We start from the raw sequence: 144179 nt of genomic DNA on the forward strand, positions 1-144179 counted from the left end.
CACTTTTATTTGCTTTATGCTTTAAAAACATCAAACGCATAAGCAAACACTGACGCGCATACACAGTCACCTTTCAGCAAGGTAAATCTGCTGTGAATTAATATGGTCTGCACTTCTTCCTGTGTGATTGGGTGACTGGAGTTTAAATTAAGTGGATGAGAAAACTATAGAGGCAGGATACTGAAAACAGTGTTTGCTTGCTGTTACTGAATGACGGAAAAAGTGACGACCAGTGAGAACCAGTTCCAAATTTTCCACCGTATCAGAATCATATGTGTCTGAGCTGATTGATTCCTTTATCAATGCCTGCAGCTGCTGGCAGTGCACACTGATTGCAAATCAACAGTGTCATACTTGTGTGTCTAGTGCTGCCATATAAAAGGACAAAGAACTCCAAATCATTGATTCATGATGAAAGATGATAAACGTTGTAATGTCTGTAACATGATTGTATCAAGTGGGGTGGAAACGCCAACAACATGCTGTCTGTGCCAAATATTTGATGGACTTATATACATACGAACAAAATTGTTAAAGAAAAAAAATGCACAATGGTTACTGAAATAATTTGAAAGTGACAAAAGTAATAATAAATAAAAATGTAATGAAGATTAACTAATGAAAATCAGACATCTGTCTGTCAGCCCGGCGACCTGTCCAGGGTGCACGCTGCCTCTCGCCCTGTGACAGCCGGGATAGGCTCCATTGCAGGTGTTTCTTTCTTTAACAGAAGGGTGCCAACAATTTTATCCATGTCTGTATATGCTTTCTACTGCAGGTCTCCTTCACCCAATCATACAGCTCTTTTTATCGAACATTCACATAAATGATTTGGGGTCAACTCTTGCCCAAACACTGGAGGGGCCAAGGATTGATCCACTGACCTTCTGATTTGGTAGATGAACCACTCGATGACCCGCTTTACCACCTGAGCCAGCCGCAACGCGAGTCCTGTTCCTCCTGTTTCCCAACCAAGAAGCTCATCTGTACAGATGCTTAAACATTTTATCTGACTAAGAAAGCCTGAATGAAAATGAATGCCGTACAAAAATTCTTTAACTTTCCTCCATTTTAGATGTTGACTGAGCGATGGCTGCTACATCTAGCATTAGGCAGTAGTCTGTTTGGGATTTTAGGTAATAAGTTGCAGTGGCATTGAAAATCTGTGTAGGTGTTGCTGTTTCCTCATAAAAAACTGGGTCAAGAATCAATGAGGGAGTCAAAAAACAACCAGATTTATAAGCAGATCCCATAACAGCATTTCTATCAATAAAATATTATCAGTTATCATCCCTATAAACAACCAGATGGGACATCTTTTTTTTTTAACAGTTCATGTTGTAAATAAGTTAAAACATGGACACCCAGTGTTTTTTTTTTTTACCCTTTTTTATTGTGTTTTTTCAGTACTGACTCAATGACCATTCTTGTTACCGTCCTAGGACATTACTCAAAGATGTCACTAGGTGACACGTCGCACTCAGGAGGAGCGTAAAGCTCTCTGCTGCAAAAAACTTGCAGTCAAGCTGTGAACAAGCTTATGTTTTCTGCCTTTTTGTTTTAATATAAAGTTGCAGGGTTTATGACACAAAGGCCAGGAGGGCAACGCTGGCTCTGAGATCAGCTGCAAACTGAACACTTCTGGAGCTGTGGTGGAGAGACTTTCACTGAACAAACTGTCATGGATAATCACCCTCTGCACCACTTACAGAGCAGAACACCATCTCTAACAGACTGATTCATCTGCTCTCTAATGTTTATTTGAACTCTGCACTGGCAAATAAAGTGATGTAATGTGTTTTAAGTGTTATTATGTCCACTACAATTTACTGGGCCGCTTTAATATTTGCTGCTGTTTTTACTACATTTATAAAGCCATCTGAAAGTCTGTGTTCACTTTATTCTGTAACAGTTCCTTACTTTACTGTAGTTTTGTTACTCTCTCTCTCTCACAAATAAATGAGTAATTAGTTGTCAAAGGGTGGATGTCAGAACCATGGATAGTCATACATCCTGTATTTATACTGTACTGGACAGTATAATTCTGCAAATGTTTCACAGTTAAAGCCTTGTTATCAAAACGTTTTGTTCACTCAAACACCAAAGAACTTTTTATATGAAACAGATACAGGAAATGCTGAGCCGATCAAAGTCCAAGAAAAGCAGGAATGCGAAAGGGACAGTTACCTCCAGCAGCTGAGGGAAAGAAAGCTCAGCCACTACAAGATGAAATACAGTATTCATATCATATTCTTCTGTAGAGAATAATTAATTTTCACTGAACTGAAGATTTTAGTCTGCTGCTGCAAACTGCTTGATGAACAAAAATGTTAGATTTTGTATATTATGTCATAATTATCTTTGACCTATTTTAAAATATCAAAATAGGTTGATTCAGGTTCAGATCATGCAGACTGTTCCTCCCAATCACGCCCAGTCTAATTTAATTCAATTCAATTTTATTTATACAGCGCCAAGTCACAACAAACAAGGCTGTTTATATTGTAGGTAAAGATCCAAAAATAATACAGAGAAAACCCAACAGTCCAAACGACCCCCTATGAGCAGCACTTGGTGACAGTGGGAAGGAAAAACTCCCTTTTTAACAGGAAGAAACCTCCAGCAGAACCAGGCTCGGGGGGGGGGGGGGGGGGGGGGACATAGATTAATAATAACTAATGATTAAATGCAGAGTGAAGCAAAAACAGAGTAACAAGAGGTGAATGAAAAGAAAGAGTGCATTAAAGGGAACCGCCCCCCCCCCAGCAGCCTAGGCCTATAGCAGCATAACTAAGGGAGGGTTCAGGGTCACCTGATCCAGCCCTAACTATAAGCTTGATCATAAAGGAAAGTTTTAAGCCTAATCTTAAAAATAGAGAGGGTGTCTGTCTCCTGAATCCAAGCTGGAAGCTGGTTCCACAGAAGAGGGGCCTGAAAGCTGAAGGCTCTGCCTCCCATTCTACTCTTAAGTATCCTAGGAACCACAAGTAAGCCAGCAGTCTGAGAGAGAAGTGCAGTGGCGGCTCCAGAAATATTTTTCTGCAGGTGCTAACGGGGGGCAAAGCATTTTACTGAGGGTGCTATGAAAGATCTTTCAGTTCTCAACACACACAGACACAAGTTATTTTCTTGGGGGTGCTATGACTTTTCCAGGGGGAGCTATAGCACCCCCTGGCGCCGCCACTGGCGAAGTGCTCTGTTGGGGTGATATGGTACTATGAGGTCTTTGAGATAAGATGGTGCCTGATTATTCAAGACCTTGTAGGTGAGGAGAAGAATTTTAAATTCTATTCTAGATTTAACAGGGAGCCAATGAAGAGAAGCCAATATGGGAGAAATCTGCTCTCTCTTTCTAGTCCCTGTCAGTACTCTAGCTGCAGCATTTTGGATCAGCTGAAGGCTTTTCAGGGAGCTTTTAGGACAGCCTGATAATAATGAATTACAATAGTCCAGCCTAGAAGTAATAAATGCATGAATTAGCTTTTCAGCATCACTCTGAGAAAGGATGTTTCTAATTTTAGAAATATTGCACAAATGCAAAAAAGCGGTCCTACATATTTGTTTAATATGTGCATTGAAGGACATATCCTGCTCAACTATAATATAACTCTAATAAATGGAAGTGTTTGTGAAACAAGGAGGCATAAAGTTATTTAGTTTTTCTTGAAGCCCAGAATGGAAGTGATCCTAACATTAAAGAAACTTTGCCCAGGTTACACAGATCCTGACTATGATACACTGAAGTGCACTGCAAGGTCCTGTTCAGGAATTTTTTGCCTCACACAGAAAACGAAAAAAAAAAAAGGTTAATTTAAAAAGGTTAATTAAAGCCCGTTTAGAAATGCCTCTGAATCCCTTCATCAGCTTGCGCTGTCCTGATTCCATCTATTCCATATCCGCTGCTGTTGCCTGTAACGAAACACGCCCTTTAAGCAAACACGGCTTAAAGGGTGGTGAAATCTGGAAAGCCAGTGAAAAACATGATATTCTTCTTTTTGACCTGAAATCTTGAAAAGAGAAACTGCTCGACATTAAAAAACGCCATTCGGTAGTGTATAATTCGCCACATTTTCTGGCGTCCTATATTATTTAACACATAATTATTACATGATTATTACGTCGCTCCTTTGCATGGCGGGTTTGATCATATTTGGCTTCATCGGCTTGCAATCGCTAGTGGATTCACTGACACTCAAAGTATACATAGATATATATATGTATGTATGTCTGTGAAAGTATAATCCAGGTTGTTTTTTTAAACCGGAAGCTCTGCGTCTCCACGCCCTATTACTGTTAGATAAAACGAAAACGGAACAAAGGTGCAACCCTACAGCTTCAAACAATCCGCGAAAATTCAACAACAACAACTAATCGGTTTACATAACCAGAAGCAGCTAAACAATACACTGACTGTCTGAAGAAGGGTAGCAAGGGTAATGGCACAGATTCTTACTTTCCCTTTTGTTTTCAGCAAGCTGTCAAACGTGCAATTGTAACGCGACGGTCAGAATATTTCTCTGTCGTTTATGTACGACCTGTGTTTTTTAAGCATTTTCAGCTCGACTGACCAAGTGGTTGTGGTTAAAGTAGCAGTTTGGCTAATTGAAAGTTTTATTCTGAAACTCGGGCCGGAAGAACGCCTGTTTGAGGACGTAAAAATGTAACAAATCGTGACGGTATTTAAACGCGGACAGGATCGCTGCACTAAGGTATGAGCTAGTGTTTCGTTAAAGTGTTACTGGTAATGGTTTGGACGTGTGTCTGTGATATTGACACTGAAAACCCGCCACAACATTTTAGCATTAGGCCGGTAGTTTGAGTTGGTTTCTAGTCTCCGTCGAACGTGTTTTTACTAATATTAGTTGCGGCACGATATCCAGGTGTTGCCTAGCTTGTTTGGCAACAAATGTACTAATTAGCTAGCTAAGATTCGCCCTCGTTTACAAAGCCCTTCCTGAAATCATCCGACAGAATGGTTCCTATCTTTAAAAAAAAAAGACAAAGCTGGAAGTGCTGCAGGCATGTGCGCCGTTTTACAGGTAGAAACGGGTCGAATTAGTGTGGAGTTAATGTTTAGCGCGTTAGAATCAGAATCAGAAGGTTTTTATTGCCATGCGGTGATGTAGTGATGTAGTGATCCCTACACACGGGTAACAGCCTGCGATTGTTTCGTCTTAGACCTTTCTCACATCTTTTTAAACAAATATGGTTATTAAAGTGCTTTGAAAGGAAGTATGCATCAGCAGAAGACAGAGTGCTAGAGGAAGTATTCTCATCATTTGCATAAATACATTTTCATAAGTACTAATGCCACAAGGTGAAAGTAGTATTATAAGTATTTTATTTTAAGTAAAAATGTGTATCATAAAACTTTGATACTCACATTTACCCTACTTTTACCTCAAAGTACTCAGTCCAGAAGAAATGTCCTCTGTGATTGTTATCTTCTGTATGTTGAAGTGGAGCTTATAACTGTTCATTGTTTTGCATCAAACTGCAGTCAGTAGCTGTTTACATCATCTGATTTTTCTTTCCATTAATTGATTGCCTTTTTGTGTCAGTTTACTAAATGATTAATAGAAAAATTGTTTTAAGTAATCCAGCCATTAATTATTTTTATGTGTCCACAGACAATGGATGTCCTCAACAGTCTGGAAATCTTCATCCCTGAGGAGGCTGAGGTGAAAAACATTCCTCTGTGGAGCTTACCAAACTCAGTGCTCAGAAGAATGGGCCTCCCCCTTATTAATGCCTCCAGGAGTCTTGCAGACTCTCCAGAAGGCATATGGATTTGTCCAGTGATGGTACGGAAGAAAGGCCAGAGACCGAATTTACACACAGGAAGTGCAATAGATAACATGACCTCAGCGCTGGGCACAGAGCTGCGGGCTGCACGGGGTCCCTTTCGAATGTCTTTTGTTTCTTCAAACCGTGCAGCTTATGAGGTGCTGAAGGGCACCACGCCCAGGGCACCTACATGTCAAACTTCTTTGTTCCCTCAAGACTCTGCACCGCAGACCAATAAAGATGCTGTTGTCATCTATCGTGGGCAAGTTTATTTGTCCATCAGAATGCCTGGTCGTAGCCATGGTCAGCGTGGACCACAGACAATTTCCCAGTCTGCCACTCCTTCAACGTCACACTTGTCATCAAAAAAACAGAAAAAGGTAACATAACTTTGTTTTCTTAAGCTATAAAGACCTGTTAAAAAGTGTTAGGTAACAGTCATGCTGGCATTTCCAAGGCCATATGTACACATTGTGGGGTTTTATTGCTGTGTGGAAAGGCCAACTTGAATTATTTTAACACACAGTTGCTTTGCAGATAATCCTAACCATGTCGCCTATCTTATTTAGCATACTGTCACTGGAGCTGGTTAATATGGATAAAAATATGATTTTTTTTTATCAATTATTGTAAATAATTAATATGGATAAATGTATACATTTTATCCATATTAATCTGGTTCAGATTTTGACAGAACAGAACTTAAAATAGTAATTCTACAAGTTTTTGCATTTTATAGTCACTTTTTACAGTAGAACACTGAAAGAGCATAGTAATAGTCATTTTTAGCACACAGTGGAACGATTCACATAAAAAAAGAGTCATTAAAGAAAATCAACATTTTAAGCTATATGTTCTAAGATTCTTATAGACATACATTTATTAGGAGGCTCCCTTTGAGCAAATCTGGTTGTGCTGACACGCTGTCCCAGCAGGCACCAGTGCAGCATCGATGAGTGTATAGCTAAATGCCACTGCCTGAATTCAACACGTTTCAGATAAGGGCTGAGGCTGCTAATTACCTCTGCCAAGGTGGATATGTTTTTGATAGCATTTGCATGTACGTGTGTCATTCTGTCTGTAAACACAATAGCTTGAAAAGTTTGAATGAATTCTGACAAAACCTTTGTAGGGGTACAGAGTGGGGGCATGTTAACAATCCATTAAAATTTACATCCACAGAGGTCTTCAAGGTCAGCTTTATGATTTGTTAAAAAATTGAAAAAAAGCTTTATAACTATGATTCTTACATGTGTGGTGTGTATTGTCAACATATATAATGCACTGTATAAAATTTTCATAAATTGTCTTATCCTCACTGCTTAGACTACTAATACCTTTGTATTGGCAACAGGTAACAGTGCTGGTATTTGGGGAAATAATATTGGTATATGGAAATTCTTAATATCACACTATAGTTTGTATCCAAGTATTAGGTCACATTTGACCTTGGATCTCACTTTTACATTTCAATTCAATTCAATTTTATTTATATAGCGCCAAATCACAACAAACTGTCGCCTCAAGGCGCTTTGTATTGTGGGTAAAGACCCTACAATAATACAGAGAAAACCCAACAGTCAAAACGACCCCCTATGAGCAGCACTTGGTGACAGTGGGAAGGAAAACCTCCCTTTTAACAGGAAGAAACCTCCATCAGAACCAGGCTCAGGGAGGGGGGGTCATCTGCCGCGACCGGTTGGGCTGAGGAGAGAGAAAAGACATGCTGTGGAAGAGAGCCAGAGATTAATATCAATTAATGATTAAATGCAGAGTGGAGTATAAACAAAGTAAATAAGGTGAATGAGAAACAGTGCATTATGGGAACCTCCCAGCAGACTAGGCCTATAGCAGCATAACTAAGGGATGGTTCAGGGTCACCTGATCCAGCCCTAACTATAAGCTTTATCATAAAGGAAAGTTTTAAGCCTAATCTTAAAAATAGAGAGGGTGTCTGTCTCCTGAATCCAAGCTGGAAGCTGGTTCCACAGAAGAGGGGCCTGAAAGCTGAAGGCTCTGCCTCCCATTCTACTCTTAAGTATCCTAGGAACCACAAGTAAGCCAGCAGTCTGAGAGTGAAGTGCTCTGTTGGGGTGATATGATACTATGAGGTCTTTGAGATAAGATGGTGCCTGATTATTCAAGACCTTGTATGTGAGGGGAAGAATTTTAAATTCTATTCTAGATTTAACAGGGAGCCAATGAAGAGAAGCCAATATGGGAGAAATCTGCTCTCTCTTTCTAGTCCCTGTCAGTACTCTAGCTGCAGCATTTTGGATCAGCTGAAGGCTTTTCAGGGAGCTTTTAGGACAGCCTGATAATAATGAATTACAATAGTCCACCCTAGAAGTAATAAATGCATGAATTAGCTTTTCAGCATCACTCTGAGAAAGGATGTTTCTAATTGTAGAAATATTGTGCAAATGCAAAAAAGCGGTCCTGCATATTTGTTTAATATGTGCATTGAAGGACATATCCTGGTCAGAAATGACTCCAAGATTTCTCACAGTGTTACTGGAGGCCAAAGTAATGCCATCCAGAGTAAGTATCTGGTTAGACACCATGTTTCTAAGATTTGTGGGGCCGAGAACAAGAATTTCAGTTTTATCTGAATTTAGAAGCAGGAAATTAGAGGTCATCCAGGCCTTAATATCTTTAAGACATTCCTGCAGTTTAACTAATTGATGTGTGTCATCTGGCTTCATTGATAGGTAAAGCTGAGTATCATCTGCATAACAATGAAAATTGATGCAGTGCTTTCTAATAATACTGCCTAAGGGAAGCATGTATAATGTAAATAAAATTGGTCCTAGCACAGAACCCTGTGGAACTCCATAATTAACCTTAGTGTGAGAAGAAGACTCCCCATTTACATGAACAAATTGGAGTCTATGAGATAAATATGATTCAAACCACTGGAGTGCAGTACCTTTAATACCTATAGCAAGCTCTAATCTCTGTAATAAAATGTTATGGTCAACAGTATCAAAAGCTGCACTGAGGTCCAACAGGACAAGAACAGAGATGAGTCCACTGTCAGAGGCTCTAAGAAGATCATTGGTAACCTTCACTAATGCTGTTTCTGTACTGTGATGAATTCTGAAACCTGACTGAAACTCTTCAAATAAACCGTTCCTCTGCAGATGATCAGTTAGCTGTTTTACAACTACTCTTTCAAAAATCTTTGAGAGAAAAGGAAGGTTGGAGATTGGCCTATAATTAGCTAAGACAGCTGGGTCAGTGATGGCTTTTTAAGTAGAGGTTTAATTACAGCCACCTTGAAGGTCTGTGGTACACAGCCAACTAATAAAGACTGATTGATCATTTTTAAGATTGAAGCATCAATAATTGGAAAGACTTCTTTGAACAGTCTAGTAGGAATGGGATCTAACAAACATGTTGCTGGTTTGGTTTGCATTTCATATCTGCCAATCTTTCAAGTTGACCCCAAAATACATAGTGGTTCAGACAACCACTATGGAAGAAAGATCAAGGGAACAGTTGACCCTGCCCAGGTTAGAGTTACCAGTGTCCCACCTTGGAGCCAGGCCTGGGACGGGTGCTTGAAAGATGGTGGCTCGGGTCCTTGGCCCGTGGGCCGGGCGAAGCTGGAAGAGGAGACATGTAGGCCCACCACCTCCAGGAGGCGTTATAGGGGCTGGGTACAATGTTTGTGGGGTGGAGACCCTGGCGGACAGATCCCCTGCTATCGAGGCTGGCTACTGAGACATAGAACGTCACCTCTCTGGTGGGGAAGGAGCCTGAGCTAGTGTATAAGGTTGAGCGATACTAGCTAAATACACTATTGCCAAAAGTATTCACTTGTTTGCCTTTGCGCACACATGAACTTCAGTAAAATCCCATTCTTAATTCATAGGGTTTAATATTATGCCGGGCCCACCCTTTGCAGCTATGAAAGCTTCAGCTCTTCTGGGAAGGCTTTCCACAGGTTTAGGAGTGTTTATGAGAACTTTTGACCATTTCTCCAGAAGCACATCTGTGAGGTCAGACATTAATGTTAGATAAGAAGGCCTGGCTTGCAGTCTCTGCTCTAATTCATCCCACAGGTTTTCTATCAGGTTAAGGTCAGGACTCTGTGCAGGCCAGTTAAGTTCTTCCACACCAAATTGGCTCATCCACGTCTTTATGGCCCTGCTTTGTGCACTGGTGTGCAGTCACGTTGGAACAGAATGTGGCCATCCAACCCCAAATGGTTCCCACGAAGTTGGGAGCATGAAATTGTACCAGATGTCTTGGTATGCTAAAGCATTAGGAGTTTCTTTCAATCGAATTAAAGGGCCAAGCCCAACTCCTGATAAACAACCCCACACCATAATCCCCCCTTGGCACAGTGCAGTCAGACAAGTACCGTTCTCATGGCAACCACCAAACCCAGACCTGTCCATCAGATTGCCAGAGAGAGAAACGTAAACTCCAGTGAACACATCTCCACTGCTCCACTCCGTCATCCTACTGGGAGACTTCAACGTTGACATGGGCGACGATGGTGAAACCTGGAGGAGCGTGATTGAGAGGAACAGCCTCCCTGATCATATCATACATATCTATATATGTACCACGTACCTAAGCATTATTGCAGACTGTATACCCCATTTCATGGAAATGCTATTCCCTGATGGCTGTAGCCCCTTTCAGAGATGACTTTAAGGATCTGTTGCGAACATCTTTTTTTTCTGCCATACCACAGCACAGCTTCAGGGGTCTAGCGGAGTCCATGCCTCGATGGATCAGGGCTGTTTTGGCAACAATTAAAGCCTTGGGGTATACCGAAAGCAAATTTAATAGGCTAAGAAATTTTCAAATTTCCACAGAAAAATAGAAACGCATTAGAATGCCAAACATCATGCCACCAGCAGATCAAGTAAGATCTTGAATCTTGATTTAATATGGATTTGTTTTTGTTAGCTGCTCATTGACTATACATAGAAGGTAAAGATGACTTTATCTTTATAATATTTATATTAACCAACAGACCAGGCAAAACTGAAATGACAGAATAGCAGCTCTTGAAACCCTCTGGGTTATGTTTTTTTTTTTTTCTGTTTTGTTTTTTGGTCATGTAGTATTACTATGAATTCTAATTCTGTGTGAGGTTTATTTGACTATTTTGTACATCTTTCAGGAGACGGTGAATGACAACAGGCCCAAGAAGAAGATCAACATATGTAAAGGAATGTATAGAGAAAACAAGAAGGATGATATGCATAGGAGAAAAGATGTTCACCCAAAGCCCATTGAGAGTGAGCAAGAAGTGGGCAGCCAGCATCCTCAAGATTCTAGAGGAGAGCAGCTCTCAGATGCATCCCCGAAGACAACTTGCTTTCAGCCTCCTGTGGAGCAGGAGAAGGTGTCTGACAGTGGTGAATATGAGATGCAGGAATTGGGTGCTGACGAATCTCAGGGCCCCCATGAGAACAATGATACAGACAATAACCGACAGATGGACATCAGGGAAGTTGACCAGAGTAGCAGTGGCAGGATGGAGCACCTGAGTGCAGCTGCTGCCTCCACATCACTACAGATGAACTGTGACTTTAATGAGTTGGCAGAGGAGGAGAGAATTGCTCAAATGAGAGCCAAACTTAGACAGAATGAAGCTGCTCTTAACCTGCTTTCATAAAGCTCCCTAAAATTAGCTAGAAAGCCTTTTTTTTTTTCATGAAAGGATTGTAGAGCTTCACATTTTGTTGTATACTTTTGCTCTCCGTGAACAGTTTGATTTGAAACACATGCACATTAGTTAACATGGACTTAAGTGTTTGGTGATGGTTTTTCTTTGTATTTTCACAAATTATTTTTGCAGTCTTCCAAAAACAAAGCCAGACATTGTAGTGGTGACATTCTCTTCTGATTAGGCCCAGATTACAGAAATATGTCTTGATTATTTGGATGCTTTTGCTGTGTTAACTTTTGTCAAAAATAATCTGTTTTAATAAAATCTGATAGCAAAGCAGGCTATAATTTGATTAGGTCACTTAATTTGACAAGGTTGATCCCATTTGCAAAGTGAAGCCAAATAGTTCTTGTTAAAATACAAAATGTATGATGTTATAAGGTTAGCAAATGTTATTTCCCTTTTCCACAATACCCCCCCCCCCCCCCCCCGACTTTTAAATAAAAACTCAAAGAACAGTTTGAGCCTTTTTATACTTTTTAGTACAGTAGTACTCCCCATCACCTTGAAGTGCACTGTGATATGTACGTTTCATGTGTTAGTCATGTGATGTGTAAACTATTGTCACCTTCACTGGTGACTAGTGCGACTTTTCTGTTTAAATTTTTCCAAACCATAAAGATCCACACAGCAAATCTGACTAATATTTGTGTGTTTTATAACTTGACTAACACTAGTCAGACTAATGGGAAAAAAAAACATTGTTTTATGATCAGTATTACGTCCAACAAGTGCGTTTTTGGTAGCATGCATGTGCATGCGTGCCATTCTGTCTGTAAACACAATTGCATGAAAAGTTTTGAATTAATTCTGATGAAAGTTTCTAGGGTGTGGACTGGGGTGGCTGTAGCTCAGGAGGTAGAGCGGGCCACCTACTATTTGGAAGGTTCATGGTTAAATCCCTGGCTGCTCCAGTCTCCATACCAAAGTATCCTCGGGAAGATACTGAATGCTAAGTATGAATGTGCATGAATGGGTGAATGAGGTATGTTGTATTAAGCACTTTGAGTGCTCAAAGTAGAGTAGAAAAGCATTATGTAAAAACCAGTCCATAACTGGGGTCATGTTAGCAATCCATTAAAATTTGGCTTGCGTTCACCAAGGTTTCAAGGTCAACTGTAATGCTTTATCGCTTACAAATTGACAAAAGCCTTATAACTTCAAAACTACAACAGATTGATCTGAAGGTCAAAGTGAGAATGCTATATGGAGATATTTAAAACGGTTTTTCTTACTGTTTTATATTGACAACATATAGGCATATAGGAACAATATATGGGGATTCTAAATATGTTACTTTGGACTAATGAACTCTTCTTCAAGGTTAAATAAGATCAAACTTATCATCATATGATCAATCTTATCTTTAAAACCATCCATCCATTTTCTGCTTATCTGGGTCACAAGGGCAGCAGCCTGAGCAGAAAAGCCCAGACCTCCCTCTCCCCAGCCAGCTCATCCAGGGGGGGGAGGACCCAAGGCATTCCCAGGCCAGCTGAGAGATATAATCTCTCCAGTGTGTCCTGGGTCTGCCCTGGGCCCTCCTCCATGGAGGACATGCCCAGAACACCTCAGTCAAGAGGTGCATCATCCTCGTCAGATACCTGAACCACCTCAACTGGCTCCTTTTAATGTAGAGGAGCAGCTGCACTCTGAGCCCCTCCCGAATGGCTGCACTCTTCACCCTGTCTCTAAGGGAGAGGCCAGCCACCCTTCAGAGGAGGCTCATTTCTGCTGCTTGTATTGTCGATCTCATTCTAGGTGAGAGTTTCAGCACTCAGCTCCCTCTTTACCACAACAGACCGGCGCAGCGTCCGTTTCACTGCAGACGCAGCCTCAATCCGTCTGTCAATCTCCCGCTTCCCTCTCCCATCACTCGTGAACAAGACCCACTTAAACTCCTCCACCTTTGGCAGCAACTTGTCCCAGAGCTGCAGTGGGCACTCCACCCTTTTCTGGCTGAGGACCATGGCCTCAGACTTAGAGGTGCTAATTCTCTGCGAACCGTTCCACTGTGAGCTGGAGTGCCACCACCTGATGAAGCCAACAGGACCGCACCATCCACAAAGAGCAGAGATGAGATTCTGAGGCCACCAAGGTGGGAGCCTTCTGCCACCTGTGTACGCCTAGAAATTCTGTCCATAAAAATTATGAACAGAATCGGTGGGCAGCCCTGGCGAAGTCCAACATCCACAGGAAACAAGTCCGACTTATTGCCAGCAATACAGACCAATTGCCAATTGTTGCAGTTGTACAGAGACTGAATGGCCCACAAGAATGGGCCAGACACCCCATACTCCCACAGCACCTCCCACAGCATACCCAGAGGGACGCAGTCGAATGTCTTCTCCAAGTGCACAAAACACATATTGAATGAACGGGCAAACTCCCACGCACACTCGAATATCCTCGAGAGGATGACGTCCAGCGTCCCATGACCAGGATGAAACCGCATTGTTCCTCTTGGATCTGAGATTCGACTAATGGATGGACCCTCCTTTCCAGCACCCTGGCTTAGACCTTACCGGCGAGGCTGAAGAGTGTGATCCCCTGATAGTTGGAGCACACATTATACTGGTATATGGAGATTCTAAATATCACATTATAGTTTATATCCAAATGTCACATCTGATCTCCCATTTAATTTTCACATCTGCCTTTCTTTCATGTTGACCCTAAAAAGCAATCTTTAAAGATAGTACTGTCAGTAGAAAAAGAATGAATCCACATTTGAATCCAATATTAGTGGGTCCAAGTGGTGCATATTATGAGCTGCCTACTTAGAAATATACTGTAGTGTAATATAAACTCAAGTTATTCATGTCCAGTTAATTACAAATCAGTACCTATTATCCATTACTTATTCCCACACAATGTTTGTGTAATCAAATTAGGCATCTGTCATGCTATCCTTATATGATTTACAAATTTATTAAAGTACATTTAAAAAGAAAAAAGAACAAAGTTAATATATTCAAAATACAGTGCTCTTCCGTTAAAAGTCCAGAGGGTGAGCTCCTTTTGGTGGAGGTTTGTGCTCTTGGAGTGCTTCTTATTTGGTGACCTGGAGCTGAAATGGTTGTTGGAAGATTGTTATTTTTGCTCAGATTTGACTTATATATCTGTGCCTGAGATTTTCCACTCTTATGTCATTGTATAACAGGAAATGCAGGACTTTGCATTCTGATGTAGCTACTGCGTTCACACTGACCTATCTACTTTGTTTCCCTGAACGATTAAAAAAGTTTAACATGAACACATCTACTTTAGGACAGGTTTTTGTTCTTTTCTGTTTCAAATCAAGTTCTATAGATGTGTTTTTGTTTGAATAAATATGTTTGCAAGAAAGCAGTTTTTCTACAGGGCTGGTGACTTCCCAGTTCCCGTAAATGCCTCCATGTCCCTAGACATGCAAAATTGGACCATGTGACTTCAAGCATTTTCTGGCTGCACTGAGGAGCTGGTGTTGTGCCAAAAAGTGATTTTCGGTATTTGCCAAAAAATGATTGCTCGTATTTAAATGGCTGTAAATCACTTGTTGACCTATAACCTGTGAAACGTGTCAAACATATCTCTCATGAATATCAGGTCATTTTGAGTGAGAAACAGCATTTCTATCACAAGGTAGAAGCTGCACTCAGTTTTTGGCAAAGTGACTATATATTCGTTTTTTATCAAGGCAAAAACTGTCATTGACATTAAAAATGTCTTTTTAAACAGAAATCTGGCTCAGAAGGCTGCAGAAATCACAACAAATATAACATCACAGTTCTATAAAGATATTTGAAGTGGCCAATCATAAGGTTACGGCCCACAGCACTGTAGCTGATCTCCCTGGACGTGGACGGAAGAGGAAGATTGATGAAAGGTTGCAGCACATGATAGTCCGGATGGTGGATAAGCAGCCCCAATCAAGTTCTAGAGAAGTTCAAGCTGTCCTGCAGGCTCAGGCTGCATCAGTGTCAGCGCCAACTATCCGTCAACATTTGAATGAAAGGAAATGCTGTGGCAGCAGACCCAGCAGGACCCCACTGCTGACACAGAGACATACAGAGCTAGACTGCAGTTTGCCAAAATGTGTGTGAGTAAGCCAAAATCCTTCTGGGACAATGTCTTGTGGACAGATGAGATCAAGATAGAGCTTATTGGTAAAGCACATCATTCTACTGTTTACCGAATACAGAACGAGGCCAACAAAGGAGAGAACACAGTACCTACAGTGAAATATGGTGGAGGTTCAAAGATGTTTTGGGGTTGTTTTGCTGCCTCTGGCACTGGATTCCTTGACTGTGCGCAAGGCATCATGAAATCTGAAGATTACCAAAGGATTTTGGGTCGCAATGTAGGGCCCAGTGTCAGAAAGCTGGGTTTGCATCCAGCAGGACAATGACCCCAAACATACTTCAAAAAGCACAAAGAAATGGATGAAAACAAAGTGCTGGAGAGTCACCTGCCAGCAATGAGTCCGGATCTAAATCCCATTGAACACCTGTGGATAGATCTTAAATGTTGGGAGAAGCAGCTTGCAAAAGAAGAGTGGTCCAAAATTCCAGTTGAGAGGTGGAAGAAGCTTCTTGATGGTTATAGGAAGCGGTTGATTTCAGTTATTTTTTCCAAAGGGTGTGCAACCGGTGCCAGTAATTTTATCTGGCCCATTTTTTTTGAGTTTTGCGTAAAATTATATGAATTTTGGCAAATAACAAAAGATGTGTGGGAGAAATACTTAAGCGGTGCCAACATTTTCGGTCATGGCTGTAGGTGGCTGACAGCTGGTGTCGTAAGTCTGTTCAATGATGGTCGTTCACAGTGGACATAGTCATAGATTTACTCCTCTTTTAAGCCATCTGTTTTTCTGGTTCAAAATGTGAACACTGGCGTGTGTCCTTTGTCCTTTAGGTGCAAGTTCTGCAAACTTAGGCTGAATCCAGAGGAAACCATTGTGTACTCTGATGTGGTTTTTCACTTGTATATCTAGTCAGTGAAGATGGCCAGAAAACAACTCTACCCCTGATCAGATTAGCATACTGTTACTACCACATGTTTCAAACACAACAGAGGGGTGGCTGTAGCTCAGGAGGTAGAACTGATCAGAAGGTCTGCAGTTGATTCCTGGCTAGTCCAGGCTGCATGCCAATGTATCCTTGGGCAAGATACTTAACCCCAAGTTGCTCTCCGACACAACCATTGGAGTGTGAATGTGTGTGAATGTTAGATAATAAAAGCTTAGCTTAGTTAATCATGGAAGTGCTTGTATGATTGGGGTAAATGTAAACATGTCGTATAAGCTCTTTGAGTGCTCAAACAGAGTAGAAAAGTGCCATATAAGAACTAGTCCATTTACAGACAAAAGCATGCACGCGCCATGGGCTCCCCATTGTAGCCAACCTTTACGTGGAGGAAATGGAAAGTAAAGCTCTTGGCTCCTTCAAAGGGATAGTACCAATGCAGTGGTACAGATATGTGGCTGACACCTGGGTCAAAATCAAAACCCAAGACTTCACTGGATTTATCAACCCAGTGATAAAAACATTACGCTCACCTGGGAGGATACCAAGGATAACAGGTCACAGTTCCCGGACTGTGCTCACTGAGGAAGATGGAAGCCTCGACATTGAGGCAACTGGAAGTCCACAGACCAGTGTGGTCTCTCTTTGACTCCCACAACCCAGTGTGGGGGTTATCAGGACCCTCAACACTTGGTGGAGAATGTTCCAACAAAGGCAGAAGAGAAAGAAAAGGAAAACACACACATGCAAAGAAAGCTCTGAAATATGTGGTTATCCCAGCGGGGTCTTTATCAGATCAGTGAATATGCATAAGAAGAAGGTCAGACACCAACTAGGTTCTCCCTAGTTGGTTGGTCCAGCCACACTCTTAGACAAAAACTGGTTCATTCCAAGGACAAACCTCCCACGCACATGCTCAGGAACATAGTTCATGCAATGCAATGCACTGAGGGATGCCCAGACCTCTACACTTGAGAACCAATGCAGCCACTACACCAGGGGTGTCAATCTCAGTCATAGAACGGGCCAAACAGGATTAATGTTTACTGAAAATATTCATAATCAGCAATATGGATTTGAAAAGCCATAATACAGCGACTTTTTCCTCAACACATTAAATAAGATAATATTTTTCTTCAAAAATAACACTGGGGAAAAGGAGAACATTTCAAGCTGATGAAAATTTCCAGATTTCTTTTTTGATGTGATATCAACAAAAGGTCCATAAACAAGAAACAACAAGTTATTTAGTTTCTCTCTTATTCCATTTCTTTCTTACTTTCCATGAACTGACGGATTTCCTCAGGCAGCTCATCGCTCCTGTGTGACCACACCACGTCACCAAATTCAGAAGCTTTTTCCTCCAGAAAGAGTGAAACTGCGGTGATTTAAACCTTTGCCTTTTATGGTAAATCAACTAGTTCTTATATAGCACTTTTCTACTCTGAGCACTCAAAGCGCTTATAAAGTTCTCCGTCTGTGTTGCAGTGCTTATGACACGTTGTGTCTTCAGGATTTTGCTGCAGCGTTTCCTGCTGTGTGACGCAGTGATGCACTGTCAGCTCACCTGTGCAGGTCTCCCTCTGCATCTTCTCCCGTATCCGTCCCACCAATCCGCTCTTTTCCCTGCACATCGCAGGGAAAAGAGTTACACGGGTTTACCTCTGATGTCAGGTCCTCTGCCTCCCTCCTGTTTCTAAAGTCCACTTTTCATTTGGCCATTTTTGGGGGTCAGGCAGCTTAAATATCGCTGTAAAAAGTGCTGACCGATGTTTTTATCAGCTGATCACTGATCAATGTGTCATTGGCAACACAGGAAAACGGGTTAGTGCACAGGACAGCTGTTGCAGTGCGTAGTGGGATTTGTAGTATGAGCGATGTGATGCCTAGCGGTCACTTCACCCCACCCACATTGAGACTACTTTTCCATGATGATGGATATCACAGACACTCAGATTCATCCTATCACCATCAGTGATCATGAACCATCTCTGTGAGACAGAAAAGAGTCAAGCCACCAATTAAGAGCTGGAGATTTAATACATCATTACTTAAAAAACAAGATTTCATTAATTATTTCAAAAAGTAATGGGCAACATATTTAGAAAATGATGACATGCCTGGAGCATCACCATACGTTCTTTGGATGCTGGGCAAAATAATATCTTACTGCTCACAAAAGAAAAAACACACTTGTATTAGAATTAAAACAAAAAAAATATCAAATAATTAGAAATTGCCTCACCACAAAAACAATTAGCAATCTAAGAAAATTAAAACTGGCATGAAATGAAATAATTTATAAGACAACACAATTTCTAGTGTAAAGGCTGTTTGGAGAACTTTAAACATTCATTCAGAAAATTCCTTACTAACCAGTTAAAGCTAAATAAAGAAAAAAAATCTGTTTCGACTGGGGATATTATTATGATTCACAACAAATAAATATGTATTTTAAAGACATTTATGAAGCTTTATAATCATCACAAATTAATCCATTTGAATCTACCATAAAAAGATTTTGTAGCAAACTAAACTAAGTGATGAACACGTTGTGGCTCTGGCTTCACCTCTTTCACTGTCTGAATTCCATGAAGCCCTGCAGCATGCCCCAAATAATGAAGCCCCGGGTCCACGTGGTTTTCCAGCAGCTTTACAGAGAGCTCTGGCCTACGCTCGCTCCCACTGTTCTCACAGTGGTGACTCAATTTCAGAATGATCACACACCTTCTCCAAACATGAATTCTGCCAACAGTAGTGCCACCTAGTGGGACCTGGAAATGTTTTACACCCTGTGGTACAGCTTCAAGGTGATTGAGCAGGACCATCTCAAATTTGGTCCTTAAGGAGTTGGTGTTTCTTTATTTTAAAAACTGAGTTTATGTCAAAGGGCATGACCCTGGTGGCATGGCAAATTTTGACATTTCACCATAAAGCATAAAATTGCTTTAACTCAAAGACAAATCTACTCTTCACTGGTTTGATAAGAGTCCCACCCTAAACACATTGATATGCCAAAGTTAGCGATTGCTGAAGCACTACCTAGTGACAACAGAAAATGTCATGTTTTATGTTTTATGTATCACTCCAACAGAGCACTTCACTCTCAGACTGCTGGCTTACTTGTGGTTCCTCGGATACTTAAGAGTAGAATGGGAGGCAGAGCCTTCAGCTTTCAGGCCCCTCTTCTGTGGAACCAGCTTCCAGCTTGGATTCAGGAGACAGACACCCTCTCTATTTTTAAGATTAGGCTTTAAACTTTCCTTTATGATCAAGCTTATAGTTAGGGCTGGATCAGGTGACCCTGAACCCTCCCTTAGTTATGCTGCTATAGGCCTAGGCTGCTGGGGGGTTCCCATAATGCACTGTTTCTTTTCATTCACCTTATTTACTTTGTTTATACTCCACCCTGCATTTAATCATTAATTGATATTAATCTCTGGCTCTCTTCCACAGCATGTCTTTCTCTCCCCTCAGCCCCCCCTCAGCAGATGACCCCCCCTCCCTGAGCCTGGTTCTGCTGGAGGTTTCTTCCTGTTGAAAAGGAGATTTTTCCTTCCCACTGTCACCAAGTGCTGCTCATAGGGGGTCGTTTTGACTGTTGGGTTTTCTCTGTATTATTGTAGGGTCTTTACCCACAATACAAAGCGCCTTGAGGCGACAGTTTGTTGTGATTTGGCGCTATATATATAAATTGAATTGAACTTAATTGAATTATACTTTGATGTATGTGGATGAGTTTTACCTCATCCACCTTGAAACAGGTGTGAATAAACATCACACCTTGATGATGCTTCAGTGTGAAATGGGAACCATGAAGAGGCCACTAGGAAAGCTGCAACTGCCAAATACCTGCAGAGAGTGAGGAGTCAGCTCAATGGGAAGAGCAACACTTACGCGCTGCCGGTTATCAGATACCCTGCTGCCTTCACGGTATGTACCACCAGAGGAAGTGGCCAATATTGAAATATACTACCAATGACTGGACAACGCTGGACTGAAAGATGGCACAGAGGTGCTAATTATGGCAGCACAGGAACAAGCTCTGAGCATAAGATCAATAGAGGCTTGGTCTACCACTCCAGGCAAGACCCCAGGTTCAGGCTGTGCAGAGATGCCCCTGAGACAATCCAGCACATAACAGCAGGGTGCACGATGCTAGCAGGCAGGACATACATGGACCACCATAACCAAGTGGCCGGCATAGTATACAGGAACATCTGGAACATCTGTGCCGTTTATGGAGAACACACGTCTTGGTGGACAAAGACCACCCACAGGGCGAATGGGGATTTTACACACACACACACACACACACACACACACACACACACACACACACACACACACACACACACACACACACACACACACACAGTCTCATAAAGCCATATTTGATCCACATTCACATATTTTATTCAGTGCTCACTTCAGCCTGCATCTCTGATGATATAGTGTTGTATTAGTACCTATGAAATTAGCAACTTGCACATGCAAGGTATGCCCATGCTTTAGAGCGACATATGCTCCCATCCAACATTCCTCTCCCAAAATTCCAGCAAAAAGTCTCCTCAGCTCCCGGACGTTCACGCTGCTAAAAGAAGCTGGGATGTTACAGAACGGTAAATATGGTCCTGCCCCGGCTTTATGCTGGTGCTGCCATGAAATTCAAAATGAGATACTAGATTTTTTGAAATGGTACATTTTTTTACTTTAAACATATGTTTTATTGTATAAAAAAAAAAAAAAAAAAAAGAGTTTATGAGTTTTATAAGTCATTCTGTTTTCATTACAGTCACACAGCATCTAACTTTTTGCGATTTAAAAAAATGAAAATTCTCCACTCGCCCTGCAGGCGGTCTTTTGGTCCTCCACCAGAGGCCTGAGAGCTTCCGGGTCCATCACAGTATCTCAGCTGTTCCCAGGACTGCTCTGTTCTGGATCGAGATCTCGTCTGTCGGGAGATAAAACTCATAAAATACTACAAAATGTTTATGTATGTTTTTTACTTGGGCACAATGAATAGTAAGACCGAGTGATTATTCTTATCTTCCACTCCTTCATCTTTTACAGTTGATTTCATCCTGATCACCTTTCATCATGTTTGTGATTCTGATGAACGTTGTGTCAGGAAGAACAGAACCATTTATCCCAGCGATAACAGGAAACTTCTAATAAAGAGTTGTGCGTGTGGCCTGAGAGGTTGAGTGAGAGGTGGAGGGAGGCAGCCTTACTGCAGCGGTCCTCCCTTTCTGCTGCCTTTTATAAGACTGCAGGTCTCCTGAAGCTGGTCTACACAGAAAGGATGAGCTCCTCATGCCGTCCCCCGGCCAGAGCACGCGCACTAAAGGTAGGGCTTTGCTTCACTTCTCTGAGCTGGGACAGACAGGAACAATATGTTTATTGTTATTTATTTTGTAGGTCTGACAATAATTCCAAAGGAGGTGTTTTCAACATTCTTGCTCATCTTTTAGTTTTAATCGTACAAAGAAAAATGTCATTTGTATAAAACAGACAATTATGCACTAAAGTCTGCAACATCAAATCCATAATCAGAATGAGAGTTTAAATTCAGTGTTGTTTGCATTAGAAGCTATTAAGCATTTCCTGGAAAACATTAGTGTGTAACGTAGTAAGTAAATTAAGTAGGAATACTAGAGTGAGGTAAAAGGTGAGATGTCTTTCCAGGGACATTTGTCATTTTCACCTTTGATTAAATACAATATAGAAATGAAAATTTTTGATTCATTTTAAATCAGACAATTTCTAAAATGACTTTCAAGCTTCTCCTGGAGCTTTCCTGACAGCTTTTCACAATACATGTAAGAGTATCATCTGTGATATAACTGATTCCTTTTTGTACAGTCTAATTGCTAGATGGATGTGTGTGTGTTACTTGGAGAGTTACTGAAGTTTATCTGCTGTACTGTACAGAACGTCTGCTGTGACATTGTGATTACATCAGAGATCATAATGTTCCCACTCTTTTTTTTCCTAATAAAAATGCTTCACGCTCAGTTCAAACAACGATGCACGATGCCTTTAAGAGTCCAAATGACAAAGCATATGACCTTATTGTAGCACAAGAATCCAAGTAATAAACCAGGAAATGATGTGGCAAAATCCAGATCCCCCCCCATGTATACAGTTCTAAGTATCTGGACAATGACCTTATTGTTTTCTGTGCACCACCACAGTGGCTCCAAAATCAGGTCACATCTGAGATCTGGTTTCCAAATATTTTACCTGGACAAATAAATGTTAAAAAAAAAAAAATCAAATAATCAAAATGTGATTGAAATTTAGACTTTAATCTTTAATTCGAGGTTTAACCTATTGATGCATTTTTATGCACAGTTCTGCATTTTCAGAAGCTCAAAATTAATTGAACAAACTAACACAGTTTTGAATATAAGGATAGTTTTTAATACTTGGATAAAGATCATTTACAGTCACTGACTGCATGAAATTTAGAACCCATGGATCACACCTGCAGCTGCCTTCAGTTCACTTTGCCTTCATTAACTGAAAAGCATGCGTCACTGGGTTGAAATCAGGGCACTGATTTGGTCACTGAAGAATATTCAGTATCTTTGCCCTGAGAAACTCTTTATTATCACCCTTCCACTGTCAAGTGCCATCTGATCAGTTTGCAGAGAGCCCGGACCCTTCAGAGTAAATCAGCAGTCACAGCATCAATGAACACTTGTGGCCCAGCTCTACTGGCAGCCATAAATGCCAGTGGCATAAAATTGCGTACCATGGTGGACAGATGATGTGGTTATGCTTCAGAACATGTTCAAAATAATGGCTTCCTGTCATTCTGGTAAAAATCTACCCCGGTTCTCTTTTCCAGGACTGTGCAGATATTTCTGTGGTAAATTATAATCTGTCCTTCCAGTTTACATTCCTGAAGAGGGCTCTTGATTGGGGGGGGGGGGGGGGGGGGGGCAAAGAAAAAGCAAGGAAACTGTGTCATGTGGATCCCTATATTAGTATAGTATATTAATGTAATAGTGCTTTAATGAAGGTTTGGATGAGAGTCTCATGACCCCCTCGTTTGCTGTGTGTTCAGATCTGCATGTTTTACTCCTGCGTTTGTCTGGTGAGCTGGCCGCTCCCCGCAGAGGCAGCCCGGCTCCGCTGTGGCTCTGACCTCCTCAGTGACCTCATGTTTGTATGTGGGGACCGTGGGATCTATTTAGGTGAGTCTGCTTCTATGTTACTGTTTGAAGCAGAAGCTGTGGCTTTACTATGAGTTTGATGCAGACACACACACACACATGCATGCACAGAGATATGCAAACTGTATATTTAACTGATTACATTTTTTATTTATTGCAGAACACAATTACCTTTGAGCATTCACGTCATCATAAATAAAAACATAGTTATGTAGCAGGACGAGTGGCTCGGTTAAATGTATCATAGCTGTTTTTTAACTGGAGTTTTAAATGTCTGACACTGACCTGAGATTTATGCTAATATGCTGTGTTTACTGCCTCTGATGTTTGTCTGATGAGTCGATGGAGTTTTCAGCTGTTTCTTCATTCAGGTTCTGAGTGACAGGTTTGGAGATGAGACGCTGAGTTCAGATGATTTCATTGTTTTATATATTGTAGCTAAACATGATGTTATTTTGCCTGCACTGCAGCATTTAAAGACAATTATAATTAAACTATAATTGTTTCCACTACACATTACCCATACAATTACCCACTGGCCCTTTCACCTGTTTACCTTTGCCCTGTTCTAACCAAGGCCACCTTCTGCGTCTGCTATCAGCCTGATGGCAGTCCACCAAAACAGCAGGATACTCAGCAGGACACTGTGCCTCTGTGTGGTAGCCTTATTGATAAAACACGTGTTATCTGAGAACAGTACAAACGTGCAGAGAGAGGAGAAGCAGCTGCAGATATCTTTCAGAAACACTGTGGTCTTACATGATTTTGGCCTATATTGTGATTATGCTGCATACTTTGTTTTGTTTATGCTAAAGTCAGCATGAATATGCCTACAGTCAAACATCTCTTCAGGAAAGAAACATGATTTGAAATGAAAGCTGAAGGTTTCTGATTGTGTGAAGCTAAAGTATTGATTTTTAGATCATCCTTTGAGGCCAGTGTTTTACAAGTGCTCCCTATTAATCCATTCACACACACTAATGCTGACAGTGGTTTCAGGGTCTTACCAAGGACACTAAGCAGCTGTTAAACCATCTGCCTTGTTTAGTAGGAAACCCGTTCTATGTGGGATTATCATTTCATATTGTTTTTGATCAGGATCAGGGGCTTGTGTGTGCAGGGGGCAGCAGAAGGAGGGGGGCAGAGCAGCCCGGAGACTCTGCAGTCCCCCACCCCCCCGATAGCAGTGGGCTGAAGAGGGTGTGTGATGGGTGGGTGTGGTCCACAGCAACACAGAGGGCTTTTTGGGTGACGGGGCACAAAAATCTTCTCACAATGCGCTGGAGGGTCCTGCAGTAAGATGCTGTGCAGGCACCACACCACACTGTGATGCAGCTGGTCAGGATGGTCCCGACCGTGCCCCTGTAGAAAGTTTTACGGCTTCTTGTTGTTCTCGCTTTCAAAAAACTGTAAATAATGGTTGTAATTAAAATTATTATTCTTATTAAACTGATTTTTTTGTTGTTGTTTTGAATGTAGAGCTAATTAGGGTTAAAAGAGGATGTCATGCGCGTGTCTCCTGCAGGTAAAGGCCTGTGGTCTGGTTATGGTGCCCGGCCCAGAGGGAAGGGGATAGTGGATCTGTGCTGCCGATCGGTGGGCTGTGAACTTCATCATCTGGAGATGTACTGTGCCAAACCAAAGAGCCAGAAGCATACAGCAGATTCTCCATCCACAACCACCACATCACTACAAACCCCTACACAATCAGAAATGGTAAAATCTTCATACCTTCTATCCATCCATTATCTTCCACTTATCCAATTCAGTTGGGCTGGGGGAGAGGGTGGGAGAGGGAGGATACCCTCCAGGTCGCCGCTCTGTGTGTTAGAGCTGTGACATCCATTCAGTCACAGCTACAGCCAGTTTACAGTCACCAGTTAACCTAACCTCACGCATGTCTTTGGACTGTGGTGGGAAGCCAGCCGGCCAGTGGGCTTGAATCCGGGATCTTCTGAGGTGACGGTACTAACCACTGCGCACCGTGCCGCCCAGGTTCATACCTGACATATGACATCATCTGATGATTGATTAGGAAAATAACTTTACTCAAACAGGCTCATTATATTTTGAAAGCAGTCAAACCTGGAGCCTGAGACCCATGCTGACCTTTGACCTGTGCTGACCTTTACGAGGTCACATTCGACCATCCTTGAACCAAGTCTGGGATTACAGTCTTCTCTTTTATTTTACTTTATGTGCTTTATTTATTTTTATTGTCAAGTAATGAACAGATGAAAGCTTCAGGTTCTATTACTCTATTTGTATGATAGTACTGCACAAGTATTTCCATTATTTTTCAATTAATATCTAAAGATAGTGAAAAATGATAAATAATAATTTCCTCCTAAAGTCCAGTTTAACAAACTGTTTTATTTCAGCAGCTATCAAAACTGAATGATCTCACATATCTGTGTTTTGTATGAGAACGTGTGGATGTGGCCACGTGCACAGTGCAGGTTGGATGGACTGAATACTGTCATTTAATATCAGCACTAAGTGCAACAGTGTGTGGACGATCTGTTTAATAGTTTTATGATTTTTTTTCCACCTGTGGCTCTGGGTTATTACGAGCCTGCAGACAAAAAGAAGTGAAAAGTGGTTTCAATATTTAAATCCAAATCCAAGAATATACCACAAAATGATAAGGTGCCCCCTCAGTGCTGAAGTTATAGCCAAGCACATGTCCTTTAATCAGCTCCATATTCTTATCCGTGTCTTGCAGTTTCGAGCCGTATTTCAGAAAAAGCTCTTCGAGTACCTGGGGCCTCCCAACAGTCCCAGGAGGGACGCATACAGAAGGAAGAGGCAGCCTTCACTCTGGCACAAAGTTTCATTGTCACACAAGAGGACACACAAAACAAACAGTCAGCCAAGCACAGCCACTGAGAGTGCTGCTTAAAGAATCGAGACTTTGGACCCTATGAGAAGATTAATATTTATATTCCTGGACTGGAATTCTGCTACAGTATTGCCAACCCAGGGAAATTCTCTGATATATTAGTGATGAAATAGTTTCTAATATCAACTTTGGTTTTACCTTTAAATATATGCAGTGGATGTGAATACAGCAGGTCCCTCAGAAACACCAGAAATGGAATCAGGTTAACGAGGGACTGCTGGTAGTTAAGAGGTCGATACAAATTTAGTGGCATCATGAGGCTAAAAACTAATGTGATCTGCACACTGGAATAATATTTCTGTGGGAGAGAAAAAGAAACTTAGATATTCTCTGTGATTTTAAGACCTACATTAGTGACAAAAGTCTTTGAGGTTAAAGTGAAAAACTTCATTATTTTTCTGTGTTAAGAAGCGTGTCAGCCACAGCAGTGCTGGTTCTCATTAGCTTTTCTATGCACTGATCACATATTTAAAGTTTGTGACACCCTCTGTGGAGTCATCTGCATTTTTTCACATTTATGTTGACGTTTGACTGAATGCAGCTTTATTATTTGTTTTGGGACCAACTTTGAGCCATTATGGATGTTTCATGTTTATGGCCATTTTATGTAAATATCAGTGAATGCGTTCATTATTTATTTCACCTTTTCAGCACATAACTATAATAAATATTAATCTTTATTAATCTTTGGTGCACTGTGATGTTTTACATTGTTTGGCTGTGAAAATGAAAATGTTCAGTCATTTCAGGTCTGACCACTGTTACATTAATATGATACTAAACAGAACTGGGCATGACCTCCAGTTTCAATGCAGCTGACTCATTTTTCTTTGTCATGACTTCAGTTATCTCCTCTTACCAACAGCCCTGAAGGTCATCTCAGGCCTCCGTGTAACACTGAGGAGCTCTGTGCTCGACAAGCTTTCCTGAGAGATTCGTGATTACACTAAGAAAGTCGGCTTTCTTTCAGTCTAAAGGAGTATTGTACTTGAAAAAGAATGGTTACATTTGTGACCAGGTGCATTATCTGGAGGTTGTACAGGAAGATAAGATGAGCAACTGTTGAGCAATGCAGTTTGAAAATGATTCAAAATCAACTACAAACTAAGCAACAATCTGGAAATTATTAGTCATTAACACAACTATACACATTATTTTCTTGTGTAATGGTCGCAAAGAGATGGAAGGTAATCCGGAGTGAAGAGGGTATACCTGAATATCCCACAGTGGGAACATTATAAAGCTGCATGAAGCTCAGTCATAGCCAGATACCTCCAGATGGTGACACAGGTGCTGAGAAGTCAGCTGAATAGTGGTACCGTGATAGGATGATACCTGTGCAACAAGTCCAGTCACTACTAAATATTCCACAGTCAGCTGTTAGTGGGATTATAACAAAGTGGGAGCAACTGGGAATGACAGCAGCTCAGCCATGAAGTGGTAGGCCACGTAAAATCACAGTGGATGCTGAGGGTCACAGTGCAGAGGTCACCAACTTTCTGCAGAGTCAATCACTGCAGACCTCCAACCTTCATGTGACCTTCAGATCAGCTCAAGAACAGTGAGAGCTTCATGGATGGGTTTCCATGGCAGCTGCATGCAAGCCTTCCATCACCAAGCTCAATGCAGAGCGTTGATGCAGTGGTGTAAAGCACGCCGCCACTGGACTCTTTCAGTGTTGCACAGTCTGCAGACAATAAGAGGCCAAAGATGATGGGTGGCTCCAAATGTGTGCTTTTTCACATGAAGGATGTAACATTATGATAAATGCTCTCAAAGTCACAGATATGAAATGAAATGAGATCCACCATGCGGGGTGGCTGTAGCTCAGGAGGTAGAGGTCACCTACTGATCAGAAGGTCGGCGGTTCAATTCCTGGCTACTCCAGGCTGCATGCCAATGTATCCTTGGGCAGGTATCATACCCTGTAAACATTCACACCACCACGTGGTAAACATTTCATCCACTGCAATATCATTCTTCAGTTAGTGCCTGTAGCTGAAATCCATCAATACATAAATCTTACTGCCCAGCGCTTGGCCTTACTCCCCATAACAAGAAGTATAAAGTATATAAGTTTATTGCAACAAATTTGGGTTGAGGTATCAAAAATGCCATCCTACCATGACTTTTCATGTTGGTCGTCTTTTGTCTTGGACCGGCCAAGTATCTGAGATCACAATAGAAAGGCTTTATCTTGGAGATTTGCTGATTAGACTATTAATTTAGCAATTTTTGTACAAATGTAGCTCTCAGTGAACAAAGCTTTATGCATTTACTTGCTGATGGTGTGCAAACATTTGTTCTCCGTGATTGTGTTTTGATACAACTGATTCAGTTTACACAAAGAGTTTTGGAGCACAATGCACCGTCTTCTTAGAAAGAAGCTTCAGTGTGTGAAAAGTAAGAAATACAGTAAGAAATATTCTGCTGGAAACTTGAGGATAAATCGGATTTTTAATGAGTGAACCGTGTCTGCAGCTTCACTCTGATCAGTTTAACTCCACCAAAGTTTCATTGGACTGCTGATACTTTAGAAATAACAGTCAAGGAAATTTGACATTTTCTTCAAATGGGTTAAAACAGTCCGTGCTTCAGTTAACTCGCTGAACTACAGATGGTGCAGAAAATCTACATGATCAAACGTGTTGATCACTTACAGGTTTGCATGAAAAATATTAGTTTTTGATATGTGGACCTAACTGTTCCAAACTTTTTAAAAGATCCGTTAGCCATGTGAGGTAGTATCTAATAACAAAATAAAATAAAGAAACCTTGCTTATGTGCAGCTAAATGTTCAACTCAAGATTTAGCTAGAACTTGTATGATGGCATGTGTTGGTGTGGCTATAGTTTGTAATTTTGTTAGTTCTCACAATCAAATTGTTTAATTATTAAAATCACAAAAATGTGCCAGGACGGAGTCCTTCTTCAACAGTTTCTTTTTCAGACTGGAAGGAGTTTGTGATCTTTTGACTTTGCAACAGTCGGCCTGATAAGACACTGAGTGCCTTGTGGCTTCTTGCGTCACAGCCAGATAATGATATTCAGTCCCATCGCTTCCCAGGCGAGCTGTTGTAGTAACGCCCCGCTCTCATTTGATTCTCAGGGCCATCAGTGAGCTGTTTTTGAGAGTGAAAGAGGATTTACTGCTCGTGACAGAACAGTGTAGCTGCCCTCTGCTACATCACCCATCTGCAGCAATAAGAAACAAATCAATTCAGTTCAATTTTATTTATATAGCTCCAAATCACAACAGTCGCCTCAAGGTGCTTTGTATTGTGGGTAAAGACCCTACAATAATACAGAGAAAACCCAACAGTCAAAACGACCCCCTATGAGCAGCACTTGGTGACAGTGGGAAGGAAAAACTCCCTTTAACAGGAAGAAACCTCCAGCAGAACCAGGCTCAGGGAGGGGGGGTCATCTGCTGAGGGGGGGCTGAGGGGAGAGAGCCAGAGATTAATAATAATTAATGATTAAATGCAAAGTGGAGTATAAACAAAGTAAATAAGGTGAATGAAAAGAAACAGTGCATTATGGGAACCCCCCCCACCCCTTAAAAATAGAGAGGGTGTCGCTCTCAGACTGCTGGCTTACTTGTGGTTCCTCGGATACTTAAGAGTAGAATGGGAGGCAGAGCCTTCAGCTTTCAGGCCCCTCTTCTGTGGAACCAGCTCCCAGCTTGGATTCAGGAGACAGACACCCTCTCTATTTTTAAGATTAGGCTTAAAACTTTCCTTTATGATAAAGCTTATAGTTAGGGCTGGATCAGGTGACCCTGAACCCTCCCTTAGTTATGCTGCTATAGGCCTAGGCTGCTGGGGGGTTCCCATAATGCACTGTTTCTTTTCATTCACCTTATTTACTTTGTTTATACTCCACTCTGCATTTAATCATTAATTGATATTAATCTCTGGCTCTCTTCCACAGCATGTCTTTCTTTTCCCTCAGCCCAACCGGTCGCGGCAGATGACCCCCCCTCCCTGAGCCTGGTTCTGCTGGAGGTTTCTTCCTGTTAAAGGGAGTTTTTCCTTTCCACTGTCGCCAAGTGCTGCTCATAGGGGGTCGTTTTGACTGTTGGGTTTTCTCTGTATTATTGTAGGGTCTTTACCCACAATACAAAGCGCCTTGAGGCGACAGTTTGTTGTGATTTGGCGCTATATAAATAAATTGAATTGAATTGAATTGAATTGAATCCAAGCTGGGAGCTGGTTCCACAGAAGAGGGGCCTGAAAGCTGAAGGCTCTGCCTCCCATTCTACTAAAATCATGTATAACATGTTCTTTTCCAGTGTTCCCAGCAAGTGTCATAAATTATAGCGATTTAAAAAAAAAAAAACAAAAAACAAAATTGTATATCTGTTTAGCAGATATGTCCACCAGTGTCAAACATTAGCTTGTTGAATATTTATTACTCTTCTTCTCTGCCAAAAAAGTTCCTAAATTGCAAAATAGCTGAGATTTTCTTGCTTCTTACAATATTTTAAAGACATTTAAATCTGAACTTTGACTAGGCCATTCCATCACCCTCCATTACTTCTTTCTGAACCAGAAATACACACATCCCTTTCTGATATTCCTTCTCTGGTGGAGCAGTCATGGTCTGGGGAGGCATATCCACAGAGGGATGTCAGACCCTATGCTGGTGCCACGGGTCCTCGGTTCCTCCTACTGCACGACTCATGTAGTGAGTGTGTACAGGCAGTTCTTAGAGGATGAAGGAATTGATACCACTGACTGGCCCCCATGTTCGCCTGACCTTTTGAGTTGCTGCAATGAAATTTAAGAAAATTGGACTAGCCTGCCACATCATTTTTTTTACTTTGCTTCAATTAAAAAATACCCTGAAAAGCAATCAGCTTGATAATTGGGTGGTGTGGTGGTTAGCACTGCTGCATCACTGCTAGAATGACATCTAGAAGGTCTGGGTTCGATTCCACCTTGGCCCGGGCCTCTCTGTGTGGAGTTTGCACGTTTTCCCTGTGTCTGCGTTACATGCAGTTACTGGAAATAGGTTAATTGGTCACTCTAAACTGCCCATAGGTGTGAATGGTTGTCTGTCTCTGTTAGGCTGGTGACCTGTACTGGGTGTACCCTGCCTCTCACTCAGTGACAGCTGGGATAGGCTTCAGTGACCCTGAACAGGGTAAGAGGATGGATAATTTTAATTTCTATAAAGATGTGACCTCCTTTGATTCCTAACACACTACCCTGTCATATCAGTGTACAGCAGTGATCCTCACATCCAGGCCTCGAGGGCCGGTGTCCTGCAGGTTTTAGATGTGTCTCTGCTTCAACACACCTGAGTCAAATATAGAAGTCATTAGCAGGACTCTGGAGAACTTGACTGCATACTGAGGAGGTAATTCAGCCATTTGATTCAGGTGTGTTGGATCAGGGACACATCTAAAACCTGCAGGACACTGGGCCACGAAGCCTGGAGTTGAGAATCACTTGTGTACAGCATGATTTTTCCCAGTGGGATCTGATGTGTTTTCAAAGTGTTTTTTAGTGTTCATACACCAATCATAACATTATGACCCCCAGCCTAATGCTGTGTTGGTCCCCCTTCTGGTGCCAAAACAGCCCTGACCCATGGAGTCCAGGAGAGCCCTGAAGCTGTGCTGTGGTATGTGACACCAAGATGTTAGCAACAGATCCTTCAAGTCCTGTAAGCTGTGAGGTGGGCACTCATGGATTTGGCTTGTTTGTCCAGCAAATCCCACAGATGCTTGATTGGATTGAGATCTGGGGCCATGGATGTGAGGTAGATAAGTCCTTTAAGCGTATAGAATAAAGTACTGTATGAATGTAGCATGGTGGTTTGTAGTTTAAAGTGCTCTGAGTGGTCAGAAAGCCTAGAAAAAGTACTACACAAATGCAAGTCTATTCCATTCCAAGCTTGCTAGCCTTAGCTCGAAGGAAGACCCCACTCTCATCCAAATATAATTTTTTCCTTAAAAAACAAACAAACCATGTTCTGTAGCCAAAGCACCAACATCCACCATAATTTATTCTGTGGATGAAGCAACTGAACAATGCAGGGTAATGCTCTGAGCAGTGGGGATCTGTGTGGAGTTAGCATGTTCTTCATGTATTCTCTGGGAACTCCAGTTTCTCCCACCCTCAGAGTGTGCAACATCAATACTCCATACCTGGGCCCAGGACGCTCTTGGAAAAGACATTTTTATTTTCAAGAGGTTCCCTTCTTGTTAGAAAAATATAATGCTGCAAGTGAAGACACAACACAGTAAGTGCAGAATAATTCATTGTCAAATACCAGAAAACATACAACTGCCATACACTACAGTGTAGTATATAAATAATGTACATCCACCATCCCAAAAGCCATCACTTCTTACTCAGCAGACACACATGCTGTGGTTGTGCAACGACACAAACACAGCATCTACAAACTTGTTTAAAAACAAAACAAAACAAACAAAATCATAATCCAACACTGCACTGATTTTATAGCGCATGATCTCTCCCTCTCTTTTACGCACACACACACACACACACACACACACACACACACACACACACACACACACACACACACACACACACACACACACACAAAGAGGCATCATCAATAAAACAAGTCATTCCATCTCTAAAATCTAAAAAAGAAAATCTAAACTTAAAGCTTTTACGTTACCTTAATAACAGAAGAAAATGTAACTGAGTTTTGAGTTACTGGGGAAAACAGATTTCTGACAGATAATGAAGTTTAACTTTTGTTCTGTTTAAATTTATCACTTTGATTTGGGATTTCAGGCTCTCTCCTTTTCTCTTGGTTATTATTGTTTCTTGCAGAAATAGCCCCCCCCCCCAACATCTCTCAATTCAAGGGGAAAAAATAAAAAGCAAAGAAACACTTCATTCAAACAGCATTTTGAAACTACTGTGGCAAAAAGCTCTTTCCCACAACTCCATAAAAGTTCATTTACATTCATTTGAAATGACAGCATTCTGGATATTGTGTTCACTGAAGAATGTTTAGCCGTGTGTGCTTCTGTGCACCGACTCCACACCGCGGGACTAAAAACCCAAAACATTCAGAGCAGCAAGCTGACAAACACTCAGAGATCATCTCTAGCCATTCAGCAGCATGCTGTAATACACCAAATACATTTCCAGCAGCAGACCTGTTTCAAGGCGAACCAAACCGAAACGTTTTGAAAGTGTAACGAGCGCAGAGGCAGCATTCGAAAAGAAATCCTGTAACAGTTCTGGGGTCAGTGTTAACACCATTTAAAGCTACATATTTATATACGTCAACAATCACTTCATTATGAACCAATTATTTATTTGCACAAGGCTTTATTAAACTGAATGCTTCCACTTCCAGGATGCAGTGGGTTTCAGCTGCACTGCAGCAGTGGATCCATTGTGTATCATTTTAAACAGGAAGTTGTTCAGGAGCTTTGACTCATCTTTAACACACCGGGGGTGACGGTGAGCAGGCTCCCACAGGGACAGTCCTCACTGGGTTATGTATTTTGCAGTTTGCATGAAGGGTTGTGATCCCTCAGGATGGTCTAAGTGATTGCTAGTGAATCAGTTTGTTTTAGCTTTTTTCCCAATAAATCAACGTTATTATGGGAGATTCACAATACATTTAATCTGCCTTGCTAGAATTTCAAGTAAGCATCTCTGCAAAGACTGTTTCATGCTCCTCAGCTCCCTTTGAAATTAATGTGTGTGTGAAGAGGCTGCACTGATCCATCGTCTCAAAATGACATACAGTTCATCGCGTTTTTGTTTCACTGGGTGTGTTTGTGTTGCTAAAAGTCTCCTGTGTACGGGGAGAGCACAGTGCAAACTGGAAGAGAGATGTGAGCCATTTTTCAAATATTTAAAAAAAAAAACTGAACAAGTTTGTAGACTTAAGAGGCCAAAAGAGAAAAAGAGCACAAGCAAACATACTTTTACCATTTTAGATGTTCAGCTAATATCTGACCACTTTTGGTCACTAAATCTGCTGAACGAGGCTCATGCTGGTCTACGTTCTCTCTCTTTGTCCCCGAAGTGGGAAATAAATGTCCTGTGTGTGTGTTACATCGTCTTTAATAGGCAGCAGTAGCTCTGTTGTGCTTTTTGCAATTTGGAGGGTATTTAGAGCTACTTGAACAGCTATGTTAGCCCCGACCCCCACCCCAGCAGCAGTGGTACTGGTTATTCTTGAGTCCATGCCATTGTGTGGCTGCAGGAGTTTCTGGCCACAGCAACACTGAGACTGAAAAAGCAATCATTCCATTTCCAATCACCACTCCCTACACACTCTGTGTTAATTCATCCATTTCACTTAGGGGGTAGCTGCAGCTCAGAAGGTAGAGCAGGTCATCTACTAATTGGAAGGTTGGTGGTTCGACCCCTGGCTGCCCAAGTCTGCATGCTGAAGTATCCTTGGGCAAGATACTGAACCCCAAGTTGCTCTCAGATGCATCCATGGGAGTGAATGTTAGAGTGAATGAGGCATTTTGAATAACACGTTTTGAGTACTCAGAGCAGAAAAGCGCTAAAAAAGAACAAGTTCATTCATCATTTCACCCCCCAAGAAGTTCAAGGTTAACAGAGCCTGTTTGGACACAGTGGAGGAGATTCAACTAAAGCACTTACAGGGCTTTGAGGGAGGGTCTCAATGTTTTGGAAGCAATTAAAAGTGATGGTGAGGTTTACAGAAGCAAACCTCTTCACTGCAGATCCTGATCTGAGAGTCCCATTGGACAGTTTCTGGACAAGAATATCCCCGGTGACCAATGAACCAGATGTTTAAACAGTTCAACTTGAGCACAATCTAGACAAGGTCAAGCAATGCTTACACAAATATTCTATCAAAGAGCCATTAATCACATTTTTTAATAACCAAAATATATTTTAAATGTTGCTGAACTGTGTGGCACTTTGTACTGTGTGTAAAATTACAAACACACAACATTAACAGATTAGCATCCTGAGGGTGGCTAATGTTAGCAATGCTGTCACCAGCAGCCTTTGCTGGTGTTAATGTCGCCACACCTGGCAGAGAATGCTGGTATGAATCTCACCAGCCAACTGATCATTTTCTACCAAGTACTGCAGAACCATCACACACCTGTCACACTTTCCTGTGACTTTCCACCAATTTCCATGGGAGGGCTTCTTTACTGCCCCCCATGGAAATCTTTAAATAAAAAAAGTGTTTACCTGACTAGTATCTGTGACTAGCGAGGGCAGCAATACTTAATCATAGTCAGTGAATCACACACATCCGTAATCGTGACATTTTCAGAGTAACCAATTAACTAGTGGCAGCTGAGAAAGCAGCTGCGTCGAGCTGCAATCCTGTCTATAAATCAATCAATCACCCCAAGTATAATACAATGTTGAATTTAATCAAAAAATTTAAATTGAAGTGTGTATTTTACACATTTAATTCCCCTTGAAAATCTTTAAGTAAAATGAAAGACGTTTTCCTGTTGAACTCCCTGAACATGAGTTTGTAATATTTTCAATTACATAACTCTGAAAACCATTGATCATTTCAAAACTGTTAGTTGCAGCCTTAAAATAAAGAATCAAAACAGCTGTTAGTGGGTATCTGCTTTCCCTGCCCTCTCAAACCCAATCGATCAAGCTAGAAGCCCGACTGTACTAGAACAGGACCAATATCACTTAAGGTGCAGAAGATGAACACAGCAGGGTCAAATGTAACAAGATTCTCGTGTTTGTTCCATAAAACTGGAAATTCTCAAATATTCCAGCTTTTAAACCTGCAAATCTAAACAAGTACAGGTTAGCAGAAGTGATGTGATGGCGAGAGCCCACATTCAGCTCCGTCTTTGGTTTGGTCGTCTTAAGAAGCCAGCAGCACATCAGACAAGCCCAGAAAAAAAAGCTCTTGTAGGAAACAAGAAACGTTAGGAGGAAATCCCTGAAGAGCACCTGATTCACTTCTAGTGATGACGATGCCATGTTTGTGTTGACATGTAAAAACAAACAAACAAACAAAACAAAAACAGTTCAAGTAGGAGATGTGCTGGTTTGGAAAGAGAAGAGCCGTGGTAGGTCCAACAACCTAGTGTTTTTTGTTTTTTCAAACAGACAGGGAATGTAAATGATGCTGGTAGGAGTGAAGACATCCAACTGTAATTACTGGTGCCCAAAAAAAAAAGAAAAAACAAGTGGAGAGAAGTACTTTAATCCCAGTTCGGTGTCAAGAAGTAGAGAGGTACCCTCAGACGCATCCGACAGAGTGAAGAGCTGCAGAAATGAAGGTTTCGGTTCCTACTGGTGAAATGGAATATTCCTATGGAAAGCAACAGAGGAAAAATAGCCCCTTTTTTAATTGCAACAGTTCTTTCAGGACTCAAGACAACTCATTCAGGTTTCATGGAGTTGGTTAAAGGTCTGCATGGTGGTGTTCATCTCTTCCCTGACTTCATGTAGGAGGGGATGGCACCGCGAGCCGTCAGGCCTTCGAAGCGTTTGTAGGTGTAGTTTATGAAGACCCAGTCCTTGTTCTTCAGATCAGCCTCAGAATGATTTGACACCTGGGTGGCTGTTGCAGGAGAACAAAAGTAAAAGTGTTTTAATCATTTGAGATTTCACGACATGAAGCATCTTAAACAGAAAGAGGATACAGGTACCTGCAGGTGTGAGAATATCGGAATCAGGGAACTCATCAAAGTTGGAGGTGTCGTCGATGCTTTTGATATTTATGGGAATGGCAGCAGGCCTCTCTCTGGGAAACATCAGTGAGGTCAGAGAAAACATCTGAAAACTGGGAATCAGCAAACTGAGCTGGCTAACGTGTAACAGCGCTTTCAGGACAGCACCTCCTCTTTTAATCTGACAGCATGTGGCGGCTCTGTGTCTGAATGGGCTAATTCAATTTTATTTATATAGTAATAAATCAGTAGCCTTAAGGCAACTGAAGAAGTCCACTGACAGCCACCTGTACTGAGACTGCATATATATTTATAACTGTATATACTCGTAACAGAAAATGAAGCAAATTATATGAGGATCAATATTATAATTGTACAATGATATAATTATAACCCTCTGTACCTCACAGTTACTCTTTCTACTATTGTTTGTTCATATAAACATTTCTGTGCACACTTTATTTAAACATTTTAATATCAGCATTTATGAATAAACCAGGAATAACAAAGGAATATGTGATTTATTATTTTACATTTTTATCTCGGGGTCCCGTCGGACGCACTGGCCGGTGTAACGTGCAGGCTGTGATCACCGTTTACCTCATAATTACTGTGGAGGAGGCTGTAAGCCTTTGTGAAAGGAGCCCAGTGCGGTCGATGAGTGAGAGTAGCTCACTCCTGTGCGATCACAGCCATACTGAGGTGAGCTGTTGAGGATTTGCAGCACTTATTCAGTAACTGCGTCTGTTTTTGTGCAGTGAACTACGGTTAGCCGGTGTTACTGGAAGGTGGAGCTAATGTCAACGACTCGGACGCTGAGCTCTCATACGATGTGAGAACGTAATCAAACTGTTTATGGGGGGAAAGAGTGATTTTCAGGACCCTCAATCCTGACGTTAGCTGGTCACAGTTAGCTTACAGCCGGCTCCTGTCAGCTGTCTGAGGGTCGCTGGTCTGATCTGCTGAAAATCAGTAACTGCAGTATCGGTAATAAATCTTTATGTTGTATGCTATCAAGTGTTGAAGTCACCTGCTGTTGCAGTATCAGAGTATAAATAACTCTGAATGGCTTCTAAATGTTTTACAAACAGTTCTGAAATCAGCAAACACCCATTCTGATCCCCTGACCCTCATTTTTCTGCATTCATCATCAGACTGAACTCAGTTCATCACCATCCTCACTGCCTCAGTTCGCTCACCTCTCTTTGTTGGTAGGAAACTGATTCAATCTGTACTTTTGAGCCGTCCTGGAGTGAATGGAGGTCTTGCTGTTATTGCTGCAGTTAATGGCACAGCAAAATCGAGCACCTTCGTGCTCATTCTCGCAGACATTTAGCAAACGTTTGGATACTTGACACAAAACACACTGAGCCTAACGCCACACAGCAGACAAATGCAAATGCAGACTCTTTAGACAGGCAAGCGGTCATTCAGAGACAGGTTAGAAGCTATAGTTTAGTAACTGAGCACTTTACCTACCTAATTAACAATGCAATTATGAAAATAAGGTAAGAAACCTGCTGCTGTCATATGGCACTTGAGTTACTTGAGTTACAAATGCTGCTCACAGTGCATGAATGTTGCTGGGATGTCGGTTTGTACTAATGTAAAATTGACCTTTTTGCCTTTATAAGATGGTGAGCAGTGAAGAGAGAGAGGAAAGTGGAGAGAGAGAGAGGGAGAAAACATGTAGCAAAGAGCCACGGGTCAGACGCCAACCCGGGCTGCCTGCGTGCAGCATACATGGTCGCCTGCTCACCCTGCTACTGTACTTTTCTTTATGCCTGTGATGGAGTAAAAACTACTGCTAACAGCAATGCTGACAACACTTTCCCTGCCAGCTGGTCTTCCTCACTCACTATATGCAGTAACATATAGCACCCCAGCTTGTATCTCCTTAGATACTGTGGTCAAAGAAAGACTATCTCCTGAAAGGGAGAAAAGATAAGCTACAAATGGCCCCTCTGAATCAGACCCCCAGGGGATGCCGAGGGGGAGGGAGAGTGAGATCCCCAACTGGATGGACTTCATGGTTATGACCAACCCCCCCCCCCCCCCCCCCCCCCCCCATAAGGGCTAAGTTATGACCCATTCTAACGATAGGATGATGATTGAAGCACAATGCACCTGCAGCAAAGTATGTAAGAACTCACACAGGCTTAAAATCCATCAAACTTGAATGAAATGCCTGTAGACGAATGTCAGACGCAGCTCACAGGACCATGTCCTGATAAGACACAGGGAGATCATGGACAGGACTCACCCCACAGTGCCCAGTCACCCCCCCAAAGCACCAGCATTACCCTGGGATGGGTAATGCTGGTGAGTAATCCAGCAGTGGATCAGGTGGCCCCCAGCTAACAACAAAAGAGAGTGGCATAAGTTCAAGGAAGATATGTGTAGGATCCTGCAAATGACAGGCGGTAGTGATGCAGAGCGACGGTTGCAGACAATGACCACCATTGTAGTCAGCTTTGCAACAGAGAGACTTGGACACGATGAGCAGAGGCCCAAAAAAGGAAGCCTTTGCCTTCAAGTGTAGGAACTGAAAACCCTGAAAAACCAGTTCAAGACAGTCAGAGAACAGGAGTGTCACTTGCTAAGCTATGAGACATCCGGAGGAACAAGCTCATGGCCCTTCACAGAGCTGAGTGGCATTTGGGGGGTGGGGTGTATATATCACTAAAAGGTATTATGCAAGTAGGAGTAGAGAGGAGCTTGTTCCCAATAAGAACCAGATCCAGACCCACCATCACATCACCTAAATTCAACCTGATGGCTGAGCTGGAAAGAGATCCAAGATGTCATTCCAAGCAGCTAGATCAGCCTCTACCCCCAGAATTCCATACAGTGTATACAAGTGCTGTCCAAAGCTGTCAACAGGGAGCCTGGACAAGGTAGGGGAAAGTGGTGCAGCATAAGATCACTTGATCAGACTTCTGGCAGTCTCACTTTGACTGCATCAGGTTCCTGTTCCAGGCTGTGTATGATACAATGTTATGATAGCAACTTAAGTTAGGCCTATTTTTTATTTCATAAAGTGGCAGAGGACCAACTCCTGCACAGTGAACAGTTACACTGTTATACACACTGTAATCAAAAACTGAAAGGATGTTTCAGGGACTTTTTGCTTTTAATACATAATGACGATGAAGAGAGATCGAAAACAGAAAAGAAAAGTTCATCCAATCAAACAAAGGTTTAAAAGGCTTCCTGCTGAACTGTAAGCATGTTCACATCTCACTCACAGAAATGGGAAATTCTGGGTCTGTCTCATTACGTTAAATTGATCTATTACAATGAAATTAGAATGCAGACATTTGAGAATCCAACCATCTTTAACATGAGTGTGCAATAATTGTGCCAACCTGATATGGTCGTAGTCCACACCCTCAAAGAAAGGATTGGACTTGATCTCCTCCACACCTGAAGCACCGATCCTGTGCTCCTCCTCACAGCAGAACCTGCACACCACAGGATCAGTTAGTACGACCTGATACAAACATTTAGGTGTTAAGATCCATTAGAAAAAAAACTGTTGTAAATGGACTGGTTCTTATATGCTGCTTTTCTACTTTGAGTACTCAAGGCACTTTATACAATATGTCTCATTCACCCATTCATAGAAAGCACTTTTTTCCTAAGTGCTTTCTATCTAATATTCACACACATTCATTGCAGAGCAACTTGGGGTTCAGTATCTTGCCCAAAGATACTGTGAACACAGACTGGAGCAGCAGGGATGGAACCACCAACCTTCAGACTAGCAGATGATCTGCTCTACCGGCTGAGCTACATCCACCCCTAATTATTACTGTATAGTGACAACACACTAAACAAGAATGACAACAGCATCAACTCCTATGACACAAAATGGGAGATGAAGGAAAGCAGAGGTGCCTGCCTGAGAATGAGGTCTTTGGCCTTCTCTGATATAGGCACTTCTGGAGGAAAGACAAGCGTTTCTCTCCAGTTCATCACTTTCCTGTACGTCTCTTGTGGTGTCTCTGAGCAGAATGGAGGATAACCTGCACACAGCAACAAGAGCAGCACTCAGTTAACACTTGGCCTGGTCTTAGAGCCCTAAAGATGAATAAGATTAATTTCCATCATGACCCTGAATCATTACCTATCAGCATCTCATACATGATCACACCCAGGCTCCACCAGTCACACAGCTTGTTGTATCCATTTTGCATGAAGACCTCTGGAGCAATGTAGTCTGGTGTTCCCACCGTGGAGAACGCCTGATGGGTGAAGAGAAAGGCAACAACAAATATGATGAAGAGACAGAAAACACTGCCACCTTTTTTAAAGGTTAAGGTTTCAAAAGCCAAACATTAAGCTTCACAAAGGCACTGCTTTGTGTTCTAAAACTGGCAACATCTATCTTTAAATCAGGATTGATCTGATCAAAAGAAAAGAAAAGCTCATTAACAGCATGTAGGATTTTGCTGACTGTAAAAAGTGTAATATTGATCCTGTAAGAAGAAGAAGAACAAACAGCCTTTATTGTCCCACAGAGGGGAAATTTAGGTTTAAATGTGCTGTCTTAATAATATGTCTCAAATATAGTCCACAATTAAAGGTGAAAAGCCAGCTGTGCACCATGTAGGGAATCTTATATCCCAATAACTGTAAATCTCAGTTACACATTTTCTGTAAATTCAATGAATTAATAGTTTATATAATGACCACACAGGTTCTAGTTCTAGTTTTAATTATATACTCAAAAATAAATGTTATTCATACACATGTATGAATAACATTTATTTGTGGATATAAATCTTTAAGAATGCAAAAATGTAAATTATAAAAAATACATTTCAAAACAAACCATTACAGACCCAACAGAAACTCTTGCTTTATGAAATGCCAAATTAAACACTTTCAAATCTAAACAGCTGGAGTAATTCTAATGTTTGACTACAGGGTTTATTTTGTGCTTCTCAATCAGAAACTCTCTGCATAGTTATGGTTCTTGTGCAGGTAGCAGAAGAGGTTTGTGGTGTTTGTGGACCAGTATGTGGCATAATCTGCAAAGTAGAGTTTTCTGGTCCACGTCAGGCTGTTTGTGACCAAACGATGCCCGTGCTACACAACACGACTATTTAGGACTGATTTGTTTTGTTCAGGAACAGTTTGTCTTGGCTCGTCCTTCTCCTGCTGGGCGCCACTTGGCTCTGGCTCACTCCCATTTCTGCCTGCATCCATGTAGTGCCATGGAAGATTGCTAACAGTCATCCAAATGATGAAATATATTGCCATAAACAGTGGATTTCGCAAAACCACAAAACAGACCATAATATGAAACAACAGACATTTTAATTCTGATCCAACATGTTAAACTACACAGTCCTGTGTGACTGATACGCCATCAACGTGCAATCATACCAGCTGTCTCCTGTTCCTCTTCCAGGTCTCTGCTTTCCTCTTGGAGTTCATGTTCTGGAACGCTGCGCAGGCAAGACAACTCAGTATTAAATTCCTACAGACACTGAGGATTCTATCAGTCATGGAATACATAACATTTCTGCCTTATCAACCCATTTAAAGTGGCTGCTGTGTGTCATTCAGGTAGTCGTGACTAAAACAGAACCTGCATTTATGCACAAGTTATATATTATTGTGACCTGAGACACGCAACACCATTAGCCCTTTATGCCCAATAGAATTCTATGAGGATGCTCCAGATTCCTGAGAACTCTGAAAGAAAATCGGATCAACACTCTGAACATGTAAATACAGCTAAAAAACAGCAGCAGCACTTAGTAAAGCAGCACCGCTTACTGATGGAAAAGTCCTGGAAGTCCTCAACTCCTCACCTCAGCATCGCTGTCATTGGACAGAGGTGAGCTTAACTGACTCATCAACCCGTATCGGACAAACTGTGTTTCTTATATATTTATATACACTGGTTTTACCTGTATGTTTGCACATTTCCACAAATTCCTGCACCTATCTCCCATTTTCCTAGCAAAACATTTTTAAAAAATGAGGGGAGGCTGAAGACTTTTGCACAGTACCGTAGCTCACAACATTCCATGATATGCCAAATCTGTGCTGTGCAATGTGACTACAAAGGTTCAAACTTGTGTTGAAAGTGATGCAGAAATGTATTAATATCCAACTAGTAATCCTACAGAGACACGGGATTAAGGAAGACTGAGCAGCTCCATTTGTATTCGTCTGCTGTGTGGTGCCGGGTTCAGTGTTTTTCCAAGGTTTCCTGAATGACCACCAAAGGTGCTCGATTTTGCTGTGCCATCAACTGCAGCACCAACACCAAGACTTCCATTCACTCCAGGACAGGTCAAAAGTACAGATTTAATCAAGTTCCAACCAACAAAGACAGGTGAGCGATCAATGCTATGAGTCACTGAGTCAGTGTGGATAAGGATAAACTGCGTTCAATCTGATGAATGAATGGAGAAAAATAAGAGTCAGTGAATCAGAATAGGTGTTTGCTAATTTCAGAAATGCTTTTAAATGCCATTCACAGAGTTACTCTATCAATCCAATCTATAATTTTTTATTCCCGATTTATTTACTAGAGATAATATTATTAAAATGTTAATATAAATGTGTAAAGAAATGTTTTTAATCAACAAACAGTGGTAGAAACATTCCAGCTGTGGCCACTATGGAGTACAGAGGGTTATAATTATATCACTGTACAATTAAAATATTGATCCTCACAATTAGCTTTATTTTCTGTAATGTACTGTTTATTATACATACATATCTATGTAGCCTCAGTACAGGTGGCTGTCAATGGACTTCTTCAGTTGTCGGTTTCTGATTGTTAAAATTATTTTTTTCTTCTCTTAATTCTTTTCAATTCTTTATAACTGATAAAAGGAAAAAATATGACCTGAATGAATCGTTTGTGTTGTTCAGTGTCTCTGGAGCTTGAAAAAGGGCGACTGGACTTACTGTTGTTTCTTGAAGATGTTTCACCTCTGAGAACTGAAGAAGCCTTTTCATTGTTATGCAGATGATACTCAGCTTTATCTATCCATGAAGCCAGATGACACATTTATTAGTTAAACTGCAGGAATGTCTTAAAGATATTAAGGCCTGGATGACCTCTAATTTCCTGCTTCTAAATTCAGATCAAACTGAAGTTCTTGTACTCGGCCCCACAAATCTTAGAAACATGGTGTCTAACCAGATACTTACTCTGGATGGCATTACTTTGGCCTCCAGTAACACTGTGAGAAATCTTGGAGTCATTTTTGACCAGGATGTGTCCTTCAATGCACATATTAAACAAATATGTAGGACAGCTTTTTTTGCATTTGAGACAAGATCTTTCTAAAATCTCACCTACAACGTCTTGAATAATCAGGCACCATCTTATCTCAAAGACCTCATAGTCCCATATCACCCCAACAGAGCACTTCACTCTCAGACTGCTGGCTTACTTGTGGTTCCTCGGATACTTAAGAGTAGAATGGGAGGCAGAGCCTTCAGCTTTAAGGCGCCTCTTCTGTGGAACCAGCTCCCAGCTTGGATTCAGGAGACAGACACCCTCTCTATTTTTAAGATTAGGCTTAAAACTTTCCTTTACGATCAAGCTTATAGTTAGGGCTGGATCAGGTGACCCTGAACCCTCCCTTAGTTATGCTGCTATAGTCCTAGGCTGCTGGGGGGTTCCCATGATGCACGCTTTCTTTTTATTAACCCTTTTCACTCTGTTTATACCCCACTCTGTATTTAATCATTAATTATTAATCTCTGTCTCTCTCCCCCCTCAGCAGATGACCCCCCCCTCCCTGAGCCTGGTTCTGCTGGAGGTTTCTTCCTGTTAAAGGGAGTTTTTCCTTCCCACTGTCACCAAGTGCTGCTCATAGGGGTCGTTTTGACTGTTGGGTTTTCTCTGTATTATTGTAGGGTCTTTTGCCTCAAGATGTACAGCACCTTGAGGGGACTGTTTTTCAAGCTCCAGAGACTAGTATGACCTGGATGACTGACATCATGTTGTTGAGAGTTCGATCCGTCCTGTGTGCAGGCTTGTGCTAATTATAAACAATAGTGTTTGACAGCTTTCAGCTAAAAATTAAATATGGCGTACACTGGTTTTGGTCATGTATGCTTTTGGTGATGTCATATGCCTAGATGCTCAGTCAACCTTAATCTCTTGTGTCTGATCTTGTTAAGTTTCCTATCATGGCATTTATGGAAAAATGAGAAGGGGACTGATTCAGCTTAAACTGACCATGGTCAAACTTCTTAGCAGCAACTGCTGTTTTTACTGAAGCAAGTAAAACAAGCAAATGTGAGTGGCTGGTGTTGCATGCAAACTATATTTGAATTAAATGGACTTTGCTGACTTTGCTTACTGAGGTCACTGGGCAGGCTGTGGTTCAGGTTCTTGTAAAACTCGGTACGGTGAGCCCTCTTTAGGCCAGTGCACAGACCAAAGTCTGATAGCTTCACATGACCCTAAAATACAAAACAAACTATTATAGATACCAAAATTGCAGCATATCTTGTTCTTTACAAAATATGAGCCCATAATGAAGTGAATGCACATCAGCAAACATGTTAGACTGCCCACTCTGACAAAAGGTAAATTCCTTTTAAATAAACAGAGATAATAGTGCTCAAATACCACAGTCAAAGCTATAGAACAGCTTATAATGACTTCCACAGAAATAATAGTCTAATAAAATGAGAGATCTGATGCACCTTGGAGTCCAGAAGCAGGTTGTCTGGTTTGATGTCTCTGTGGATGAAGCCCAGCTGGTGAATGGAGTCAATGGCCAGCACGGTCTCTGCTATGTAGAACTGAGTAGCCTCTTCTGACAGAGTGTCCTTCTTCATCAGCAGTGTCATCATGTCCCCTACACCACAACAGCAGAGAAGAGTCACTCTACAAGACGGGCTGATGGAAGTCATTTCTAACAGTCCCAGGATTACGTTTGCCTCGTGTTCTTAGTGGAATTATCTGAGAAATAATACGGCTTCCAGTCCATTTAACTGTACTGACAGCTGCCTCGAATAGACTTACAGTAGTGTATTAGTGTTTTATTTAGCATTAATTAGTGTCCGTGTAATGCACACGTAGCTCAAAAACAGAGTCATTACCCACTAGTTTCATTCAGTCCGAAATTATGTGTGTGATGAAATCACAACTGACTTGTTTTGCCAGAGCTGAAGAGGGGAGCAGTGACAGAGACTGACAAATAACCTCTGCACTTAAATTTTTGATTGTAGTTACAAATGCACTAAATCAATAGTGCATTTGCAATCAATAGTGCAATCATAAACCAAAAAAACCTTTGCCAGTAGAGGAGACAAAAGTACCACAGTACAGGTTTAATTCACCATATTTTATTTATTTGTTAATTCAGCTGCACTCAAAGTCCTTTGGTTTCATAGCACATGTAACTTTCTAGTTAGCTTTCAGACAGAGCATTCAAGACTGCACACTGCATTTTGAGAGACGGCAAAATAAAATATACTTTACTGTTGGGAAAACTGGGAAATGATTGTGTTACAGCAGCTAAAACATGATGTTTTTGTGAGACACACTGAGTGGCAATCCTTCATTTTTTTTTTTTTTGGTAAGGTGAGGTCATACCTCCAGGCAGAAACTCCATGATGAGGTAGAGGTTCATCTTATCCTGGAAACTGTAGAACATTTTAACCACCCACAAGCTATCTGCCTCTACCAGAATGTCTCGTTCAGCACGAATATGTCCGACCTACAGACGAACAGAAACCCGGGGTTACACACAGATGTCAAAGGGCAGCCCTTCGGGGGATGTATGTATACTTTACTGGCTTACCTGTTCTTTCTCCAGCATGTCAGCTTTGCGAAGGATCTTCATAGCATAAACATGACCAGTGTCTTTCTTCTGCACCAAGCGTACCTGCAGGTTAAAACCAGGAGTGCTCATTAAAAACCGGACAGGCTCCATCAGTGGACAGGTGTGGTTGGGAGCTTTCATGCAAATGAATTAAACAAGTATTGCCGAGCACAACAAACCCCAACTCCAGCAGACGTTTTAGCTGATTTGAATATTGTCTGTCTCACAAACAGTCGGATAATTTTCGCAAGGTTTAAAAAGTTGAACTAAAATAACTTTCATTTTTCGGCCATTTTAATTCTGCATAACAGCTTAATCTCTTATAATGAGAAAATATGAAACGTGTCTTGTGGGTGATAATAGGGTAATCGAGTGATAGGACAGAAAATCAAATGTGTCATATTTTCATTTATAAGGATCATATCCCGATCAAATGTTGCATGTCGATGGACAAACGTGACACTTCTTACTGTAACAGCTGAGACATGAGCAGAATATGTATCTAACTGAGTTTGTTGAACTCAACCTGCAAATCTAAAATACAGATCGGATCCAGACGGCGTTTGGTTTGGCACTAATTCTTGGCCCTCCACAACAATGTGCCAAATAACAGATTAACCTTATATCTTTTTTTATTTTTGCCCTTTGTTAAAGATCAAGATGTTTCCTTTTTTTTTTTGGTGGTTTATTTAGTCCTTGAGGAACTGCAGCATTGTTGCTGGTACATCAAGGAATAAAGATGAGTGAATGATCCATTTCCAAACATACTGACACAGGGCTTTCAAATTGTTTTGGAGTATAAGGGGGGCATGCCAAAGTAGCAGGCGCCTTATGACTGAGACCGAAGCCATGACAGCAGGAGATGACGGGAATAGTCACATGGCAGTGGTGAACCAATCAAATTGCTCAGATTGAAAGAACATAAATATTGCCACGTGCGTCCACATGGCGCTGGAAATGGAGACGGCGGACAGTGCAAAAAACATTTTTTTTTAGGAAAATTAAAAAGTAGACGGTGCAGAGCGGTGGAGTAGGCGGAAAATGCGCCTGCCGCCGGAATAATTTGAAAGCCCTGCTGACAGCGTTTCAATGAGACATTAGAGTTAACTAAAACTATCCCGTTAGAAACTTAACTTTAATCTCAGCCAGATTTACTCAGGAACAAATGAAACACTGACATAAAGCAAACATCTACTGTTAGAGATCATCTGAGTGAATATTATCTGTTTGACTTCCACTCAGTGGCAAAAGCCAGCGGGGGTTTTGAAAACAATGTGACAAGAGTCAGGCGAGAAAAGAGTCTCCGGGTATAGGGAGCCTCAAACACCGGTCAGGTGACAGCAAGAGAGGCAAAGCTGGCTGTTCAACCAGCGGGAATGGAGACCTCCAAAAATGTTGGCGCACGTTTGCAATTGATATTTATATAAGTTGATGTAACTGATAAATCAAGCAAATATTTAAGTTTTACACATCTACGCAAAGTTTATTTTGTGTCACAGAAAAAAAAAATTTCACACTTTTCGGCTGCTCTCCTCCACCATTCCAGCAACAGGCTTCAGCCTGCAATGAATCATGATGTAGACCACAAGGGATACTCCTGACCTGTCCTTGAAATCCAGGGAAAACGAGGCCACATTTATGGGTCCTATTTGGAGGCACCATTGAATTAGGAGAGCCTTCGTTGTCTGGCTGTGATGTAATGTAAAAAGGATGTAGCCCATGAATTGGGACACACCCATAGAGATGGCGAATTTTAGTCCTCTTTTAAACCATCTGTCTTCCCAATCAAAAATATGAACATTGACCTTTGTCCTTTAGATGTACAGCTGAGTCTTGTCCAGTTAACGTGGCTCTTCTATGTTGTGCCATGTGTTTGTGCAGAGGCTGTTTGGTTTCTCCAATGTAGCGGTCTGAGCACTCTTCACTGTACTGCACAGCAGACACTATGTTGATTAGCTTGTTTGGGAGTTCTGTCCTTGGTGTGAACCAGTTTGTGTCTTAAGGTATGGCTGAATATGATGCATACTGGGATTCAATTAAGCTTGAATTTCACATGTACAGTTACACATTTATACAAATTGATTTATATAAAAGTGAAATAAAACTGGTAACAGGAAGTGGTTAATTTGTGATATTATTCATTACTCTGACCTAAATTTACTGCTCTTGTATTGAAATTTGTGTTCCAGTGGCAAGTGGGTCACATACTGGCATTAGCAATTTATAGCCAACAGCCTGTGTTATGATTTTTTAATAAAGAATTTTAAGTGGGCTGCAGCACTCTTGACTTTTTTTTTTTTTGGGGGGGGGGGGGGGGGGGGGGGGGGTGTAAAAGTAGAGGACAGAGCACAAGTAAAAACACTCCATCAGCTGCCACATCTGTTTAAAAAAAAAAAAAAACTAAAAAGGAGAAAAACAGAAGTGGAAACACAAAGATACAATCTTGCTTGCTGTGTAGTGTGTGTGTTAATGGCACACACTACACACACAAAGAAATAAAAATGCACAAAGACACACACCCATCCATTTTAACCCACTCGCTTAAGTGTAGGCGAATCAGTGACCCCTGGACCCAGCCCTCAAACCACCAGCCAACCCAATCCATATATTGATGTAAGTTTTTGGAATAAAATTTTTCCATCTTGAATTAAATGTTCTGTATTTGGGCCAGAACGAGTGCAAATGTCCAAAAGTTGTGGTGGGCGGTACTTCAGCATCAGGAAGGGAGCATAAAAGGATGAACACGTTACAGCAGGTAATTTCAAATACGTTTAGAAAAGCCCAACAAATATCAGCAAACACACAAACTGTTTCTGTGCAGTTTATCACACAGTGTGTACGTTAACTAAATGTGATTTGATAAATTATGTATTTTCATATTGGAAAAAAACCTGCAAAACAAGCTGAAGTATATTAACGTTGTATAATTCAAAGGCTGCATGAAAATACTCAGCATGTTAGTGCAGTATAAACAGTTTAGCTTGTCATACTGTGGTGAATTTACAGTAACGCACTTGGACTGGTGCACAGCAGCTGCAGTGCTCATGGTCAGTGTTAGGTAGGGATAAATTTGAATTTAAGTTGATGATGCTTAGCTTCATCCACTGAACTCCACCTTTATACTAACTTTGTACAGTCTAGTATAAATACATTATAAACAGCACAGAGTCAGTGTAGGGGATGGAAATCAGCTGAGATAGCTTGTAAAACATCTGCTTACATCTTCTTGAATTCAGTTTATTCACAAAGAGCAGGAAACCTAAAATCAGCAGCAGGCTGATCACAGCCTACACACAAAGCACACCGAGCACACCACAGGAATGACTGAGCTGTGATTGTTTTCCCCAAGCAGAGCCGCTGCAATCCCACTTTAACCCCGACTACACTCATTTTTCTGTTTAGGTGTGGAGGCACAGCCACCTTCTACAACGCTGGCAACAGAAAATAGGACTACTTTTTAAAATTCTCTTTTACTGCATGTGTCCAGCTACAAGCTGAGTACATTAATTACAATTTAGATTGGAATAGTGTTTGTATTCTCATGTAACATTATTTTATTATATTAATACAGCATAAGGTTTAGTTAGCTTTGCACAAAAATAGTTGGTACTATTTTTTACCAAAATATTTTTTTAAACAAGTACCTTTGGTTTCAGAATCTTAAAGTAATTTTAGCCTCATTTTCACTCAAATGTTCACATTATGGGACTTCAGGGTGAACTCATGGAGTAGTCAGGCATGTAGAAAACCTCTCTCCCACCATAACTGAATAATCCCATTAAAACTCAAATCTGTTCTTTACTCAACACTACTGTTAGAAACATAGGAGGTCAAAACAAGAAGGTAAAAAAATGCCTAAAGCTCAGGATAAAAGTGCCTCAGCTACAAAAGCTAATATCCACCTGGGCCAAGCTAGCAACATCGTGGTGGGTCGAGGGAGCCCCGGGGCCAATCAGAACTCCACTGACACACTAACTGCAACAAAGGAGCTGAAAGCGGACCTCAGGGTGACAATGAAAGATTAAAACAGAACAGTGACCACTTGGGACAAGAGATCAATGATAAATTGGACAATGTCATGACAGAAATGCAGAATCAATTCCAACGAATGGATGAAGCAGGGACTTGCATAAACCCAGTGTAGAGTTAGGTAGAGGGGGCGGAGGAGGTAAATGAGATGCTGTGTACCTGCCTCAACCAACAGAGACGGCCACAGCTCAAATGAATTGCCTCAGAATCTCCATTCTGAAGAATGTAAGCATCTTTTTTTGCATCTAAGCATGTCTTTTCTCTCCCCTCAGCCCCCCCTCAGCAGATGACCCCCCCCCCCCCCCCCCTCCCCTCCCTGAGCCTGGTTCTGCTGGAGGTTTCTTCCTGTTAAAGGGAGTTTTTCCTTCCCACTGTCACCAAGTGCTTGCTCATAGGGGGTCGTTTTGACTGTTGGGTTTTCTCTGTATTATTGTAGGGTTTTTACCCACAATACAAAGCGCCTTGAGGCGACTGTTTGTTGTGATTTGGCGCTATATAAATAAATTGAATTGAATTGAATCTTTGGGGTACCAGAAGGTGAGGAGGGAACCTCTGTAGTGCAGTTCGTGGAGACGTTTTTGAGGGGCCAGCTGCAACTATTTGAGGACTCTGAACTTAAAATTCAATGTGCCCACTGGTCACTGGTGAATAAACCCCCACCTGAAGCACCACTGAGGCCTTCTATTAGTAATTTTCTGGAGTACACAATGAATTCATTTCAATTCAATTTTATTTATATAGTGCCAAATCACAACGATATGGAAAAACTGAGTCACTAGGAACAGAGTTCTTTATGCTTCCTTTAGTAAGCAAGTCATTTCATCCAGCACTTGTATATATGTTCTTTCATCCATAGGGCGTGACTCAGTTTTTCCATATTGTGTATCTCCTCCACAATTTTGTGCCACTGTCCTATCCCATGTGGGTCAGATTTTCTGACCAATGATGGCTTAAACCATCATTGGTCCCATTCCCTGATTTGTGAATAAGACCCCAAGATACAACTCATCCCTGACCCTTTTTTAGGCTGACAACCATGGCCTCAGACTTGGAGGTGCTAATTCTCATACTCAGGTACAAACTGCTCCAGTGCAAGTTGGAGGACACCACCTTATTAAACCTCATATTCTACAAAAAGCAGAGATGAGATTCTGAGGCCACCAAGGTGGAATCCTTCCACCACTTGGCTCTGCCAAGAAATTCTGTCTATAACAATTATGAACAGAATTGTTGACAAAGCCTTGGCAGAGTCCAACACCCACCAGAAATGAGTTCAGGGATTATCACCACGACAAGTTCCAACCATGCTGCAGCCGCAGCTCAGTGCACTGGCCTCAACAATGGAGGTGTGCACCATGGCCCAGTCGGACTCAATATCCAAAGTCTCCCTTGGGAATCCTGTCAAAGTTCTGCTGGGGGTGGGAGTTGAAGTTCCCACGGACCAGAGCCTATTCCAGGCATTCCCAGCGCACCCTCACTATACATTTAGGTGCGCCAAGCCTGTCCAGCCTCCTCCCCAGACACCTGATCTAACTCACCAGTTGACAGCTCAGCTTCTCTCTTCACCAGTGTCCAGAACATAGAGCCACAGATCTGATAATACGATTACAAAATCAACCATCGACCTGTGACCTAGGTCGTTTTGGTGCCATGCACACTTATGGACATCCTTATGTTCAAACATGGTGTTTGTTACGGACAAACTGTGGTTTGCACAGAAGTCCAATAACAGAACACCACTCGGGTTTAGATCAGGCAGGCCGTTCCTCCCAATCAAGCCACTTTAGGTCTCACTGTCATTGCCCACATGAGCATTGAAGTCTTCCAGTAGGATGATGGAACCACCAGATGCAGCACCCTCCAGCACCCCACCCAATGACTTCAAGAAGGCTGTGCACTCTGAGCTGTCATTCAGCACATAGGCGCAAATGACAGACAGGACCTGTTCCCTGACTTGAAGGTGCAGGGAAACAAGCCTCTCGTACACCAGAAAAACTCAAAGTACAGGCAGCAAGTCGAGGAGATACAAGGATATCCACCCAAGTCCACTACCTCTCACCAAGGACAACTCCAGAATGGACTAGAGTCCAGCCCATCTCCAGTAGACTGGTTCCAGAGCCCTAGCTGTGTCTGCATTGAGGTGAGCCTGACTATACTGAGCTGATACCTCTCAACCTCACACACTAGATCAGGCTCCTTCCCCACCAGAGAGGTCACGCTCCATGTCCCAGTAACCAGCCTCAATCGCCACATATTGATCAGCCAGGGCAAGGTTTTTATCATTAACAAAGACTGCTGAAACTATAGGAATGATGTGAAGAAATAAACAAAATGAACCATTTTCAACAAAACAAAATATTGCTGGTTAGCGGGAGGAGGCACTGATAAATATATTTATTGAGACTGTGATGACAAATACAAACACACAAGCTTGTAAAGCTGTATTTCAGCTTTGAGTCCCTCAAATACTCAGAGTTCAGTTTGTTCTTGATTGTAATGTTTCTGTTCTGATGTTATTGATGATGTAACCACATGGAACTGATGTTAATCTACTGCACTTAAGTTGGACCTGCATCTTCTGCTGGGTACTCCAATTTATTCATTTATTTTGAAATAAATATTTTTATTAATATTTTTTCAATTTTTGAGATACATATTTTTGAAATAAGAGTTTATTGGGAGTTTAAGTTTATTGGATCTTTCTTTATGCTGCTCCCTGTTAATGTCTCATAATGTTCACATGTGTCCTTAATATTACACACAATTAGCACCTAATGCTGCTATCTTGTGAACAGTTGGTTGTTGAAAACAATTTTTTAAAACTGTATTTGTTGAGGTCTTATTATACAATATTCACTCTTGGACCTTGAATCTTGCCCCTGAAAAACTATGAAATAACTAAAACTAATGAAAACTAAGCATTAAATAAAAAATTAAAAATAATAAACATGAGCAAAACCACTCTATAAACTAATTTAAACCTACTGAACTAGAGAAAAAAGTTACAACAAAATAAAACTAAACTATAATGTGAAATCCAAAACTATTATAAGCCTGTGCCAGGGTCTCTGCCCTCACACTGCACCCAACCCCTACGGCACCTCCTGCAAGCCTACAGGAGGATTCTTATTTCAGTTAACTGAAATCACTTTAACAAAATGCATAAAAGGCTTTTACCTCTCCAAAAGCTCCTCGGCCAATCACCTTCAGGGATTCAAAGTCCTCCAGACCCAATCGGGTGCGTTTCAAACGCAGAAATTCTGTCTCTTTCCGTGCATGCTCAGAACGCCGGATACGTTTCTGCAGAGCACAGAGCACTTTAAATGCACCATTCTGCATAATTCACAATTCACAAGTGTATCTTTTTAAAGCAATAATTAAGATTTAATGTTAAAATTATTTTAGAAATTCAAGCTGTAAAAAACAAAATAAGAACTTTAATAGCCCAGCTCAAATTTCTGTCCAAAATAATGTCAGACTACTCCTAGGTTGGTTATGACTCAAAGTTCAAAGAGTATGTACATCAGCAGGTACAGTAATCTCTCAGAGAAAACTCTGGGAGTGATGGGTGTATGAATATATGATTACAAGTATATATGAGGTCAGAGATGCTAGAGGCGGGAATCATCACAAACTTTCCAACACTCTTCCACAGATGCAAAAAATCCACCCAACTCTGTAAGCCACTGAACTCCCGTAAGACTTGATTATTCTCTGCTGTGAACATGGACAGCTGGAGATATGACTGCCGAGCATTTATTGTTGTTATACTTCTATGAAACCCCTCGGTTGGAGCACGTGCACAGTTGCTACATTGTGGCATTAAGTCTGTGCAGTCACAAAAGCTGGCAGGCGTCCACACGAACCTTCACACTTACCTTGTGATGCCAAAATTTACATCACACAGACCCTAGTAAACTTGCGGATGTGGAAAGTATAATCAAGGCCTTATACTACACATACTGGGAAAACATTTACTCACCTCTTCATCAGCCAAGCCCTCCTGATCCATAACTTTCTCCAGCTTCTGCTGCCTGGAAAAAAAAACACAACTTATCACTGGATTACAACAAAGTTCACTTGTTTTCTTTCTAGCGTGTAGTGAGTGATTGTTTATTTTTGTTTATTAAAGACATGAGAAATATAACTATTTGTGTTAGCTTAGTTTAGCTCCTATCATCCACATGTGGCTAAAATCTGCATTAAAAACTAATTAAACCAGTCAGGACTATATTTTACTGCATATTGTGATTTGAATGCCACAGCAATAAGTGGCCCATCCTCAACTTAACCCCCTGGAGTTGATGTAGACAGTCAATTTAATATGACAAAGATGCTGTAGCAGCAGGATGCTGCCTCGCTGAGTCTCCATCTCAACATGCATTGAAAATGCTGACTTCAAACTACGTACCAGGTTTTTTTTTTCCTGCATATTTTCCTCACATTTGGAAGAAATGGTAAAAACAGGATATTTGCTAGCAGAAAGTGCTTGTGAGCACAAAAAAAAAAAAAAAGAAAATCACAACATCCCCTTTCCTATTGGTGGACCTGATGTAGCCGCTGCCTCCAGAGGAGTGACGCACCGTGAAGCGTCAGGCCTGTGATGTTCTCGTCTGTCTTGTGGTGGACAGGAACTGTTTTTTGGAGTGGCATAAGTAAGTTGTGTGGTATCTTATTGTGACACCTGATTGTCCTGTAAATAGTTGTACAAAAACGCCTGAGGCATTGCCTGCATTTTAATAGAAACAGCTGTATATAAGTTTGTTTGCTAAATTTGTACATAAGGTTTTGAAAATTACAATTATATTGTGTTTTAAGTAATAAAAAAAATGTTCATTAAACATGTTTGTGGTTTTCACTGTAAAAAATTAGCTTTGTTCTTCTTTTGTGTGTGATTTTAGGTCCAAAATGTCAAAATGAAAAAAATAACTATATAGTCACACATGAGGTTATGCTGAAACCTCATGTGTGACTAAACAAGGCAAAGTAAACATTATTTAAAATGAAATAGAAACAGTAAAATCAAAAGTAGTCAGAAATTATACCCCAGACTGCAGAGGGTTAATGCTGACATATGCCTGATGAATCAAACAAAAATGGCTTATCCATCTATTAGCCATCGGTTTCAGTTATGCTGTGAATTTAACTGTTAGTTGTTTCAGTTGGGAAGGCTAACCTTATCCTTCCGTTTTAGCTCTTTTTCATGTACAAAGAGCTAAAGCTTGTGAACGTTACCTCATCTCTCTCTCCTCATGCTGAGCGATGAGGTTACTATAGAAGTTCTCCAGGGTCACTTTGGCCATGGTGACCCTCTCCTTGGTGTGGTTACTCATGGAAGAGCACGAGCTCTGGCCAGTCATTGCCATGCTTTACCTGCACAGACATAAGGACAATAACAAAGAGCAAAGGATTGAGTACTGAAAGATGCATCAGACTGCAAATTATCTGCTCTATTAAAACACATCTTGCTGTTATGCTGATCTCAGATGTTACAATACAGCTCTAAAAATACTGGAACTATGAAATGACCACAAATGGTCCACAAAAAGAGGAAGAAAAGTAACTGGCTCTTCTCCCTGTGACAATGTTGGTATGAAGAAATAATGACGAAATCTGACTTGTGCAAAAACTGACGCTGATGTTTTATACATTAGGTAGATGGACATGGTTACGTTAGAGTTGCATTCTGGTACTGTGCAACAGTCTTGAGCCACACCTCACTTCTTTATATTTTGTTAGGAATATGGGGAACAGGTAAAGCAATTACTGAAATGTGCGCAAACATACATGAAATATAGTACACAAGGCAAAAGGCGTGCGTAATGTGTAGTCTAAATGCATGCAGGGGTGTAGAGTGGGGTCATGGTAACAACCCATTAAAATGTACCTCACCAAGGCCTTCAAGGTCAACTTAATGATTTATTGGTGGAAAATTGAGAAAAAGCCTTATAAGCTAAAAACTATGATTTTTACAAGTGTGGCGTATGTGGTCAACGTAAAGAAAGTACCGTATGAAGATTTAAAATATGACACATTTGACCTCTGACCTCTCCTTCAAGGTCAATAGATCGATCTAAACATCAAAGTCATGATGATGCTGGGTTTCTTACTGCCATTGTTTATACTGACAGCATACAGGGAATGATATATGGGGATTCTAAGTATCACATTACTTTGGACCTCTGACCTCTTCTTCAAGGTCAAACTTTCATAAAATATTTTATCTTTAAAAGTATGCTTAAAATTCTGCCGCCTTTGTATTGGCAACATTGAGGAAAATATCACATAGTTTGGATCCAAATATGTCACATCTGACCACCCGCCTTTCTTTCTAGTTAGCCTCAAAATGTGTTACATCTTCAAAGAAAGTATTGTCAAGAGAAAGAATGAATCCACAGAAATAAAAAATTAGACCACAAAATAGTCTAATTTCAGATGAGGTTAGCACTGTTGCCTCACAGAAGGAAGGTCTAGGTTCAAATGCACCTTGACCCGGGCCTTTCTGTGTGGAGTGTGCATGTTCTCCCCGTGTCTGCGTGGGTTTCCTCCCACAGTCCAAAGACATGATCACAGATCACACATTCTGAAATGAATAACCATGCACGGTATATGTACTCAAAGGACACTACGGTTTCATCTGGATTCAGAGTAAGTTTGCAGACCTTTCTGGTAAAGTCCATGGGGGGGGGGGGGGGGGGGGTACCCATAAGCAGAGATAAGCCGCTGGCGAGGGGCTTGGGAATGTTGCAGGTGACTTGAATTTACACTGCTAAAAATGGATCTAAGTGGTGCAACTCCTTGTTGATCTTCTGAAGTTCATATATACATGGTGTAGCTTCCCTAGAATAAAGGTGGCACTATGTTTTTTGAAGGGGAAAAAGTCACTAACCACCCTACATACTACCACCTTTACCCTGGACAAGTATACCATGTATATGCTGTTCAGTGCAGTGAGGAGTGCTCGGACCTCTACATTGGAGAAACCAAACAGCCACTCTGCAAATGCATGGCACAACATAGAAGAGCCACCTCAACAGGTCAGGACTCGGCTGTACTTCTACAGCCAAAGGACAAAGGACACTCTTTTGAGGATGCTGGGCTGAGAAGACAGATGGACAGATGAAGTAAAAGAAGCCGTCTATGTGCACTGTGAACATCCATCATTAAACAGAGGTGGTGGCTTATGACACCAGCTGTCAGCCACGTACAATGCAGTCCTGAGATCCCTTTCCAGGCACCTCAACCCCCACTCACACCTTACTTTAATAAAAAAAACAAACAAACAAACAAACAAAAAAAGCTGAAACTGAAATTGTATCTGCTGTCAAATGTAGTGTAGCAGTTTCAGTTGAGTGGTTTAGGAGCATGCGAATGTGAATTTTAAAAAAAGTAGTACAACACTAAGTCCATATGTTTGCATTTAAGAAAATATTTTCTTTAAAAATTATGATTTTAATATTTTTTGACAGATGTTGTATGCAGTTAGAGTAAACCAATGAGCAGTTCAGGTCTAAAATTCTGAATGGCAGATGACCCGGTCTACCTCCTGAGCCACAGTCACCTCATAAAAGGCCTGTCTGTCAGGTTATCTAGTGATTCTAACCTTGCTGTTGGTACACTGGTAAATTTTTCTTTGTCTTCTGTTAGCCTGTTAAAAAATAAGCAGTTTAAAAAAAAAAGATGACAGCATGTGTAAGCATGAGAGCACCTATCCAAGGGTAAAGGAGTTTTTGTGAACTGAATGCATGAAATTCATTGAATCACACGGTAATATGTTAGCACTGGATGAATGTTACATGTCCAAATCTAGTTATATGCATCATAGTGCCATCAAAGTAGTAAAAGGGTAACACTTTCGTTAAAAGGCGAAATCTCCAACAGAGGAGATGCTAAAAGCAGGGATATAAAATATAATATAAAAATAGCAGCTATGCTGTAATACATTAGTAATAATAATGCAATAGTCTTATATAGCGCTTTTCTAGACAATCAAAGACGCTTTACAATTTCATGCACTATTCATTCACACCTCAATCATACCTGGTGGTGGTAAGCTACTGATGTAGCCACAGCTGCCCTGGGGCAGTCTGACAGAGGCGTGGCTGCCAATTTGCGTCTACGGCCCCTCCGACCACCACCAAACACACAACCACATTCACACTCAGGCAATGTGGGTTAAGTGCCTTGCCCAGAGACACAATGACAATATGCACTCAGACGGGGACTCGAACCAGCAACCCTCCAGTTGCAAGGTGAGCACCTGCCCACTGCGCCACTGCCACCAACAGTTTTGAAAGTACAATAGTACTTTCAAAACTGGCCAAAATACACATTTGACTATTAGTTTAAAATTCCCACACAGACCTGAAACAGCTGAATGTGCCCCAAACTGTTTTTCCCCACAATGGATTTCTTTCATTCTACAGTCAGACTTCTTCTTGAGATCCTGCTGAACCAGAACCTACAGGTGGAGGAGAACTGGTTCTCTGCAGAGCAGTACAAGAACTACCAGCTGCAGGCTTACTGGGGATTTATGCTTCTGTCATATCTGGAAACCCCTCTGAACCCTACGCCATAACTTAACCTGACGTGCACCTCTCGAGAAATGTAACTACACGTTGGGTCAACACAGCCCACACAATTGGGATTGGCCTGTTCAGCACCGCTGATTCCTCCTGTGCATTTCCAGCTGCTTTTTCACCTCAGTTTTTCAATTTATCAGTGAGAGAATAACAATCATTGCCTCAATAGAAGGAATGCTAATCATAGCATCAACAGAAGGACTCACAACTGTCAACAAATTACTGGGGGGAGATTGTTGAAACTGTTTGCCCCCCCCCCCTCCAAAACAAACAAACAAACAAAAACAAAACAAAAAACTGACCAAAACAAGGAGCCAGGACCTAGGAGGCAAAAAGTATTTTATTTGTTTCTATCAGCTAGCATCGTACGTATATAACAACACCGGGACACAACCACAAGGCAATTACCACATAATGCCTCTCATACAAGCGTAAATGCCAGCAATGTTGTCGGCCACTTACGTAGGTTATGTTGTAGGCTCTACAAAGATTCAGAGCCAAAGACTAACTCGGGCCTAAGACAGTGGTGTTAAATCCTCTGCTGATCAGAGACTAACCAGAGAAGCAGCTGTTTATACTGCTCAATAGTGTGGAAATTATACAATACACTATTTAAGTATTCATTTAAGAAAGCATGTAGACCTCCATTCTGGCAAACCAGCACACACATACAAACACGTGTACATACATCTCCAACATCCAAACCACAAGTAATCTGTGAGAAACAATGACACTCACCCCTGCAGCCTGTACAGGTAACTGACATTATGTGGGGGTCAGAATAAAGCAATAGCAGTAAATCAGTTATTTAACCCAAAGCAGCGTGCCTTACCTAAAAAAAAATGATACAGCCAACGCCTACTAAAACTATTCTGTAGTTTAAACGTTACAACTACAACACGGGTCACATTAACACAGTAAAAGAGGTAGAAATATGAAGGAAAAAACTTCAGAAACTGTTTGCGTTAGTTAATGTTTTGTCTTAGGTGAGTTTATGGCGTTTCTCCACACACACACACACACACACACACACACACACACACACACACACACACTGCCTTTTTCGGAGTTGACTCAAGTTACATGTGGTTTTTTAAAAAAGGTCCATCTACTCAGATACGAAAATAACTAAAGAAATAAATAAAACAAGACACGACACAGCGTCCTGATGGCTGTGTACACATAAAAGCGCACATAACCGACCTAGCCAACGTCAATAACAGAGCTTCGGCTGCACGAAGTACCGAAAGAGTGAAGAATTTTGAATAGAGAACAATTTAAGCAAACACTCGTGCTTCCTTAACTGTCTTGTGGTTTAGAAATTTTAATTCGCGGAGTTCCCATTAACCCCACTCAAATACATTAACTTGCTATAATTAGTTAGCTAGCTAGTTAGCTATTAAAGTTCCTGGCTGCGTAACCTCAACGAGGGAAAATATAAGCAGTACCAAATACTTCCTTCAAAATAAAACTGCTCCCTTTTCGGGGAAAGGCTGTTTCGTCTCAACTCTGGACGTCTACATTTTATTTTTGAAAGCCTTTACCAGGAAACATTGGTTTTCATTTCCACCGCTTGACAACTTGACTTCAAGTTCTCCAAAGCAAACAGCTAAGTGAAAGTTAGCTAGTAAACGTTAGCTACTTACAGCCGGTGTCGTTACAAGTACACTAGCAAAGAACAAAACACATTGGTTATTCGTTTCATAAGGCAGTGAAATGAAGAAAACACCTAAAAGTGTGACTTGCAGTCGTTTGATTCCATGTTTTAGAGTTACTCTTTGTTTGCTTACCTTGGTCGAAGGTGCCGTGTCTGTCGTGTCTTGCTCTGCTTTACAGAGTACGTTGCGTCACCACCAGTTGGAACTCAGCAGACACCTAGTGGTTCAAAGCCGCCCTTCGGCTGCCTCGGGACGGCTTCGTGTGGCAGAATGTCTCTAGGTTCTGGTTTGGAGAGCTCCGTCTCTGTGACCCAGTACAGTGGAGTTTGAATTTTGGTGCACATGAGAGAAACGCGCCGTGTTTGTGGTGAATAATCGCATACTGTTCAGCACAAAGTACTTTCACTGAAACGTAGCCACAGGTTAATCATTTGATTCTTACAGCGCAATCAACACGTCCGAAAAATCTGTTAGTTATCAGTCAGTGTTACTGCCAGTACAAGAATGAACAATACTGTGAGCTAGCATTGTTTCTTTATATAGATCCTTTGACAGAGCGAAGTCACAAAGTTGTTTACAGAAAGTAATCTAAGTTTCAGAGGAATATAAAATAATATGCACTGAAAAGAACACAGGGAAGCTTTAAACATTACAAAAAAACTCTGTAGCAAAACACAAAATTAGAGCTATTAAATACTTGCCTACTCTCTACATAAATTATAAGCAACATTTAGTGTTTTAGAATAATAGATTGATTTTTGCTCTATAGCAGAGGTGACCAATAGGCGGACCTCGGTCCGGATCCGGACCGAAATGATGTCTCATGCGGACCCCAACCTAATACCAAAACGGAAATGAACACTTCAAATCTTGTTGAGCGCTTTCTGGTTTACCGGCGTAGCTTTTACAGTCCTTACGGTAGTAGTGAAGCGTCCAAGAAAACCCACTGACCAATTGCACGGGAGTTTGGCCATACCACGTGATTCCACCAAGCTGGTTCCTGCCAGCCGTAAACTTTGTAACAAACAGGGTTATTATAGTTAACGAAAACGAATGAAATAAAAACTGAAACTGTAAAAACATTTTTATTAACTGAAATATATAAAAACTATAAATAAAAGCAAAAAAACGATAACTAGCTAAAACTGTATTGTGAGTTTACAAAACTAACTAAAACTAACTGAAATTATAGATAAAATGACCTTCGTTTTAGTTATTTTATTTAAAACCCTTGTAGATTGATATGAAATAATTTTTACGGCTCTAGCAGTTAAAACTGGGAGCGCCATCAGGCAACTGTGTGCGTGTGTCCACAAAGTAATGGCAGCGGTGTGCGGAGACAGAGAAAGAGTCCCATAAAGGGGTTTCTGAGTATGATAGCCAGACAGGTAGAAGCGAGTGTCTTGTTGTGGATGATGAAAACATGTATGGAACACTTCTCCAGCGGAAAACCACCAACACCAAAGTCCACCTGACAATGGTGGTGCTGGGGGGGGGGGGGGGGGGCTAGGGGGTGCTATAGCTCCCCCTGGAAAAGTCATAGCACCCCGTAGCACCCCCAAGAAAATAGCTTGTGTCTGTGTGTGTTGAGAACTGAAAGAACAAATGATCCTTCATAGCCAGTGGGGGTTCCTGATATGGGCGACATGGGCTGCCGCCCAGCGCAGCTTCTCATCTAGGGCGGCATGACCGCCCCCCCTCCCCCTAGGCATTGCGATTGCCGCAGCAGCCCCTACAGCACTAAGCCACTTTTGGGGTAATGGGCGCCCTCTGCCTGCTGTGTGGTGCATGTAGCTTTCTGCCATGGTCTGACAGGTTGTAACAGAAGGAAAGGAGCAGGTGGGGGATTCTATCATCTCGGTTGCTGAGCCTAGAATGAATCTGTGCATCTAATAAAATTAGTAAGGCTCACGGCACCAAACAGGCTAGGACCGCCACTGTTCTTAGCACCCTCAGTAAAATGCTCAGCCCCCCCCTTAGCACCTGCAGAAAAATATTTCTGGAGCCGCCACTGCCACCTGAGAAGCACACAACAGCTACAGAAACCGCTCTGATCCTACGACGTCACCTGACGTGTGCCTCCGGAGAAATCGAACTACAGGTCGGGTCCATGCAGCTCACAACATTGTGATTAACCTGTTAAGCCCTTGTGCGTTTCTGGCTTCTCTTCACCGCAGTGTTTGAATTTACCAGTCAGAGAATAACAATCGGGAATAATAATCAAAGCATCAATATAAGGACTCACAAATGTCAGCAAATTCCTGGAGAGAGACTGCTGAAACTATCGGAATGGACGTGAGGAAATGAGAAAAACAGGGACAAATATGTTTGCAGCCAAAAAACTGAGCACAAAGAGCGAGGACCAAAAAAGTCCCAGCCTGCACCACATATAAAACACCAGCACACGACCGCAAGGTAATTAACACACACAATCCAGCTACACAAGCATAAATGGTTGGCCACTTACGTAGGTTGTGTACAGAGGCTGCAAAGCCTGCTCTCCAAGCAGCTCCAAAACAGAAGCAGCTTCATGTGGTGAGAACATCAGGATGCAGCTGGATTTGAGCTTTGACTCCTTCAAAGAGTTCAGGTTGTTTTTGTCCAACTGTGTTCTGATGTTTTACACCACGTGTTCTGCACTGAAGATGAAGTTTGTTGTAGAGTTTATTCAGTTTTGGAGTTCATGTTTTTCTTTATGTTTCTCCTTGTTGATGTTCATGCGTTTCCCTAATATTACACACATTAAGCACGTATTGTTGCTATTTTGTGAACAGTTGATTGTTGAATGCAATTTTTTAAACTGTATCTTTTGTCGAGTTATTTTATTTATATATATATATTTATATATATATATCACATTAAATAGTTGGACTTCTGGACCTTGGCCTGATGAAATTTTGTCTAACTGGACCTCTTTAAATTTTATTTGAATAACCCTGCTCTAGTGTGTGTTTATGTCCTGTCCTCTGTCCATCTTGAATAAAGTTTTAACTGCTACTTGTCTTCTTTCACATCTCTGACAAATTATGGCATGAACTCTTGCATGAACACTGCCAATTTAAAATTTCATCACATTGCTACGCGGCACACGTTGTATTATTCCGGCAGAGGTCGCTGTACACACTACTTATGTAATGTGTACTTATGTGCATTGGTTTAAACTGGAATGAAGAAATAAAAGAATGAAAAAGCCACCAGTCAGATTTTGTACTGTGTGGTATCCTGATTGCTGCTGTAAATCTGCTAACATTTATTTTTCCTCAAAGTTTTGAGTAAACTTTGTGGTTGTATTGTTCTGTGATGTTGCAGTCAGCAGCTATTTTTGTTATCAATGTTCCTGACAGTTGTCTATAAATTATGAATAGAAAATTATGAACACGTTTAGTATCACAGCAGAACGGGAAACTAGTACCAATCAAGTCCTGGATCTTCGTGCCAGGCAGACGACAGCTGCAGCTCATTTTTTTGAGAAGTACATCCATATGCTCTCTCCATTTGTGTGACTGTAATAGCTCAAGAAATGATTTTCTTCAAACTTGGCCCAAGTATTTAGTTGGAGTCATGCATAAACTTATTAAACCGGTGGTCCTTACCGTGGGTGAGTGTGTCCAAACCTTTGACTGGTGCTAACGGGACAAAATTAGAGATCGACTTCACTGTGACAGTTTTGTGAAGACACCCTTCAGGCCATTGTTCAGTGATACAAACCAGGAACAGGAGAGATGGAAAACTGAAACTTTACTGGTTGGTGGAGGCATGTAACTGCAAGGTAGCAATTCTAATTAGTTAAAGAAGCAATTAATCAATTGCCAACAAGCAACTTATTGATTTATGGTTTGATAATTTAATCTCTTCAACACTGGCCGGCTTCTGAGTGCCCCTGGAGAAATTAAATGGATCAGGTCAACTGGACCTGACAAACAGGGAGAGCAGTCCCCACAACAGCAGACCCCTTAAAAAAGTATATACTAGGCATCAATACGTGTACTTTATTTTGTTTATGATGTATTAGCATTTTGGCAATCTAATTTGAGAGGCTGCAGTCAGCCAAAGATGATGATAAAAAGAAAAGAAAGAACTGAAGACAGCAAATATACAAATCTTCCACCAGTGGCCTTAAAAAAAATAAATCAGACTGCAGGTGCACGGATTAAAAAAAAAAAAAGACTAGTCTTTATTTGAAATCATTTCAGTGACAGCAACACAGCCACACAGTAATTCACACTTCAGAACATAATTATTTAAATCAGCACAGAAAACACACAGTGCAATATTCACATTTATATACTCCTTTTTACAGCCATAGTGCTACGCTGACAGCTAGTGTTTCTTTGTCTTCTCCCTTTTCTTCTTCTCCTGATATTCAAGGATCTTTCTGTGAAATATTCCTGCAGGGCAAAGGAAACAAAAATCAATGCACTGTGGAAAGATAGAACTAAACAAAGTTTCAGGTGCAGAAACTCAACTATTAATAAAATATGAAAAGATTCTGAAAATAAAACTGCACACAGCACATTTACAGTCTGGCTGTAATCATCAGATGCTAAAAAAGTAACAAACACACATGGTTGTGGTGCAGCACACAGCATTTACGAAAAAGAAGTACACAACATGACTCAAGACAGTTTCCAATCACAAATTTGAGGACTTGTCTGATTAAAGACTTGACGTTCATAACATGAGACTTGAAAGAAGCTTATGTTTTTGTTTTGTTTTTATCTTAAATAGTGGCATGTTACTAAATATACTGGCTTTGAAGTAATTATGAATTTTACTGAAAAGACGAGAACAGAACACAAGCACAACATTCATGTTTCAAATACAATGATAGACAAAGTGTTTACTTTGACTTTTCAAGAGGTTTAAATGTATTATATGATTGGCTATGAAACAGTGACAGGAGACCCGTATCAGCTACTCTTACTCATGGCTTTAATTTTGACTAAAACATTTATATAAGACAACAATTACACTTGTTCCACAACTAAATCCCTTTAAGAGGGTAAACACTGAAGTGCTGGTGAGCATTTTAATTGGAATCATCTTTGCCTACTGCTAAGAGGGAAATCAGTGACATTGTGTCACATGAAAAGCCTGTTAGACAGTACAAAAATGGACCCAGCCACCATTTATGAAGTGCTATTACGAAGCCTTGAGACGCGATGTTTTCGACATCACCATTCTTGGTGTTTTATAACGAGATGTGAAGTCCAGAGGGTGGAGCTGACTCAGTGGCTAGTCGCCCTAAATGATCCTCTGTTCATGTTTGTTATTGACTGCCACGAGGCTGCCTGATCTCAGGAAAGAAGTCTGATCTATATTAATGTGTGGATCAGATGTGTGACTGTGGCAGTGAAGTATGACACAGTTGCTCTAACATCTCTCTATGCTCCACGTATGGCTGGGAAAGAAATCTCAGAAATGTTTATGGCCAGAGAGCTGCTAACAAGGGTCGGTCACTTGAATCAACTCCTTGTATACAACATTTTCAGTTGTACTTACTGGCATCATGTCTTTAACAATAGAGCAGGGTGTTGCATTCATGATATCACTGTCTCTTTGTTTTTTGTCATGGCACAGGAGGAAGTGTCAGTGACTGCCTTGTGTTGCATGGTGCAGGTGAATGGTCAGCTGTGGATGGCACTGCTTCAGATGGTTAAAACAATCTGGTGTCAGCCGCCTTTTTGGAAGCATACTTTTGAAACAGTCTGAAGTGAACTTTACTAAGTCAGTGGCTTTTTTTCCAGTCTGTCAAAACATGGACCGAATGAGTTCCATCAAGTTCATACCGACCATGTCTCAGATTTTTTGTGGAAAAGTTATTTTGCGATAATTATCGTTTTATCACCCAGTCCTAATTGCTACAAAACATCAAATATCAGGTTAGCAGTGGCTCCGGAGGTAGCGTGGGTTGTCTACCAATCACAAGTTTGATCCCCGGCTGCTTCATGTGAGGTAACATGGAGAACCTCAAGTTGCCCCCAATGCATCCACTGTAGTGAGTGTGAGTGTTAGTATGAACGCGTGTGTGACTGAGTGAATGAGACTTGTGGTAAAACGTGCTCAGCTGGAGTAGCAAAGTGAAGCTTTTCAGCAGTGGAGGACAGAGTCTGAGTCCTTGCAGTCTGAATCATCTGTGAGTGGGATTATTGCTTTTGTTTGTGTGCTGTGGTTGGAGAGCTCACCTTGCTGTGGTCCAGGTTGCTGCTGCTCCACCTCCTGGATAAACAGGTCAAACATCTGCGTCTGAATGAAATTCTTGACAAAGCGTTGTGTGGATTTGGACTCGATTGCCTTGTAGAACTTTTTCTTTTCAAACATCCCATGCTCTCCAGAGTGACCACATTTCACATGTGAGGCATAATGGCCAACCGTTTTCACAAAGAACTGCAGGAAAGCTTCTGAAACCACTCGGTTCAGCTCCTCCCCCACTGAAGGAGAGACAAAAATCCTTTAAAAATGGAAATATTGTGATAAGAACATGTTTGATTGTGGTTCACTCACCTGATGCATTTTGTCTGTGACTTAGTGCCTCTAATATCTCAGCTTGGAGCTTTGGAGGCAGGATAGAACCTTCATCACCGATCTGGAATTAGAGATGTCACATAAATGTTTGGGTTACTTAAATCTTAACCCAAGAATCAAAGGATTCAAACACTTTTTAAAAAATTTTTCAGCTCTTACTGAAACAATGAAGGTGTCCTTTTTATCTTCAGACAAATCAACCACCAGCAGCTGCTCCACACAAAAGAGAGGAGGAAGAGAGTAAGGAGGGAGCGCCATTATCAACACACTATCTTTTTTGGTTGTTTTTATGGACCTCTCCATGTTAACTCACATCACCCTGGTCAGTGACCTGGTCCAGCAGGCGCTTCTGGACTCCCAGCAGGTACGGGGTGGGTGCCATCACTACATCAATTAGGATTTCTGGAACAATAGAGATGAAGGTGTGCTGCCAAGTGAAAGGGTAGAGGAGGGCTGCTACTGCGTGGATGACTTGAGATAATGTGCTGTAGACAGACAGAGCTGACATCAGAACTGACATCCGGTTTGATGGCACTGCATTTTTCATGATAAAAAACATTTCTTCTTCATACATGTGCAGTTTTAAGTATGTGTTTGTTGTGGCTGCCTCATAAATCCAGAATATGTGAACTCTTCTATTCCATGAATTTATACTAAGGGCCAGAGCCAGTATCCATCTGAGCAAGCACTAATCCCTACTATTGGGATTTACTAAAGATACACAGCAGCAACTTACTGACTGAAAGGGGTAGACACAAATACACATTCAATGCAGCTGGCCTCACTGCCTATGAATTTGTATGCGTTTCCCTTTAAGAGAGGAGAGGACTTCAAACTAAACTACAGGCAACTACAATTGAAGCTAAACACAAAAGCACGTATTACTTTGTACCTGATGTGGCTGTAATAGTTTCTGATTAGAAGTAAGAATTGGAATGCCAAGGAGGAGATACCATCAGAATAAATGAGCAGCTGTCACAAATGGCTCAAAGCTGTAATTGTGTTGCCAAAGCTTCGGCTCTGTCCTGTAACTTTTAACCAATTCTTGATTTAAGGTGCCACATCAGAGAGATGCAAAAAGTTCAGAAGCTCGACACAAAATGCACACATGGCATGGATGTACTAGAGGTACCAAAATGGGTTTCTACATGGAGCAGAGCAGTTTGCAGTGTTTCAGGTTTTGTAATCAAACTGAACACAGATCAGTCAAAGAAAACTACAGAGAACAGCCTGCAGTGCATGCACAAACAAACAAAAACTATTCATGTTACTCAGGTAGATCTGAGGTGTGTCAGAGTATTGTCTGAGAAACTGTTCGCTGCCCACTGGTGGCTATAAAATATATTCATTTGCTCACCAAGCAGACGCACAAAAAATGCAGAAAAAAAATAACACACAGGATCATCTTCTACACATCCTTTATAAGACGGACGTAACTGAAGTAAAGCAGCCCATCGAGGAACCTCCTTCCCTCCACCTTAGCTGTCAGACTCATCCAGACAACAGTATGTCCCAACCTCCAACATGCCATACAATAATTATTCATTTTTGATGGAAGTCTTCACCCTCATGTGTTACTTACTAAAATTTATTACTACATTTATTTTTGCACTGTCAGTAAATTACCCACAAATCTTTCCACGCCAATATTTTTTGCAACTGCAGGTCTCACACAGATCTGCCCTGCTTATTAAATCTGGTGATGTTGCCTGTTGCTAAGTGTGGGCAGGCCACAAAAGCTTCTGGGAGATATCTGATCTGTGATTGGTGCAATCAGAGATGCAGCAGTGCAGCTCTGGTGGATGACCAGGGCTGCACTGTCCAGTAAATAACATAAAAGCTACAATAGTTTACCCTGCTATGAGCAAACTCTACGTGTGTGTGCATACAGGTGATTGTGATATACCCAAGGTCATCTGCGATGAAAATGATCCGTCTCTCCAAGACAGCAGCTGCAAACACGAGCAACACTTCCCGGTCCGTCAGGCAGCTGAAGAGTGTGGCAAAGTTGACATGTTCCAGCCAGGAATCCAGGGGCCGGGTCAGACGGATGATCTGGTGGAAAGTCACCACTGTCACAAAAGTGTCAACAGTGGTGCCAGTATGTCATCACTCGACTGACATCACTGATTTGGAACTCTTTCTATACCATTGTTTCCAGTTTTATTTAGGGTTAATTAGCTCTAAAGGTGCTAAAATTAGTGCTTTTATGATTTTTTTCTTCTACTCTAGAAAATAGACAGCGTGTTTAGAACAGTGTCCTTACAAAGTGTCTTTACACAGCCAGAGAACCAAGACTTTGTCCTTTCACACCCTGAAGCCTGGTCATAGGAACTAGTACATACTTGAGATGACTGAGCTGTTGAAACATGGTACATAGGCTGAATGGCATGACTGTCAGGTTTGTGCTCTGAGGTAAAGCTTGGGTAATGCAGAACATGTTCAGACAAGTCCTCACACCTGCCTAACGGAGCTTACATAAAGTCACTGTTACAGCTCCGCCCATCCTCCCTATTAAAGTATTTTTAATACCTTAGACATCTTTTATACTCTGAGCTGTACTGCTGCTTTGTCATTAAACACTTACACTTGCTATCACCTGGATAGTACTCATGACAATAAGTTTATTGTGAAATGCTGCACATTTCTTGCCCTCAATGTTATCATCTTGGCTACAAAAAGGAAAAAAGACCCGTCACTGATGGGGATATACTCCCACAATTAATGAAAATATAAAATTAATTTACAAATCTGGATAACATTACAGCCCCATTTCAAAACAAAAAACCCTGCAAACCTATTTTGCCATAATTTGGAGGCCTTGCCCTAATTTTTTTATCCAAATACTTTTAGTCATTCCTGAGTTAGTACAGATGTAATACAGCCATCCATCCTCTTCCACTTATCCAGGTCACAGGTCACAGGTGGCACAGGTGGCAGCAGCCACAGCAGTGAAACCCAGACCTCCCACTCCCCAGTCACCTCCTCGGGCTCATCCAGGGAACACCGAGGCGTTCCCAGGCTAGCCCAGAGATATCTATATATACACACACACATGCTTGGAACACCTCATCCAAGAGGCGCCCAGGAGGCATCCTAGTAAGATCCTGGAGGGGTAGCGGCTCTACTCTGAGCCCCTCCTGGATGGCTACACTCCTCACCCTCTCTCAGAGAGGGACCAGCTACCCTTTGGAGGAAGCTCACTGTCTTTTTCTCTCTTTCGGTCACTACCCAGAGCTCATGATCATTGGTGAGGGTGGGGACTTAGATCAGCCGGTAAATCAAGAGCTTCACTTTTATGCTCAGCTCTCTGTTCACCACAGCAGACTGGTACAGCGTCTGCATCACTGCCACGTGGCTATGCCTAGAAATTCTGTCCATAAAAATTATTTGAACTTCAGTAAAACTCATCTGAGTCTTAACTTTGAAACTCGTTGAAGTTAGAAGACAAGAAGAGAAATAAGGAACTTTATATGTCTATATCCTCAAACTTTAAGAGGTCTGTATAAACAGTTGGATGCATTTTGCCCTGACCTCAGTGCCTGACTCAGGAATGAAGCTCTTAATCTCCACTGTGTTTCCCGGGGCTGGGAATGGAGCCTCTCTTAGCTTCTGCATGAATGGATAGATCATGGCCTTGGAGATCTGCCGCCGCTTCTCAACCTCATCAAATATCTGCACACACAGAGAGAACAGTCAGCTACACAGTAACTAAAAGTATGGCTAAAGCCAAAGTTTTATTCAGTTTCATTTTACTTATTTTGTCATTGGCTTAATTATATAGTTTCATGTTATTCTGTTGCATGAAAAAATAAGCTGTTTCAAATCCTCACCACAAACAGTAACACACTTCTGAAACACAATCATTTATTTTTTAGCTTTTTAATAGTCACATTTAAACACATTAAACTTACCAACCTTAAAATCAGCCTTTAAAACATTAACTCAAAGTTAACTGTCAGCTTGCACAGCAATAATTCAGACCATGCTTCATAGGGACATTGAGTCCATTGATCTTCATCGATTTTGTGATCGTGTCATCAGATCTGTGGCCGTATGTTCTGGATACTCGGCTGAAGAGAGGCGCTGAGCTGTCAACTGATCATCACCTGGTGGTGAGTTGGATCAGGTGGTGGGGGGAGGATGCTGGACAGACCTGATGCACTTAAATGTAAAAACATAAAGTGAGGGTGGGCTGGGGACGCCTGGAAGAGGCCCCAGTCTGTGAGATCTTTAATTCCCCACATACAGCAGAACTTCCGAGGGAAGCTGAGGACATCGAGTCTGACTGAACCACGTTCTGCACCCCCACTGTTCAGGCTGCTGCAGTAAAAACTCGGGTGTGGGAGGAGTTCAGTGAGGCTGTGGAAAACAACTTTCAGACTGCCTTGAAGCAATTCTGGCAAACTGTCTGGCAACTCTGCAGAGGAGGGTGGTGCTCTACTCACACGGTGTGTAGTGCAGGTGTGGAGCTGCTGACTTCCACAGAGGATATAACCAGACAGTGGAAGGAATACCTCTGGGACCTCCTTAATCCCAGTGACATACCTTCTGTAGTGGAAGCAGAGGCTGGGGATGAGGGGGATGACCCCGCCTTCACTGGGGGGGGGGGGTCACTGAGGTAGTTAAACAACTCCTTGGAGACAGGGCCCCTGGGGTGGATGAGACTCACCCGGAGTTCCTGAAGGCTCTGGATGCTGTACAGCTGTCTTGGTTGACATGTCTTTGCAACAGCGTGTGTAGATCTGGCACCGCCCCCAGATCTCCACACAGTCTGCACCACGGTGCGTCTCTTGGTTAGTAATCAACAGGCAAGCTGCATCAGACGAGTGCTGATTACTAAGATGTAACCCATAAAGACTTTTAACAGCCTCTGTTGTTGATGGATACTGACAATGAAATTACTGTTGCCCTCTTGTATCTTCACAGAGTTAATCCTGTTACTTACAGATGAACTCAGCCCAGCTGTTGTGTGTTATAGGATTGAGTTTCTCTCCCTTTGTTTTTACAGGTTTTTTTATAGGGTATATAATTCTATAAATATCACTGCTTTAATCACAGGACTAGCAACCCGTTTCCTGACCTCTGGAAGTCCATGTGTATAAAATTTGGTACACATATGTAACATATCAAGACGCACAAAAATTGCTCTTGGAGCGATGACCTACACCCCACAGGCAGTCTGCCATTATGAATTAATTAGGCGATTTTTGCCATTTCCAGCCCTCGTACTTTTTCAATATCCTCCTAGGGTTTTAATGGGACCAGCTTTATACTTGGTCAGTCTAAACAAAAACAACAACAGAATCTAAATTATGAAACTGGTGAGTTTTCATTGAATTTTGATGTTTTGCCATGATGCATGAAATTGCTTTAACTCAAAGCCACATTGCCCAATCTTCAGCAAACATTAGTGGGTTAATAAGAGTCTTGCCCTGATCACACTGATATGCATGTAGTCAGCAATTTTTAGTTCACACCCAGTATAAACAGGAAATGTCATGTTTCACACTTTTCTGTACTGCTCCTCACACGTTTACCCCATCCACCTCAAAAGTGGTCTGAATAAAGACCTTTATGATAATTCAGTGTGAAAACTGAGTTTTTCCTTTAACGGCACACCTTGGTGGCATGCTGTTTTGGCATGAAACAGGAAGTGGTTGTTGAGCGCACTGGAAAACTTGTGACAGTTTGCTTAGATTTTTGTTCTCATGACATGTAAGCTTCACAAACCTCACAAAGGATACAAGTTATAAAGACTCAACACCCTCAGACGTAGAATGAAAACAACCCAGGTTAGATGCAAGCACACACACACAAAAAAATGATTTTTTGTGTGTGTGTGTGCTTGCATCTAACCTGGGTTGTTTTCAGATCAGAGAAACGTACTGTGCATTACTTTCTCACACAGCCAAACAGTTAGTGAACTCGGGTAGTTCAGTTAATCCCAACATCTCAGTCATCAAAGTCCTTCAGTTCCCTCATCAGAAAAAGAATGAAAGTCAACGTATTTCACTTCAGTTCATCACTGAACAAAACAAAAACAAACAAAAAAAATCCACAGGTATATTTTGAAGGACAGCTCACAAAGTCATGAAATGTGGTCCACGTGTTCATCGTGATGGAGGATTTCAGGCTTTATTGCTGTGATCACTGCAAATGGCAAAATGGGACCACAGCGCCACCTAGAATATTTTTTTATGAAAATGAGCCTCGGGATTAAACTTCATATGTGCATCTGAAATTTTGCAGGTTCATGTAACATCCTGAGGTGAATTCAGGGTGTCTTATATTTTATCAAACTCCTCCTAAGGGATTCAACCCAGTGAGACCAAATTCACTCACCATCATCTAGACAAGTGGGTCATCAAAAGTTACCAAAGGTTTTGTAGAATATTAAACAGTGTTGCCATAGCAATGCTCCAATTTGGTTTCATTTTAGAGGCTGGCCGCAAAACCGTACGTGTAATCAAATGTGCATACTCTGTCAGATTTGCCTCAAATTTGAATCACTTATTTACTTAACAACCTTAAATACAGAAAAAGTGGCAACTGGCGTGATAGCACCCCCTACAGAACCAAACAGACATATGGGGGCATGAAAATGATATCCGCACCAAACGGGCAAAGGAGGCATTTGGTAGCTGAACGACACAACGCCCAAATAGCTTGCACCTCCAAAGTGCGCCCGGGTGTGAGGGCCCTCTCATCACTGCTTGCTGCTTGAATTATATTTATTTTCATTGACCACAACAAAACAGACTCCACAGATTCTCCCTTCAAATATGTTCCACGTATAATTTTTTCTATATTTATATCATAAAAACTTTGCACAAGCAAGCACAGCATCCTTTATGAGCCTCAGAGTAGCCTGTAGAGCACCCACGCTTACAGACCATGTATTAAAATTGCATGCAGAATAAGCCTACTGAACACCACTGATGCTGGAGCAAAAAAAAAAAATACAATCTAAAACAACCTCTTAAACTTTATTTTAACGAAATACTCCAGCCTCTGTGTCTTAATGACAGAGTTGTGATATTGATAAGTCTGATAGGTCTGTTAACTTAAATAGTCTGCATTTTTGGAAGCTTTATTTCTTGGCTTCAAATAGGCCAAACTTTATTAAACTTTACCAGTCTTATTGACCAAAGCACTTAAATTGCCCATACATTCATTCAACACTTTTCATACTAAACTACTGTACAGTGCTTTTCCTTTGATACCGCTGTTTCTTCTACAGCAGCTATGTTGCTTACAGACTGTATTATGTGTTTAAACTCTACATAGTCTTTTCCCATAGTATATATCCCATAGTTTGCAGCTATAACTGATTAGTCAGATGCTGCCAATACCGCCCCTTTCACATGAATGCACAAGCAAATCCCTGGGTTAACTCTGCAAGTTGATAAGAAGCTTCATGTGATCGCTTATCCTGACTGCTGACGTTAGGGCCAGTGAATCCATGTAACGGAAACATACCCTCGGTATGTTGAACTCACTTCTTAGTACAAGGCTCAAGTAATACAACTAAAACATACATTCTCATAGCAAAGTTTAATTGGTACCAAAGTGATTGGACAGCAGCCAGTTTTCCTTTAACAGTTGTTGTGCTGAAATTACCTTGGAGAAGAGACCGAAACAAGCCAGCGAGCTGATGATACAGTAAGCCTCAGGTGGTCGAGCGCCTTTTCCTCCTGGCTGTGGATTAGAGAGTGAAAGGAACATCAAACAGTAGTTTCCAAATGATTACACTCAGCAAGGACAGGTTCTAAACACTGACCAGTAATCTCCGGCAGTATCCATTTCTCCTGCTGCCATCAATCTCAGTCAGAACAAAAGAGAAGGTCTCACTGGAAATGGACAAAGACAACTGACAGCTGGGGCTGCACACTGATGTACACTGAACAGAACCCTGAATATTGGTCAAACATTACAAGGCTGAAGTCCAGCAGATTGACATACCTGTGGTATTCTGTTAAAGGAGCCCAGCTGATGCCTTCTGGGAAACAAAAGAGTGTGATTGCCTTTAAAGTCTTCTCCTCTTCCTCCTTCTGAGATCTTCCCATCCCATCTCTCTGCAAGTAAATATATGCTATATGACGTTCTTAAAAACATCAATGTTTTTTTGTAGATATGGGTACCAGCATCTATGCTGGCTCCAATTTAATTTGTTCTAACATGTCTGTTAGAACCTAATAACAAAGATGCCAGTATTACATGATCATGTTTTACATTATTTAGTATAAGAAATAGAAAAGTATAAGAATTAAAAATATATTTGGTGAGCTTTTAATGTACATGTCCACCACAGTGCAGCATATTCAAAGTGTTAATATTCTTGTTGCATCTACCCAAAACAAGTAGGCTGGACAGCATTGACCTAATTTATTGTTATTGTGAATTTACAGCCTAAACTGACCCCTGATTGGCCCTTATCATCATGATTCTGCATTTGGTTTTCCAACTCAACAGTGCTTGCCTGTAACATGTCTTATTCTGCAAACATTGCCATCAGGCTTCACCATCACACTGACCTTGGGAAACTGGTAGGTGATCTGGGGTTCGTAGCTGTTACTGCCCGTGGCCTTGAGGCTGACCACCACCAGATACTCAAAGAAATACTGGCCGCTGACATAGCGTTGCTGCCTGGATGTGTTGTCTGCCACCTCTGGGCCCAGAGGATCTGTAGACTCAGGTTCTTTGACTCCTACACCACAAAAGCACAAACACATTTAATGCTTTAGCATGCATGACCCAACAGATTAGCACTGCAATCATGGCCCATGAAGGCTCATAGTAGCACAAATTACATATGGACTCATTGCAGACCTTAGAACCCAGCTACGGGTTCTAAGCTAGGGACTAGGGAATGCACGTCTACCTAACCCAGAGACTCACCTTCCCTGTAGAAGCTGCTGTTACCAACCTGCTTCCACCATGTCATCATTGTTGAGCTGATGGTCCCTTGGGAGGATACCATTAATGAAGCGCATGAAAGGAAAAAGCTGCGTTATGCCAGCTTAGCAGCTGAAACAGAGGAACGGGGCTGGTGTGTGAAGCTGTGCCCAGTGGAGGTGGGTTGCAGGGGCTTTGTTGGTAGCTCCACAGCAAGACTTCTAAAGCAAGTCGGCAGCAGAGGTCAGAGGCAGAGGAAGACCACTAAAGAACTGGCCTCAGTTACAGAGACAAGCAGTCACTGGCTGTGGCTGAGAAGAAAGGAGACAAGGAGCTAAAGGGCCACCTCAGATGACACACACCCAGGTCTGATCAGCCTGAGGTGGGCCTGCCCCAGCTGAGGGTGTATTGTGATAAATGGCAGAAACAGCCAATGAGGCTGGGTTACACAGCTGATGATGTGTCATGCTGGAGTAAACACTGATAAGTGGTCATCAAGCTTAATCCAACTCAGAGGTCTCGTCACAACCCACTCATAAACACAGAGCTGAATCATTAGGGATGGCAACATCTAGTCCTTTAAAAGATCTTTAGTTTCTTTCTCATATTTGTGAGTTAAAAAAGGATCTGCAGTCAGGAAGCCTGGCTTGGAAAGGGAAAGCAAAGGGAAAGCAGCTACCCTGGCTCTGACCAAAGTTCAGAAATATACCTATCACCACACCTAAAAGCTCACTGATTAATGAGCTGTATTTTACTTGTGTAAACAGAAACACAGGACAACAGTTTTAGAAGTTACTGTATTACTACACTGCATTTAAGACGCAGCAAAAAACCTATGAACCTGTTTTAACAATGCAGCCCGTGGGGGTGTTCTGTTGCTGTTGTTCCTAAAAAGCTCTTATTTTTGTGAAGGTAATTTGTAAAGCTGTTCTAGAGTCTATGGCAACTGTGCTGCTGTGCCTTCTAAAACCCAATGAGCCTCAAGCTCTGAGCAGACTGATGCCTAAACATGAAGTGTTAGACGTTACTTTTATTCTGTCATTGAAACAAAACTGATGTGAATTTTTTTGCCTGACTGACTACCTTTCCATCTCTCCAATACTTCACAAAATATCATTCCCCTCCAAAGATACCCCCCCCCACACACACCAACAGTCCTGCTTCATCAAATCTTCACAGGCTGTCAGCCTGCTCATGTGTTCCCTGCTGCATTCCTCTCTTTGCCTCCAGTATAAATATCAAGTTTTTTCTTAAATTGGCAGCCGTGTATGTCAATATTTTAGCCTATCAAACTTGGAAGAATAAAAAACTCCATAGAATTCTGCAAATGCTTGAGGCTTGACAACTAAACTGAGAATACTGTGCAGTAATGAGAAATAAAGGAAATCAATATTTGCAGTGATTACCATTTGCCTATTTAAAAAAGCAGCAGTTCTTCTTGCTACACAGCTCAGCATTTTTACATTTACTTCATAGGTAGGCTGTTCTAGGCATCTGGGAGAACTATGCCACAAAACAAAAATGTTCGAAGTAAAATGATTAAGTAACCTCTTAAATTTTAAGAGGTTCTACTAAGTTTTTGGGGAAACACACACACACACACACACACACACACACACACACACACCCTTGGGTGGAAGTATATGTGTGATCCTCAAGCTCGGTCCACTACCAGAAGCTTAGGAGGTTGAGGGTCTTGTGTAGGATTTTAGCCGTTCCTAGGTCTGCACTCTTCTGGACAGAGACCTCTGAAGTTGTGCCTGGAATCTGTTGGAGCCACTTCCAGTTTGAAGACTACAGCTCCTAATGCTCCTATTGCCCCTGGGACCACTTTGGGCTTTAACGTCCTCATCTGCTCCAGTTGTTCCTTAAGTTGTTCCTCCTTTTAAGCTTAATCTTAAAAATAGAGAGGGTGTCTGTCTCCTGAATCCGAGCTGGGAGCTGGTTCCACAGAAGAGGCGCCTGAAAGCTGAAGGCTCTGCCTCCCATTCTACTCTTAAGTATCCTAGGAACCACAAGTAAGCCAGCAGTCTGACAGTAAAGTGCTCTATTGGGGTGATACGGTACTATGAGGTCTTTGAGATAAGATGGGGCCTGATTATTCAAGACCTTATTTGTAAAAAAGGACTTCATTCAATTCTGCATTTAACAGAGAGCCAACAAAGCCAATATGGGAGAAATCTGCTCTCTCTTTCTAGTCCCTGTCAGTACTCTAGCATTTTGGATCATCTTTTAGGACAGCCTGATACACTATCCCAACCACTTGGTTGTGGCTCTCAAGGTACGCTGTCTACTATGTGTTGGATATTGTCTGAGGTACCTTTGCACAAACTGCAACTTACGTCCTGTCTGCTGTGGTAGCCTCTATGGATCTGGTGCTTAGGGCCTGTTCTTGTGCTGCCATGATCAGAGTGCTATTCTTTAAGCTCACTTTTTCTAGCCACTGTTAGGATTTCTTGATTATCAACTTTATCTGTCAACAGTACATCCCATGCAGGAGCTTGATCGTCCATAACAGTTCCTACTCCTGTTCCTCATCACTATCTGTCTTCAGCTGCTTCAGACATCCTTGGAACAGCTCATCTCATGGGGGCATCTTTGTGATGCATTCATTGATGTGTTGTGTTTTATCTTGGATTGTGGCTCTGACGCTCACTATTCTCGGCCTCCCGCCTAGAGCCTCAGGATGCTAGACTTCAAATGGAGACTTCCATGCAATGTGAGGAGTTTTTGCATCTTGACATCAGTAGCATCCATTTCCTCCTGTGGCCAGCTTATTATTCCAGATGGGTATCTGATGACTGGTAGGGCATATGTATTGATGGCTTGGCTTGGCTCTTATTTCTACCATTCAGCTGGCTTCTCAGCACCTGTCTTACCTTCTGGAGGCATTTGGCTGTGGCAGACCTTCATGCATCTTTATCATGGTTCCTGTTGGCCTGTGGGATACCAAGATACCTGTAGTTGTCCTGTATATTTGCTATTCTGCCTTCTAGTTACGTTATGTTATTTTGCTTTGCCCCTTGTGGAACATAGGGCCTCCACTTCTTTCACCTGGCAGTCCGTTTGACTACCTCCAAGGTCAGTCTTGACACTCCCAGTTCTTTTATCAGAGTGCATGTCCAGGTCTCCCTTGGGTGGCCTTTCTTGCATTTCCCTTGGGAGTTCCACTCAAGTGATTGCCTGGTGATGCTGGAGGGCTCAGAGTCCAATCTTTTCACCTTTGAATCTGGAGGTCTATCAGCTGTTGTTTTGTTTGTGTCCAAAGGGCTTTATTTGGCATTTTGTCAGACCACTTCAGGTAAAAGAGTTGTCTAAGGCACTGATGCATCTGGAGCTGGACTTCATCACCTTCCAGGTTTCTAAGCCATACAGCAGCACTGCTTTCACAATGCACACTGGGTGAAGGACAGCAAAAGCTTGCTGAGCTTTCCTGATTCTGGCTTTGAGGTTGCTGTTGGTGCCCCCAGTAATACTGATCACACTGCCAAGGTATACAAACTCCGACACTTTCCCAGCTGCTGCTCTTCCTATGTTGATAACTCCTTGTTCGGTGCTCAGACACAGCAGTGTGATCTTCTCGCTGCTGATCTTAAGTCCCATACACTCAGCGGATATCTTCCAAGAATCCATTTTCTCTTGAATGAAGGCGGTGTACCAATACGGCCAAGTCATCTGCAAATTCTAAATCCTCCAGTTTCTTTATCAGTGTCCACTGGATTCCCTTTCCAGCGCTGGCATAGGATGCTTGTGAAACCCAGTCAAGAACAACAAAGAAAAGAAGGGGCAATAACAAGCATCCCTGTCTCATGCTAGTCACACCTGGAACCCCTTCGACAATCTCCCACCATGAATAACCTGACAGGTAAAACCACTGTATAGCTCCTGTATTACTACCACAATCTTCTCAGGCACTCCATAGTGTCTCAAGATGTTCCAGATTATTTGTCAATCCACACTATCAAACGCCTTCTCAAAATCTATGATTGTCACATACAAGAATGACTGCCACTCTAATGACTGTTCTACAATAATCATAAGTGTGGCAATCTGGTTCGTACACAACTGCTCTGTTCTAAATGCTGCCTGTTCGGTATGCAGTCTGCTGTCAATAGCGTCCTTCATTTTCTTGAAAATTATTCTGGTTAGGAGCTTGGATGGATAACAGCAATGCCGCTCTACTCTTGGGTAGTTTAACCAGCAACCATTTCTTCCAATGTACTGGAATCCTTCCTTTAGTTCAGATCAGGTTTGGGCGCTTATGCACCCAATCAACAAGTTCTGGGCCTGCCTCTTTTAGCACTTCAGATAGCATGTTGTCTGCTCCTGCTGCTTTTCCATTCTTTAGGGTCTTAAGAGCCTTACGGATCTCCTGTTTAATGATCTGCCCATTGTTGATATCAAGAGGCTCTCCCAGTTCAACTAAGGTGGATTCTGTGGTAAAGGGGCAAGTATGGTTGTCTTGGACCCAAGACAACCTTGGAATGTTGGTTTCCAAGGTACTTGTAGCTATCCTCAATGTCTGCAATGTTGCCTTCTCGTAGTGCAATACCCTCAGTTCTGACTACCTTCACTCTCTTTGTTATGATGTGACTACTACTACCCCAGTCCAAATGACATCCTGATGTCATTGCTGTAGATCCTACTGGTGTAGATCAGTGAATCAATGTGTCATTCACTCCTGGCATACAGCTTGATGTCATCCATGTAGAGGAGGTGGCTGATGGTTGCTCCATTCCATAGTCGGTATTCGCAGCCAGTCTTGTTAATGATCTGGCTGAGGGATTTCAGGCCTATGTAGCAGTGGAAACAGACCATCTCCTTGGTAAATCCCGCACTTAATGGTGATGTGCAAATGGCTTGAAGTTGGGCCTCTAGTGGCATTTTCCAAATCCCCACTGAATTCCCGATGAAGGCTCTTAAGGTCATCAGTGTTGCCAAGTCCACTTATTATAAGCGACTTTGGGCTTGTTTTTTTTCTAAAGTCGCTTGCAAATCTCGTGAGTCGGGGGTTGCGGTTTATTGGGCTTGTTTTTGAACGTCAAGTTGCTTATTTGGGCTTAACTTTCTTTCCAAGTGAAACTCCTTGATTATCTCTTGGCGCCCCATAATAAAGCAAAAGGTGAGTGGTAGGTAGTTTTTCCCTTCTAAGCCCCAGTTTCCTGTTTATTGTTCCCGCACAATTTGACTGGCACGCACCCAAACACTCATAACAGCCCAGAGTGAGGAGGCAGCGTAAGAATGAGCTCCAGTAAGCGGGGAAAATATAGAAAAAATTGCTGGCTAAAATTATGTCCGCATAGACCTCAGAAAGTAGCTGCGGTCCTGATAGGAGACGTATCAAAGGCATTCTGCAGATTTTGCAAGTGTGAAATATGTGCTCACCATGCTGATTTAATGCAACATGCTAATACCAAGAAGCACACACACACACACACACACAAAAAACTAAAACAAAACTGTGCACCCTTCTCTTCTATGAGGCTAAGAACCATGGGTTTCACTGCTCCAAAACACAATGAGACAAAACAAAGAAATGAGCTATACTGTTATAGAGCTATACTGTTTAAAAGCGGCCTCAGTTTTACACAGTGTTGTGGGTTGCCAGTTGGACTTATTTTGGTCTTGTTTTCATAGAGCTGGATGCCTGTTTCTATTGCGAGATCTGGCAACACTTAAGGTCATATTGATCTTATATATTTCTAGGCATTGAGTGTTATGCTGAGGCAGGTTATTGGCCAGTAGTTGGATCCCCTTCTCGGGATCCTTGGAGATTAGGACTGCCCAGCCTTCAGTAACCAATTCCAGGTGTGTCTCATCCATTTCATTTGTGCTGCTAGGTTCAGTTAGCTTTGTTAGCAAATAGGTGTGAATCACGTCATTGCCTGGTGCTGTCCAACTCTTCATATGCAAGACTCTTTCTTAGATGTCTGCCATAGTGACGGTTGCTGAATCTAGTTCAGGGAGGTTACTGTGGTCTTAGATCCACTACCCATTTGGCCTAGTGGATCTGTTTGTTTGTTTTAATTTTTTTTTTGATAGTGTTTTGCAATGGAGAGAGACAGGAAAGCAGGAGGAGAGATGGGGGAAAACATGCAGTAAATGGTGACTAGATCGGGACTCGAACCTGTGCCGTCTGCACCACCATGCGGCATATGTGGTCACCCACTCAACCGCTGAGTCACCCTGGCGCCCCGTTGTGCATTCTTGCATCCTTCTCTCCTCTGATCTTGAAAGTCTTGCTCTTTCTCCACCCTTGGTGGGGGAGTGGTTAGCCAGGACTCACAGCCCTGGCTAACCACTCCCCCACCAAGGGTGGAGAAAGAGCAAGACTTTCTCCACCCTTGGTGGCTGTGAGTCCTTGCTTGGCAGTTTTTAAGGCCTCAGGCTAGGGTTTCTTCATTACACCTTTCTGCAGCTGGATAACCTCCCTCTGTGCTGCCTTAATCTTAGCTATCTAGTCTTCTTTTTCATGAAGGATACTGCTCCTTGTGGCTGTTCATCTTATAGCCAAGCATCTCAAGAATGTTGGTGTGTGTTAGGTCTGTAAGGGTATGTGTGTGTGTGTGTGTGTGTGTGTGTGTGTGTGTGTGTGTGTGTGTGTGTGTGTGTGTGTGTGTGTCTCGGTTGTAATATGCTAATTTGTATGTGCAGGTGCCTAATTTCGATTGGTGCAGTGTGCTCCCGCCTGCGGATGATTGGCTGCGGTTGAGTGTCACGCCCTATTTAGGACGCTGGATGGACAACGCGGGGAGAAGAGCATCATTTGTGTCCCAAGCATCCAACCAGCCACCACAGTAAACTTTACTCAGTTTTCTCCGGTGTTGGTTATAGGTAGGGAGGTAAGACTGACATTTCTTTTGTTTCTTTTTGGTTTAGGTCAGACGCCGGACCACGGTAGTTTTTAGTTCCCGTTTTGTTTATTGTTTTGGCCTGGGCTCACCCTGATGTGAATCGCTCTTTGTGTTTGTGTCTATGTGAACCAATAAACCATTGCTGATATTTCTTTACTAGACGGTTGTTGTGTGGCTGCTTGGGTCTTGAGGGCGAATGGTGTTCTCATTCATGTTGTGCTCCGGGCCCCTAAACAGGCCATAACAGTGTGGTATACATCAGTTGGTTGGGTTCAGTAATGGTCACAGTAGGGATTGTCCATAGTGCTGCATTCACATCTTCTAGTAGACTTTCAGAGGGTACTTCATGTAGTCATCAGAATCGCCCACAGGGGGTCCAGCTTTCCAGCTTAGCCATGATTTTCTCTTTCAGGTCAGCTGCTCTGGCATTCAACGCACCAGTTACTGGGGCTTGGTACCCAATCTTGGAGTGTGGGGATGATGCCATCTCCCTCTTTACCTAATGTCCTAGTTCCCCCTTGCCGTAGAATTTGTGTTGGCCCTCATCAATCTCTAATTGCGATAGCAGTTGCTTCTTACAGATGTTGGAACACTGAGCTACTAGTTGCTTCGATGCAAGTCCGGATGTTGGGTGTCGAATCTATAGGTCCCACATCCTCCAACCTGGTGGAGTTGGAAGGACTGAAGCATAATGTCACAGAGATTTTTTTATTGGATTTAGGCCAGTTGAGCGAGTGTGGAGGCCAGTCGATAGTATCAGTTCCTTCAGCCTCCAAGAACTGCCTGCATACTCCTGCCACATGAGGCCGGGTATTGTCGTGCACCAGGAGGAACCCAAGACCCACTGTACCAGCATAATGTCTGACAATGGGTCCAAGGATTTAATTCCAAAACCTAGTGGCAGTCAGGGTGCCGGTGAATAGCCTGTGGAGGTCTGTGCATCCTCCCGTGGATATGCCTCCCTACCATAATTCAGCATGACCAGTTTGGTGACCCACCACCAAAGTCACACATATCAGAAGTTGTGTTGACATTTAATCACAACATATTCAAACATCCAGCAACACCTTCAAAAATCTGTTTTCAAAAAGATAGTACTCACTGTCTCTTTTGCCTTTGCGGAAGGATGACCACATGGCACTAAATCTCTTGAGGGCCCCTTGTCGTCCATCATCTTCACCTGATGGAATGGCACCTGGAGAAACCAGCAGCTGCTCAGTACTCAAACAGCAGCACTCCCTTCCCCACATGTTCTCTGCTAGTTCTCTGCTAGTTTAAAGCCTCGTACATCTCTGCACTTGTTCTTACCACTCTGGCTTGCTAGATTTCTGTTCAGGTTGGAGTCAATTCACACCAGTACACTTAGAATAAATGTGATTGTATGGCTAATGTCTCCTAGCATTAGATCATAAAACTCAGAAGACAACTGTTTTGGTGGAGCATTCCTTTAAGATTGGCTGGGAATAAACTGCTGATTTCCAATTATGAAACCATTAATTGAGTACCCAAAAGGAGAGAAAATCTGCACTTACCACGTTTCTCAGAGACATCAGATATGAGGTTACCCCTGGGTTGCTCACCTGCACAACACAGAACAAATGTGTGAATAAGCAAGTCTGAGTCAGCCTCTTTCCCTTTCCTTTGTTCTATTCATTGTATTAACTCAAAACATTACAGCTATAGTTTATATTTTAAATTCTTTTTAAATTAATTTAAATGTAAGAAGGCGGTCCACTATATCAATAAACTGCGGCAAACTAAAAACTACTTTATGAGCTGGAAATGAGCCCTTTAAGGCCCCACACCTTAAGTCACCCTGTGTAAATAACAAGTGTAGCCTTATCCATTTAGATCTATTTAGCATTAACATGTCGCTGATACCTAACAACAAAGCATTTGTTATACAGGTCATCTTTATTAATGCTCTGTTTATACTGCAGCATTCACAGTCTGCTGAATCAACAGTTTATGTCAAACTCCAAGGAATGAATTTCTATAACTTGTGCTGCCTTCACATCATATAATAATAAAAAAAATTCTACAGGAAAATGCTGAAGAGCACACTTTTTGTTTAAATAGCATTCTATTTAACTTTACAGTTCACATCAGGCATATCAACTTTCTTAAATATGCAAAAAATAAACTTCACTCGGGGACTTGGTGACAGAGTGATTTCTCCAACAAAAAGTTTATAAAGTGTAAATTAGCTTCACAATCAAAAACCATTAAAGGGGAAGACCAAAACAGGGAAAGAAAGTTACCTTGATGGTAAATGGACTAGTTCTTATATAGTGCTTTTCTACTCCGTTTGAGCACTCAAAGCACTTATACAACACGTTTACATTTACCCCATTCACACAAGCACTTCCATGTCTCTGGAGCTTGAAAAAGGCGACTGGACTTCTTTTTGTTTCTTGAAGACGTTTCACCTCTCATCCGAAAGGCTTCTTCAGTTCTCAACCAAATGGTGGAGAGACCCAGGTATTTAAACCCCTGTGGGCGTAGTCCCCTGGAGGTGGTTATGACCCTCTATTGATCATGTGCTCTTCACAAACGAATGGCACAACATAGAAGAGCCACCTCGACAGGACAAGATTCAGCAGTACATCTGCATCTGAAGGAAAAAGGGCACTCTTTTGAGGATGCCAATGTCCACATTTTGGACAGGGAAAACAGATGGTTTGAAAGAGGAGTGAAAGAAGCCATCTATGTCCACTGTGAACAACCATCATTGAACAGAGGAGGTGGATTACGTCACCAACTTTCCCCCGCTTACAGTGCTGTCCTGAGCTCCCTTCCCAGACGTCTCAACCCCCATTCACACCTTTGTTCCAGTGACCTCAATAGGCCACAGGAAACAATGGAGCGGAGTCCTAATTTGGTTTCAACCGAAACCACTGATTAAATATGACCCACGCCCCCTTCACACCTGGGCACATGTGTTCAAGCACATGATCAATAGAGGGTCATAACCACCTCCAGGGGACTACGCCCACAGGGGTTTAAATACCTGGGTCTCTCCACCATTTGGTTGAGAACTGAAGAAGCCTTTCGGATGAGAGGTGAAACGTCTTCAAGAAACAAAAAGAAGTCCAGTCGCCTTTTTCAAGCTCCAGAGACTACTATGACCTGGATAACTGAGAATCTACACAGACATATTGCCTTGCACTTTGGGAGGAACACCCTTCAATTGGTGCGGGAGTATGAAAGGGACTCAAGAAAGCTAGCGGACTACAGGAACCACCTTCGTTTCAACTTGAGATGCAGACAGTCCAGACTGGTTCCCAAGAGTTTGCACCTTGGGTCCACAGTAAAAGGACATAGAGCTGACCAAATTCTATGGAGAGCACAGAACCACCTTTTAAGTGAAAGGATAAGACAGGTCCATTTCACCATAGATGCACTCCAGAACAAAATCCACCAGACTCAGCAGAAACTCTCATCACTCTTACCTCACACCATCGCAGAAGAAGTTTCTACATTTGTGGACAAAGCCCAGCTCGCACAACACATCAAAGGCAAGGAAAGACAACTACGTAAATTTCAAACTCTGCAAACCAAGGCATACCATTCATCTGTTAACAAACAGGACGACACGATAAGCAATGGAAACCAAGGAAAGTGGGTGAAGAACCTATCAGACAGGGTCCTCACCAAACCAGAAGAAAATGTGCTAGCCAAAGGACTCAACTTTGCCATAGCCCCACAACAGCTTCCTATAGTAGACCTCATCACAGCAACAGAAACCGCTATAAGAAATAACAAACTTTCTCATCCTGTAGCAGAACAGATCAGGATGAAAGTTTCAGCCACTCTCTCCAGTGCAAGACTTCCTCCATCCAACCTCACCATTCAGGAGAAGAAGGCCATCACAGCCCTAAGCAAGGATCAAAACATCACCATACTGCCAGCCGACAAGGGGAGGTGCACGGTTGTGCTGAATTCATCGGATTACCACAACAAAATTACTACACTCCTCAGTGACAACAATACTTATGAGGTCTTGAGACGTGATCCCACAAGCAACTACAAGAAAAAAGTTGTTTGCTGCCTGCAACAACTTGAAAAGGAAAAAGCCATTGACCGCCCCACTTACTACCGCCTGTACCCTGGAGAAGCCACTCCATGCATTTATGGACTCCCAAAGATCCACAAAGAAGGAGTCCCACTTCGACCCATTATCAGCAGTATAAACTCGGTCACCTACAACATTTCCAAACACCTCGCCACCATCTTATCACCGCTTGTTGGCATCACACCCCACCACATTGAAAACTCTACAGATTTTACTAACAAGGTCCAGAATCTTGTACTGGATCCAGATGAAACCATGGTGTCCTTTGATGTGGTTTCACTTTTCACTTGCATACCCACAACTGAGGCAGTGGAGACCGTCAGAAGACGACTACAGGAAGACGATTCCTTACTGAACAGAACCAGCTTCACCCCAGATCAGATTTGTGCACTTTTAGATCTCTGCCTTACCACAACATATTTTAAATACAATGATGGATTCTACAGACAGAAGCATGGATGTGCCATGGGCTCCCCAGTGTCTCCCATTGTAGCCAACCTTTACATGGAGGAAGTGGAAAGTAAAGCTCTTGGTTCTTTCAAAGGGAAGGCACCTAGCCACTGGTACAGATATGTAGATGACACCTGGGTCAAAATCAAAACCCAAGAAGTAGAAGCCTTCACTCGTCACATTAACTCAGTGGATAAATACATACGTTTTACCAGGGAGGACACCAGAGATAACAAGTTACCATTCCTGGACTGTGCGGTGCTTATCGAGGAAGATGGAAGCCTCAACATTGAAGTTTACCGGAAGCCCACACACACAGACCAGTATCTCCTCTTTGACTCCCACCACCCTCTGGAACACAAACTTGGGGTGATCAGGACCCTACAACACCGTGCGGAAAGTGTTCCCTCTAAGGCAGAAGGGAAGCATAAGGAACACACACACATTAAGAAAGCCCTCAAAACATGCGGTTACCCCAACTGGGCCTTCATCAAATCAGCTAAGATGCACAGGAATGAAGGCCAAACACAAACTACAGAGAATGGGAAGGACAAGAGGAACAACATTGTCATCCCATATGTGTCAGGCTTGTCAGAGAAACTCAGAAGAATTTTCTCCAAGCATGACATCTCAGTATACTTCAAACCAAGTCACACCCTAAGACAAAAACTGGTTCATCCCAAGGACAAACCCGCCAAACACAAGATCAGCGATGTAGTGTATGCTGTTCAGTGCAGTGAAGAGTGCTCGGACCTCTACATTGGTGAAACCAAACAGCCTCTTCACAAACGAATGGCACAACATAGAAGAGCCACTTCGACAGGACAAGATTCAGCAGTACATCTGCATCTGAAGGAAAAAGGGCACTCTTTTGAGGATGCCAATGTCCACATTTTGGACAGGGAAAACAGATGGTTTGAAAGAGGAGTGAAAGAAGCCATCTATGTCCACTGTGAACAACCATCATTGAACAGAGGAGGTGGATTACGTCACCAACTTTCCCCCGCTTACAGTGCTGTCCTGAGCTCCCTTCCCAGACGTCTCAACCCCCATTCACACCTTTGTTCCAGTGACCTCAATAGGCCACAGGAAACAATGGAGCGGAGTCCTAATTTGGTTTCAACCGAAACCACTGATTAAATATGACCCACGCCCCCTTCACACCTGGGCACATGTGTTCAAGCACATGATCAATAGAGGGTCATAACCACCTCCAGGGGACTACGCCCACAGGGGTTTAAATACCTGGGTCTCTCCACCATTTGGTTGAGAACTGAAGAAGCCTTTCGGATGAGAGGTGAAACGTCTTCAAGAAACAAAAAGAAGTCCAGTCGCCTTTTTCAAGCTCCAGAGACTACTATGACCTGGATAACTGAGAATCTACACAGACAAGCACTTCCATGATTAACTAAGCTAAGTGCTTTAATTATCTAACATTCACACTCCAATGCTTGCGTCGGAGAGCAACTTGGGGTGAAGTATCTTGCCCAAGGACACATTGACATGCAGCCTGGAGTAACCAGGAATCGAACTGCCGACCTTCCGATCAGTAGATGACCTGCTGTACCTCCTGAGCTACAGCCACCCAAAAATAAAAAGTGAAAGTGGGCAAAAATAAAAGTGAAAGTCAACTATCCCAGTGTTACTTTTACTTTTTAAATTAAATATATACATCACCAAGTAAGTTGTTATCTTTAAGAAATCAGAGCTTAATCTCTGTCTCTAAAATATGCATAATCACTGCCAGTTAAAGCAGGCCGAATAAAGACAAACTAGTACTTTTGACATCAGCAGACATCAGCAATATTTCAGGTTATTTCTGATATAAGCAATGCCTGCAGTGGGGGAAATTTTACTGAGTTTTACTTTTACATTGTGAAGTGAAAGTGAAGGTGTCAACATGTGAACAGGGACTCAAATCAGCTACCAGTGGATTAGTGGTAGGAGGCTCTAATCCACAGTCTGTCTCTCCCAAGCTGCCCTTCTAATATTTTTTAAGCTTCTCACCCAAACATATAGTAGTTTAGAGACAACCCTGTTTTGAAAGTGCAACTGTTGCCTCCATTGTGGGATGTCTGCTGTGAACATTAAGACCTGACAGCCATTCCCATTCCCAAAAAACAGAAAGGGTGAGAGACCTTCTGCAGGTTCACCTATGAAAACGTGAGAGTATCACTTCGGAACATCAAACCAATTTAAACAATAGTCGAGGACAACACAAGTAAACACAAAATGCAAGTTGTAAATGAAGGTGTTTATTAGTAAAGGTGAAAAAAAATCCAAACCATCATGGCCCTGTGTGAAAAAGTGATTGCCCCCCTTGTTAAAACATACTATAACTATGGTTTTTCACACCTGAGTTCAATTTCCCTAGCCACACCTAGGCCTGATTATTGCCACACCTGTTCCCAATCAAGACATCACTTAAATAGGAGCTGCCTGACACAGTAAGGTCCACCAAAAGATCCTTGAAAGCTACACATCATGCCGAGATCCAAAGAAATTCAGGAGCAATTGAGAAAGAAAGTAATTGAGATCTATCAGTCTGGAAAGGGTTATAAAGCCATTTCCAAAGCTTTGGGAATCCAGCGAACCACAGTGAGAGCCATTATCCACAAATGGCGAAGACATGGAACAGTGGTGAACCTTCCCAGGAGTGGCCGGCCGCCCAAAATTACCCCAAGGGCGCAGCGACTACTCATCCAAGAGGTCACAAAAGACCCCACAACAACGTCCAAAGAACTGCAGGCCTCACTTGCCTCAGTTAAGGTCAGCGTTCATGCCTCCACCATCAGAAAAAGACTGAGCAAAAATGGCCTGCATGGCAGAGTTCCAAGAAGAAAACCACTGCTGAGCAAAAAGAGCATTAAAGCTCGTCTCAATTTTTCCAAAACGCATCTTGATGATCCCCAAGACTTTTGGGACAACATTCTGTGGACCGATGAGACAAAAGTGGAACTCTTTGGAAGGTGTGTGTCCCATTACATCTGGCGTAAAAGGAACACTGCATTTCAGAAAAAGAACATTATACCAACAGTAAAATACGGTGGTGGTAGTGTGATGGTCTGGGGCTGTTTTGCTGCGTCAGGACCTGGAAGACTGGCTGTGATAAATGGAACTATGAATTCTGCTGTCTACCAAGAGATCCTGAGGGAGAGTGTCAGACCATCTGTTCGTGTACTCAAGCTTAAATGTACTTGGGTTCTGCAGCAGGACAATATCCTAAACACACCAGCAAGTCCACCACTGAATGGCTGAAGAAAAACAAAATGAAGACTTTGGAGTGGCCTAGTCAAAGTCCTGACCTGAATCCTATTGAGATGTTGTGGTATGACCTTAAAAAGGCTGTTCATGCTCGAAAACCCTCTAATGTAACTGAATTGGGACAATTCTGCAAAGATGAGTGGGCCAAAATTCCTCCAGAACGCTGTAAAAGCCTCATTGCAAGTTATCGCAGACGCTTGGTTGCAGTTGTTGCTGCTAAGGGTGGCCCAACCAGTTATTAGGTTTAGGGGGCAATCACTTTTTCACACAGGGCCATGATGGTTTGGATTTTTTTTCACCTTTACTAATAAACACCTTCATTTACAACTTGCATTTTGTGTTTACTTGTGTTGTCCTTGACTATTGTTTAAATTGGTTTGATGTTCCGAAACACTTAAGTGTGACAAACATGCAAAAAAACAGGAAATGAGGCAGGGGGCAAACACTTTTTCACACCACTGTAAGTGTGCGGAGGACGGCATTCTTCCTGCATGCAGGGCTTTCTGGAAGAAGAAATTTGTTAAGTATTTTCAAAAGCTTTAATAAGCAAAAACATCTGTCGCTCTTATTCTGTTGTGCTGGGACTGAGGCATAATTTTCCCACGTGGATATTCAAAAGTTTACAAGATGGTAGTGAGACCTGCTGATGTATGGTTTGGAGACAGCACCACAAACAAGGAGACAGGAGGCAGAGCGGGAGGTGCAAAGATTTTCATTGGGAGTGACCAGAATGGACAGGATTAGAAATGAGTATGCCAGAGGGACAGCTCAGGTTGAGCAGCTTGGAAACAAAGTTAGAGAGGAAGGCTGCGATCATGCAGAGAGGGATAATGGATATACTGGACAAAGGATGTTGAATATGGATGTCTCAGGCAGGAGGAAAAGAGGAGGACCACAGAGAAGATTTATGAATATAGTCAAAGAGGACATGCAGAGAGCTGATGTGACAGAAGAGGATGCTCGGGACAGGATGGAGGCAGATGATCCACTGCATTTACTACTGCAGTTATTTGAAGTGACATAGACATTAAACATTCACTATAAAAAGGAGTCCACACAGATTAGCCCAGTAAAGGCAAATATATGCTGATCGTGTGGTTGGTGGAAAAAAGAAGCCATCAGGTCAGCTTCAATCGATCAGTCTGAGGTGAACTCAGATTGGTAAAACCAAGGTGCCGTTTACACGAAGCCGTTTTCACTGGAAACGGTGTCGTTTTGATGCGTTTCAGCCTTTCGTTTACACGATGGCATTTCAGAAACGATCCGCGTTTACACGAGGACATGTGAAACGATGAAAACGATGTAGTTCCCATGCCAGGCCACAAGTTGGCGTTGGTTTTCTCTTTGCAGTTTGTTTACGCAAGACGCGCATGCGTGGAGTGACACAGTAGGTAGTGCGGCAAATTGTTCATTACTTACAAAACGGCCAATGTGAGAGGTTTTGTGTGGACAGATGATGAGGTTGGATCGCTGCTGCACACAACGCTGAATTACAAAACGGTAAAAACACAGGAAAAGCATAAGAAGCACTCGTGAATCCGCGAGTACTGTTTATCAGTTTGCGCGTGCGCGAAAAACTGGCCGTCGCAACCATAGTGCGCATGTGCGAGTCGAGCGTTTTCAAATCACCCCGGTTTCAAGTGTTTACACGAAAACGCAAGCCGGTGCGTTTCTGAAACGCTCCACTCTGGACCCCGTTTCTGAAACACATCGTTTTCACTCTGTTGTCGTGTAAACAGAAGGGCGAAACGCATCAAAACGACACCGTTGTCGTGTAAACGCAAGGCCGAAACGCATCAAAACGACACCGTTTCAAAATGAAAACGGTCTCGTGTAAACGGCACCCAAGATTGCCTCACAGACACTGCACACTAATCTGTTCTGGATCAGTTTTAGCTGCATTCTTGCTTGTTTGTGGTTATCACTGCAGTCTTGCTTTGCTGCATATGCACAATAAGTGAGCGCACACAGAGAAATTACAGCTGGATCAGATGAAATAAGGAGCTCACTGGAAAATGTCCAGGTTTCACTTCAGCCTGACCCAAGTCCTTGGCTCCTGACAATGTTTGTCTGCAATACACAACTTTGGTGTTTGCACTATGTTGCCCTGTGTAAACAACATTGGCTTTCCTACCCAGTGCTTTTAAACTGTAAAACTTTACACTGAACCAGCCCTAAGGAGAGGGGAAAAACCATACACAGCTTTATATCAGGTTGTATTTTAAGTGTCATTTTTACCCTTTTCTTGAGCCTACATGCTGCTGCCTTCTTTCCAGCTATGATGTGGGTGTAAATAACAGTCCTCACTGTGGCCCTGAAGCTCCTGAACATGTTACAACAAGATGCTGTCAAGTCCCTGAGAGAAAGGAGGCAGTCAAAGCATGTCTAACTAAAACTGCATGAATCTTGTTCACATGTTCTAGTTCATTCCTGTGGTCTGTAGATTACAATATAATTCTGCCCATTTATCTGTTTATCTAGTGGTAAGTTTTATCTAATATATAGATGGTTTTCTTTCCTGACCACTGTGTCTCAACATCTGTGTGACCTAATATTCAGCCAGCCTCACCTGGCAGCTGTGAAAGGTGGTCTTGCAGTACCAAAGGCAGCTAAAAGCAGTCTTTCCAACAGAGTCATCTCACCTCTTCAGGCTACAAAGTAATCTACAGCAGAATCCACAACAGCCCACAGGAGGTGGACTCAAATAAGTGTGAGGGGAAGTTTATAGACCATAAAAGTTCAGGTTGTCAACAAGTTGAACTATTACATGTGCACATGCCACAGCCAAAACGTGGATTTCAGGCGCATACAGTGAACCACAACATGGAAACCTTAACAAGTTTCATTTAGTATAAAGAATTGTTTTAATGTCACAGTACTATAAAGTTACCTTAGTCCATCATTTAATTCAACATACTCCCAAGCTGCACTTTATTTCAGCGTATATTGTGCTACGCAGTTTCAGTTCAGACTGCCTAAGTTAAGCAGTCCTGTAAACGAGCAGGACAAAGGCACAATGAAAGATTGTCCTACAATGAAGTGGAAGAACACTGATATCCCGGTAAACATGCGGTCACAACCTGTTCACGTTACATCAGCACGTCCCGACAGGTACAGTGTTTTACCGAGAAACAAGCACCGTTCAGTAGTATTGTTTTCGAGCCGTAACGAATCCATCTGATTTGCGTCTTTTACATGTGAACAACAAGTCTAATTAAATCGACTCGCTTTATCTAGTGGCAAGTTGTATCTACTGTCCAGTGTCAACGTCCAGCAGTACTCACTCCATCTGCTTTTGGAGTTGGTCAGTCTGGCTCCTTTCCTCCTCCTCTCTACACTCTCACTCATCGCTGCGACTCCGGTAACACTAACAGTCCTCACGGAGATCCAGAAACACTACCACGGGACTTTATAGTCACCATCCCAGCTCACACGGTACACACACACACATCTTAACCTCACTTTCGACTGCTGTTCATGCGCTTTGTAGGTTAAAACCTCTGAGCGCTGTGCTGCGTTCAGGTTATGCGCGAAAAATGACGCGTTACGTATTTTCTACAGCTGTCCACCATTTTATCACCCCAATCTTGATCGTCTGTTTTGAGGCTCTGTTTGCGTCCAGAAGTGATTCATCCACGCATGAAAAGCCAACAAAAATATTATAAACGGCCCAAACTCAGTCTCCACAAACCCAGGGTTCCCAAACGCAACACTAGCTCAGTTAGACGGAAGCGTGGTTCACTCTTCCAGCCCTATGCAACAAGCGGCCGATGACTCAAAACAGAACCGACTTCTTAGGAATCTGTTAACATCAGAAAACAGACTCAGAAATTAAGAAAAAAGAACTTAGTATTATTTCCAAATACCCGTTTTTACATGCTATATGATTAATGCTTTTTCAATTTTTATATCCAAAATAGATAAATAGAATAGAATAGAATGCCTGTATTGTCATTATAGAGGATGTATAATGAGATTGTACAGTTAATCTGTCACCATAGACATGTTTTATGAAGACTGAACCAGTCTAGGAGGAGTTCAGAAACAAACATAAAGACATGTACACACTGATGATGTACAGTTGTGGTCAGACGTTTACATACACTCATTATGCTCATCAGTGTCATGGTAATTTGGGGGCTTTTAGTGAACTGTTCTTTCATCTTTCATGACTTTAAAAACACAAGAGTGCACAAGCTAGAATTTATTTTGGATTTTCTCTCATCCACACAGGGACAGAATTATAGCTCTGAAGACTAATATCAGTTTTCTTGTTTCCTGTCAGTTAAAACACTGTGCCATTTTTTTTAATAGTCCAGACTGTAAAAAATAGCAGCTTTTTAAACATGACTCTGGAGTGCCGTTAGTTTACATCATCAAATCTGCAAAGTAATAGTGGATTTCATCCATCCATCCATTCACTTCTGCTTACCCTGGTCAGGGTTGCTGGAGCCTATCCCAGCTGACATAGGGCGAGGGGCAGGGTACACCCTGAACAGGTCGCTAGCCTGTTGCAGGGCCAACACAGAGAGACAGACAACCTCACTCACTCACATTCACACCTATGGGCACTTTAGAATGGCCAGTTAACCTAACCCCTGTAAGTGCATGTCTTTGGACTGTGGGAGGAAACCAGGAGGAAACCCACGCAGACACGGGGAGGACATGCAAACTCCACACAGAGAGAGGCCTGGGCCAAGGTGGAATCAAACCCAGGCCTACTAGATGTTAGTCTAACTGTGAGGCAGCCCTCACTGAGATTATTTCCTGTGTTTTTAACAGCAAGCTTTACTATGAGAAGGCATTTATAGTATATTAATGCACCAAAATTGAAATATTAGGGGTTCATTTTTAGACCACCCTATTTGTGACTCTGAAAAAAGAAACCTTTGTCAGCTCACTGTCATGCCTCACTAAACAAAGGTTTGTGTACACTTCTGGATTCATCCTGCTCCTTAACTTAGTCTATTCCAGAAAGACGAGTTCCAGATGAAGTCATGCATGCTCAGTCACATGACCTCCTCCATGTTTCACTGATGAGCTGGAAGGTTTGGTCACTGCCATTTCCCTTCTTTCGTCACATTTTTGCCTTTCCATTATTTTGGTGACGGTTTTTATATGTCTGACTTCAGACGTTTTGGAAGATTCAAATCTAGCTCTCTGATTGGTGCTGGTGATAAGATGTTTAAAATAATACAGTAATACAGTAATAAGACAGGTGTGTCTCTTTGTCAGTAATCAGGCATGATGCCCGTTGAGTACTCTTAGGGGCACATTGTCTGTATATATACCAGAGCATCCCTAACTTAAAAAACACCTAAAGAAGGTGAAGTGGTTACAAAGAGGTCACAAAGTTGGGCAAAAAAAGACGGAAATTTTCATCTTGCTTCAGTGTGAGCAATGCCATTTCATCTAAAATTCCCTTTGAATTATGTGTGAGCAGACTTAGTATTACAGAAGTAGTTCAAAATGTGAAGAAAGCTGCCGCACACTGCATCTGCAGTTGATTGACTATTTACAAGTCAGCTGGTAGCCAATCAGCTAATAAATAAGGAGATTACGATGAAGTGTGATAAAGGCCTTGATGATGATTTGCCAATGCAAGAGCCAGTTGTCTACAAATGAGAGGTGGCTCGATCTGTGGCTTTCCATATGTTGAAGCCTCCTTGGGCAAGATATTGAATCCAAAGTATGAATGTGTATGTGACTGGGTAAATAAGACTTGTATTAGGAAGTGCTTTGAGTGCTATAACTGAGTAGAAAGGTGCTATATAAGTACCAGTCCACTTCACTTCAGAGCTATCCCATAATTCACTAAGCTTCATCCCTCAGCATTCATACCTGTCTTCTTCAACTGTTCCTCAGCACTTGTAAGCTGTGAGCCGCCATCTTCATCTCGAACAAACTCTAGGATTGGAAACAAAACAGAGATCATTACAGTATCTGTGATCACTTTGGGTTCTTCACAAGGATTCTGTCATAATTTAAACCTTTTGAAAACAAATAAAGACAAAAAAAAGTCACCTAATGATCTTTTCAAGGAAGTTAAAGCTTCCTTCACACTTTTGCCATCTGTGTCCTTGCAAACAATGGTGGACTCTCTCTCTGTATATATATATATATATATATATATATATATATATATATATATATATATATATATATATATATATATATATATATATATATATATATATATATATATAATTTATATATATATACATAATTTCCAACTATATTAAGTGAGACATTAATGTTGAATAAAACTATCCAGTTATGATGCTTAACTTTAATTTCAGGAGTTTGCTTATCACAGGAGCACTTCCACCCTTCGTTGGTCTGTGTAGCAGACTGGTGGGAAAATAAACAAAACTTTGAAGTTTAAGCTTATTTATATTGATTTATTCATCAACTAAACTTAAATTAATATTTATCATGTCAAATATTGAAATGCGATTAAAATGCGATTAATTTCGATTAATTAATTACAAAGCTTGTAATTAATTCGATTAATTTTTTTAATCGAGTCCCACCCCTAATATATATATATATATATATATATATATATATATATAAATAAAATTCCCCACATGCTCTATGGGTGGTCCAAGCTCAGGTCCTGAGAGCTTGAGAGTCATGCAAAGTATCTCAGCTGTTCCCAGAGCTCCTGATGAAGGCTCTTAGGCTCCTGTTGATCTTGTACAGTTCTAGGCATTCCAGGATCCATGTGTGAGGCACTTGTAATCAATCCAGGCAGTGCACAGGTTGGTCAGTCTGGTCTTACAGTCTCGGGTGACTGCTACCAGTTGCTGTTTTTTTGCTCCGCTGGTGTTACGGCCAGTTCCTTTCTGGGCCCCACTCATGTACTGAGTATTGTCTATTCATCTTAGCTGCTCTCATGCCTGACAGGAGCTTCCATGTTGTACTGAGGCTGGTTATTGGCTGGTAGTTGGATGGGACTGGTCCCTTCTGGGGGTCCTTGGGGATGACGACTGTCCAGCCTTTCTGGGTGTGTCTTAGCCATCATTGAAAATGGGCTGAACTAAAGTTACGAGCGACTTCCATGAAGAACACGACATCCCAGTGACAATAGCCGGATCACCAGGCTCTCCATGGCTTCTTCTTGCTAAAGGATGCCGGTGCAGGCACCATACACAAATGTGTGGGTGCAGAGCAGATCTACGAGCTAGGCTAACAAGCCATCCACACAAACCACCAGTTCCTAGCATCCTTCTGGCCAACGCCAGATCGGTCATCCATAAAACAGCCTAATTGGAATTATTGCAGGCAGATAACAGAACAATCAGGGACTGCTGCGTAATTATCATTACAGAATCCTGGATGCATTCACTTATACTGGACGCTATTGTTCAGCTAACAGGACATACCCTGCATCACCATGACAGGAATGCTAAGTCTGGCAAGAGCAGAAGTGGGGGTCTGTGCATATACAAACACAATGACTGGTGTACAAACAGCAGCATTGTCCAGACTCAGTGTTGCCCAGACTTGCTGTGTGCAGGCCATTCTACCTATCCAGAGAAATTACTGTGGTAGTTATAAGTGCAGTATATACATCTGGAGCTTGAAAAAGACCTGGATGACTGAGAACCTACACAGACATATGCAGTATATATCCCACCACATGCTACATATGCCTAAGGCCCAGGAACTCAGTGTTTACGTCAGGTGACACGTGCAGCAAGAGCTAACCTCAAGAGGGGCATCAAAGAGGACTACAGGAGGAAAGTGGAACCAATGACTCACAGTGGATGTGGCAAGGGATCCAGCCCCTGCTACTCCAGAGGTGACCCACCAGATCATCCCACTCTAACCCTGCTGGAATTGCAGGTGAAGCCAGCACTGAAGGCGATAAATCTGCAGAACTCTCTTGGGCACAGTGCTTTGTGCATGTGCAGACGAGCTGACAGGGGTCCTGACTGGGATCTTCAACACCTCCCTGTTACTGGATCAGGTTCCATCCTGTTTAAAGGCAGCCACCATCATCCTGGTGCTAAAAAGAACCGTCATCTCAAGCCTCAACAACTACAGACCTGTAGCACTGATGTCTGTGGTCATGAAGTGCTTTGACAGACTTTTTCTCCAGCAGCTCAAAGCCTGCTTACCAGCGTCCCATGAAAAACACCAGTTTGCCTACAGGCCAACCTGGTCCACCTGTAGGCAAATATCGATACCAACGCTGGTATTGATATTGAGCAATACTCGTGTAAAAAGATCGATACTCAAGCTTTTTTTCTCTCCCGCACGCACTGACTGCTGCGCACGCGGATTCATCAAAGTCTACTCTCTGTAAGAGCAGCGCTGAGCTGCATCACACAGCACGGAGCAGCGCACCCTCCCCCCCAGCCTCGTCTTTTGTCGTTGCACCGTCACGTGGCTCAGCGGCGCCAGCCAAACAGCCCTGCAGGTAGGCTCAGCCTGGCCCGCCCACTCAGCGCTCTCCTCTAGTCGACACGTCACAGTACGGAGAGAGACGCCACCGGAGTACCGGAATGTCTGAGAGGAAGAGAAGCGCCATTTGGCTTTATTTTGTTGCAGAAAATGAAACTACAGCAAGCTGCATAGTTTGCAACAGGGCTGTTAAATACAGTGGAAACACAACAAACCTCTACAAGCACATGAAAAACCAGGCAGCAGAAAACGCGGAGCTGCAGAAACGGAGAGGAGAGACACCCCCCATTCCCTGGCCCCGACAGACCCAGACCCTCGACCCAGAGACAGACGTCACTGGCAGAGGCCTTTCAGTCTAGCAGCAGAGAATATCCGGGTAGATAAGAGTGTTCATCTTCAGCATCAGTTCATATTAACTTTCAAAGTGCATGTTACTTAAGTCATATGTTACTGGAGCCAACTCAAAAAATATATAATTAAGACATTGAAATAACCTAGTACATTTATTCCAAGTGCACACAGTGCAAACAAAATTACATAAGGATTGAAAGATCCAAGGAATATTTACACAGCCAAACAAGTATGAAATTTATAGAGACTGTAAACATAACTGAGGTAAAAAAACAACAACAAAAAAAAAACATTAGATTAATGATTTTCTGAAATTGAAACAAATATACTAAATATGGTACAGCTCAGGCTTACTCTTTATTTACACTCTTCCATCCATCCATTCTCTTCCGCTTATCCGGGGCCGGGTCGCAGGGGCAGGAGCCTAAGCAAAGAAGCCCAGGCTTCCCTCTCCCCAGCCACCTCCTCCAGCTCATCCGGAGGGACCCCAAGGCGTTCCCAGGCCAGCCGAGAGATATAATCCCTCCAGCGTGTCCTGGGTCTACCACGGGGCCTCTTCCCGGTGGGACATGCCCGGAACACCTCACCTAAGAGTCGGCCAGGAGGCATCCTAATCAGATGCCCGAGCCACCTCAACTGGCTCCTTTCGATGTGGAGGAGCAGCAGCTCTACTCTGAGCCCCTCCCGGATGGCCACACTCCTCACCTTATCTCTAAGGAAGAGGCCAGCCACCCTTCGACAGAAACTCATTTCTGCCGCTTGTATTCGCGATCTTATTCTTTCGGTCACTACCCAAAGCTCGTGACCATAGGTGAGGGTAGGAACGTAGATCGACCGGTAAATCGAGAGCTTCGTTTTTACGCTAAGCTCTCTCTTCACCATGACAGACCGGTGCAGCGTCCGCATCACTGCAGAAGCAGCCCCGATCCGTCTGTCAATCTCCCGTTCCCTCCTCCCATCACTCGTGAACAAGACCCCGAGATACTTGAACTCCTCCACTTGAGGCAAGAACTCGTTCCTGAGCCGGAGAGAGCACTCCACCTTTTTCCGGCTGAGGACCATGGCCTCAGACTTAGAGGTGCTGATTCTCATACCGGCCGCTTCACACTCGGCTGCGAACCGTTCCACTGCGAGCTGGAGGCCACCCCCTGATGAAGCCAACAGAACCGCATCATCTGCAAAGAGCAGAGATGAGACTCTGAGGCCACCGAGGAAGAAGCCTTCCGCCACCTGGCTACGCCTAGAAATTCTGTCCATAAAAATTATGAACAGAATCGGAGACAAAGGGCAGCCCTGATGGAGTCCAACACCCACAGGAAACGAATCCGACTTATTACCGGTTATACGGACCAAGCTCTCACTGCGGTTGTACAAAGACTAACACTCTTTATTTAAGAAAAAAACATTGAGAAGTGCACTGAAGGGAAGAAATTCCTTATTTTTGTATTATTTTATTGTATTGTTCGACTTGAAAAACTGAATAAGTTTGAAACTGTTTACAGTATTTGTTGTGGTGTGTTCATTTTGTTGTATTGTGGTCAGCCCTCTGCCTCAGGAGATTTTGTTTTAAGTTGTGTTGAGTGAATTTTTTTTTTTACACTCTGTTTAAGAAAAAACAGGAAGAAAATCCTTAATTTTTAATTGTTTTTCCTAAGAACAATTCTATTTGAAAAAAGAAACAATGAAAGAAGGAACTAGAAAAGATGTCTAGTGAGGGGAGAATTTTTATTTTATTTTTGTATTGTGGCTTCTCCTTTTCTACCTCAAAAAGATTTTTTTTCCTCATGTTAATACAAACTTTGTTTTGTTACTGTTCCATTGTTTCTAAACAAAAATGTTGATTGTGATAGCATTTTGTTGTCATGTACAATGTTTGGCGAAATTCTATCCTACGTCTTTTGGATCCTTTGGATCTATGAAGCTTAAATATGAAAAAGTATCGGTATCGATATCGGCGATACTTGCCCTGCATTTACTTGGTATCGGATCAATACCAAAATTCCCAGTATCGCCCACCTCTAGTCCACAGAAGACTCCATTGTCACCACACTTCACACCACCCTAACCCACCTGGAGCTCCCAGGCATTTATGTCAGGCTGCTGTTCATTGACTAAAGCTCGTCATTCAATACCATCTTCCCTGACATTGTGATTGAGAAGCTGGGCACCCTAAACCTCTCCCCTTGAATCTGCTCCTGGATCAAGGACTTTTTGACCAAGCGCCCACAGGCTGTGAAGGTGGGTCAGATTTGTCTTTTTACAGGGCCACCATCAAGTCAGTATGGACACATGGCATTATGGTGTGGTTCACTGCCTGTTCAGCAACAACCAGGAAAGCTCTGCAGAAAGTAACCAGGATGGCAGAAAAGGTCATTGGTAACCCTCTACCCACCCTGGAGGACATCGCTACTCACCCTGGCCATGTACTGTTCAACCTTCTGCCATCAGGCAAACAGTTCGGGCTCCAGAAAAGCAGAAACAACAGAGTGAAAAACCGTTTTTATCCATGGGCTTTCAGACTTCTCAACACACCACAATAACACACCAGCTCCTTCATCCCAGACGACAATCACAGTGCAATAACACGTGAACTGTGCGAATGCCGTTTTTTTTGTACTGTATGAACACAGTTTTCTGGGTTTACTCTTTATTGAGCAGAGACTTTTTGTGAGGTAAAACTGTGACAACGAGGCTTCGTTTAGGAGAATATCTGATTGTGTTTGCATCGAACTGCATAGAGAAGTGGACTGGGAGTCAGGCTAGCAGAACATTTTACCTTTTCTTGAGGACTCTCGGGCTGATGAAAAAGCCCACACCCCCCTCCGCCGTGTCATTCCACTGTCTTCGCTGCTGTGCCTTTCTAGAGAAAATTCAATTTGATAAATAATGATAAAGTTATTATGAAACTGAATAAATCATCCTTGATTAAATGAATACATGAATTTACATTCTCTTACTTTTGATGCGGAGAGATGAGAAGCTGAAACTCCTCCTTGTGTTTGGAGATAACGTTTCCATATTCTGTAAAAATAAAATAGCAACTAAGAAGAAATGACATCTTTGTAACTGCTTAGAAAGTCAGTACATTCACATGAATGGTAATGTAATGGTAATGGTTAAAGAACTGAAAATGTAACACATTTGTGGTGTGTTAATGAAGGAAAATGGCAATCCTAAGTATTGTTTTCCAAGATTACAGACCTGCTTACTCAATTACATTTCAAGGAAAACTTGTATTCTGAGATCTGTTTTTGACATTACATATCAAAATATGCATTTAATCAGAATATCTTGTCCATTAACTTTTGTGTCTTCCTAGCGTAACTCCTGTTCAGGCAGCCAACCAGATATTAGTAGCTGGACCTGTCACGCTAGTACCTTCATACTGATACACGGAAGGCTTTTTGTCCACCTGTCCAGGTGTCTCAGCAATTGTTTGAGACCCAAACCTGAGTTGAAACAATCTGAACAAGTGTAGTACTGACTATGTTTATTCAAATGAGGTTTTTTTTTTTTTTTTTCTTACCTTTCCTAACCTAAATTTAATTCTAACCCTAAACCTTAAAGCTGAGTGCTAACACTCAAACAAGAGCAAAAATTATCTACGTTAAATTTCATTTCAGCATATATTTCATCACTATAATTGTCTCCACCTGATTCTCACAAAGCTACCTAGATATACTTATCCCTCCATTTCCTTCCGCTTATCCTTTTCAGGATTGCAGGGGGTGGAGCCTATCCCAGCTGTTATAGGGTGAGATGCAGGGTACACCCTGTGCAGGTCGCCAGCCTGTCGCAGGGCTAACACAGAGAGACAGACAATCATCCACACCTATGGGCAATTTAGAGTGACCAATTAACATAACCCCAGTAAGTGCATGTCTTTGGACTGTGGGAGGAAACCCACACAGACACGGGGAGAACATGCAAACTCCACAGAGAGAGGCCTAAAGTGGATTCGAACCTAGGACCTTCTAGCTGTGAGGCAGCAGTGCTAACCACCACATCACCATGCTGCCTTATAGATATTATATTTTATGTACAGTTGTATAGTTTGGATCAGTGCATCAGGTGAAAATATCTTGAAAATATTTGTACTGTAGATGGACCGGATTGCCAAAATATTTGTTATGAAAATGTAGGACATAGGACTGGCAATATGTTTTGTCCATCTATGTAACAAGTTTCCAAAAACAGCACCTTAATTGGCTCTAAACTCTTAAGTGTTTTTTTAATACTTTGCATTGCTGCTTATTTTTTATGACAGTTATTCAGTTACTGCTAAGATCTTTTGATGTAAGCAGTATATTTGTTTGATGTGCAGGTTCACACTTTTATGCTTTTATGGTTAGCTGGTCTACTGAACTTTGTTTAATACTCAACCTGAAGCTCATACTGCGTGAGCATAATTAGTCCTGCATGGGAAGACACAGCCACTATTTATAGCAGAGAAAAATGACAGGACTCCCAGCAATATAAACCACCAGCGTAAAAGAGTAATGCATCACAGTAGGATTAGTGGAAATATTTGAAAAATGTGTTTGCTGCAGTAAAACTGCTGTTTTCTGTTATTGCCATCAGTAGAAATTCCATTTCTCTTTAGAAAGCTTTAACTTTTTCTTTTTTGCCAGCAATTCTTAATTCTTGGTAAAATTCTCTGACACAGGAAGAGATGAGTCTTATGTTTTGAATAAATGAATGTAGCAGTTGACTAGTGAGCATGAGCAGTGGAAAAAAACGCTTGCTCATTATGTTATGTAGCAGAAAGTCCAGGACGGCTGCAGAGACTCACAGTCAAACCATCTGTATGAGGGGGTGATACGTGAAAGGTTTGGAGAACGAGACATCATTCAACTCAATAATCTGTAAGTTTATTGAATCAGTGATAAACAACTGGTTCACTGATCCTATTTAGTATAAATACAGTGGCTTACAAAAGTATTCATACCCCTTGAACTTTTCCATATTTTGTCACATTACAACCACAAACATAAATATATTTCACTGGAATTTAATGTGAAAGACCAACAAAGTGGTTACAATTGTGAAGTGCAAAGAAAATATACATGATTCAAAACATTTTTTACAAATAAAAAACTGAAAAGTGCGGTGTGTAAAAGTATTGAGCCCCCTTTTCTCTGAGTGCAACCAACTGCATTCAGAAGTTGCCTGATGACTGCTAATGACTACAAAGAGTCCACCTGTGTGTAATCTAACCTCAGTACAAATACAGCTGCTCCGTGACGGAGTACGGCATAACTGTAAACCTAGCAAGACAAGGCCGTCCACCTAAACTTACAGGCCCAACAAGGAGAGCACTGATCAGAGATGCAGCCAAGAGGCCCACGGTGACTCTGGACCAAATGCAGAGATCCACAGCTCAGGTGGGGGAATCTGTCCACAGGACAACTATTAGTCATGCACTGCACAAATGTGGTCTTTATGGAAGAGTGGCAAGAAGAAAGCCATTGTTAAAAGAAAACCATCAAAAGTCCTGTTTGCAGTTTGCCAGAAGCTGTTGGAGACACAGCAAACATGTGGAACAAGGTGCTTTGGTCAGAGGAGACCAAAATGGAACCTTTTGGCCAAAATGCAAAACGCTGTGTGGCAGAGAATTAACACTGCACATCACTCTGAACACACCATCCCCACTGTCAAATATGGTGGCGGCAGCATCATGCTCTGGGGCTGCTTCTCTTCAGCAGGGACAGGGAAGTTGGTCAGAGTTGATGGGAAGATGGATGGAGCCAAATACAGGAAGAAAACCTGTTGGAGTCTGCAAAAGACTTGAGACTGGGGCGGAGGTTCACCTTCCAGCAGGACAACGACCCTAAACATAAAGCCAGGGCTACAATGGAACGGTTTCAAACCAAACATATTCATGTGTTAGAACGGCCCAGTCAAAGTCCAGACCTAAACCCAATCCAGAATTTGTGGCAAGATCTGAAAACTGCTGTTCACAAACGCTCTCCATCTAATCTGACTGAGCTTGAGCTGTTTTGTAAAGAAGAATGGGCAAAACTTTCAGTCACTAGATGTTCAAAGCTGGTGGAGACAAACCCTAAAAGACCTGCAGCTGTAACTGCAGCAAAAGGTGGTTCCACAAAGTACTGACTCAGGGGGGCTCAATACTTTTGCACACCGCACTTTTCAGTTTTTTATTTGTAAAAAATGTTTTGAATCATGTATAATTTTCTTTCCACTTCACAATTGTAACCAGTTTGTGTTGGTCTTTCACATTAAATTCCAGTGAAATATATTTATGTTTGTGGTTGTAATGTGACAAAATATGGAAAAGTTCAAGGGCTATGAATACTTTTGCAAGCCACTGTATTTATTCTTTAGTTAGGTACATTACAATTAATACTAAACAAACTCTTGTCTTTTGTTTTATTACTATATGTTTTAATAGGTAATACAGATCTGTTCAAAGTCCAGAAACAACACCTACCCACCTTTATCTTTATAATCTCTTTTGTTTAACATGTACCAAAGCTCCAACATGTGTCTATATTTGTCCTTCAGTAGAACGATGGCATTTCTCCAGTTTTAGTTTCTTGTCTTTTCTTCTCTCGCTATTTAAATTCACAGTTGATTTTAAAATCCTGAATGATCATATCAAGTCCTCGTGGTACCATTTTATCCCAATAGAACACTTTGCTCTTAGAGCGTTTCCTTACTTGTGGTGCAGAGCCTTCAACTGTCAGCCCTACAGTTGACTTACAGTTGTCACAAAAACAGTAACCTTGATGATAATCACTTATTTTAATGCACAGAGCAGTAAAATACAACATGCATGACAACTTTAAAGAAAGCAAGCTCACAAAGCTGTGAGAATGATGTCCTACCTCTAGAATGAGATTACCTACAGAGTAAGTAAATGACAATCTACACATGTTCTGAACAAGCAGCGACCACTCAAAGATGAAACTAAGTGCCAAAAACAGCAGTTCTGCTAATGGCCACCTGTGGCTGGCACAGTGACTCCCCACAGACTCCCATGTTAAAATACTCAACTTTACAGATTACAGTCTGATATGAAAAAGAGGTGTGGCCTTTATGGATAGTTTTTCCCTTCATAACAACTGTATGACAGGTGAATTTTCTATAACTCATCCATCTAGCGCTAAACACTGTACACGGCTGTGGCCAAAACAATAGCAAGTCTTCAAAATGCTGAGCTCAAAACCAGTGGAAGACAACATGGTTGCTACCTTTATCTGTTATTTACAGATAAACACATACACCAGTTCTGTTTCCAAAGATCGAATAATCACAGGACAAAAGACAGGCTGTGGAAGAAAGCCACACATGAATACTTACTAATTATTAAATGCAACCAGCAGCACAGATGTTCCTGTACAATTCAATTCCATCTGATTTATATAGGGCCAAATCTCACTATTACATAGATATACCATCAGTTACTTACAAGTGCATTTACATTTGGCAGGACCAAATTAACTTTTCATTTCTATTGTTTTTGTTACACTTCTATATACATCTTTTTTTGTGGTTTCTTCTTATTCCTGTGCCTATGTTTTAGTTCAGTGGGCAGTCTAAACCACACAAAAGCAACTAATTCATGTCAGCTCCACACGTCACATACTAGCTCTGCAGGTTTTCTATCACCTGCATGCACAGAACTACACGACATGTTTTCCTGGTACAGACCTGCCAGGATTTTGTGTGCCATCTAATATCTTGGCAAGCATTACAGACCTGTTAAATGTGGCTTGAGTACCAGTCTGTTCAGGACTTTATTCATAAATGATAAAGTTTTAGTGTTTTGTCATTGATGTTAAATGAAAAGCATTTATTATTTAAGGTAAGTTTCATTTTTGTCTCGTTCTCTGTGGTTAGCACTGGTGCCTCATACAAGGTTTGTGGTCGGACCCTTTCGAGGCACGTGGTGCCTCCCTGTGCCTGGTAGGCCTACTTCAGGTACTCTGGTTTCCTCTCACAGTCCAAAGATGTAATGGGGTTTGATTGATTGGTGATTCTAAATTGCCCAGAAGTGTGAATGTGAGTGTGGATGGTTGTGTGTCTCTCTGTGTTAGGCTGGTGACCTGTACAGGGTGTACCCTGCCTCTCGCCCTGTGACAGCTGGGATAGTCATAGGGCTACAGCACAGTCATTGTCTAATACAGCTTAAATAGAGAAATCAAAATGATATGTGTTGCATTTTTGTTCACAGTGTCAAAGTGTTCAATGCTCATATTACACATACCAAGTTTCCAATATGACATGACTGTATGTAATTATTTTCTACTTCTGTGACAGTGTGACCTTTTATAAACATACAAACTAATTTAAAGTGAGCACCTGTGAATCCTGCAGCACTGCCCAGGTTTAATACCAAAATAAAAAAACAGCTGAAAATGAGCTCCTGGTTCCTTTTAATTTTGATTGTGATCTTTCTAATATTAGACAAATGAAAACAGTATCACAATAATGTGATACTTGCTCTCTCAGTGAGTAAGTGTACTTTGTAACAGTGGAGCAGTGAAGAGCACATCATCCTGTGAAGAACATTTATGTCATGCTAAAATAATTTTGTTTTTTTTCAATAAAGTAACCACAAACCACAATTTAACACGTAAACATTCTCCAGGAAGCTGCTGAAGTAAGATTTCATCAGTATTCTGTTCTGTACCTGTCCTGTTACCAGAACTGCACTTTGTTACAACACAAGGCGTCAAACATAGCTTCTCCAAGTTCATAAAGTCATCCCACACTAATGATTTTACTCAATGACAGGATGATGTAAACAGTGAAAATGTAAAACCTACAAAAATGACTTTCACTCATGACATTAATAGTTTATGCATTTATGCTGTACATGCTGCAAGAAGTTAATAAAATGAGGTGGTGGTCAGGTGAGCTGGAAACTGTGAGAGCTCATAACTAAGGTTACCTAACCTGTGGCTTCACACAAGTTAGTGAAAACAGGCAAATCATTTGCACTTGTTATGTAATTCTTGAATACATGAAGTGAAAGTTATCAAGATCAATGTTCTGTTTTTTGTTTTTAACTGAAGCGATATTCAAAGGAAACATTAGGATCTTAACTGTCCTAACAGTGTCCTTGATCTCCCTCCAATCACGTCTTTTTCCAGAGCAGAGCCAGACTACAATTAATCTTTCATGAAATTAGTCAGAAAACGGCACATTAATCAAAATGTCCAAACAAGCAGTGAAGTCTTGAACTTTAACCACAGAGAGGTTAAAAAGGAGCTCACTCACCACCTGTATTTGCTCATCCATTCTGCTTGATTTATCCACTGCTAATATCAGGGCCGCGGCATAAGTTTGTTTTTATTTCTTCCCCAGTAAACAAGAAAATACTTTCCTCCACAGCATACGCAGCGGTGTGTCTGACAGTAATGAAACAGCAAGTGCACATGTATGAGGAAGTGCAGCTGTTGAAATGTGCAGTTGGTGGACTTCAGTCTCAGGCTGGGATTTCCTCTTTCACTGTTAAACCAAGAGTGCGGGCGCTTTTGTGTAGTGAAACCTGTTCACCAGCTTTCTGACTGGTTCGATCTCGTATTTCATGGAAGTGGATAACGATAACTTTTTTATTCCTGGTACAGACCTCCCAGGTTTTTGTGTGCGATGTAATATCAGATAATATCTTGACAAGTGTTACAGACCTGCTAAAGTTGGGAGTTTCTCAGACTGGCTCACTTTCTAATATACAATTTTAAAATTAAAAACAGCAGCTGAAATGTCATTGAGAGGGGTCATTCTTTATGGAGAGGTTTTTACCAGCAACACAGCAGCAAACAACTATTTACTATGTAAACATATAGAGGTAGATACTTCATAATGACTGGACCTGCTTTATAATGATACTTTATCTGAATTATAGCACTGTTACAATATATAGTGTTTCAAAATTCGACACATCATATATCTACATATATACTGCATATATATACATATGTGATAAATGTAAATTTATACATACATGCAAACGTTCATTCATACTACTACTACTACTACAGTACATGAAGCCTATTCCAGCTGACATAAGGCGTTGGCATGCTCTGGTACAACATAACATGCCAACGCCTTTACATTCTCTGCTGTTGTAAGTCTGTTTACTTCCTGTTGCACCTACAGTACTGCTGCTAGGCCCAGGCAGTTTTTTTCCTTTCGAACCATCATCTACATGTTGTATGCGGGTGCTGTCACCAGGGGGCAGTTTCCAAAATAGCAATAGGTGATAGTTTTTTGTCCGTAGTGGGAAAGACAGAAGTTCTTTTTTGTGAAGTGAAACCTAATGTTTAAAAACAACAAAATCTCTCAGCTGCAGCCATCGTTAGCATCCCACAATCCCTCTGTCTGTGTGACCAATGAGCTAAACAAAGTATCAGTGCTGGTCCAGTATCAGCATTAGTCCTGAATGAATGTGGAATGAATAGGGGTCAATAGCACTAAGTGCCTAAAATAATTATTTGCTTCTAAACAAAAAACATATTTTATTTTTTTGCAAATGTATTGATTAAAATATAACTAATGTCTTTTTTTCCTGTTTTTAACGGAAGCTGTAAGAAATGCCGGCATTCTGCTAATTCCAACAGAATTTCGTTGCATGGAAATGTGCAAAGACAAAAAAAGAATTTCTAATTCTAATCTAATAAATGCTTGACTGGTTAATTAAGAATTTACATACTGCCTTGGTGGCACCATTTGAACAAACAGGAGTGCACTGAATGTGAAATAAGACCTGCATCTGTGCAGCAGCTGGTTGATGTGGTTCATAGGTGGCTGCCCTAAAAATATCTGCGTGAAACCAAAATGACAAACGCTGTAAAAAGTGACTTGTGCTGCTGTGAAGTCATTAATACTTACAAAATGTATTTTAGTCTGAGTGAAACCTTGTAAAAATCTGTAACACAATGTTTCAAGTCCTACTATCAAAACAAAAAGAAAATTGCTACAAAAAAACTTTGTCATGAACGTTACACCTTTGCCTTCATTGTGGGCTGTGACGAGCTGGCTGTGAACGAAGCGTCAGGTCTCCTCAGTTATCAGGTTTGGTAGCCTTGAGCTGCATCTGGTGTCTCTACAGTTTCTGTCTCTGCGAGTAACTCAGGTCACTAAAAAGATGCCAGCTAGAACCACACTTACATTAGATTGGAGCTGATTAGACTGCTGTTTGAAAATGTGTGACTGGACAGTTTATTGACGGCACTACTGCAGGCCAGATTTCAAAGTTTAGACTAAAAAATCAGAGAGTGAAATACAGTTTTTATACAGAATTCTCTTTTACATATACACTAATAATAATAATAAAGAACAAACAAACATATGGTTATAAAGACTTTGTTTAGCTTTCCTCCTAATCACTTATTGGATTGCACTGTGGTTTAAACTGAAAGCCTGAAGTCTGGAAAAATCTGAGAATGAAAAATAAATACTGTAAACACAAAAAACAACAGACTTCAGTCAAATCATTCAGACTGCTAACAGAGAGGAACATGAGCATTTTTTCAGGTGGAGGCTACATTTATAACTATATGTTACTGCTGCTGTTTCAGGACAAAACTGACGTTTCTGCTATTTCTAAAACATTTCAATTATGTAAATTATAGAGTTATATTGGATGCAAATTAATGAAATACAACAATCCTATATAGTCATTTTAGGCCTCCAATAGAGTATTTGCATAACTCATATGCAACCACCACCCCCTCCAACTCAAACTAGGTCTGCTTTATTGGAGGATTGTTTAATTATAGCATAACAATGTTTGATTCTTGATAAGGTTAACTACAAATCTGAAGTCTGCTGCTTCGTCTTATAGATAGATAGATACTGGTTCACAGCCAAGTGTGAAGTGGCAGGCATGAGAATTAGGACCTCTAAGTCTGAGGCCATGGGTGGAGTGCCCACTCCAGATCAGGGACACATTGCTGCACCAAGTGGAGGAGTTTAAGTACAGTACCAGTCAAAGTTTTGACACACTCACTCACGTCCAAACTTTTGACTGGTACTGTATCCCGGGGTCTTGTTCACAAGTGACGGGAGAGGGGAGCGGGAGATTGACAGATGGATTGGGGCTGCAGCTGCAGTTTTACATATGCTGCACCAGTCCATCTTGGTAAGGAGAGACCAGAGCATAAAGGCATTCAATCTATGTCCCTACCCTCACCTGTGGTCATAAGCTTTGGATAGTGACTGAAAGAATGAGACTGTGGATAAAAGTGATGGAGATGAACTTCCAACTAGAGGTGGCTGGGCTCTTCCTTAGAGACAGGGAGAGAGTGCAGTCATTCGATAGGGGCTCAGACTAGAGCCACTGCTCCTCCAAACTGAATGGAGCCAGTTGAAGTGGTTCAGGCATTTGACTAGGATGCCTCCTGCTTGCCTCTTGGGAGATGTGTTCCAGGCATGTCCTACCAGGCACAGGCCCCAGGGCAGACCCAGGACATGCTGGCGAGATTAAATCTCTCGGCTGGCCCAGGAATGCTTTGGTATTCCCCAAGATAAGGTGGAGGAGGTGGCTGGGGGAGAGGGAGGTCTGGATTTCTCTTCACAGGCTGCTCCCCCTGCGACGCGGACCCAGATGAGCAGAAGAAAATGGATGGATATAATTATTTTATACTATTTCATTGTTATTTTTTTAAATTCTACATCACACAGAAGTGTCCTTGGGCAAGATACTGATTACAGAGTTCCCTGATGCATCCACTGGAGTGTGAGTTTGTATGGGAATGTTAGGTAGAAGTGCCAGTCCACCTACTTCAAGCCTTTTTTGGTTTTAATTTTGATGACTGCAGTTTATAGCTCCAGTATCACTCAAATTAGTAGCCTATTTGATTTCAAACTGAGTAACTTAGAGTTCAAACAGAATAAATACCATGCACGTTTGGTCTAGTTGAGTATGTGACCACAATAATGGGAAAGAGCACTGACTTCAAAGTTGACCAGATGACAATCATCTACACCCTCCAAGAGGACGATAAGCCAGAAGGTCTTTACTGAAAAGGCTGGCTGTGTATCAGATGTATTAAAAGAAAGCTGACTGGAAAGGAAAAGTCTGGTAGGACACGGTGCACAAGCAACACGGATAGCTTTAGCCTTGAGAGGTCTGTCCAACAAATGTTAATTCAAGAACTTAGCAGAGCTTCACAAGGAGTGGACTGAGGCTGGGTGCCGTCCATCAAGAGCCACCATGCACCACTGCCTTTCAGGAAAGGGGCCACAACTGTTGCATTCCTAATATCAAGCCATTCCTGAACCAGTGTGTCAGCCCAAGGAAGAACAAGAACTGGACTGTTGAGCAGAGACCCAAAGTCCTCTTTTCAGATCAAAGAACCGTCCTGAAGTCTGGAGGGAGACCGGAGAGGCACAGAATCCAAGTCCAGTGGGAATTATAATTTGGGTTGCCATATCATATGCTCGAGTTGTCCAGATTCCCTGCAATCGTCTATGAGGAGATTTTAGAGCACTTCATGCTTCCATCTGCTTACAGGCTTCACGGAGATGTCAGTTCCCTGTTCTAGTTGGGACTGACCCAAACATACAGATGCGCTGAAGGCAGCTATCAAAGCAACCTAGACTTCATTACTGCCTCAGCAGCAGAGGTGGGAAATAACAAAGTACATCACCAAACTTCTTGATTACAGCACTTAAGTAGAATTTACCAATATCTGTACTTTACCTGAGTATTTATTTTCTTGACAACTTTTTACTTTTACTCCCAACATTTTTACTGTCATGTCGATGTGTGGCAGGAGCAGGAAGACCCCAAAATGCTGAACTTAAAGGTGGTTTATTAGAAAAACACAAGGAATCATAAACTGAGCTAAACTGGAGCAGGACTAAATACAAAACAATGGTGCTAACACACACACACACACACACAGTGAGGGAACACTGATGATGACGTGACAAAGAGCAGATGAAAACTGAGGGCTTAACAAAACAAACTGAGGTATACTAACAAAAGGCTGAATGAAAACACTGAGCTGTTTAGTGCAGGATGAACAGGTTAGCTTGCCTTACTTTATAAATTTACAGTAAAGCACTGTGTCGGACCGGAGCAGAGCAGCTGTGGGATTTGTGCTCAGTGTTAGGTTACATCATGAATTTAAGCTGATGATGCTTAGATTCATTCATTTTTATCTGGTTGTGTATAAAGACAGTATAAACAGTGTACTATAAGTTGTGTAAATCCATGAAGAGCAGAGCAGCAGTGGCAGCATAGCTGATCGCAGCGTGTACACAAAGAAAAGCCGCTGGAGCTCTCAACAGAAACTATTTTAAGTTGTGATGTTTTTCCCCACACTGTGCAATGACAAACGATCTTAAGGCTCCTCCACCTGCCGCATCCCACTATAACCCCTGTCTATACTCACTTTTCTGCTTAGTTGTGGAGGAAAAGTCACCCTTTTCAATGTAGGCAAGAGAAAATATAGCTATTCTTAGTTCGGCTGTTTCAAAGAAAAAGTCGAGCGATTGTCAAAGCTTTGGCATTAGTGTCACTGGTGTCTGTACCACAAGAAGTTTAACGTTGGCCATTGTTACGATGCAGCATTCAATAAACACAGACACTTAACGTGAGTTTCCAGTTTTAAACGTGTATTCAGCAAAAACGATCCGACAGGTCCTACTTCCGGGGTTTTGTGCCTAACAAAATAAAAGCAGTTGACTGCAATAACCCCGTAACATCCTCCTTTACAAAATTGGAAAGACAGTAAATCATTAAAAGAAGAAAACCTTACTGTGACCCCATAGTGCTTGAACTAAGTGAAATCTTTAGGCAGTAATAACCAAACCTGGTTAACAACTGAAACATTTCCTGAACAGAATATAGTACATTACTCTCACCCCTTTTGTCCTATCGTTTTGACTGGTTGTCTGAAATAACATACATGTACATATACTGTAAATAACCCAACAGTACAACCATGACACATTACAGTTTATAGATTGAGTCTCTCAGGCGGTTTAGATAGTCGCCCTGCTTTGGTGTAAGTGCCGCTGTGGTGAGGTGCTTGCTTCCCAGTGTCTGAGGAAGCCTCAGGCATGGGCCTCACAGGGCTTAGCACCACTTTTGGTGCTGGGCTGTCAGTGACATTCCCCTCTGGTGTAGGTGTGTGGAGGGGTTCAGGCCCATCCCTATCCGCCGACGCTGTGGGCTCTGCTACCTTGAGGTCTATTCTGTTGCGGCGGTAGAGGGTGCCATCAACATCCACCAGGTAGGAGCGGGGTGCAACCTGGCGAAGACAGGTGCCGATTTTCCAGCGGCCAGAAGTGTCTCCTGGCACAGGTTTCATCCTGATTGTCTCTCCTATCTCCAATTCTGGCAAGTCCCTAGCTGTTCGGTCATAAAAGGACTTTGCGAGCTGACGCCGATGGCGCAATTTCTCCGTGACACCCACCACCACGGATGGCTCTAGTAGCTTGTTTGTAACAGGTATAGAGGTCTTGAGCCTCCTTGACATAAGTCGTTGTGTTGGGCTGCTGTCCATGTTCTCTGTGGGTGTATTCCTCCAGTGTAAAATAGCCTTCCATGGATCAGCTCCATCTCGTGCTGCCCTACGCAGAATGTTTTTTGCTATTTTAACAGCTGACTCTGCCTTGCCATTTGCTTTTGGGTGCCTTGGTGAGGAGGTCACATGGTCAAATTCCCAGTCAGAGGCGAATCGCTTGAATTGAGAACCAAACTGTGGGCCATTATCAGATATAACTCTGTCTGGCTGCCCGTGTCGAGCAAATTGGGACTTGCAGCATTTAATGATGGTGTCTGCTGACAAGTCTGGGAGTAGCTCAATCTCCTAGAAGTCGGAATAGTGGTCCACAATAAGCAGATAGTCCTTCTGTCTGTGAGTAAACAGGTCCATGCTAACAATCTGCCATGGTCGTGTGGGCAGTTCATGTGACAGCATGGACTCCTTTTGCTGTTTGTGTGCATATTCATTGCAGGTGGAGCATGCGCTCACAAAATCTTTGATTTCTGCTTGCATGCTGGGCCAATATAGAGTCTCTCTGGCCTGCCGGTAGCAGGCATCCCCACCTATGTGGCTTGAGTGGATACGGGCAAGCATTTCTGGGCGCATCGCTCTGGGTATGATGACCTTCTGTCCCCTGAACAGAATGCCGTTCTGCACACTGATTTCATCGCGAAAGGGCCAGTATTCTCGTATATTGAATGGCGTGCATTCCTTTGACTCTGGCCAGCCTGTGATAACTGTGGTTTTAAGAGACTGTAGGCATTCATCCCTGTCAGTGTGCTGCCTGATCTGCTCAAGTCGTCGCTCGCTCACATTCAAGTATTCCGCCTGGTTGATGTATTGCACGTCGGATTGTGCCTGTTGCAGTGAGCAGATGGCCTGACGTTCGTAGACGGTGCCGCGGCCCGAGCAGGTAGCTGTGGCTCTGCTCAGAGTGTCACTTATGAACATCTCTGATCCTGGCTTGTATACAACTTTCAGGTTGTAGTTTTGTAACGTCAAAAGCATGCTCTGAAGCCTCTTGGGTGCATTGAGAAGTGGTTTACTGAATATGGAAATCAGTGGCTTATGATCTGTCTCGACTGAAACAACATCACGTCCGTACAGGTAGTGATGAAATCTCTGGCAGGCAAAAACAATGCTGAGGCACTCTTTTTCAATTTGTGCGTAATTTCTCTCTGTAGGAGTGAGGGCTCTTGACGCGAAAGCAACTGGTTGGCCCTCTTGCATGAGGCAGCACCCGAGTCCACTCTGGCTGGAGTCACTTTGTACTGTGACAGATCGGGTCACATCGTAATAATGCAACACTGGCATAGATGTAGCCAGTGATTTCAGCTCAGACACTGCCGTGTCATGCTTGGGAAGCCAGTGCCATGTGGTGTCTTTGTCTAGAAGGCGCCGTAGTGGCTCACAGACATCTGATAGGTGTGGCATGAACTTTGCTAAGTAGTTAGCAAAGCCTACCAGACGCTGTACACCTTTCACATCCGAAGGGTTTGGCATGTCTATGATGGCCTTCACCTTCTCAGGGTCGGGCTTTAAGCCAGCGGCTGACAGGATGTGCCCATGGAAGCGGACCTCTGCTACTTTGAACTGTAGCTTTTTTAAGCTCAGCCGCAATTTCACCTTTCTGCAGCGCTCCATCAGTGCCCGCAGGTTGTTGTCATGGTCTCTTTCTGCCACATCTTCAGTGTCCCCGCACCCCACAACCAAAATGTCGTCTGCAATCGGCTCCACCCCCTTCAGTCCAGTCAGGAGCTTATGCTGCTTGCGTTGATAGACCTCTGGGGCCACAGACACTCCAAAAGGCAGCTTAAGCCAGCATTTCCTGCCCCAGGGGGTCCAGAAAGTGGTCATGAGGCTGCTCTCCTCATCCAGTTTGCACTGCAAAAAGGCATGCTTGGCATCCACCAGTGTAAAAACTTTAGCCTTTGGCAGTTTATACAAAACATCCTCAAGTGTGGGCATAATGTAATGCGAACGTTTCAGAGCCTTGTTCAAAAACTTTGGATCCAGACATATTCGTAGTTTGTCGAGCCTTTTTACTACAACCATGTTGCTAATCCACTCTGTTGGCTCTATGACATCTGTGATGTGTCCATCTGCCTGGTATTCATCCAGCTGCGCTTTGACGACTGCCTTCATTGCAATGGGGACATTGCGAGGGGCACACTGCACAGGGGGAACGGTTGGGTCTAGTTCAAAGTGAACCACCCCTGGCACAGATTCCACAGGTGAGTTAAAAACATCCCCATATTCTTTAATCAGCTGCTCTCTGGTCAACACTCTGAAGCTATTGTGTTCTACTGCATGTACCTCTGCTGGACTCCTGAACTGAATAAGACCGAGGCGTTCACAAGTGGAGCCCGACAGTAAAGGTTTCTGCTCCGTCTTAACCACCTCAAACTCTAGCCTGTGCTTTCGGCCATTAATCACACAGGCAGTTTCAAAGATGCCCATGGAGTGCAACATGTCACCGGAATACAGCTTTAATTTGGTGTTACTGGCCTTCAGTGGCGTATTGGGTGCCAATTTCATTTTGTCTTTGTGGCTCATCACATCACAGGTGGCACCTGAGTCAAGCTGACAACGTTGAGACTTCTTGTTGATTTTGATGCTTACAAACCACTTCTTCCCCTTTGTTTGCACTGCTCCTATAGACTCATGCATGTATATGTCACCATCATTCATTTCTGAACCCTCTGATGAATTATCTACACAGTTTAGCTTCCTTTCAGTCTTCCTGCTTTTCATGCACATCTTTGCAAAATGATTCATTGTGCCAGATAATCTGCAGGATTTGCCGAATGCGGGGCAATGTTCTTTACCCCTGGAGTGTGCATCGCCACAGTATTTGCATGCAATACCAGCCACGGTGGCTGGGGTTGGAGCGCTCTGTTTCGAGGTGCTTGGTCTGAATCGTTGCCGGGCAACCGCGTGTACGGCTTCGGATCGAGGCGCGCACTCCATCATCTTCATGCGCATGTCAGTCTGCTCCGCTGCATGGCACATTTCAATTGCGCTAGCAAGTGTTAATGTCTTCTCTCTTAATAGCCTGCGTCTAGTGCTCTCATCTGTAATTCCCAGTACAACTTTATCGCAGATCATTTCATCCCTCAACTGACCATAATCACATGTGGCCGCTTTTTCTCTTAGTCTGGTGACAAAACTGTCAATCGATTCTCCGTCTTCTTGCGTGCATCGTCCGAACACATTCCTCTCATAGATCACGTTCTTGGCAGGCTTGAAGTTACTGCTCCAGTGCATCCAGTATAGCTTTAGGGTCATTTCGCTGCTCGGCCGTGAGGTTCAGATTGTGACGATAAACATGCCTGCACTCACTTCCCATCGCAGTTCGCAGCATAGCAGCTTGAACATCACCTGTCCTGTCAGCAAGACCGGTGACCAAGGCGTAGTCCTCAAATTCAGCCCTGAAGATTTCCCAGTTTACACTCCAGTCGCCCGCAAAGCTCATGGGAGATGGTGGTGGAATGTTGGCAGCCATGCCTGGCCGTGCGATCGGCGGGCGCTGGGTCACTCGTACAGTATCGCTGCTACCGTCCACTGACATTGCCCACGATAATCAGGCTATGGCAAAAGCGCAAGTTCACCGACTTCTGACACCATGTTACGATGCAGCATTCAATGAACACAGACACTCAACGTGAGTTTCCAGTTTTAAACGTGTATTCAGCAAAAACGATCCGACAGGTCCTACTTCCGGGGTTTTGTGCCTAACAAAATAAAAGCAGTTGACTGCAATAACCCCGTAACAGCCATGACTTCTATACTGTTCAAGTCAGACCCATCAAACTTCACACACTTCACTATTACCAGGGACACAAACCTGTCATGCATTTCAACAAAATTATCCCCCTTTTTGAAATCTGGAAATCCACAACAACTTTATCATTGAACATAACTTCTAGTCCCATCAAACTTTGCACACTTGTAAAAAAATAAAATAGAATAAAATTGGGTGACAAGCTACTCGTTCAGTTTGACGGGCGTGTGTCGAAAACTCTGAGCGTGGAGGAAGGGAAAGAGAAAGAGCTTGTGCTTCACTATTCCAACTGTATGGAGGGAGCCACAGAATCAATTCCAAAATAATTTATCAGTTACACCAACTGACATCAGCAATGAGATGCACCACATTCAGATGAAGTACTACCTCCTTTATTGGCATCTGTTAAAACGTGAAGGCTTGTACTGCCAGCTCTACGGTGCTGGTTTACTGAACCTTCTAAAAAAGGAGCTTCAGTTTGGGATACTGGTATGACTGAGCAGAACACTGATGGAAATGTTTAGTCTTTTTCTTGACCCATTAACAGATATGTGTGCCTGTGTAAAGCAACTATATAGATTGTTAATATGAAAAAATTGTTTCTGTTAGTTTCAGTGCATGACTTCTTTCAGTGGCATTCCTTCATACAGCTTAACAGATTTTTTTTTTTTTAACCAAACATAACCTCCTCCTGAACAGGTTATATGTTCAGCTTAAGTAATCACAGCAATATAGCCGAGTCACAAAGAAAGCTCTGGCTTTAGGCTCCACTTACCTCACTAACCCACTAATCCTGCTTTGTCTCTCAGATAAAATCCAGCAGCTGACAGCCAGTGACAGTTTTTATTGTTTCACTGTTTAAAGAGGTTAGGAGTCGCCTTTCAAACATTCAAGTCTCCTCAGGTTGATTGTCTCTATTCGTCATCTTAAACTAATGCTTGAATTATCCAGACATTCACTGTGCTTGTTTTATGGTTTGCTTTTTATCATTAGATAAAAATACTAAAGATAAAAAAATTAGATTTATTTGCTTTGGCAGAAGAAAATCTGAATGTCAAAGGAACACTTTGGAAACACATCAGATCTCAGTGGAGGGGAATGAAAGGATACCACATCATTTGAAGGAAATGAACATGATCAGCTTACAGAGGTCTGAATTCAAAGACATGCTGAAAATCAAAATGAAAAATGAATGTAGCAGGTGTCAGGTAAACAGGTTTTTTGTGAAGGAAGACACCTGAAACACTTTAATTAAAAAAGTAAAACATTTAATGTATTAAAGAATCAGGAAAAACACACACATGGCCATGCGGGGACCCAGAGTAAGAGTGTGCACGCTCTCTCTCTCTGAGCCGTGCTCCTGTCTAACCAAAACATTTTTATACTGTCAGCCTCCTCTTATCTTAAACAAACAACATCTGGGTGCTATGAGGTGACCTTCGTCACAAGCTGGTTTTCATGACTCATGATTCCTCAGCTGTGCAGTCAGGAAGCACATCATCTTCCTGATGTTTTAGTTATGTGTCCTTGTGGCTGGTCCTCAAGATAAGATGCACTGAAACAGAGAAGTTAGTCTACTACTTTCTGATCAGGTGCTCTCTAATGTATTATTTAATTGTTTATTATTTGGTTGATCCACTGTTTATTAATTCATTTACTGGAGTTTACCTTTAAACATTTGCCCTTTATTCACTGAGTAAAAAATAATCCCTAACACAGGCTAGTCCAAAATTTCACTGCAGCAGCTCAAATTTGTACTCAGTAGTTTGTATGGCCCTCATGTGCTTGTATGCATGCCTGACAATTTCGAGGAATGCTCCTAATGAGATGTCGGGTAGTGTCCTTGGACCAGGGCATTACTGAGCTCCTGGACAGTCTGACGTTCAATCTGGTGGATGGACTGAAACATAATGACCCAGAGGTGGATTTATGTCAGGCAAGTGTGGGGTTTCAATTTCTTTCTCCTCGATGAACTGCCTACATGATCTCGACCATGAGGGAGAGCACTGTCGTGCACCTCACCTTGGGTGAGGTGTTCAGGCCATATCCTACCAGGAGGGGGCCCCGGGGCAGAGCCCAGGACAGGCTGGAGAGATTACATTTCTTGGCTGGCCTGGGAACGCCTTGTGGTCCCCCTGGATGAGCTGGAGGTGGCTGGGGAGAGGGAGGTCTGGGCTTCTCTGCTTAGACTGCTGCCCCTGCATCCCCGGATAAGTGGAAGAAAATGGATGGATGGACTTAAAACTTTCATTTTTCATAAAGCTGATTGTTAGGTCGGGATCAGGTGACCCTTAAGCACCCTTGTTCATATACCACTGCTGCAGGTTATTAATTTTTGCCTTCTTGCTCCTAGAATTTTATTTCCTGTCTCCCTATGCTCTCCTTCTCCTTTCTTTACCCTTATGCCCAACTGGCTGAGGCAGATGGCTGCCCTTCCCACTATCACCTAGTGCTTGCTCAAAGTGGATCATCTCTAGAATACTGCAGGGTCTTTAGCTTACAGTTTTTGAGTCTAAATTCATATTTGAGGGTTTCTTGGAGCCAGAAGTGATCACATCTGGATGAGTGCTACCTAACACTAGAAGCCCACAAGCAAATCAGATACACTTTTGGACATTTTACCTTTTTTATTAGCATCTGTGTACATATTAATAATATGTCTAATTAGTAATATTTACATTATTCCACTAATACAAACTAAAAACTTTCAACCAACAACCTTTCTTTCTGAGAACCATTAATCAAAGAAAAAAGCCAACAGCTGTGTTTTCTCCAGTTTAGTCCATTACAGTCCAGTGGCAGGATGTCTGTGTGTGTCTGCAGCATCTGGCTCTGTGGTCCTAGCTGTAGTTCCTCAGGTACACCAGTCTGTGAGGCTGGAACTTCTCCCGACACAAGGGGCACTCTGCCTGTAAAACACATGCTGCAGTTACATAAACACAAGGGATCAGGTGCACAGAAGGGCTTTTAAAATATACTAATTACCCCATAAAGGTTCTGTGGAGTATGGATCTAAAATTAAAACAGTGGCTTTGCGTGCATTCTAACTAATTCTAACATAATTTCTGACAATGTGCGATTTGCGTCTTGTCTCCAGCTAAATTTAATAACTGATTAGTTGCCTTGCCCACCGGCAGATGAAGTTTTGTGTTTTTACCGCTGTTCGTTTGTCTGTTATCAATATAACTCAGAAGGTTTTGAACCACAACTGATGAAACTTTGTGGAAATATTCCTTAGGGGCCCATTTCATTTTCAAGGTCACCAAAAATCTCAGTGAATTTTTCATCTATCGTGATTAAATTTGGTACTCAGGTATAAATGATTACAGTTGACAATTCATTGTCTTTTTTAATTTTAAATTAAAATACTCAAAATAATGCAAAGTGAACTATAAACCCTACAAAAAAAAAAAAAAATCACCTACACTTATACAATTAATTTCTTGGTGAATGTTTCTTTTTTAGAGGGTACATAGGGGTACATTTTTTATTAGGGTACATAAACTGAATAAAATATTTCTAGACTATATATACCATTATCTGTTCATGTGGATCTCATTTATATAATAAAAATATAAATTCATATTTTACAGTTTTTAAAAGCCAATAAAATACATTATGTTATGATTGTAATGATGGAGTATGACAACATTGGGTGGGATCTAATGCAGTGTAATAGATTAGTAATAGAAAATTTGGGGTTGGGAGGTATGGATCTACTGAGTGCCCTGCTAGTTTAGTTTGTGTTACTAAAACTTCAGGTGGCTAACACCACACCAGAATGAAGAGTACAACCCAGTCACTCATAGTACCAGAGCACTGCACACTAAGTAGGCCTGCAACATTAGCAGGAACACAGCTATACAATTTAATTTTATTTATGTAGCTGGATGGATGGATGGATGGATGGGTGGATGGGTGGATGGGTGGATGGATGGATGGATGGCCACTTAAAGATTTGCTAGTTTAAATAGAGTGCTTCTACATGTTGGTGGTAGCTAGTTAACATTACAAAGTTTAAAAAAATAACTGCTACTGTTCCAGGACTCACCTCTGCTGTGAATGAAAATCTGTTACGTTTTTGATCATTGCTAAAAAAGTTAATCTGCAGCGTTCACGGGTGAAATCAGGGCTGTCAGCTACATGTGAATGTAGGCATGTGCTTTCTGCAGCACTGAGATCACTGTGGGCTTACTGCAGAAAATTTCAAACTTTTCACTGGGTATATATTTTTTAAATGAAATAAAAAAAAAACTTCAGGGTTTTTTTTTTATGCAGTTATTGTTTCTTATGCAGTTTCAGGTCATCACAAATACTGGAGTTTGGTGCACATTATTTTTCAAACATGATGTTGGAGTGATTTCATTAATTATTAATCATGTCCACAGAAAATCAAAGGAAATAATGCATTTTTTGACTCAGCTACAAATATAAATGTCAAATAGTAATCTAGTAAGCATCATCTGTCACAGAGTACTGCATCCACACGTCAATACCCTTTAAAATATAACCCAAAACATGTTATTCTCCATGGTTTACCAGTAGAAATCACACTGGTGCTGCTATTTGTTCAGATCCAGTTACATTTTAGACTGACAGGTGACAGAATTTGTCAAACTTGTGTAAGTCTTAGCATGAGCCTGACCTTGGTGTTGCACCACTCTGTGATGCACTCCCAGCAGAAGAGATGCCCACAGGGGGTGGAGGTGGAGTGTCTCCTCTCTTCCAGGCAGAGGATGCAGCGGGCAGCTCTGGGGCTGGAGGTCTGTCTGTGCTGCAGACTTCAGACACAATTCATGAGTTAGTATCATGACACGGATTTGATCAGGTCCTGTTTCTAGAATGTGTGTTTTTGCAGACAGTGATGAATGAAGGACCACCTGCTGTGCTGGCAAAACAACAGGAACAATCAGAATTTTAAGGTTCAGAAAAAGCACAATCCACCTTCAGCAGGGGACTGGTTTGAAGCTGTCCTGAGATGAGCAGATGAAGCTGATATCTAAGCTGTCACAGAACTGCGTTCGCTGCTTCTGTACCTGAGGTTCCTGTACAGCTTCCACTCCTGCCTGGCTCTCTGTCTCTGTCTGAAGTTGTTTAGTTGCAGACACACAGTGATGAGCAGCTGGAGGAGGGACATGACCCCCAGCAGCCTGTAGCTGCTCCCGATGGTGCCATCATCGCTGTTCAGCCCCACGACGCGCATCTACATCCCCAAACAAACACACACACACACACACACACACACACACACACACACACACACACACACACACACACACACACACACACACAAGCTGTGTCAGTTTTAATGGAACTCAAGTAAAATGAGGTTTCTACACGTGTAGAGATGTACAGTTGTGGTCAGAATACAGTGATTAATACAATCAGTCATAAATCATTTAGGACTTTTAATGGAATATCTATGTAGGCCTACATGCCTATTTTCAGCACCCAAATCTCTTTTCCAGGGGCACACTGACACAAGTTTATTCTGTTAAATGCTGATTGGCTATCAGAATATTTTTTTTTTGTTAGCAGTGCTGAGCGTATGAAGCACGGCACAAGCTCTGCCTCATCTGTTCCTGCTGATCTTAAACATGCTACAGTGGAGTCTATTACTAACAAGACCCATCATCAATGAGGATAAGCGGAATAAAATGGATGGCCACCACAGCACTGAAACTCCACTTTTAAAATTTTCAAATAGCTTTTTAATGATAACAACTAAGGAGATTCTACAAGTTTGGTACTTTTCGACCTCAGCACTGCCTTGAATACTGTGGATCATGGTATCCTCAGGTGGAGCACTTCATTGGAAATAAAAGAACTACTCTGCAATGGTTTAAAGCTCATTTTCCTGACAGAAGGTTTTTAGTTAGGCTTCACATCATGTGCGGTCCTCAGAGGTCCATTCATGGCCCAGTCTTTTTGACATAAATGTTCCCTTAGTTCAGTCTTTAAAAAAGATGGCGTCTCATTTCACTGTTACAGATTTACTTGCTGCTTAAGTGCAAAGCCATGACTCCTCGAAAGCTCTCCTTGGACTGTAAGACATTAAAATGTGGACGGATTGCTTTAATCTTTCTTAACTACGGTCATTTAAGGATCTTTAAGTCACTCTTTGCAAAGACCCTAGGAGTGATCTTTGACAGCACTTTTACTGTTACTAGATAAAGGATGTTGTTAAAAACTAGCTTCTTTCAGCTTTGATAACTTGCAAAGGTGAAGCTGTTCACTGCTTCTAACTTTGAAAAACATGGCCTTCATTACTGTAACAGCCTTTATTTTAGGTGTCAGTCTGTCACTGCTTGGCCAACTGCAACTGGTCCAAAATGCTACAGCTTGGCTCTTACCTGGACGCCTTACATTATTAGTCAGTCAGCTTTAGAAGTGATTTTAAGATTTTCAAATCAGTACTTTTTACATCTCTGTTCTTTTAACTTAGCACACTCCCACTGAAGTTGAAATTACGGTTCAACAGGAGTAGTGCACTGGCATTCTTCTGGAGAGACCATCTGCCTGCAGAAGTCATCTGTTGTACCATGTACTTTGTATATGGTACAATTGGTCTGTGGGCTGCTTGTGCTGCTGTTGTAGTTATACCTCACTTTGGTCAACAGCTGTTGTTTTTAAATATACAACTCCAACATCTGGGTGTGTAGCTACTGTTATGCTCTGAAGTCCAAGATGAAGTTCAAGTTGGAGTACTGCAGTGTGGACTGCAGAACGACGTGAAAATGACTTACCAAATATATGTGGCTGGCTATTAATATATCAGTTTAGCCACCCATTTAAAGTCTGTGTGTATACACACTGGATACATTTTTTAACTAGATGCAGGCTTTCACTGTTTGCCATTGCTTTTGTTGTTATTTATATTTTACACAATGTACCAACTCTTTTAAAAATAGGGTTGATGATGCCTTCTCAGATCTGCCCTGGATCACAGTCCTGGTGCATAGAAGCCATATTTTTCTTTCATTTTCTTGCCTAACTGCAGCACATGTGCATGAACAATATACCAACATTCATTCTTTCTTCTACAACCTTCCTCTGTATATAACAATCATTTTAAAACTTAGTGGCTGATCCACTTGTAGCTTTGCAGCCTTAGGACCTTTGTGATGTGGTGGAAGGTATGGTCTACCTCTGAAGCTTGTAGACCTTGCTTGTGCATTACAGGAGTACCTGGTCCACTCCTCTTTTGGCTAAACCTTCTTGGAGTTCCTTTGCAGTCACACTGGGGTTGGCTTTTTCTTTCTGCTTAGCAGATATTTAGATTTATCTTATATATAAATTTGCCTTGGGCTGCTTTATCCTTTACATAAATAGTACATATTTGATTTTCCTATTCGGTCAAACAGAAGTTCACATACAGTGCTTTGAAAAAGTATTTGCCCTTTCCTGATTTCTTTTTTGCACGTTTGTCTATTTGTCACACGTTTCTGATCAAATTTTAATTTTAAAGAGTAAATAAAAGTTATCCAAACCTATGTTTGGATCCTGGCCCTGTGCGAAAAAGTAATCACGCCTCTTGTTAAATCATGAATTAACTGTGATTAACCACATTTTCTGAAAAGCTGAAATGATCCAAAACAAACAAACCAAGAAATGAAGAAGGGGGCAAATACTTTGACAGTGCTGTATTTTGTAATTACCTACATAACTGATACCAGCTGCTCTCTTGGATAGGTGATAGAATGAGCCGTTGATATAAAACAGAGCTGCATGGAGGCGATGCAGGAGGGTCAGGCTTTGCTGGATGACAAACACAGCGGGCAGACATGCTCTCCTCTGGGGCTCTGACAACAGCGCCACTATCTTCTGGACCCATTTCCTCAGCCAAGCCTCAAGGCTCCAAGGCCCAGACCCCACCTGCTGCCGACTGTGGCTCTCCTGCCCACCTTCAAGCTCATTCTCCAGGCACACCAGCAGCTTGTTGATGAGATAAGGAAAAAAGGTATGGCAGAGGACAAAGATGCCTCGTCTGGCTTGAGAGGGGATTTGACGTTTAGTGGGATCCACTTGGACAATGTTAACATATTCCTCACCCAGAGATTGATAGCCTAGAGGGGAGAATGACGGATCAAAACTTCTCATAACAGGAAAACTCTAGGTACATTAAGCAAAAGTGGTTTATGATGACTACCCAAGAATGTTGTTAGGCCATAATATGTAAGATCTGACAACAGCTCTATCTCCTTCCTCCAGTCCAGCCATCTTTTAGATCCTACAGGAAAAGAGAGAAAAACAAATATAAACTCAGATCACGCTTTCTTTATCAGCTCCCATTTTGATGATAACAGCTCACCTGCTTTCTGAACTGCTCTATGAGCACTGACACCAAAGATACTTGATGCAGTTTAGCAACAGTCCAGATAATAAACAGCTCCTAAATTTAGCTTTAGAGCTTGTACCTTGTACCCCACTGTTGTATTAGCCATAGACTGTAAAAGATGGATGTAGCCTCTGTGACTTTGCGACCATTACTAAAGCCTCAAGCTGAGCATTTGGCCTTTGACTTCTTGTTCTTTTAAAATGGGACGTGACAGATAAGTATGACTGAGACTGACGGTCACTCATATAGTAGCAACTTGTTAATGGCAAAGTAAAATTACCATAAAGTATACCTTACTTTTCTTTCTTCTGACTCTGATGGGGCCCACAATTTACAAAGTAACATCATGTTGAATTCAATAATGCTTGTAATTAGACACTGGGGCCATAAACTGGTTAGAATCAAATGTTGAGATCACACACAACCAGAGAGAGGATTTGCCTCACCGCTGCTGCAAAGTGTGCGAAGAGTACCACTTTTCAGGTCTGGAAGGTACATACATCTTTTACATTCAGTCACACAGTCAATAATCTTGGACCATACTCAGAGTTACAATATGTTCCATGCATTCATGCTTCTTGGATAGTCATGTTTTACTAATTCCAATATTTGTGCAATGGCTCTGCTTGATTTTCCATCTTTTCACAGCTTCACAACTGCCTCTCTCTGGTTTTCATGTTGGGTACTTCTCTAACTATAAATGCACAGTCTACACAGGCAAAACCCAGCGCTATTTATTGTTTGAATAATTAATGTAACATGGGCAACAAAACACCCCTGTCAGTCACATGTTCCAATTCTTTTGCACAGAAGAAAAATGGGTGGTTTCAGAAAAAACCGCTATGCTATGAAACTGTGGATCAGATCCAGATGCAAATACCTGGAAACATAAGGTATTTGTTGATCTTTTGTCTCACATTGTTTTTTTGATATCAGTACAGTACAAGTACAGTAGAAGTAAAGGGATTCGCCTCACTGTTTCAATACTTTTGGAGAAGAGTGTGTATGTGTGTGTGTGTGTATATATATATATATATATATATATATATATATATATATATATATATATATATATATATATTTATAACTGATTGATGTGGTATACTCCAGAGAGCACTCAGTGCTCGATTCTGTTGGGCTGTCTAGATCACTGTGCTCGGTGATCGATTACTGTCTCCTGTGCTGTTGTACCGTTGATGTTCGAACAGCTGAGTAAATAGGGTTGTACTGTATCCTCGCCTCCCTGAATGATTATAAGTTTATAAGGACCCTGGGGCAAGTATAGTTAGGTAATGCCCACAGAGGTCACAACAATTAACAACCCTCTCTGCTACTTAAGCGACCAGATCAATATCCCTTAAGTTTATTTGACTTGATACTATACTCCAATTAACATTCTTCCTTTAATTTTTTTTTTCTGAGCACTGCGCGTGTGTAGATAGATAGATAGATAGATAGATAGATAGATAGACAGATAGATAGCCAGATAGATAGATAGATAGATAGAACGAACTGCTGTAAAGTGAGCGTTTTAAAGAAAGGTTTCCCAGATTCAACGCCTGAGCTTCGCTGTGCTTTACTTACCTACGAGTGCCTGGAACGCGTCGTTCGCGTTGTTTCTCAGAGTGGCTCGATAATATTCGTCCTTTTGGCTGGACCGAATCAGCTGGGACTGATTGGCAGGAGCCAGGAACATTGTCAGCTCACATCGATCAGCCAGGAGACGCGAGGACACCGAGAGATATCACAGGTCCACAGTCTAGTCGTACAGTAAATACAACAAATATTAAAATGTGACTGAGCTGCATGAAAAGACGAATGCGCAGACGAACCTATTTTTTTAATCCGTGGTCATTGCATTCTGCATCGTCATAATATCTACTAACATTCTTTTATAGTAACTGCTGAAGTTTCGTCCTGCTTTCATTTAGCGATGCTGCTCCAGGAAACACATTGGAAGCTGTTGCTCTGAAAACAGACATAACCACCCCCATAATTCACAGCGCCTCTAAGCGGCAGGGGGAAGTATGACAAGCACACGTCTTTTGTATTTCATCAGATGGTGGTTGACAAGAAATCAACGTCTCATTTATTCCTCAGAAAAAAAAACTAAAATACTACCAATAAAAAGCATATTGTGATTATATCTTCTCATACCTCAAGTCTTTGATATTTCTTTACTGATATTTCTTGTTTGTTGTTGGTCATTGTATAAACTTAGATTGATGTATCTGTGACACATCAATACTAGTCTGGAAAGTTTATCTAGGTTTATCTCTAGTTAAATATTAACTAGTGTTTTACTCCCTAAATGTAATGCATGAGTAAAGCCAGATCAAAAGAAACTGCCTGAAAAGAACCTAGCCAAACGTGATAGCCAAAAAGATTCAGATTTTCTTTTCTTTTCTTTTCTTTTCTTTTCTTTTCTTTTCTTTTCACTTTTATTTATTTACTTTTTGATTGTCAAAGACCATCTGGTTCTATGAATTGATCAATAGAGATGAATATTCAGAAAAGGCAGCGGACATCCCAGTGTTCAGTAGGTATGTACTCAGTGACGTAAAATAATCAAAATTCTTAAAGCTGATTGGAGATATTGCGGTGCACACCAAACAGATGTATCTCCATTCTCTCACATCAGTTAGACGCAGTGAAATCACAATCTGATTATGTCAGTATAAACAGGAGGGAATAAAATGAAAGAATGTATAATGGAAGCTATGGATGGGTTTGGCAGCCCAAGAGATAACTAACTGCTTGTTTGAGTGTTTCTGCCCTGAGCTTTCTCTCTGAATTGTCAGAGTGTATTGCTCCTTTTCGCAAGAATAAAACTTTATTAATGAATCTCCAGTGCGGTCGTTTTATTTAAAAGTAGTGTCAGTGGATTTATCAGACAGATCTGTTACAGACTTAGTCGCTTTTTGCAAAAAAAGTCATGCGGGGGGGCAGTGTTTTTGGCAACACTGGCCAATAACTGGTGTTATTTATAAAAGCAACTGGGAGCCAATGTAAAAGAATAAAATAGGGGTAATGTGTACTCATTTGCTAGAGTGAGTTAGGAGTCTAGCTGCTGCATTTTGTATTGCTTGGAGGCATGAGAGAGATTATTTGTCTAAGCTGGTAATAAGGGCATTACAATAAGGGCATTACAATAGGTGTGATGACATAAATGCATGAACAATATTTTCCAGATCAGAGGAGGAGACTATAGCTCTCAATTTAGAAATGTTCCTTAAGTTAAAGAAAAAAAGCCCAAGGAGGAATCAAATACTATATCAAGATTATGAACACTGGTTTTCGCAGGTGAGCAAAAGGAAGCAATCACCTGACTGATACTTGAATGTATATCAGGAGGAGCTACACTGCTCAAAACAATAAAGGGAACACTTAAACAACACAATATAACTCCAAGTAAATCAAACTTCAGTGAAATCAAACTGTCCACTTAGGAAGCAACACTGAGTGACAATCAGTTTCACATGCTGTTGTGCAAATGGAATAGACAACAGGTGGAAATTATTGGCAATAAGCAAGACACACTCGATAAAGGAGTGGTTCTGCAGGTGGGGACCACAGACCACTTCTCAGTACCTATGCTTTCTGGCTGATGTTTTGGTCACTTTTGAATGTTGGTGGTGCTTTCACACTCGTGGTAGCATGAGACGGACTCTACGACCCACACAAGTGGCTCAGGTAGTGCAGCTCATCCAGGATGGCACATCAATGCGAGCTGTGGCAAGAAGGTTTGCTGTGTCTGTCAGCGTAGTGTCCAGAGGCTGGAGGCACTACCAGGAGACAGGCCAGTACACCAGGAGACGTGGAGGAGGCCTTAGGAGGGCAACGACCCAGCAGCAGGACCGCTGCCTCCGCCTTTGTGCAAGGAGGAACAGGAGGAGCACTGCCAGAGCCCTGCAAAATGACCTCCAGCAGGCCACAAATGTGCATGTGTCTGCACAAATGGTTAGAAACCGACTCCATGAGGATGGTATGAGGGCCCGACGTCCACATATGGGGGTTGTGTTCACAGCCCAAAACCCTGCAGGATGTTTGGCATTTGCCAGAGAACACCAGGATTGGAAAATTTGCCACTGGTGCCCTGTGCTCTTCACAGATGAAAGCAGGTTCACACTGAGCACATGTGACAGACGTGACAGAGTCTGAAGACGTCATGTGGCTGGAGTGTGTCAGCAGTTCCTGCAAGATGAAGGCATTGAAGCTATGGACTGGCCCGCCCGTTCCCCAGACCTGAATCCCATTGAGCACATCTGGGACATCATGTCTCGCTCCATCCACCAACGTCACGTGGCACCACAGACTGTCCAGGAGTTGGCGGATGCTTTAGTCCAGTTCTGGGGGGAGATCCCTCAGGAGACCATCTGCCACCTCATCAGGAGCATGCCCAGGCATTGTAGGGAGGTCATACAGGCACGTGGAGGCCACACACAATACTGAGCCTCATTTTGACTTGTTTTAAGGACATTACATCAAAGTTGGATCAGCCTGTAGTGTCTTTTTCCACTTTAATTTTGTGTGTGACTCCAAATCCAGGCCTCCATTGGTTAATAAATTTGATTTCCATTGATGATTTTTGTGTGATTTTGTTGTCAGCACATTCAACTTTGTACAGAACAAAGTATTCAATGAGAATATTTCATTCATTCAGATCTAGGATGTGTTATTTCAGTGTTCCCTTTATTTTTTTGAGCAGTGTATAATCATGGCTTCGGTCTTGTTGGAGTTTAATACAAGGCAATTATTGGAGAGCCAGTCACTGATCCGGGATAAAAAGTCAACCAGGGTACTAAAAGACATGTACAGCTGAAGGTCATCAGCACAGAAATGATAAGAAATGCCAGAGAAAGACTGATACCAGCTAACGGACGGATGTAAAAGGAGAACAACAATGGACCCAGGATTGAACCTTGTGGAACCCCACAGGTTAAAGAAGCAGTGCAAGAGAAGATACCTTAAGAGGCCCAAATTTTAAACCTATTTAGTAAAATATTATGGTCAGTGGTATCAAAGGCAGCACTGAGGTTAAGCAGTATGAGAACAGAATAATTTCCTGTGTTGGATGCCATTGGAAGATCATTATAGACCTTTAAAAGAGCAGTTTCAGTGGAGTGCTGTTTCTGAAAACCGGATTAAAAAGGGTCAGAATTCTGTGATGTGCATCATAAGGATCTGAATTGAGTTTCAACAACTTTTTCTAATAAATTGCTAATAAATGGTAATTTTGAAACAGGCCGGTAATTGCTGGGAGAACTGGCATCAAGCTGCTTAAAAAAGGAAGGAACACAACCTCGCCTCAGTGAACAGTTAATAATAGATAGCAATGAAGGACCAATACTTGCAAGAGATCCAAACAGGACAGAAGGAGTTACGCTCTCTAATGAGGATGATGAGGGTTTCATCTCATCCATTATACTAGTTAAGTCATTTAATGTAATTGGAGAAAAAGAAGTAAATGACGAGGAGCACTGAAGGTCATCTTCGAAAGGGGAAGAACCAATGGAGAGTTTGGATTTTAAGCAAATCACCTTATTTACAAAATGATTAAGAAATAAGTTGCAGTCAGAGGCTACCAATGCATGCTGAGGTGGGAGAGAAACAATGCTGTTGATGGTGTCAAATAATACCCTAGGAATATTTTTATTACAGTTTATGAGACTGCTAAAAAAAGAAGACCTTGCCTCTTTCACTGCTTCATTGTAAGAGTAGAGAAGTTCTTTAAAATATTCTTTATGGGCAATCAAGCCTGTGGTCTTCTGTAGTCACTCTGTGTTAAGCTCCTCCATAAACCTGGACACAAGTGCAGAGCACGGTGGTAAGGATCGGTAAGTCTTTATTAAACACATACAGTCTTTGATGTAGATAAGACGGCTAAGGCTGGATTTCCACACTCTCCTTTACCTGTTTCCCTCACTCCTCTGTGAGGGCATTTCCAATCCGGTTGTTCCAGGGATGCCGCTAGTGAGCTGGAGAGGATGTGTCACACAACACCAATGCTCAGTGGCTAGTGGATCTAAGACCACAGCACCCTCCCTGAACAGGCTCCAGTAACCATCACAGTGGCAGACATCCAAGAAAGAGTCACATATATAAAGAGCTGGACAGCACCAGGCCCTGACATGGTTCACAACTACTGGCTGAAGATGCTAACTGCACTCCACAAGTGCCTGGCAGCACAAATGAACCACTAAGACACACCCAGAATGGCTGACTGAAGGCCGGACAGTCCTGATCCCCAAGGACCTCCAGATGGGACCAGTCCCATCCAACTATCTGCCTCAGTACAACATGGAAACTTCAGCCAGGCATCATAGCAGCTAAGATGAGTAGGCATGTGGCACAATACAGGAGCGAGGCCCAGAAAGGAATAGGCAGAGATACCAGGGGAGCAAAACACCAGCTACTGGTAGATAGAGTCACTCAAGACTGTAAGACTAGACTGACCAACCTGTGCACCGCCTGGATTAACTACAAAAAAGCCTGTGAGTCAGTGCCGCACACATGGATCCTGGAATGCCTAGAACTGTACAAGATCAACAGGACCCTAAAAGCCTTCATCGAGAACTCAGTGGGGATGTGGAGAACAACACTAGAGGCCATCTGCAGGTCAATTTCACAAGTTGCCATCAAGTGTGGGATTTACCTAAGAGATGCTCTGTCCCCACTGCTGTTCTGTATCAGCCTGAATCCCCTTGGCCAGATCATCAACAACACTGGCTACGAAACCAACTACGGAATGGAGCAAACATCAGCCACCTCCTGTTCATGGATGACATCAAGCTGTATGCCAGGAGTGAACGAGACATCTATTCACTGATCCACACCACTAGGAGTACAGCAATGATATTGGAATGTCATTCGGACTGGAGAAGTGTAGTCGGATGGTAACAAAGAGAGGGAAGGTAGTCAGAACTGAGGGGATTGCACTACCAGAAGGCAACATTACAGACATTGAAGACAGCTACAAGTACCTTGGAATCCCACAGGTAAATCAGTGGGCAGTGGGAGTCAAAAATTAGGTATTGGTCTGCATGTGAGGGCTTCCGGTAAACTTCAGTGTTGAGGCTTCCATCTTCCTCAATAAGCACAGCACAGTCCAGGAACAGTAACCTATTATCCTTGGCATCCTGCCTGGTAAAAATGTTTATCCACTGAGTTGATGTTGCTCGTGTAGGCTTCTACTTCTTGGATTTTGATTTTGACGCAGGTATCATCCACGTATTTGTACCAGTGGCTAGGTGCTATCCCATTGAAGGAAAAAGCTAACCAACACAGTGTATGCTGTGCAGTGCAGTGAGGAGTGCTTGGACCTCTACATTGGAGAAACCAAACTGCCTCTACAAAAACACATGGCACAACATAGAAGAGCCACCTTGACAGGACAAGACTCAGCTGTAATTCTGCACCTAAAGGATAAAGGTCACTCTTTCAGACAGGCACAAAGAGAGAGATGGTTTGAAAGAGGAGTAAAAACCAACCATCACTGAACAGAGGTGGTGGCTTACGACACCAGCTATCCCCCATCTACAGTGCAGTCCTGAGCTCCCTTTCCAGGCACCTCAACCCCCACTCTATCACACTTCTCTTCAGCTGACCTCAATAGTTTACGTGATAGAGTGGGGGGGGAGTCCCACATTGGTTTCACCCAAAACCCCTCATTGCAATGACCCACATCTTATTTCACACCTTGACTCACACCTTAATTAATCTGAAATATCAGATTTAATTGCTCATTAATTAAAGGTGAAGCCATTCTAGCTAACCCCTGTGTGGAGTAGGTTTTGACTGAAACTTTCTTTCATTCTGTTCTCTAAGTAGGAAACCTCATGAATGCCCCTTGCTTGACCTCAAGATGAAGAAATAGTAGTCCCCCATTTAATCCTTTATTATTTTAGCTCTGTCAACTTCACACAAGCAAAACAATAACTGTGTGTGTAAATGTTTGTGACATGCTGCTGGGCATCTGTATCACCTGAACTTGGCAGCTATGAGTGTGAGTGTGCTGGGAACAGTCGATTCTCTGTACCTTTGTGAAATTCTGTCTTATTTTTTTTACCTGGGTGTTGGTTTTCACCCGCTTTAAGCTCAGTCGCATGGGACTTAACAGCACTGAAACCCAGCACCTTACCTCAGCTAAGAGAGTGTTTTTATCAAATGGATTATTTGAACTGTTTTTGTGGGCATTTTGGTTTTAGTCATCAGAGTTGTCTTGTGCTCTGATGCTTTAATGGCAGCTGCTGCTGATGTAGTGATGGTTGTATTTGGTTCACATGGCTTAACGTAGAAGTGCTCTTGATGACTTCAGTCAGAGATTGTTGTGAAATAGAGGTTAGTGCATTGCTATCCTTGCACTTAGTAGTGAACCTAACCAGGAACTATAAAAAAGGTACCAAACTAAAAACTACAAAACCCCATAACTGTCATGGTGGGCAGTGTGACATGGAGTGATGGACCCAGTTGCAGGACTCCGGAGACAGACATAACTAAAGAGTGTTTATTGAGAAGAAAAAAATCAAAATCCTTTTAGGAGCCAAACATAGAGAGTAATCCAAAAACAAAGCCATGCTTGACAAGAGCACACAACACAACATCTACAACAACACAACAACAAGCAGAGGAAACACAGGAATTAAATACACCAGGGGATAACGAGGGAAGTGGAAACAGCAGGAAATCACAGGAGAACCAAAATACCTTGATGAGACAAGGGGAAGCAAAACTGAACACAGCACACAAGGACCAGATAACTATCAAAATAAAACAGGAAGTGAGAACAACAACTAAGACTAAGACACAAGAACTTGACATGAGAACAGAGGGAACCCATAAGCACAGAAACCAGACACCAGCACTACCTAAACCTAAACAAGGAGCATAACAAAAGAAATACTACATAAACACAAAACACTCTGAGCAGTCTAGTAGGAATGAAGTCTAATACACATATTGATATTTGGATTAAGTAACTATTGAAGTTAACTCTGAAAGATCAATCAGAGAGAGTCTTAATAAATACCAGCAGTGCTGAAAGCAGCCGAACATGAAGATAATCTTTGAGATGGTTACCAATAATTTTTTCTCTAATGTCTAAAATTTTACATGTAAAGAAATCCATGAAGTCACTACTAGTCAAAGTGAAAGGAATACTCGGCTCTACAGAGCTCTGACTCTTTGTCAGCTACAGTGCTGACAAACCTGGGGTTGTTCTTATTTTCTTCAATTAATGATGAATAGTAAGATGTCCTAGCTTTATGGAGGGCTTTTTTATAGAGCAACAAACTCTTTTTCCAGGCTAAATGAGCATCTTCTAATTTAGTGAGATGCCATTCCCTCTCCAGCTTTCGGGTTATCTGCTTTAAGCTGTGCGTTTGTGAATTATACCACGGAGTCAGGCACTTCTGATTTGAAGCTTTCCTTTTCAGAGGAGCCACAGTATCCAAAGTCGTACACAGTGAGGATGTAAAACTATTGACGAGATAATCGACCTCACTGGGAGCAGAGTTTAGTTAAAGGCATGGGTGGGCTCCTTTACATTTTGAGAGAAGCCAATTGAATCTAACAATAGATTAAATGCAGTGTTGAGGCTGTCATTCTCAGCATCTACATGGATGTTAAAATCACCCACTATAATTATTTTATCTGAACTGAGCACTAAATCAGAGAAAGTCTGAGAAATCAGACAGAAACTCTGAGTAAGGACCAGGTGGACGATAGATAATAACAAATAAGTTGAATCATAAATGCATAGAATCCATGTATTATATATGACCAAATAAATAAATAAAAAAGGGAAAGGGGTATTGTAACCCAGTGTTAAAAACACATGCGAGAATGAATGAATATTGATTTAATAGCTTATTCTACAATGAGGTTAAAAAGTTATAAGTTAATATTTAAAACCAAGTTCTTAAATAAGTTCATAAATATATGTAAAAAGTGTTAAAAATCTTTACAAATTGTGCCATACACCTTTAATAGTAGTTTTAGTGATGGCTTGACCAACCAATAGCTGGCATGATCTGGTATCACATCAGCCAATGAGGTTGGTTGTCCCGCCCTCCCGCTGCGCGGTGCAGGGAGTCTGCTCGGATTGCGTCAGACACAGACACAGCTCCATGCTACTGTTGCTTCTGCGGTTAGCCTGAAGAAAAAACTTGGAAAATAGCGAATAAACTTGGAAACTGGTTAGAGAGAGACATCCTAAATAATCGCTTTGCCAATGAGGAGGTTCCGAATGGTAATGTCATGCTTGCCAAACTTTAGAGACTTCTGATGCGACCAGGTTGGAATCTGGAAATCTCCGTGTAGCCTCGTGTAGCATCGGTCAGGTTTTTTGTTGGTGCACTATTTGATCCATAGTGCTACTGTGAAGACTGGATTGCATTTCCAGAACTGGATGGCGAGCCCCAGCCCAAGGATCGGACAAACCGGTAGATAGTGACCCAACTGGTCACTATAACTGAGACATTGCATGAACAATTGATGGACACTGTGACAAAAGACTAAAAAGGAAAAAAGACTATAGACTGGATTATTTATTTCTAATTGTTTATTTTCCTTGTGTTGTTTTTGCTTTGGGTTTAAAAAGGGAAAAGCGTGCAGTTTGTTAATTGTATATATATATATATATGTGTTGGTTTAATGACATTTCATTCAGTAAATTCTACTCTTTCTATAAACTGTGCATCTTCCTCTGTTGTTGCTCACACCTAGGCTCCCCCACGAATCCAGAGTCTTCTGATTAGGCCAACATCCCTTTATGTGTGTGGTATTGGTATTAGTTATTGAAGTAATTTACTCTACCATATTTCACAACTGTCAAGGGTACTTGAAGGTAACCTCTTGTGGGTTACACACGTGTTATACACGTGTTACAAATAAGTGGCGAGCCAGCAGGGAGCCTAGAGTTGTGTAACAACAGTGGAATAACGATTGAAACAAACTTGTAAACGCACTGCTGCAATGGATTTCATCTCAAAGTTAGGTATTAAGATACCAAATGCAGTCATTGTTAGCGGTGTAACAGGATCAGAAAAAGACAATGAGGTTTTTGAGTACTTACGGCAATGTGGTTCGATAAATAGGACGCTAACCGTTGAGGATAGCTCATCTGAGTTTTACCAGAATCAGATTGTGGAATTTACCTCTGGTTTAGCTGTTCAACAGTTAGCACCTGCGTTGCCTTACCTCTACCCATCAGCTGATGATCCGGATGTCAAATATTGTATCCGTGCCTTAACAGATGTTTACACAACAACTGTAGGGGGCAGTGTTACCGACACTTACCTCGCTGAACTAAAGGGTTTAGCCAAACTAAGTGGGAAGGATTTTGAAGAGGTGTTACGGGAGGTGATGTCAAAATTTGAAGAGTCCATGGGGTCTGTTGAGGCAGCCGCAAACCCATGTCCAAATAGTGACACAGAACCCACACAAAGTGCTGGTTTCCCTACACACCACATTGACACCCCCCACTCACCTAAGCTCTTTCAGAGCCCTGATCCAAGTGCCTTGAAACCCAACCAGACGCCTCACATGTTAAGTCAAACTGATCTAATCTCACCTGAGGTGCAGAGAATCGTGGTTGAACATGTTGTCAAAACTACAGAGAAGACACCTAATAATCATTCCACCCTTAGGTTGAGAGCTTTCTCTGGAAAGAATCCTAGACCATACACTGAAGTTGACTATGAGACATGGCGTTCCCATGTTGATTTGATGATGGGAGATTCATCGCTTTCCAACTTGGAAAAAACTCGAAAAATTCTTGAGAGCCTTCTTGCTCCAGCTTCAGATGTTGTTCGGCCTCTTGGGCCGGACGCATCACATGCTGACTATCTTAGGCTGCTTGAGTCAGTGTTTGGCACCGTTGAGGATGGTGAGGAACTGCTAGTGCGATTCATGAGCACCCTGCAGGATCCTGGGGAGAAACCATCTGCTTACTTACATCGCCTGCAGGTGGCGCTGAGTCTTGCAGTGCGCAGGGGTGGTGTAGACCCCAAAGAAACAGACCGACAACTCCTAAAGCAGTTCCAGAGAGGCTGTTGGGATGATAACCTGCTGACTGAACTGCAGTTAGACTTAAAAGATAAAAATCTGCCCACATTTGCAGAACTGTTACTCCTTCTCCGTACTGCAGAGAACAGACAAGAAGTTAAAAACGCAAGAATGAGAAAACACTTTAGTGCTGCAAAACAAAAAGCAGTCTCCCATGAACAAACAGCCACTGAAACAAAAATTAACTCTTCTGAAACAGTTTCAAGTACCCTAAATGATCTAAAGAAACAAGTTGCTGATTTAAAAAGCCAATTAGCAGCAGTTGTGAAATAAAAGAAACTGACAGTACCTAAGAAAATCCAAACAACAAAACCTGACGATGCAAAACCTGAACCCAACTCCCCTTCCCACAGCCGCTCTAGTACAAGGCCCAAGCCCTGGTATTGCTTTCGCTGTGGGGATGATGGACATATTGTTGCCAACTGTGACTCTGAGCCAAACCCTGCCTTGGTGGGAGCTAAAAGAAGAGAGCTAAAAGTGAAAAGACAAATATGGGACAATCAGCATAGCGGCTCCCCCTCTTTAAACTGAAGTCTGCCTCTGTTGTGGGACAAACAGAGGCTGACACAGAGTCGAAACGTCCCTTTGAAACCAACCCAAATGTGCCAACTAAACAACGTGCCACTTTAAAGTCGCATACTAAAACTGACAGATTCAAACTGCCTCGAGGCTTAATCGGCAGTAGATGCACAGCCCAAGTGAAGATTAATGGTAATACTGTTAACAGCTTACTAGATTCTGGCTCCCAGGTGACTACGGTCCCTCAGTCATATTATGAACAACATTTGTCCAGTCATGAGATCAAACCACTTTTTGACTTGCTCGAAGTCGAAGGAGCAAATGGCCAGTCAGTACCTTACTTAGGTTACATTGAAATGAACGTCACCTTTCCAAAAGAGTTCCTTGGCATTGAAGCTGATGTGTCAACACTTGCCCTCGTTGTATCAGATATTCGAGCTACTTCCCAGTCCTCAGTGTTAATTGGGACCAACACCTTAGATGTGCTTTATGAGTTGTATAGTGAAGCATGTCCCGGACTGCAGCCCCCCACTTCAAATGGTTATAAGGCAGTGCTAAAAGTCCTGGAGTTAAGACACAAACAGACCCAAGACAGTAGCCTTGGCCTAGCAACCCTGTACAACAGAGGCCCTCAGCTGGTCCCAGCAGGCCAGACAGTTGTCCTAGAAGGCTCAGTAACTATGTCAACCAATGCCACTGAGAAATCAGTGCTGCTAGAGCACCCATCCTTTTCAACCTTGCCTAGTGGCGTCTTAGTAAAACCAAGTCTCATCAGCTTACCTGAGCGAGCACCTTACCTGATACCAGTTGTTCTCACCAACGAATCTGAACACGACGTGACAATCCCTCAAAAGTGTGTGATTGGAGAGATCCATGCATTCCAGAGAGTCCTCTCTCACGAACATTCAGTGAAGCCTCCCCAGTCTGAGGTCAGTCACAAAAACAACTTGGCCTTTAACTTTGAGTCTTCCCCTATCAGCGCTGAGTGGAGAGAGCGCATATTGCAAAAACTCAATACCATGCCAGACGTTTTCGTACAAAATGATCTCGATTTCGGTCGGACTGATCAAGTCAAGCACACCATTAAACTGATAGACGAAACTCCATTCAAACACAAAGCATGACCCATACACCCAAATGACCTGGAAGCTGTTCGTAAACACTTGCAAGAGCTGCAACAAGCAGGTGTGATTCGAGAATCCACTTCACCATTCTCTTCACCCATTGTCGTGGTGCGGAAGAAGAACGGCGAAGTCCGCCTCTGTATTGATTACAGAAAGCTCAACCTGCAGACTGTAAAGGACGCTTATGCGCTCCCAAACTTGGAGGAAACATTCTCTACTTTGACTGGATCCAAGTGGTTTTCAGTCCTTGATTTAAAATCTGGCTACTACCAGATCGAAGTAGAGGAAGCTGACAAACCAAAAACCGCATTTGTATGTCCTAGTGGTTTTTGGGAGTTCAATCGAATGCCACAGGGCATTACAAATGCTCCAAGCACCTTCCAGCGCCTTATGGAGCGATGCATGGGTGATATGAATTTGAAAGAAGTGCTGGTGTTTCTTGATGACATTATAGTCTTCTCTAAGACACCAGAGGAGCATGAGACTCGCTTGATGAAGGTTCTTAACCGCCTCAAGGAGTACGGGCTTAAACTCTCCCCCGAGAAGTGCAAGTTCTTTCAAACTTCTGTGCGATACCTTGGACACATAGTATCCCAGAAAGGGGTAGAGACCGACCCTGAGAAAGTGAGGGCTCTGAGTACCTGGCCTGTGCCCAAAGACCTTAACCCCTTAACTGGCAGCAAAAAAATCACCTGAAACAACTACATAACACCCTCTGGTTATTATTGGCTCTGAACAACCCATTTCATAGCCTATTAACTGGCTGCGTCTGGTCCGCCGGCCGAATGAAGTGCATTTATATGGCAGGCTAGACCCGCCCATTTTGACTGACACCTCATTCGGCCAATCGTGTTAAGAAATGGGTTTCCCAGAGCCAATAATACTCAGAGGGCGTCACGTAGCTTTGTCAGGTGATTTGGTGCAGCCAGTTACATGATTGGCCGAATGACGTGTCAATAAAAATGGGAGGGTCTAGCCTGCCATATAAAAGGGACTACAAACGGCCCGTCACCGGGCCCTTGCCAGTTAAGGGGTTAAGCAACTCCGTTCATTCTTAGGCTTTTCAGGGTACTATAGGCGCTTTATCAAGGACTATTCAAGCCTTGTTAAGCCCCTCACTGACCTAACATCAGGATACCCACCGTTGCGTAAGAGCACGAAAACCAAAGCTAAGCCTAGGGAGTACTATGACCCTAAAAAACCCTTTGGTGAACGGTGGACTCCTTCTTGTGACCTAGCTTTCAAAGGCATCATTGAGAAGCTCACTTCTGCTCCTATCTTGGCTTTTGCTGACCCTAAGCTGCCGTACTCACTCCACACAGATGCCAGCACTACAGGTCTTGGCGCTGCCCTTTATCAGGAACAGGACGGCCAAATGAGGGTCATTGCTTATGCGAGCAGGGGGTTGTCCAGAAGTGAAGCTCATTACCCTGCCCACAAATTGGAGTTTTTGGCCCTAAAGTGGGCTGTAACAGAAAAGTTTGCAGATTATCTTTATGGAAACCAGTTCACTGTCATCACTGACAGTAACCCCCTCACTTATGTTCTGACAAAGGCTAAGCTTGATGCAATGAGCTACCGTTGGTTAGTTTCCCTGTCTACTTTTGACTTTAAGCTCCAATATAGAGCAGGCAAACTCAACTCTGATGCAGACGGCCTTTCGAGGCGTCCGCATGGTGAGTTGTTAAACGATGCTGTGTCACAAAAAGAGTTTGACAGAATACAGCAGTTCACCCAAACTCATTTGGCACAGCAAGAGACCAGTTTAAGTCCAGAGGTGGTGTCGGCCATCTGTGAGAGACCTTTGTGTTGTAGTTTCTCCGATGAACCTACCCCTCTAGTGCACTCATTAGCTATCTCTGTAACTGCATTACCAGATGACTTTGTCAATGAAGATAACTGTGGTGGTCTTCCAGTTGTACCTCATCTGTCAGCTGGGCAACTTAAAAAAGAGCAAAGAGCTGACCCCTGCTTGCGCGAGGTCATTGTCCAAATGGAGACTGGAGAAAAGGTTCCACCTACAGTCAGAACCGAACTCCCTGATATAAACCTGTTGCTCCGAGAACTTAATCGTCTTGAACTGCACAACCAAGTACTGTACCGAAGACGCCAAGATGGCGGCAATGTCACTTATCAGCTTGTCTTACCTGAAGGGCTCCGTGAGACAGTTTTCCACAGTCTCCATAATGATATGGGCCATTTAGGCATTGAGCGTACTCTTGATCTTGCCCGAACAAGGTTTTATTGGCCTCGTATGGCAGCTGACATTGAGAACAGGATCAAAACATGCAACCGCTGTGTACGGAGAAAGACCCCTCCGGAAAAAGCTGCAGAGCTTGTGAACATAAAGTCCGCCAGACCACTCGAACTGGTTTGTATGGATTTCTTATCCATTGAACCTGATCAAAGCAACACCAAGGATGTGCTTGTGCTAACAGATCATTTTACCAAGTACTCAATAGCCATTCCTACTCCTAACCAAAAAGCCCAGACCGTGGCAAAATGTCTTTGGGATCACTTCATAGTTCATTATGGCATCCCTGAACGTTTACATAGTGACCAAGGGCCAGATTTTGAGTCACACATAATAAGGGAACTTTGTAAGATCATGGGCATTCACAAGATTCGAACAACCCCTTATCACCCCAGGGGAAATCCTGTAGAACGCTTTAACCGCACATTGTTAAGTATGCTTGGGACTTTGGAACAGAAAGACAAAACACAGTGGCGCA

General features: G+C 42.1%; 5 protein-coding genes across 11 annotated transcripts; 2 read left to right on the forward strand and 3 right to left on the reverse strand.

Moving 5' to 3' along the window:
• The first annotated feature begins 3932 nt into the window (after positions 1–3932).
• Positions 3933–11936, forward strand: LOC115783277 (uncharacterized). 4 transcript variants are annotated; one of them, XM_030734032.1, is made up of 3 exons: positions 3933–4048; positions 5631–6167; positions 10931–11934. In XM_030734032.1, the coding sequence occupies exons 2-3, from the start codon at positions 5634–5636 to the stop codon at positions 11426–11428; spliced, it is 1032 nt and encodes a 343-aa protein (XP_030589892.1). In that variant the 5' UTR covers positions 3933–4048; positions 5631–5633; the 3' UTR covers positions 11429–11934. The 4 variants fall into 4 exon arrangements, with proteins under 4 accessions (XP_030589892.1, XP_030589890.1, XP_030589891.1 ...); XM_030734030.1 differs by lacking the exon at positions 3933–4048 and adding an exon at positions 4301–4433 and having other exon boundaries at positions 10931–11933; XM_030734031.1 differs by lacking the exon at positions 3933–4048 and adding an exon at positions 4611–4709 and having other exon boundaries at positions 10931–11933.
• A 3621-nt stretch (positions 11937–15557) lies between these two features.
• On the forward strand, positions 15558–27221 carry igf3 (insulin-like growth factor 3). Its single transcript, XM_030732650.1, has 5 exons — positions 15558–15692; positions 21758–21838; positions 23564–23693; positions 25198–25388; positions 26398–27221. Exons 1-5 carry the CDS (start codon positions 15558–15560, stop codon positions 26572–26574), a joined length of 714 nt encoding a protein of 237 aa, XP_030588510.1. The 3' UTR covers positions 26575–27221.
• A 5605-nt stretch (positions 27222–32826) lies between these two features.
• On the reverse strand, positions 32827–61812 carry LOC115782943 (serine/threonine-protein kinase 38). Of its 2 annotated transcripts, none has more exons than XM_030733493.1 (14): positions 61450–61803; positions 56313–56450; positions 55060–55111; positions 54255–54377; positions 47028–47111; positions 46820–46943; positions 45925–46079; positions 45567–45678; positions 42625–42686; positions 41360–41477; positions 41135–41258; positions 40599–40694; positions 37210–37304; positions 32827–37121 (listed from the first exon to the last, which is right to left on the reverse strand). In XM_030733493.1, exons 2-14 carry the CDS (start codon positions 56441–56443, stop codon positions 36985–36987), a joined length of 1413 nt encoding a protein of 470 aa, XP_030589353.1. In that variant the 5' UTR covers positions 56444–56450; positions 61450–61803; the 3' UTR covers positions 32827–36984. The 2 variants fall into 2 exon arrangements, with proteins under 2 accessions (XP_030589353.1, XP_030589354.1); XM_030733494.1 differs by having other exon boundaries at positions 36985–37121; positions 45576–45678; positions 61450–61812.
• Positions 61813–65461: 3649 nt separating this feature from the next.
• On the reverse strand, positions 65462–109585 carry dennd2da (DENN/MADD domain containing 2Da). 2 transcript variants are annotated; one of them, XM_030732689.1, is made up of 17 exons: positions 109393–109585; positions 103104–103167; positions 102923–103006; positions 97225–97290; positions 85127–85174; positions 84697–84789; positions 76380–76552; positions 75808–75920; positions 75626–75695; positions 75466–75543; positions 71377–71517; positions 69749–69897; positions 68156–68327; positions 68002–68052; positions 67822–67903; positions 67503–67748; positions 65462–65705 (listed from the first exon to the last, which is right to left on the reverse strand). In XM_030732689.1, exons 1-17 carry the CDS (start codon positions 109411–109413, stop codon positions 65638–65640), a joined length of 1719 nt encoding a protein of 572 aa, XP_030588549.1. In that variant the 5' UTR covers positions 109414–109585; the 3' UTR covers positions 65462–65637. The 2 variants fall into 2 exon arrangements, with proteins under 2 accessions (XP_030588549.1, XP_030588550.1); XM_030732690.1 differs by lacking the exons at positions 97225–97290; positions 102923–103006; positions 103104–103167; positions 109393–109585 and adding an exon at positions 94668–94875.
• A 12427-nt stretch (positions 109586–122012) lies between these two features.
• Positions 122013–129693, reverse strand: pex10 (peroxisomal biogenesis factor 10). 2 transcript variants are annotated; one of them, XM_030733823.1, is made up of 7 exons: positions 129625–129693; positions 129323–129497; positions 127550–127630; positions 127063–127466; positions 124437–124603; positions 124046–124181; positions 122013–122309 (listed from the first exon to the last, which is right to left on the reverse strand). In XM_030733823.1, the coding sequence occupies exons 2-7, from the start codon at positions 129432–129434 to the stop codon at positions 122241–122243; spliced, it is 969 nt and encodes a 322-aa protein (XP_030589683.1). In that variant the 5' UTR covers positions 129435–129497; positions 129625–129693; the 3' UTR covers positions 122013–122240. The 2 variants fall into 2 exon arrangements, with proteins under 2 accessions (XP_030589683.1, XP_030589685.1); XM_030733825.1 differs by having other exon boundaries at positions 129571–129684.
• Positions 129694–144179: the final 14486 nt, after the last annotated feature.

Source organism: Archocentrus centrarchus, chromosome 7 (assembly GCF_007364275.1).
Source record: "Archocentrus centrarchus isolate MPI-CPG fArcCen1 chromosome 7, fArcCen1, whole genome shotgun sequence".
Classification (NCBI taxonomy): domain Eukaryota; kingdom Metazoa; phylum Chordata; class Actinopteri; order Cichliformes; family Cichlidae; genus Archocentrus; species Archocentrus centrarchus.

Coding starts and splice junctions, on each gene's coding strand:
- LOC115782943 (XM_030733493.1), bottom strand. CDS start 56,443: ATGGCAATGACTGGCCAGAGCTCGTGCTCTTCCATGAGTAACCACACC. Junction 42,687..45,566: donor CAGTGACCTCAGTAAGCAAA/GTCAGCAAAGTC, acceptor TTGCCTGCGCAG/CGTTCCAGAACATGAACTCC. Junction 41,259..41,359: donor CATGTATGAGATGCTGATAG/GTAATGATTCAG, acceptor TGCTGTGTGCAG/GTTATCCTCCATTCTGCTCA.
- pex10 (XM_030733823.1), bottom strand. CDS start 129,434: ATGTTCCTGGCTCCTGCCAATCAGTCCCAGCTGATTCGGTCCAGCCAA. Junction 127,467..127,549: donor TGGCCTAACAACATTCTTGG/GTAGTCATCATA, acceptor TCTCCCCTCTAG/GCTATCAATCTCTGGGTGAG. Junction 122,310..124,045: donor CAGAGTGGTGCAACACCAAG/GTCAGGCTCATG, acceptor TGTGTTTTACAG/GCAGAGTGCCCCTTGTGTCG.
- igf3 (XM_030732650.1), top strand. CDS start 15,558: ATGTGTGTGAGTAAGCCAAAATCCTTCTGGGACAATGTCTTGTGGACA. Junction 15,693..21,757: donor CCAACAAAGGAGAGAACACA/GTACCTACAGTG, acceptor GCCTTTTATAAG/ACTGCAGGTCTCCTGAAGCT. Junction 23,694..25,197: donor GGACCGTGGGATCTATTTAG/GTGAGTCTGCTT, acceptor TGTCTCCTGCAG/GTAAAGGCCTGTGGTCTGGT.
- dennd2da (XM_030732689.1), bottom strand. CDS start 109,413: ATGGATGAGCAAATACAGGTG. Junction 103,168..109,392: donor TGGATGAGCAAATACAGGTG/GTGAGTGAGCTC, acceptor TTATTTTTACAG/AATATGGAAACGTTATCTCC. Junction 84,790..85,126: donor TGATGTCTCTGAGAAACGTG/GTAAGTGCAGAT, acceptor TGGTTTCTCCAG/GTGCCATTCCATCAGGTGAA.
- LOC115783277 (XM_030734029.1), top strand. Junction 6,168..10,930: donor CATCAAAAAAACAGAAAAAG/GTAACATAACTT, acceptor TACATCTTTCAG/GAGACGGTGAATGACAACAG.